Genomic DNA, 141,473 nt, shown 5'->3' on the forward strand with positions numbered 1-141,473 from the left:
ATGAAAGAGTCTAGACCGGAGCTCAGAGCAAACAGGCAAATGACTGGCACAAATGCGATTGAAACTTACAACTAATTTCGGCACCTAAAGGGATACATGTACGGGACGTCGGTTGACTATCTCATTTCTCCATTTCCCCCTTTCCAACAGCCCCTGATTTCCTTTTCAGGATCCAAGTATTTCCAGGAAGCTGACTCTATCAGGGAAAAGGAGGGCTGAGCTGGTCAATCCTACTGGCCAGAATGACTGGTTCAGGGTGGTTGTATGAACTCAGCCTGTCCAATCACAGTGAATCTCAGGATTTTCTTCTCAGGAGGAAAGAGTATCCCTCAAGGCTAGGAGACTAATGTTTAGGTACATGTGGAACCCACATGCTTAGGGAGCTCTGGCATACTTGGTCAAGCTCATGCACCTCAGGGTGCCAATTGCTGGTCACAAAAAAGACCAGTTTACAAGCATCATGGAAAACTCTGGAAGGCAAATGAAGTTCTAGGAATCAGCTATTCTTCTCCTGGTCTCATCCTGGAACAGTGGCTTTACAATATGTTTTACTGTACCCTCAATAAGAAATAAATTTTATAGTACACATGTATTACTAACTGGATATATAACTGAAACCGAAGTTTCACAATAGTTTCCACAGCATTTACCCTTGCTATGTGTAATTAATTCAAATTTTCAATTCTATGCTATTCTTTTTTTTTTTTTTTAATAAAGCTGGTTGCAAACTTCTAAGTGGGTTTATGATCTACTAATAAACTAGGACCTGCAATTTGAAAAACATTGTCCTAGACTATGCCATCATCAATTGCTGCAAAATTTGACTGTTAATTTTAAGCATCCTGCTACTGCTAAGTCACTTCAGTCGTGTCCGACTCCGTGCGACCCCATAGACAGTAGCCCACCAGGCTCCGCCGTCCCTGGGATTCTCCAGGCGAGAACACTGGAGTGGGTTGCCATTTCCTTCTCCAATGCATGAAAGTGAAAGGTGAAAGTGAAGTCGCTCAGTCATGTCCGACTCTTCGCGACCCCATGGACTGCAGCCTACCAGGCTCCTCCATCCATGGGATTTTCCAGGCAAGAGTACTGGAGTGGGGTGCCATAACCTTTACTAACTTTCCTGCCTCTGTACCCTTATTCTCTTTCTTTGCTCTGAAGAAAAGTACACAGTGCCCTAGCTCAGAGGCCAACCTCTCACCCATCTGTGCTGAGGACCCCAAAATCTTACCGCTGCAGATCTTTTCTCTCTCTTTCATTGTCAATTTCTGCCTGTCTACTAAAAAATGCATAGTTTACAAAATTGCTCTGGAGTTTGCCTTCTTAAAACTAAAACAAAGTGAAAGTGAAGTCGCTCAGTTGTGTCTGACTCGTTGCGACCCCATGGACTGCAGCTTACCAGGCTCCTCCGTCCATGGGATTTTTCCAGGCAAGAGTACTAGAGTGCGTTGCCACTTCCTTCTCCAGGAGATCTTCCCGACCCAGGGACTGAACCCGGATCTCCCTCATTGTAGGCAGACCCTTTACTGTCTAAGCCACCAGGGAAGATAAAACAAACCAACAAATAAAAACTCCCCTTGACCCCATTTAATTTCTACTTCCTTGAGTAAAAGCAGAGTAGATGTGGTTGAATAGGACATGAAACAAAAGGGTGGCCTAGAGGTGAACTCAGTAGAAGGGGTAAGGACCGCACCAGGATGGCAAGCGGCGGGTGTTCCAGGGAGAAAGGCATCATAAATTCTGTAAGCGTACAGAAATCAGAAGTGAATTCCGACCCCAGAACTGCCTTCCTTAATTTCTTCTTTGGACACTTCTGCTTCCTGCTTCCCAAATCTTTGCTGTTGGAGCTTGGACTCTGGAATCAGGGAAGCTCAGGTTCAACCCCAGCTGTGCTGTTTTGAACTGGGTAACCAGGAATAAGGCACATCTCCTCTTTAAGTTTCCTCATCTGTGAAATTAGTCTAAGATCTATCTTATTGAGTGGGATAAAGATTAAATGAAATCAATATAGGTTAGCTCCTATTAACTTCCCTGGTGGCTCAGATGGTAAAGTGTCTGCCTACAATGCAGGAGACCTGGGTTCGATCCCTGGGTCGGGAAGATCGCCTGGAGAAGGAAATGACAACCCACTCCAGTACTCTTGTCTGAAAAATCCCATGGACAGAGGAGCCTGGTAGGCTACAGTCCACGGGGTCGCAAAGAGTTGGACACAACTGAGAGACTTCACTCACGTATCTCCTCTTATCATCAAGGCTTTCCCTGATCATTATGCAAAACCTCACTCCCCCACTAATAATCATTACCCTTGTGACCACTTGTTGAGCAATCCCTCTGTGCCAGGTGATACACTAGGGACCATACAAACAGGGTTTCCCTGCCATGAAGGATTCCCTGGCACCTTCTCATTGTAGAGATTTCTCTTTTTGATCATTTAATTAACATTTTTAGAGTGAATACCATGCACCAAGGAGTGGACTGGCTTACTTGCATTCATTCATTCTAGCAAATGTTAATTAAACACCTATTATTGTGTCTGGAACTTACTAGGTGTTGGCAATACTAAGATGAACTTGGCTCTGAACCCTGAAGGGTTCACAGTCTAGTTGCACAGTAAGTGCTATGTCATGAGGATATTTTATGAGATGTTCTTTCCTTCTAGTTTCTTGGTCTATGCAACCCTATCTTTGGCTCCAGACCCTTGGCTGACTGTTTCTGATTGTGTTTTTCTGGCTTGATCTTGGAGCCCTACCTTCAGGACACACCTTTGGGTTCTCAGCTCCCCTCGTGGCCATCAGGATTAAGATTAAATTTTTTTGTTCCCTGTCTTTCCCTTCCTGGGATCCCCTTCCAGAGGAAAGATACTTAACAGATGTCCAGAAGACAGGAAAATTGCTGGTCTGGCTCTAACCCCATCACACTTTGAATACTTCTGTCTTATTTCACTCCATCTCCTAATTGCTAAACCCAGCTGACTTTTTGTCCCTTTGCTATTTTTTGCCCCTTTCTCTCTTTTTGGTATCATATATTATTCACTATCCTTTGCATCTTTCACTTCTACAGCTCAGAGGGGTTAAGGAATCTGTTCAAATTTTAAGAAGTAGAGTTCAGACTTGAACCTAGATCTGACTGACTCCAAAGCACATGCAATAGCCAATACTCCATGCTTTCTTCCCAAACAGACCGGCAGTGTTATCTGACCTGTCCAATATGTAGTCATTAACTACATAGTTTTTCAAATTTAAATTAAAATAAAATGAAGCAAAAAATTCAGTTGCTCGGTTGTATTCATTGTCTTCAAGGGCTGAACTGCCACATGCAGCTGATGGTTACACAGATATAAAACACCTCCATCCCTGCAGAAAGTTCCCCTGGATAGTGTTGGTTTAGATAAACAGCAGGACAGCATTGGATTAGATGGTGTTCTGTCCTCGGCCCCTTCTCTTTACCCCTTCCCCTCTTATTTATTCTCAAGGAGTGGGCAGCCCTTGTTCGGTCTGCCCAACTCTCTACTCCCGCTTTTCCTCCCTACTTGCTATCACACCATATTTGCAGCCTTACAGTGGCTACAACCATATTTACACGTGACCCTGTGCCCCACAATGATGTTGATTGGTTCAGGGGTAAACATCTGGCTAAAACTAGTCCAAGCAACAGCTCTTTCTCCCAGGAAGTTGAAACTGAGCCTAAAATCTAATCACCTGACTGATCTCTTAAATGGAGGTGCCCTGGGATCCAGGGGTGACATTTTCTTTGATTTGGATTGGTAAAACCGGTCTTCAAGGAGATAAATAACAAAACAATTATACATATTGGGGAGGGTTGGATCTTGGAGCTCAAAGGACGTCAGGCTTCTATGTCCTTCTCTTTCTCTGAGATCTGCCTTCCTCTGTGATGCCTTTGTGCTCAGGCAGGCTCTTCCTGTAAAGCAGAAGCGGTAGCCACCCACAGATCTTTATGACTCAAGACCTACAGGAGAAAAGTCTTGCCTTTCTATATTCTACATCTTTAGGAAGGCTTTGCTTAGCTTGGTTTGAGTCAAGTGCTCAGCTGTTCAGAAACTGCGATCTGTCTTAACAAGGGCTCCTAGAAAACAAAACCCGAAGAAGGGATTAAGTGCTAAAGCTTTATAAGGGATGCACAATGCTAGGGCAGTGAGGATGAGGGGGTAGGGAAGCAGGAAAAGATGGTAAGCAATGCAAGGAAATGTTTCTTGCTACTTCTTCACAATGAACTGTAAAGAGACACATCTAGTCTCTGGACAGGTCTACCCACTTGGACGTGCAGAAAGCCTTCAGACTGTTTGTATACAGAAACTATACCTTCAAACAGTCCATCAGAGGAAGGGAGGGAGAGTAAATTGTTCCTCCATTCATCATAGTTGGCCCTGAAATGAAAGTCGCTTAGCAGTGTCCGACTCTTTACAACCGCATGAACTATACAGTCCATGGAATTCTCCAGGCCAGAATACTGGAGTGGGTAGTTGTTCCCTTCTGCAGGGGATCTTCCCAACCCAGGGATCAAACCCAGCTCGCTCGTATTGCAGGTGGATTCTTTACCAGCTGAGCCACCAGGGAAGCCTATATATAGTTGGCCCCATGGGCAGTTAAATCTCTGGTACAGGTTATATCTCCTGTACATCACCGACCCCTTCAGCAGCTGCTTAGGAAGCCAGATCTCTTGCTCTGTGAGGTGGTGGGTCCTCAGGGTCTGGAAAGTTCGAGAGAAGCCAGACTATCCATGCTTGCAACTAGTTGGCTTCAGCCAGTGGAACTGTGAGCCTCACTCAGAGCTGGTCAGCCATGTCTGTGGTTGAGGTGGACCAAGCATCTAATGGTCTGGGAGGCAAATGATGCAGAGAGACTCTGAGGAGGCCCTGGGCCAAGGTGTGGGGCTCATGATGATTGGTCAGGATGGGTCACACACTTACCCCTACAGCTGATGGGATACAGAGGAGATGCTGTGAGCTCCTCCTCCCTCCCCTCCTGTCAGTTCAGATCCTCAGAACACAGACCTCAAGACAGGGTTAAATGCAAGAAATTCAATACGGAAAACACCTGTGAGAGACAATGGTGGGGGGCGGCTAGACCTGAGAGAGACTGGGAGAGGACCACCCAACAGTGAGCCAGGTCTGACCCTAAGTGAAGAAAAGAGAAGGCAGGAGTTCTAGGTGGAAGCACCTTAGACTGCAGTGCAGCTTCAAGGAAAGTTTGTGAGGTCACTGAGCAGTCCTTGAGCCAAAGTCATCCATCAGAAGAGCGTCACTTATCCTAGGCAGATGCCTGTCCAAAAATCCCTGCTGTGCTCAGTCAGTGGCCAGCTTGTGGGAAGTGAGGTCTGGGGGTGAAGGGCAATGGATCTCAGAGTGTAGCATGGATTTCAGAGCTCAGCAGCTGGGCTGCAAGTACAGTGTCATTACCATTGGAAAGGGCAAGGCTACTGAGCAGGCAAGACAAGTGTCCATCCCAGAGCTCACAATGATCCACTTGCCACGCTCTGGAGAAGTCCAGAAATCTTCATCTGGAGACTGCCCTACTCCCAGGGGTGAAGCTGGGGGTCATACCACACACCTTCACTCCTCTTGCTCCTCACCTCTGCAACAGCAGACCAACAATCAAGCGCTTCAGTCCTCCGTCGGCAGCGTGACGTCTGCATTTCTATCTTCCTCCCTCCATTCTCACTGCTACTGATGTGCTCAGGCTCCTGTTAGATCTCGTCCTATGTGGAAGTCTCCAACTGGTCATTCTGCAACCCCACTCCATCTTGTTATCTCTGCCAGATAGCCATTTTGTGTGTTTGTTTTGGTAGCACTGAGTTTTCATTGCTGAGCGCAGGCTTTCTCTAGTTGCGGTGAGCCAGGGTGACTCTTGGTTGCAGTGCATGGGCTTCTCATTGCGACGGCTTCTCTCTTTGCAGAGCACAGGCTCTAGGTGCCAGGAATTCGGAAGTTGCAGCATATGAGTTTAGTTGCTCCACAGCATGTGGAATCCCTGCAGCAGGGATCAAACCCGCATCCCCAGCATTGGCAGGCAGATTCCTATCCACAGGCATAACTAAGGAACCCCCATGTAGTGGTTAAACAGTTTTGACCATGTCATTCCCATTTGCAAAAACATCAATCACTGGGAATGTAAAATGGTATAGCTGCTGTGGAAAACAGTATCGTGGTCTCTCAAAAAATTAAACATAGAATTATCATCTGATCCAGCAACTTCACTTCTGGGTATGTACCCCAAAGAGTTGAAAGCTGGAACTCAAACAGATATTTGTACACCAATGTTCACAGCAGCATTATTCGCCATACTCAAAAGACAGAAACAGCCCAAATTCCATTGCCGGATGAATTTATAAGCAAAATATGCTATATACACACAATGGAGTACTATATTCAGCCATAACTAGAGATGAAAGTTTGCCTGAAAGGCTGTTCGACAAGAGGGCCCAGTCCTCCTGAGGTCTCTCAGGGGTTCAGGTCCACATCTTTAAGCGGTGTGGGCAGGAACAGCATTCAGGGGCAGAATGGCAGGGCCTGAGGCCAGGGGCGCTCTTGGCCTGATGGCTGCTGGTTCTGAAGGTGTCCTTGCCCTGATGCCTTCATGTTGGGCTGCTGAGGGGAGCAAAGGAAACTGAGAGGTGAGTCATAGCGCAAGGCCCTAGTGGAAAGGCCCTTGTCCCCTGTGTGCCTTTGCACCTTCCTCAAGCATGTGTGTTTTCTCTACCCTCTTCTTCCTCCCTCCAAAAAAGAAAGGAATGAAAGTTTGGGATGTGCTATATGACATGGATGAAACTTGAACACATTATGCTAAGTGAAACATGCCAGACACAAAAGGGTAAATTTTGTATCGGGTTGGCCAAAAAGTTCGTTTCGTTTTCTCTGTAACATCTTGTGGAAAAGCCTGAACGAATTTGTTGGCCAGCCCAATATAATTCCACTTATATGATATACTTGGAATAATCAAATTCAAAAGGAGAAAAGAGAACAGGGGTTCCTAGGAGCCGAGGGTGGGGAGGATGGGGAGTTACTGTTTAATGGGCACAGAGTTTCAGCATGGGATGACGAAAAAATTCTGGAGACAAACAGTGGTGACGGTTGCACAATGATGTGAATGTACTTATTGCCAATAAACTGTACTTTTGAAAGTGATTAAAATGGTAAAAGTAATAAAAACAATAAGACTTCCACCACTAAGTCTCCTTAGCAGAAAATAAAACCCAAGAGCCTTAATCTGACCAAAATGTATTTTTCCAGATGCTTTTTCCCTTTTCATCATCTTCTATATTTCCTCCATCAACCCCCTGCTTCCTATACGTGATCTAGTGGCCACCTATACATGGCATGCTCTTTCCATAATTCTACACATTTTTAAAATGTCACATCCTCACAAATCTTTCCTGAATTCTTCCCATTGTTTCATACTAAGTGGAAGTAATATCTTCCTTTTTGAACTCCCACAACATGTGAATTATATCTTTCTTTAGCACTTACTGGTCTTCTTTGATATCAAAGATGCCATACAATGAGATAGAGGCGTGTAGCTTAAGGTATTCTAGAGAGGTCCCTCTATAGTTTTAACACTTTAGGGAATCTACCATCATCTCAGAACTGGGCCTGTCTTACCATCTCAGAAGCCAGGTTTTAATAGCAAGCACAGAATGGAACCATCTCCCAGGAGGGCTCTTATATTCTCTCAGTTCACAAAAATGGATAGTTACATACACCAGGATCTAGTAGATTAATTTACAATGAAAAATGCAATTATCAAGAGAACTGGGATCCTCTAGGTGGTAGATCACTAAATTCTGTCCCAGAGGCAGGACACTTGCTGGGTGAGCACAGAATCACACCAGGAAGGCATATTGATCTTAAGAAGCATTTCTTAGCTGAGGCACCCAGAGATAATTCACCCACTGTAGGGATGACATGGACAAGAAAATCTTAATGCCCAGGTCAGTCTAACTGAGACAGGGCTTAGAGGGACAACATTAATGCTCGTTTCTGCCTTGTTTTCAGTTGTCATGTCTGATTAAGCCCTTTAGTTCACAGAATCTCTCTCCAAATAGGATACAGACTATCGTTTGACAGAATAGTCTCCAAATACAGTACAGAATGGTTGGCTGACAAGATTGATTAGGTTTCTATTAAATTACGATCATATCTGCCCTGAGATTCCTCTCATATGAACTGGATCAGCGTTTATTTTTGATCATGTTTGTAGATAAGCTCTTGGCTTACCCGAGTGTGTGCATGTGATATGTGCGTGTGCTCAGTCATGTCCCACTGTTTGCGCCCCGTGTACTGTAGCCCGCCAGGTTCCTCTACCATTTCCCAGGCAAGAATACTGGAGCGGTTGCCATTTACTCCTCCAGGGGATCTTTCAGACTCCAGGATCGAGCCTAAGTCTCTTGAATCTCCTGCAATGGCAGGTGGATTCTTACCGCTGAGTCACCTGGGTTTCAGAGCTGTCTGCCAGTTTAGGCTAGCTACATTATGCTGCAATAACGAACAACTAAAACAATCTCAGTAGCTTATTAACAAAGATTTATTTCTTTACTCACATTACATGTCGTGTGTGTCAACTGTGGCTCTGCACATCTTCATTCTGGGACCAAACCTGGAAAAGTAGCCCTATTTGGAACGTGATCCTCTCATGACTGAGAAAAAAATATGGTGGAATCATGAGATGGCTAATATATTTCTGCTCAGAAGTGGATCAAGCTATTTCTACTCACATTTCATTGACCAAAACAAAGTCAAGCTTGAGGACATTAGGGTGAGAAGTACAACCTTCTAGGGACAGGCCAGATAGGGAGGGTTTTGTTTATTTGTTTACTGGCTGTGCTGGGTCTTCGTGGTTGCACAAGGGCTTTCTTTAGTTGTGGCAAGCAGGGGCTACTCTCTAGTTGCGGTTTACCAGCTTCTCATTGTGGTGGCTTCTCTTCTTGTGAAGCGTGGGCTCTAGAGCACGGGCTCATGAGTTGCGGCTTAGTTGCTTTGGGGCATGTGGGATCTTCCCGGATCAGGGATGGAATCCATGTCCCCTGCATTAACAGGCAGATTCTCAACTGCTGGAGCACCAGTGAAGTCCCTGAGGGAGAATTTTAGCAAAGGAGGGGCAGAGAATATTGATAATCACAGTCTACAGCAAGGACTAATACTCAGGCTATATGTATTAGTGTGACTGTTACCAGTTATAAATATTAACTGTTAAAATACTGAAATACTTTCGTGCTAGTTGGTAAACAGCTGCAGTTCCAAGTCTCCTGACAACTCCTCCACTGGGACCTACTACCCACAAACTGGCAACTGAAAGCTTAACATCAAGCATAGACGGTATCTCCAGGACCCTTCCTGGACTTCACACCTGGTAGATCAGCGCTTGAACACTTGCTGTTGTTTAATGTTTACTATCGTCCTTGGATAATTTCTTCTACTATGTAAATTTTTATTAGTTTAATTCTGAGGGCAACCTGATTTCCATGCTCCCAGAGGGAAATTGACTACAGCCCCTATATACCCTCAGTGTTTGCTTAGTCACTAAGTTGTGTGCAACTCTTTGTGACCCCATGGACTGTGGTCCACCAGGCTCCTCTGTCCATGGGATTTCCCAGGCAACAATACTGGAGAGGGTGGCCATGCCCTCTCCCAGGGGATCTTCCCCACCCAGGGATCAAACCCATGACTCCTGCACAGGCAGGCAGATTCTTTACTGCTGAGCCACTAGGGAAGCCCATCTACTGTCAATACTTAAATATAATAATGATAACTAGTAATACTAATTTGTGTTGTCCCCTGCAAATTTTTACTTCTCTTTCATAAGCACAGTATATGTAAAAATTGCTCAATAAATATTTGTAAAAAGACTTACCTAGCTTTTCCCCATTAGCCAAGCTTATTTATCTCAACATACTATTTCTTGAGTCTGTTTTTAATTTTTATGCCATTTCTCATGTCTGAAAATATCATTATCACTACTTTGAAATACTTTTGCAAAGCACTCTCCCTTAAACTGTTTCATTCAATATCCCTGACACTCCGAGGTAGGAATTAACATCACTTTACAGATGAAGAAATCAACAAGACTTAGTGAACTCAAGTATCTTGTAACTAGTTAGGTTTTATTTATTCATCAAATATTTATTGAGTGCATTAAATGAGATTTATTAAGGCTGGATTTGAAAACAATTTCCCTGAATTCAAGTCAAGGGTTTAATTCCACTATTCTCAACAACGTTATCACTAGGGTCATAAACTCAAAGGAAGGAAATAATAATAGTGTATTGATTTTATTGTTGAGGAGCCCCACAAAACAAGTCTCAGAAAAGTCATTTGTAAACTTCAAGGTAACCACCAGCAAAAGCAGTCTTATTTGTGCTTGCAACCTAGTGCACACTGTTTCATTGTGGATGATTCTACTCAATATATATTTGATGTATTTATATACAGATTTGGGGACTATTCAAACTGAGTTTCGCCACTATCTGCGGAGTCTTCATTAAGTTACTTAACATTTTGGCGCTTCATCACCAGTAAAATAGAAATACTGCTAATGCCTTCGGACTAAGTAGCTGTGGAGATTAAAGCGGTAAAGTATGAATACGAATGGTGGTTGCAGTTCAGTTTCCAATTGTTTTTAAAGAAGTTTTAATTCTGCCTTCAAGTGACAAAAACAATGTGCATACAGACGTAAAGTTACAAGGTGACCATTCTAGGAAAAGTGCTGTTCTTTATTTTGAAGAATATCTTTACAGTTTTAAATCCCCTTTTACGGTACTGGCAGCTGTCTTCTTTAACGGCGCACTTAATCTGGCATTCCCCATGCCGCCCTCCATCCTCCAACTCTGTTACCTCCTAAATTAAAAAAAAAAAAAAACCCACGAAAACCCATCTATTCCCCTAAAACTCAAAAGCGTGCGTACCATAGCAGAGGTCCACAAAAGCTGAATACGCTGTCTAGGACCCCGCTAGATACCTCTGGACTCTAAAGGGGGCGGGGTCAGATGGCTCAAGTCTCACCAAGTCGTCGCCCCTTCTCAATTCTCGCGAGACTTCAAGCAACTAAGCTTCTGCGCATTAAAGACACTAGGAGCCAAGGCGCCAAAGGAGGGGGAGGGGAAGCGGGGGGAGACGGTGCAAACGGCGTGGCCGCCATCTTGTTTGTACCCCGGCTTAGGGCGCGCTCCGTTCTCCGTGACGCACGCTTCCCCCTCCCCTCCGTCGTGCCCAGGCCTCTGCATTGCCCGACTCCGCCGGAGCGTGGGGGCGGCTCCTGCTCTTCCCTGGCCTTCTGAGCCGAGGCGTGTGAGTGTGCGGGAGCTACCGCGGGTGGGAGGGGGAGAGGTGAGCGGCGGTCGCGAGGGGAGGGGCGGCGCTTCCCGCCCTCGGCGGAGACCTCACTTCCCTCGCGTGGCTGCTGCTGTAGTTCGGTCCGGCCTGCCCACCGCCATGTTGTGTTCTCCCTGGCCCGCCGCTGTCGCCGCCGTCGCGCTCGTGGGGTCCGTGCGCCTTGTCGGCCCGGCTCGCGGGCTTTTTCCCATTGGCGGAAGGCGACGGCGGGGGGGGCTCGCTCGTGATTGGTTGGTGGCGGGGAGGCCGAGGACCTGGCACGTTATTGGTCGCGCTGGCTTCGGCCTAGGGGTTGTCAGGGAATCAGAGGCTGTGGGGATGCGCGCGTCTTCGTCTCGGTCTGTCGAGCGATGACCACTTACAGCGCAGGCGTGGGGTGGAGGTTGGGGGCGAGCCTAGAGGCCTTAAGCCGGGAGAGAGGGTGATGGTCTGGCAAGTACTTCAGGAGTATCCTATGCGTGGCTGGGAGTGGGAGGCACTCCAAATTCCAGAGGTGCCCTCCGGAATGGCCTGGGATAGGGGCGTGTAAGCCACAAGGGTGCCAGGCTTGGAAACGCTGAAACCTGAGTTACAGGTTGAGACGATCTTTGAGATCCAGGGGTGCTAGACTTGGAGTATAACACAGGGAATGACCCTGATATCCACAAATGCCAAATCTGAGAGCATAGTATAGAAAGAGAGGGCATCAGGGCCCTAGAGACATATCCGATGAACAATAGGATCAGATCAGGAATTTTGCTAGAGAGTGCCAGTGCTGAAACACAGGTTTTGGTGAAACCCTGGAGTCCGTAGTTACCAGATTAGGGCTGTGGTTATGGTGGGAGGAGGAAGTAAACAAATCCAGGCCGTTCAGTTCAGTCGCTCAGTCGTGTCCGACTCTTTGCGACCCTATGAACCACAGCACGCCCGGCCTCCCTGTCCATCACCAACTCCCGGAGTTCACTCAGACTCACGTCCATCGAGTCAGTGATGCCATCCAGCCATCTCATCCTCTGTCGTCCCCTTCTCCTCTTGCCCCCAATCCCTCCCAGCACCAGAGTCTTTTCCAATGAGTCAACTCTTCGCATGAGGTGGCCAAAGTACTAGAGTTTCAGCTTTAGCATCATTCCTTCCAAAGAAATCCCCGGGCTGATCTCCTTCAGAATGGACTGGTTGGATCTCCTTGCAGTCCAATGGACTCTCAAGAGTCTTCTCCAACACCACAGTTCAAAAACATCAATTCTTCGGCGCTTAGCCTTCTTCACAGTCCAACTCTCACATCCATACATGACCACTGGAAAAACCATAGCCTTGACGGACCTTTGTTGGCAAAGTAATGTCTCTGCTTTTGAATATGCTATCTAGGTTGGTCATAACTTTTCTTCCAAGGAGTAAGCGTCTTTGAATTTCATGGCCGCAGTCACCATCTGCAGTGATTTTGGAGCCCAAAAAAATAAAGTCTGACACTGTTTCCACATCTATTTCCCATGAAGTGATAGGACCAGATGCCATGATCTTAGTTTTCTGAATGTTGAGTTTTAAGCCAACTTTTTCACTCTCCTCTTTCACCTTCATCAAGAGGCTTTTTAGTTCCAGGCTGAGAGGGAGGCAATCTATTGGATAGGTGTGCTTGTTCTTAATAACAGAATGCCCAGCCTAGGGGGCACAGCATTTAATAGTGACAGATCTGTAGGAGTGAAAAAGTAGAAGCATTTAGGGAAACATTTTCAGATTTGGGAATCATATTAAGAGAGTAGTTATAGATGATGGGGTCTCAGGACCATGCTGCTAGTTTTAGGTGTTCTATAGGAAGTTTTGTGGCTTAGACAGTAAAGAATCTGCCTGCAGTACGGAGACCCAGGTTCAGTCCCTGGGTTGGGAAGATCCCCTGTAGAAGGGAATGGCAACCCACTCCAGTATTCTTGCCTGGAGAATTCCATGGATAGAGGAGCTTGGTGGGCTACAGTCCATGGGATCACAAAGAGTCCAGCGCAACTGAATAACTAACACACACGTGTAGTTTTACTGCTCTAGCAAAGTTACAGATCAGGGCTCAGTTTCCAGGTTTCCAAAGCTACTCTTTCTAGCAAATATCAGATACTTGGCAATTGTTTGTTTGGAAGGATGTTGTTAGGTTCCTCTTTAGTGGAGGAGCACTTGACAGATCCTAGATCTTGACACATTTTTTTCCTTTTATATATGTCTGAAAAGCACACCCACCCTCATACACAGTAAAGGAAAATTTTTTTCATAAGCAGCTCAGAGCGAAAATAAGCTAGTGCATAGCATCTTGCATCTTGTCTTATGTAACAGGGTTTGTCAACTCTGTGGTTCATATTTTAAAAAGATTTTTTTAAAATTGAGAGTTGTTAAGAGTCAGCTTGTTGGGGGTACGTTCTTTTCTCTTTGAATTGTAGTAACTTGGATTGTATTACATTTGCTCCTCCTGAGGTTTGGAGATCATGGAAACACATTTGTTAAACCTCTGTTTTTCTAATTTGTTTTTCCTTGTCTATTTTAGGTGGTTCTTTCAACTTTAGATAGATATTACATTTATGTTTTCAAGAAACTCCTGTGATTTTCACATTTCTCAGTTTTATGCGAATGCAACTAAAATTTCAAGACAGAAGGGGAAAGTAGTAGAGGAAGGGGATTGACATTTTGGAGTACATTTAACACATTTTCTGTTAGGTAGACATCCTCATGTTGCAGATGAGAAAATTGAAGATCAGAGAGGTTAAGTAGCTTCTCCAGTGTTGCTCAGTGGTTGAGCTAGGATTAAAATTCAAGTAGCCTGATGTCAAAGCTTGTAGTTTTATCTGCTGTGTCTTGCTATCAGCATAAACCTGACTTGTCAAAACTCTCAGGTAGTTTTACATTTCACAGTGGATCATTTTTCCTTGACTTCTGGATGTTAGGGATGTATTGAGTGGGAGAATTTGAATAAGAAATTGTATTTATTTGAATAATTACAATAAGAATTTGTTGTACTGTTCAGACCACAGAATGATAACCGTATAGAATATTGTTTCTTCAACTAGGTGTTTAAATTGTATCCGTTGGTTTCTCTTGTGAAGGGAGAGATTAACATAGTAAACTGCTGGAGTTTTTCTGAACCCAGGTAGGTGAAAATATGTGCCGAAAATATGTACAGAAAGTTGAAGAATCTGCATTCTTTAAACCCAGGCTTCAAAATATTGTTGCCATAGACTTTCTATATATGGAAGTGATTAATGCTGAGCAGTGAGGAACTACCAAGTACATAGTGTAAAGAGCTCACTGGGGAACTTTTTCCAACATCACCATTCTTTAGCACATTTGTCTCCAAACACTGCTGCTGCTGCTGCTGCTGCGTCGCTTCAGTCGTGTCCGACTCTGTGCGACCCCATAGACGGCAGCCCACCAGGCCCTGCTGTCCCTGGGATTCTCCAGGCAAGAACACTGGAGTAGGTTGCCATTTCCTTCTCCAGTGCATGAAAGTGAAAAGTGAAAGTGAAGTCACTCAGTCGTGTCCAACTCTTAGTGACCCCATGGACTGCAGCCTACCAGGCTCCTCCGTCCATGGGATTTTCCAGGCAAGAGTACTGGAGTGGGGTGCCATCACCTTCTCCGCTCCAAACACTGGGACCTATCAAAAAACCTAGTGCCTTCTTCAGACTGGGGTGATTGTAGGATATGCTTATCCTCAATGACATGTAAATTGAAACTGGATACAACAGAATATTTGCAATTCCAATTTTTAAGGAAACATTTAAATTCAGGTTTCAAGTGAATTGGAAGTCTTATATAATTAGGTGAGGGTCCCCTCCCTCATGCTTGTAATGACACTGCAGTGTGGAAGATGAATGTCAAAAGTATGAGGGCAAATAGGACGCCATGCGTTTTGTACACTGGTCATCGCAGCTTCATTTGGCTTAGTCATTAGGTTAATCAAATATGAAGCCTGTTAAGACATCCATAAGCTAGTTTCTTTTTTAGCAAATCTGAACGAGGTTACAAAGACAGGCATATACGTATATCATTTTTATTCAGCAAGCATTTCTTAGTGGTGGCTCTTCAGCACCAGTATACCTTTCTGCATTAGCCTCCATACATTCTACATTGTGTGTGTGTGTGTGTGTGTGTGTGCGCGCGCGCGCGCATGCATGCGCACACATGCTGTGTCACTTTAGTCGTGTTTGACTCTTTGAGACCCTATGGACTGTAGCCCTCCAGGCTCCTGTCTATGGGATTCTCCAGGCAAGAATACTGGAGTGGGTTGCCATGCCCTCCAGGGGATCTTCCTGACCCAGGGATCGAACCTGCCTCTCAAGTCTCCTGTATTGGGAGGCTGGTTCTTTACTACTAGCACCACCTGGGAAGCCCTACATTCTCCATTAACCCCTGGCCAATCGCTGGGCCTTGTTATCATTTGGAATTAACCACCCTAGAAATCTTGAACTCCCAGGAGGTCTGAGTTTATACTAAAACCTTGTGAACGTCAGCTTTGTTTCTAAGCAGAAATCATACTAATACTTGGTGTGTGTGTGTGTTAGTCGCTCAGTCGTATCCGACTCTTTGTGACCCCATGGACTGTAGCCCGCCTGGCCCCTGTGTCCTTGGAATTCTCTAGGCAAGAGTACTGGAGTGGGTTGCCATTTACTTCTCCAGGAATACTTTGTAGACTATTTCTGTGTCATTTTATTTAATCCTTATGACAAATAATCATTACCTTATTTGTTTACACATTTCCCATCTGGTCAAAACTGATTCATCGTACTAGAAAAGCATCAAGATTTCTTACCCCATTTACAGAGAAGTGGAGTCAAAGTGAAATGTGGGGCTGAGGTAGGAGGTGGGCTCCAGGAAATGCAACTCTTTGTGATCCCCTGGACTGTAGCCCACCAGGGTCCTCTGTCCTTGGAATTCTCCAGGCAAGAGTACTGGAGTGGGTTGCCATTTCCTTCTCCAGGGTAAGAGGAGGCTGGATGATTGTAAATGTCCAACCTGGAGCCCGTCTGTCTCTTGCTTCAGGGCCATGGTGTGTGCTGTGTGCTTAGTTGCTCAGTCATGTCCAACTCTTTGCAACCCCATGGACTTTAGCCCACCAGACTTCGTTGTCCATGGGATTCTCCAGGCAAGAATATGGAAGTGGGTTGCTATTCTCTTTTCCAGGGGATCTTCCCAAGCCAGGGATCAAACTTGGGTCTCCTGCATGGCAGGCAGATTCTTTACCATCTGAGCCACCAGATAAGCCATGGTCAGTGTCTTTTTGAGGCAGTTTTGAAATTTCCTAGTTCAGAGGTACTGAGCCACTAAAGCCATATGAATAAAATTCAAGAATGTCATGGCTACTGCCTTTTATTGAGTGCTTACATTGAACCAACAAGGGTATAAACAATATGTTTTATCCTCACATAGTATGAAATAGGTACTATTACTACCCTAATTTTTATATAAGGAAACTGAAGAGTTGAATACTTTGCTCAAGATCACACAGCAAGTAAGTGGCAGAGACCAGATTAAGTCTGTAACTTTTTTAAAATTGAAACTGTTTTTTCAAAATTGTTTATTTTTGTTGTTTTGAGAGGGTTTCTCTCTAGTGGCAGTGTGCGGGCTCTAGGTACCAGGCTCAGTAGTTGTGGCTTGTGGGCCCCAGAGCACAGGCCCAGTGGTGTCAGTAGTCGTGGTGCAGGGGCGTAGGTGACCCGTGGCGTGTGGGGTCTTCTAGACCGGGGATCAAACCCATGTCCCCTGCATTGGCAGGCAGACTCTTTACCACTGGACCACCAGGGAAGTCCTAGTCTGTAACTCTTTAATTCTTACACAGTTTGTGGCACCCTGACTCTTAGAAAGTGTTCTCTTGACTCCTTAGAATATTAGGGGAAAAAGAAAAACTCTTGCATTTTAGCTCAGGAAGTGGCCTTTGGTTCTTTCAGGCACACCCCTTTGTACTAAAGTCCTGAAAACTGTAATGACTTTGATAAGGTCACTTCTATGCCAGGGTAGAGCCAAGTCTCCCAGTCCCTGGATCCCCAGGCCAGTGCTTATTCTGCTAGACGGCATTCCCTCTCCTGTGGAAGACCTGATTTGATGGCAGAGATGACTCTTAAGGAACCTATTGTATTTTCACAAGTGTGCCTCAGTCACAGGAGGGAGAGTAGCAGAGATCATTATTAAGGTCACAGATGACCTTCTTGAGGTTCATTCCAGCCTCAGGCATACAACCTAAGAACATTCCTTAGCCAGCAAGTTGTTCTTTTCCATTCTATTTCTTTTGCCCAAAGCAAACTGTTTGTGAGTTATCTGATGTCTTACAGTCTCTCTTTTCATTTTGTTTATTTGGTTTTGCATGCGCGCACTGTGACTAGTTAGGAAGGCTACAAGGTCATTTTAGTGTTTTCCCACAGAGACTCAAAACACCTAACATAACATTAATAGATTAATTGTAGGAGGAAGTGGATTTAAAATGCTTTGGCCAAAGAGTGCCTTTGGGAGGGGCCACTGTAGCTGCTGACCTTGGAGTCAGACCTAGGAAAGAATTCTTCTCTGTAAGGTATTTACCCTCTGTGGAACTAGGGGTCAGATTCTTAACCTGTCTGAGCCTTAGTTTCTTCCTATGTAAAGTAGTGGTTAATAGTAATACCTCTCTTACAGAGTACTTAATGAAAAATGAATACAGTAGCATATGGTAGGTGCCTGTCACTGAATGGGCCTTAATAAGTGAGAAGAACACAGCACTTTCTTTTGAGAATAGCGTAAAATCTGCCTGACAGCCAATTAGAGCTTCCTTGATGAGGAGGCTTTGTAATTATCTGCTCTGTTATGTACAGTAGGATTTCTACATGGGGGGGGGGGGTTGGGTGGGGCAACCATTTGACAGGAAAGAAATATTCTAATTTAGTTGTGCCGTTGTGATTTAGGAGCTGATTTCTAGTGGACCGCTGTGAGGTCAGTATTACTTACGAATGCACAAGTTGTAGGATCATTTATTTCAGTGTTAAAGTGAAATCACTCAGTCATGTCTGACTTTTTGCAACCCTGTGGGCTGTAGCCTACCAGGCTAACTCCGTCCACGGGATTCTCCAGGCAAGAGTACTAGAGTGGGTTGCCATTTCCTTCTTCAGGGGATCTTCCCGACCCAGGGATCCAACCGAGGTCTCCCGCCTTGCAGGCAGACGCTTTACTCTCTGAGCCACCAGGGAAGCCTGTTTCAGTGTTAGGTTGTCTCCTAATCCCCTCTGTTAATCTCCAGGTGCTGAGTGATCATGGTTCTCATGAGAAGAAAATGTCTTCACATTTGCCAAAGAGTAATGGTTGTTAAAATCAGAACAACCAGTTTTATCATTATGTCCAGAAAGAGACTTGTATTATATTCATTTAAAATTTTTTCTGATTGTAGAAATAGTTGAAGAAGGACTGTCAGCTTGATTTGTAGTCACCTGGATAACATTTTCTTTAAAGTAAGCAGAAAGACAACATTGTAGAATGGTCCAGGAAAAAAATCTCCCTGCCTGCAGAAATTTTTGCCAGGTTGCAAAATTTGCTGCACCCTTTCCACAGTTTAGTCACTCAGTCGTGTCTGACACTGTGACCCCATGGTCTGCAGCACACCAGGCTTCACTGTCCATCACCAACTCCCAGAACTTGCTCAAACTCATGTCCATCAAGTCGGTGATACCATCCAACCATCTTATTCTTTGTCGTCCCCTTCTCCTGCCTTCAGTCTTTCCCAGCGTCAGGGTCTTTTCCAGTGAGTCAGTTCTTCTCATCTGGTGGCCAAAGTAGTGGAGTTTCAGCTTCAGGATCAGTACTTCCAATGAATATTCAGGACTGATTTCCTTTAGGATGGACTGGTGGATCTCCTTGCAGTCCATGGGACTCTCAAGAGTCTTCTCCAACACCACAGTTCAAAAGCATCAGTTCTTCGGGCCTCAGCTTTCTTTACTTCCATGTTTACTTCTGCATTTACCCTTTGCACACTTCTCTGTGTTTTAGCTGTGAAGCACCTGATAGCAGTGAGGCTGCCTCTGTGCTCTTTTTCAGTGTGGGAGTTGTATTTTCCATTTTGGTTTAAGTTCTTACTTGTCTGCAGGTTTCATTTAAATCCATTGTACTTTCTTTTATACAGTGATCGCTTTCTCATGGATAAACTTAAGGTGCAATTTAGAGAGAGGGACTAGTCTAATCTTTCCATTTGAATGTTTCCAGTAGAAAAGGTTTAAATTAAGGTTCAAATCTCCGTGTTCAAGGCACATAAGATATCCTATTAAAATGAACACCCTCCATTTAAAATCGACAGTATATTGTTATAAATCAAATTCAAGAATTATTCTTAAACACATTCATGAATATAAGCTAAAATAGTGATCTTTTGAACAGTGCTTCAATAAGTGCTTCAGTGACTCACAGGAAATTATACTGGAGAGTAGAGTATTTTATATCTTATCATTGGCTTACATTTGTTAGAGTTACTGAGGGTTTTCAGAGTCCCTAATTACTGTTAACCCTGTCCTCAGGAGCTGCAAATTTTCCATTCCTGTGTCTGTATGAAGTGGGATTCTTTGCCCAGTATTAAGAAAACATATCCCCTCAACCAGTGGCATGATCTGTCCATTTAAAAGAGAAAAAAGAAAGTACACGCTATCTGCACAGTTGAACATTTTTGTGTTTCTTAACTCTCTCAAAAATTATTATTGTACCCTGAAGGTAAGTAGCTTAGAATTTGCTCATTATCAAATGACAAAGTTGGGGCCTATTTAAGAAGCAAAGCATACTTGGTTGGCAATTATTTGAGAGGCAGAGGATTGCTATTTATGGTGATATTTAGTGTCATTGTCATGAAAAAGGGAAATGCCATAATGTGTGTAAAACTCCCAACCGTTTTGGAAGGTGGTCAGAATAGACTTGCCTGTAGTCTTTTCATTCCACTAAAATGTGTAAATTGGCCTGGAGCAGCATTTCCCAAGCTGTTCATTGAACATTAGTTCTTACACAATGCGAGTAAGTATCCTCGGGGCGGGGGGTGGGGGGTGGGGGGTGGGTGAAGAAGGATCCTTGACAAAATAATGGCCAAAGGCATTTCTTTTCTATATAATTAGTATTGAGAACGTTTGTGCTCATGTACAACCCTTCAAGAGAAAGAATACAGTATGCAGCGTTTCTCGAACTTACTGGGCCATGGAACCCTGTTTGTGAGAATGCTTGATCAGCATTTCATGTTATGACTTGGTGTGGAATAGAGCCCAGTTGAGCAGTTCTGGTATAAAGAGTTTATGAATAAAAAATGAATCCTTTGTATAGGCTAGCTGGGCCAATAGTGGGAAAGGACTTCTCTGGGAACATATATGTTTCCAAACTAACATAGACTCTTAGGGATTATGTGATTTCAAAGATCATGTAGTCCCATTGCCAGTAGCAGTATTAACAGAAGCAGTCTCCATCTTTCGGAACTTGCTGTTCATCAGGCACTGCGTTGTTATTCTACATGCATCATTAACCACTGGTCTCTCTAGAATAGTTGACCATCCATTGGTTTTCATTTATGCTTTGGAGAATATAATTTATTTTTAAAAAACAAATAATTGAGAATTTATAATCCACTTATGCAGCCATTTACTGAGCGCCAGCACCATGTTCTTTATTCTGATGATGTTACCATTGCTCAGAATGTTTCTGGGACTTCTTTGGAGATTATCTTCAGAACATCTATCAGATTTTTTGAAAAATATGTTGACATACTTTTTTTTTTTTACTTGAAGGTGATTTTGATTTGGAAAATAGCTAATAGTGTTTCAGGACCAAGTCAGGTGAAAAATAAGGGTCAGAAGTTACAGTCTGGCAGCCCTCAATTTTCTTTGATCTGCTTATAATTTTTTTTAAAAAACTAACTTGAAAATGTAAAGATTTATCATTTAAAACAATCTGGTTTCCTTTTTCTTTTTTTCTAAACCAAACAAAATAATACTCCTTATGAAGCCATTCCAAGGGTTCTGGAAGAGATAATGAGGGTAGTGACACAGGGAATGGGCATAATGGATGTTCTCTGTGATGCTGTTTACAATGTTTTAAAATTGAAGATTTTCCTGGTGGTCCAGTGGTTAAGAATAAAATTGAAGACATTGAGATTATTCATTAATATGGGACTCTTTAAAAATTGCATCCATTCAGTGGAATGTCATTCAGTTATTATAAGGGATGTAGGTCTTTATTTGATAGGGGAAATTATTCACATTATTTAAGTGAAAAGATGACAGAACAGTTGGTATAGTATTTTTGTATGGTATTATCTAATTTGGGGGAACTAACTTAACCTCATATCTCATTTATATAAGAAAAGCTTTTAAAAGTATATAACCCAAAGTACTAATGCCGCTTGACTCTGGCTACTTGGATTAAAGGTATTCTTTCAAAACAAAACAAAACAAACTCAAACCCACAAACCTATAACAGCATCAGTGCAAAACTGCTATATGTATCCATTTCATCAGCTTAGTGTGTAATAAGGCACACAACAAATTTAATAGTCAAATGAAAATGGCTTTGTTTGCCCATCTCAACATATGAAAAGTTCATTTTTCTCTAGATGTTCTCATCTCTTGATATTTCCTGGGAACCCCGGGTTTACTTACTAGTCCAAAAGAGTCAATTAAGGACACCATCAATAAAATGTTCAGGCTGCTAAAGAGCCCAGTTTCTTTGCTGCTATTTTTGCTTCTGCTGGAATATGGTGTAACCTCCAAGATCAAGTGATCTGGGGTACTGAGCAAGACCCTGTCCTTAGCAGGATTGTCATGGTGGTTGAGACCAGCTTCAGCCCGTGACTCTGGTTCTTTAGTCATTCTTCAGGATGCTATGTCAGGAGTTGTGCTAGCTTCAACTTTTTGTGTGTCCAGGATCTGGCTTTTGCTTCTTATATTGAATCTGAAGCTGTCACTGCGATGGACCAGCATTCCTCCATGGCCCTCATCAGTTGGAGCTGAGTAGTAACTGCTCCCCTCCCTCTTTTTTTGGCTGTGTTGCATGGCTTGTGGGATCTTAGTTCCCCAACCAGAGATCGAACCCAGGGCCCCTAGTAGTGAAAGTGCCAAGTCCTAACCACTGAACCACCGGGCAGTCCCCCAGGAGCTGCCCCTTTGGATGAGGTGTGCACTCTCCAGTTCCCCTCAATCCCCATTACTCCTTATTATTTCACTGACACTGTGGCCAGGTTCAGTTCAGTTCAGTTGCTCAGTTGTGTCTCACTCCTTGTGACCCCATGAACCGCAGCACGCCAGGCCTCCCTGTCCATCACCAACTCTCGGAGTCTACCCAAACTCATGTCCATTGAGTCAGTGATGCCATCCAACCATCTCATCCTCAGTCGTCCCCTTCTCCTCCTGCCTTCAATCTTTCCCAACATCATGGTCTTTTCAAATGAGTCAGCTCTTTGCATCAGGTGGCCAAAATTTTGGACTTTCAGCTTCAACATCAGTCTTTCCAGTGAACTGCTACTGCTGCTACTGCTAAGTCGCTTCAGTCATGTCCAACTCTGTGCGACCCCATAGACGGCAGCCCACCAGGCTCCCCTGTCCCTGGGATCCTCAAGGCAAGAACACTGGAATGGTTTGCCATTTCCTTCTTCAGTGAACACCCAGGACTAATTTCCTTTAGGATGGACTGGTTGGATCTCCTTGCAGCCCAAGGAACTCTCAAGAGTCTTCTCCAGCACCACAGTTCAAAAGCATCACTTCTTCAGCACTCAGCTTGCTTTATAGTCCAACTCTCACATCCATACATGACTATTGGAAAAACCATAGCCTTGACTAGACTGAGCTTTGTGGACAAAGTAATGTCTCTGCTTTTTAATGTGCTGTCTAGGTTGGTCATAGCTTTCCTTCCAAGGAGTAAGCGTCTTTTAATTTCATGGCTGTAATCACCATCTGCAGTGATTTTGGAGCCCCCCCAAGTAAAGTCAGCCACTGTTTCTGTTGTTTTCCCATCTAATTGCCATGAAGTGATGGGACCGGATGCCATGATCTTCGTTTTCTAAATGTTGAGCTTTAAGCCAACTTTTTCCCTCTCCTCTTTCACTTTCATCAAGAGGCACTTAAGTTCTTCTTCACTTTCTGTCATAAGGGTGGTGTCATCTGTATATCTGAGGTTATTGATATTTCTCCCGGCAGCCTTGATTACAGCTTGTGCTTCCTCTAGCCCAGCATTTTTCATAATGTACTCTGCATATAAGTTAAATAAGCAGGGTGACAATATACAGCCTTGACGTACTCCTTTTCCTATTTGGAACCAGTCTTAGGCCAGGTTAGGGTTTGATTTATATCTCTGTTCTGAGCACTGAGGATATATGTAGATATAAATGAGACACAGTTGCTTTCTTCAAGAAGTCCTTGTCTGGTAATAGAGACGTGTTAAAAAGTAATTCAGTATGTGATAGGTTCTATAGTCAAGTGTATATTTAAATGTTAACTAAGCACCTACCACATGCCAGGTATTAATGTTGAGTGCTGTAACTTATCTCATTTAAGCAAGCATTTCTGTGAGTTGGTGTTACTTTTTTTATTTCCATTTTACACATAAGGAAGTGAGCTCCGAGATGGTTAAGTAACTTGGTCAAGGTTATAAAGCTAGTAAGTAGGTAATTGTGATTTAAAATCAGTTTTCTGACTATGAGCATCAATTCCCACTCTCCCTTCTTTGGAATCATTAGAGCTTGACCAATGTAACCAATGCACTGGTTCTTATCTTAGGGTGTTTTTTAGGGCAAGATGATACAATTGTCTGGTGAGAGGCTCCTGAGACCAGGACTGGGGAAGAATATGAGTTAGAATCGCAGAGGCTCTTGGTCCACAGCAATGTTAAGCTAGAGAAAGCTAACCTGAGTGGGACTTCCAGATGGAAATTCTAGGGTAATTTCTCTTCCCACTTGTTGTTGTTAAGTAGTTTCTGACTCTTTTGCGACCCTATGGACTGTAGCCTGCCAAGCTGCTGTGTCCATGGGATTTCCCAGGCAAGAATACTGGAGTGTGTTGCCATTTCCTTCTCCAGGGGATCTTCCCGACCCAAGGATGGAACCCATGTCTCCTGCATTGCCAAGTGGATTCTTTACCACTGAGCCACCTGGTAAACCCCCACTGGTGGCTTGAATTCTACTAAGGTGACTGTTGATGAGAAACAGGGATTGAAGTGTTTTTCTTGCAAACTGCCAAGAACTAATAAAAACTATGCCAAAGACCATCACAAAGTATCAAGGGGCATGTTTGGTTTAATCTGGTGCATCAAAAGTGGAGTCAGAGGTAGACTTTTGGAACAATAACTAGACCTCAGCTGGGATTGTTGGTGAAAGGCACGGATTTCCAGCATAAAGCTGGGGAAGATTTTTAGTAGCAGCTGGTAGTCCTCCTACACTGCTCTTTAAGGCTCAGGAATTGCTTTCTGCAGGGTTGCAGAGTATGCTGGAGATAAAAAAAAGAGACATTACTTCATAGTAGCTTTGGGGCCTTAAGGAGCTAGGCCTTTCTGAACTTTAACCCCTATGTAAAACAAGGAATTTGAATTGGGTGACCTTTAGTATTCCCCCCCCCCCCCCCCCGCTTTTTTAATGCTTTTTCAGACACAGTACGGTATACTTTACGTATGCTAGCTCATTTAATTCTTAGAGTGACTCTGATACAGATGGTGATATCCATGTATCACTGATAAGGAGACTGAGGCTCAGGGTTAGCCTCGTGTCATACAGTTAACAAGTAGAGGAATCTCAATTTGGAATTAGCTCCTTCTGTTTCCCAGTGTTTAGTTGTTTTGATGTGAATAAGCATATTCCTCTGCTTCCCACCCCTCAAAGCAGCTTTTTTGCTTCCTTGCAGCTGACCTGACCCCCAGTCTTATGAGGTTAGGCAAGGCTCTAGCGTGAATAAGGCACACAACTGGCCTATTGGCCTTCTGCCTTCCCTTCCAAAGTTGGTAGCTATTCAGAATCTAAACCTTTCAGAAAATAACTGCAATATCTGTAACTCTATGTAGCTTCAGGAATCGTCCCACAATGCACTCTGTTAGCATATCTGAGCTCTTATTTAGATGCTGTAGTGAAATTGCCATGCAGTCCTTTAATATTTTAATGTATAATCTTTTTAATGATATAGTTGTTTCTAGTCCTTATAAATTATACATGTGATTTGCTACTGGTTAAATGTTTCTAGTAGTTTAGCAATAAATTTTGTATCATATTATGGAGTGCTGTTTGTCAGATACTCAACTGGATCTCTAACCAACAGATGAAATTAAACATCATAATTTTTTAATGAAGTTGGGTGTGATGACTAATGCTATCTATGCATACAGTCAGCCTCTGTCTGTGTATACTGAACTCACAAATACAGAGGGTCAACAGTATTGCACCACCTAATATAAGGGGCTTGATCATCCTCGGATTTTAGTAAATGTGGGGGATCCTGGAACCAGTCTCCCATGGATACCAATGAAGGACTGTAAATGTGACACCTGAGAATTTCCTTGGACTTGGGCCTGGGGTGCTCTATGTCTTGGTAAGCATTGTAGTGCCATGGCAAGGTTACCACCCTGGGTGGGACCTGAGTTTAAATCCTAGATGAATGGCTAGGGGCCAGTTGCTTAACATCTCTGCACCTCAGTCTTTCTCTAAGAGAAGTTAGTATGGCAGTCATTGGACAGTCCACCTTGCTTCTTTTTCAGGAAACTGCTGGATCTCTGCATATGTCTATGATGACCTCTTATGTAAAATTGAGGAATTTCTAGAAAGGATCTCATTTGTCTGCAAAACAGTTGTGTTGTTTAGTCCTGGGATATTTTGTTTTGATGAGAGGAAGCAGATCTAAGGAGATCATTAAAGGCCTCAGGTAATAATGAGATGTTTCTATTTGAATACTTTTTAAAAAAATTTTTAACTGATTTTCACTGTATTAGGAGGCTTCTCTTAAAACGTAAACAGTTGGGCACGTAATCCATAACAAGTCTTTGACCACCACTGGTAAACTTTAGTACCCTAAATGTCTTCAGTAACCACGATACTTAAAATTCATCAGCCCTGCTGCTTATTCTTAAAAATGTGGTAGAAAAGTTAATCCTCTTGATATTAAAATTCTGTTATATTGAAAGCTAATCAGCAATATTTTGTAACCACCCTAAATAAATTAGTTAACCCATCAAACTATATTGTTTTAAATAGTATATTCACTAATGTTCACTCTTTGCCAGTTTTCCCCCCCTTTATCATTATATTTTCCTCTTGGGTTCCTGGTGGACTTTCTGAAAATACCACTGTACCTGCCACTAACTTCATACACTATCACAGAATTTTTCTACTTAGATTCGTTTATATTTCAAAATAATGAAATGTGTGTTTTTGAAATTACCAGGGACATAATGACAGATGCCTTTTTGGAAATCTTGCAGACTGTTGTATGACCATTGGTATCACTCTTTGTTACTTTAAAGAAGCTGTATTTTCTTTGGAGCCATTGGATTTAGCCCACCCAGTTTTTTTTTCTTCTTCTGTTAATGCTCAACAGAAAGCTGAAGATAGTTAAGCCACAACTTTCCAACCTTGTGCACATTGCTTTTCTGGTTTACTGCCATAGGATCCTGTAGCAGTATCTTACAGACATCTTTGATGGCCAATCAGAAGCAGTTAAATTACCTTAAATTTTTTTAAAATGGAACTCTGACAGCCAATAAGAAATCCTTTGGGTGGGAACTGTAACAGCCCTTTCGGGTGATTTTAAGAACACTTCTAAAATTTCAGAATCTTCTGTTTTGGAAGCACATGTGGCCCTAGTGCATCTGCTGTGTGCATTTGCCAGGCATTTTGAAGCCTTAAGTTCCTTGTAGTTTGAAGTCTGGATCTGACCCCTGTTCTGCTTCTCAAGGTAACTTTAAAACAGGAAGTGTGCAAAGGAGGTAACTGATGACGTGAGCAGCCAATCATGGCTTTGTGTTCTTAGCTGATAAAGCAGCTCAACCAATGGGACTACTCTGGAGGCAAGGTTTGGTGTCAAATAGCATGCTAGATTGAATGCCTTTGACTGTTAAAGTGGAAGGAGGCTGCAGGGCTTCATTGGAGCCTCGGAGTTTTTCACTGAGGCAGGGGTCAGCTGAAAGACAAAGAAAAATGGCGAATAGTTTGCTGGGGGGTGGGGGGACAGCTGTTCGGGCTTTCACTGGAGTGGACATTCCAGACTCAGGTTTCTGCATCTCCTGCTGCCTTTTGTTTCCTCCGTCCTTTTGTGGGGGGGAGGGATAGGAGTGACTTAAATTCTCCCTGTCCGAGGAGATATAAATAACTACATGTAAAATTAATGCAGTTCCCGGTAAGTTTAATTCTTTGTTTTGTGTTAAAATGGTAGAAACTGTTAAGCTTCAGAGAGTGTAGACAAGTTGCACTGTTTCAGAAAATGGCCACTTTACATTCCATGCATACCTTTTGGTGCACCTAGAATACCTTGCTCTGTTTAGATTTTGCATGCCCTTCAGCTAGGATTTCTTTTCCTAGTTGAGTATTGACTAGAGCAGGTACATGAAGGAAGGCTAATCATTTTTCCGGGGCACACAGAAGCAAAGCACTTTCTCTTTGCTTTCGGTAAACTTAACTGTTTTCCAAATAATTTTCCTTTGTTCAAGTGCACTGAACCTTTCCTATAGAATGAGCTGAGTTGTTGTGAGACTTTTTCTGTTTCCATGCACTTTGTTGACATTTGTGTTTTCAGAGGTGGAAGTAGCACCATTGCTGTTCTAAATTTGTGTGAAAATATGATTTGCACTGGGATGCAGGTTCTAATGGTAAAGGCCCACATGCCAATGTGAAATTCTCCCATAACTTTCTTGATTTACCTGTCTGCTTCTGCATTCTAGTAAGTACCAGTTAATGAACAGCCTTTGTTTTAAAATGCACATTTTAGCTTAGAATACCAGTTAGAAACATCTCCACTATATTGGCAGTGACAAGAACAAATCTTTTTCCACCAGTTTCACACATTTTGTTAGGTGTTGATTTGGTTCCTTAAAATGATGTGAGCAAAATGCTTTACATTTTCTATATGAAGTCTTTAAAATCCTAATTTTACCTACAGTTTGTGAATAGGAAAGTAAAGTGTATAGGCACCCTGTCTTTTGCCCTTGGTTCCCCCCCACCCCCCCTTTAGGGATATGAAACTAATGTAGGTTGCTGGCTAATCGGTAACCAGCCTGTTCTTGTGACTAGTGAAATCTTCCATCTCATGTACTAAGATCCATAAGACACTTGATTCCAAAAAGCAATTCTTTGTTTTCTTTCTGTTTGCAAACATGGAATGAAGGTCATTGGAACATTTCTGCAGCAGACTTAGCATGGAGCAGTGGACCGGCAGCGCTCAGCCTCTGGGGAGGGAAAAGGAGCAGGCCCTGTCCGAGAAGTTTGGAGGCTGTTAGTTTGCCTTCCCCTTGAGTAAAGGATTTACCTGAGAGAATCGATGGGGGTTTAGATTTTGGGTTCTTGGAATTGGAGTGATATAGCAGTCAAAGTTGCTAAATACAGGCCTCTGTCGTTGCTCGGAAAAGTGACCTTGAAAAACTGCCGAGGAGTTGAAAGATTGAAGGACAAAGTTTGTTTATGCAGATTTTGGACTGAAAAGCTTCTATTTAAGATGAAAAGAAGCTGTACTTCTGATGTTCAAGTCCAGTGGTTAGTAGGGTTATGTTATAGATTCAGATTAGGAGTTTCCAAGCAATACAGCAGTGAGGCTGCGTTCATTTTTCTCTCGCGCTCTTCTTCATTCCCTCCCCCCAGCAAAAAAATTTTAAATCCTTCTGGTATGATGGTTGAGTGAACTGCCTAACATTCAGAATTCCTTGCATGCTACCTTGTCTTCTATGTAATCTAGAGGATTCTTAGTGAAGAATGGTATTTCAGGAGTTCAAAGTAGTTATGTTTGTGAAACTTCTTTTGGGAAATTGGAATGCTTATGGTAAGAAAACAGTCCTTCTTTACGGAAAAGAAAAAGGCAAATGGTCATTCTGAGAAGTTAAGTCCTAAGAGAAAGGAGTACATGTTAAAGATTACTTTTTAATAGATTATTATTGTAGTTTAAATTTGTTTTTTTACAAGTTATTGATTTATATGTTACCAGTTACTCCGTTTTTTAATACGGGATTTAAAAAACAGTTGTAGATACTGAATGACCCTGCTGGTCCTGGGAGAAGGCCCGGAGCTGGGGAGGCAGAAGGTAAGTGGCTCACAGTATGAGGCCTAGGTAAAACTCTTTTTTAACTTAAGAACTTTGTGGATTTAGCTTCTTGGAAAGCTGCTACCTCTAGCCTGGGTCCTTAACCTTTTTAGGGTCATGGTCCCTGAGAATCTGACCTACTGCCTGAGAAGGCGCACATAGACATGCCTGTGCAGAGCCCCTGGTGACTAAGATATTTTCCGGTATATATTGAATGGTGTTAATATGATCTCATTTAACACTTGAGCCAGATAAATGTTTCCCAGAGAAATGAAGAAAACTCTACTTCCATAAGACGCAGAGACCCAGAGCTAACTATAACTTAGGCTGGTGGGTGGGTGCATGTGTGGAGGAGAGGCTTACATGGGCTCTGAGGTTTGGACATTTATTAGCTCTGATGATGGTATCTGAGGCTGCATGGCGCAGTAGCACAGCAGGAGATGGTGTGTTCTGCTATCACCAGCTTTGTGAGCTTGGGCAAGTCAGCCATTTAGTGTCAGCTTCCTCACATGTAAAAATGGAACCTAAAAATAGCGCCTTCCTATTTAGTGGTGAGTCTCAAATAAGATCATGTATGTCAGAGTGCTTTGTAAACTGTGAAGTGCTGTGTAAACGTTGGTTGTTACTAATCCAAATTATGGGTTAAATGCTTATGGAGATAGATGTGGCATCAAAGAAAATGCTATTATTTTAATATGTTTAAACAGAGTTTGTTTAAACCTGACACATCTCTTTTTAAACTGGCTTCACATGCCTTCACCTGCATATTCCTGTTTATGCTTATAGAACCCCATGTGATGCAGACTTTGAGACCATCAAACATTCCTTTACCAAGATTCCTATGGAAGAATCTTAACCCTTTAGTCAAAAATCAAGGATCTCTTAGAGCAAGGTGAAATGAGAACACTGATTTTTTAAAAACCCTTGTTAGATTTAGGGACCTCTCAGAATAAACACCGGGAACCTGTTCTGATTGTATACTAAGATTTGCAGTATAATGCAGGTAAGTTGTAATAGTTGCAGATGTTTAACAGGAAGGGGTTACATTTTTAGTTTGTGCACCAAATATTTATAAAGTAAACGGGAGCCACTTTTCATTTGCTTAGTGGTCATATGATCTCTTTTATGTCAGTTTTCAAACTTGTAAGCTAGTGAATATTCGGATGAAGACTTAAAAAATACTTGGTCTTATCAAAATATAAATGCGGGAATAAATTTCTCACAGTTAATACCTATTGTAAGATATATTCCCAAGGTAAATTGTGGGAACTCATGGGGTTTTCTTTCTTACCCATTTTACATGCCTGGTGTCATCTATTTTTAGGGTCCCCCCCCCGACCCGGGTGGTGGTGGTAGTGGATATTTTATAATCTATTTGATTTCCGGTTCTATTAAGTCATTTCCTCTCAGGCATGGTCAGTCAGCATTGATGTCTACCTCCTTTCTGTGCGCTGAAAGAGTCATTTTTATGAAATAAGGTTTGGCAAAATTGGCATTGGCCTCTACAAATAAAATTCTAGTTTCAGGGATGTGTATGTTTGAAGACAGCAGTCATGGTCACTGGGAACATTTTGTTTCTAAAAGAAGACAGGGATCTCCTTTTAAAGAAGCAGTTTACTTTTGTGGAGGCTCCAGTAACCCAAAAGGCACTTTTAAAGCTAATCATTTGTACATGGTCTTCTTCATGAAAGACGTTATTTTTGCCTGTCCCTAATGCCAATGAAGTATGCATACAGAGTGTGTATACTGTTAAGTTAGCCCAGTGAAAATTATTTAGGGATCTAGCCTGATTCCCTTCTTGTGAAGTGGGGAAGTTGAGGCCCAGAGAGGTTAGTTGTCTTGGTCTTCCAGCCTTTTCGTAAGTGGTCAGAGATTGAACTCCAGCTCAGTTCGTTCAATGTTTCTTTTATTCCTCTAGGTTGTTTTTGCTTACTGTGTTTCCTATTTGTCTTCCTTTTTGGTACATCTGTACAGGTTTGCTATATGAATACAGAAGGGACAGAGAGCAAGTGGGCCATGGAAGACGTTCAGAAGTCTTCATGTGGAGTCTGTCGGTTAAGAAAGTCTGCTGTGGCAGCAGACTTACTGTCGTTTTTGGGATCTGAAGATCTCTGGCCTCAGTTAGTTGCTTATTCAGAAAGCTGAGAATCAGCTAGGAAGCTAATGGTGCCCACCTGGTTGAACTGTCCCGGAGAGCAGGGTCTCTTTGATGCATCCCTTTCACTGCAAGGAGTAACGGCACACGAACAACGCCTGCACGCAGCCAGTTCTGTTGTTGCTGTTAACACAGCTCAGGAACATGCTAATTCCCAAACAAGTTTGGGCCTGGTTCTTCAAGTGGTTCCTTAAAGCCAACCAGTAGGTAATAAACAAAGATCCCAGGATCTTTTTAAGCATTTACCAAGACTGAATAGAAATCATTGTGTATATACTTTCAAAGGAACATTTTAACTATGCCAACTTTAATCATTACTGCCAGCGAAATTAGTATTGTATATCTGCATATGTGTGTTTGGGTAGTTGTAGGTTTGATTTTTGTTTTTATTTTATTTTGCATATTCTCTGGTAGACCATAATGTACTTGAAAATTTTTAATTTTTCCCTTTTGTGGCTGCATTTCTTTTAACTACCTTCATATATTTGAACAAAAGATATAGTTTATTGAAAGAAGAAGAGCTTGAATAATGTAACTCGTTCTATTTAAGTCTTGAGGTATACTGTGACTGAAAATTACAGTAGACACAGCTGGATGATATCTACTTCACGTCTGCTTAGTTTTCTTTGTAATTGGCTCTTTCTGCTACCTCTGTTGGGCTTGGCTCTTTAGAACTTAGATTCTATTTGCTTTATCACCCATATCTTCCTGTCTCTCTCCTTGGCATCGAAAAGCCAGACTCCACTGTTCAGTAGTTGGCCAAAGTTTTTCTGTAAGAGTATTTACTATAAACTAAGTTACAACTCTATCCTGCAGTGAAAAGGTGCAACTGAAGGATAAGAAATGAAGGTAAATTCTAGTGTAAAAGCAGAACTAAAGGGAAAAAAAATCTTGTAAATGTTTAACTTTAAAGTGGCATAACATAGCTTGTGACCTTGTGTTCCTTAGTTCAGAGGAAGAAAGGATATATAAAAATAACCACAGCAAACAACAGTGCTGATTCGCTTGGTTATCCTTTTTTCTTGGAAGTTCTGTCATTTTGGTCAGTCTCCATAGTTTCAGTTATACAGAAAACTAAAGAGAAGACCTGCTTAACTGGAAATATCCAGACACAATTAGTTTTTCCTTTATCTACCTACGCTATATAGTTCTTGTGTGTATTTGTGTTAGTAGTTCAGTCATGTCTGGCTCTTTGTGACCCTATAGACCATAGCCCACCAGGCCCCTCTGTCCAGGGAATTCGTCAGGCAAGGATACTGATGTGGGTTGCCATTCCCTTCCCCAGGGGATCTTCCCGATCCAGGGATCGAACCTGCATCTCCTGTGTCTCCCACACTGCAGGCGGATTCTTTACCACTTGAGCCACTGGGGAAGCCCCTGTGAGAAAATACTAAAATTGAATGTTTTATACTTCTTTCACTAATTCACCTGCATGCATGTCTCATTTATGTGGAGATTTCAAAAAAATGTATATAGATAAAATTGGTGTATACTGTAATTGTTGTAATGCTACAGGATCTAACAGTCTGGTAGGGGAGACAGATGATGTATATCAAATGTATTAAACTGATATGGAAAGTATAAGCAAAAGGCACAGAATTCAGAGAAGGGGAGACCCTCTGGCTTAGGAATGAGGGAAGGCATTTTAACTGGGTGTTGGACTTGGAGGTAGGGGCATGAGCACTTCGGGCATGGGGAGCAGGAGGAGCAGCATCATGATTCAAAAGGTGTAGTGTGGGCTGAGAGCAGTGAGTGGTCTAGTCTGCATAGTGCCTAAGGGTGTGAGTCAGGGATAGGTCCGTCCGTCCCAAGTCGCTTCCGTCGTGTCCGACTCTTTGCGACCCTATGGACTGTAGCCTGCCAAGCTCCTGGAGTGGGTTGCTGTGCCCTACTCCAGGGGATCTTCCCGACCCAGGGCTTGAACTCATGTCTCTTATGTCTCCTCCATTGGCAGGCAAATTTTTTACCACTCACGCCACCTGGGAAGTCCTGAGGGAGTAGCAAAAGAAAGAAATCTCAGAAGTGAGTTGGGGTCAGATATTGGAGGGCCTTGACTGCCAAGCTAAGAAATTTGAACTGTCTCTCCTTAATAATGGTAAACCATTGGAAATGTTGGGTGATAGGTTCATATAACATTATCAGAGCTGTGCTTTTATAATATTCATTGAATATAACTGTAGAAATGACCAGAGGATCCTAGAAATAGTAAACATTATGCAGTGACTTCACATACTAGGTTCACAACCCATAGGATTATTGTGAGGGTAAAAGAGCAGTGTAAAAGGCTTAGAAGCATACTTGGCACACAGTCCTACATGAGTAGCATTAGCTGTTATCCATCATTTTTGTTATTACATGAAAGAGATGAGAACCTGAGCAGACATAGTGGCAATATGAAGAAAGGTCAGGAGATGGACACTGTTATTACAGAGTTTACCAGTTGATTAGAATTGAACAGAATCTAGGATGACTCAGATTTCAAGCCTGGGAGACTGGAGGATGGAAATAGAAAAGTTAGAAGGAGCAGGTTTGGGGAAAGAAGAAGATAGATGTAACTTTAGACAAAAGGAGTTAGAGTTCTGGGTGGCTTTCCAGTTGGAGATGTTTAGCAAGCAGGACTGGAGCTTTGGAGAAATACCAGAATTGGTAAAATATGTTTGGAATTTAAGCTCATCAAGATCATAACTGAACCTGGGGAATGGATGGGAAATCAAGGGAGAAGATGGACAGAGGACCAGAAGAATAAAGCTTCGTGTCCATGACGGAAACACAGAAAAGGCTGGACCCTGAAGTTGAGACGTCTAGAAATGAGCATGGTGGAGTGCCATGCATGATACACGATCTTGTCATAGGTTAAAGTGAGCAAGGGCATCAGTATTATCCCATCAGTTCAGTTCAGTCGCTCAGTCATGTCCGACTCTTTGAGACCCCATGAGTCACAGCACTCCAGGCCTCCCTGTCCATCACCAACTCCCGGAGTTCACTCAAACTCATGTCCATCGAGTAGGTGATGCCATCCAGCCATCTCATCCTCTCTCGTCCCCTTCTCCTCCTGCCCCCAATCCCTCCCAGCATCAGGGTCTTTCCCAATGAGTCAGCTTTTCACATAGGTTAAATATTAAGAAAGGTAATACTAACATTTTCAGTGTGTGCCTCGATATGAAGATTAGAAATACTGCCCTATGATGTGGCCTTCACTTTTTCTGAAAAAGTACAAGTGTTTTCCTTGAAAAGTTATGCAGTAGCTCTTTGAAATTAGTTATGTATATGTTTATGTATATGTGTGTGGATGCATAACCTCAGGCTTTCTTGTTTAAGCTCTTAAATATACACACACATCTCCATCCAGTGCAAAGACTTTTCCCTAAGTTGCGTCCACCTAATCTTATCACTGTTAGCTTTGTAAAGCCTCCAATGGCAGCGTTCTGCATGAAGCCAACCATAAATACACAAGTAGGAATCTGGCAACATTTACTTAGCAAGTAATTTATATCCACATGGTCATGATAACACTGAAGAGCAGCACACATAATAAATTACCAGGAATAGGATAGCCTCATCTGTAGGATTAAGCAGATTTCTAGGCTAGGTATGTTGTAACTATCCTCAGTCTAACAGAGGCAATAAGAACTTTTTCATTAGAGGAATAGTGATAAGTTTCCAGCCATCTTCGTTGTTTATATCCTGAACTCCATGATTATTTCTCTTCTGGTAATTAACAGGCAAGATGTTCATAACGCTACCCTTGAAGGTAGTTAAGTAACGTAATATGTTTGCATGAAACATAGTCCTTTACAGTTAATGGAGTGATTTTTAAAGTTTTTGTCAAACAAGATAGATGAACACAACTCTTTCTTTTCAGAATGAAACGTAGTGCAAATAGGTAGCATACTAGTATGAATACTACCATTATGTTGGGGAATTATCTAAATTTACTAAGATCAGAGAAATAGATGAAGGATTTCCAAATGGATACAAGGTTAGAATTGTGTTAGTTGTTCTCTAGTGTTCCTTAGATGTGCAAACGTACACTTGTGGTATGTATTGGGCACCTCATTTGAGTTCTTACCTTGAACCACAGAGATGAGTGTTTTTAGATGAGTCATTGTGTTCTTAAATAATCAGCTGCTTGTATTTCCTAGCTGCGATTCATAATCTTCGTTTTATCCCTGTTAAGGTAGTTAGAACAGGGATTTTGGTTCTAAGCGGAAAGGCCACATAATTAAAATAACATTGCCACTGTGTTCACAGTGTGGCTGTGGCAGGTGATTCCTCCTCAGAATGTGCAGCAGTGGAAGTGGCTTCAGTAAGTGGGGGCTAGGCTAAGGCTGTCCCTCTCAACCACAGTGAAAAGGTAGTGACTTCTCATCATCAGGCCCCCAGAGAGTGAACTTGATCTACTGGACCTTTTAATGTCTACTCTTGGTTGGTGACCAGATAGTCCCAAGTCCTCGTCCTTATGGGCAACTGCAGCTTTAACAAGCTTGAAAACCTTAAACTTTCTACTCTGAAATATATAAGAATGTGACATGTTAGCTTTTGGGGGTATGTTCTCCAGGAGGATGATCAGGAAAACAAAGATAAAGGGCTTGATGGATTTATGTTCCAGGCTGAGAAGATCCCTAGGTTCTCAAGTGTTCGGTCCTTTGCTGAGTTACCAGTGCTAAAGCGGGAGGAGAGCGTGCTGTGAAAGAGCACAGAACTGAGAATAAGGGCATATGGGTCGTGGTTCTGGCTTTGCCATATACTTGCCCTGTAACCTAAGACATGCCCCTCAGTCTTCTGGATTAAGTATCTTTATCTGTCAGATGGGAACATTAGTATTTGTGTTTGTAGTGAAGAATAAATGAGATAACTAAAGGAGGAAAGCTACTTTACAAAGTGTAAAGCATGTACAAATGCAAAGGATTAGCATAACCATCTCCGTTGCTTTGCATTCTTTGAAGTGGTCTTTACATTCTCTGTTCCTGACAGCTGTATACACAGAGGTGGGAGATTTAGCGTTTGGTTGACTTGGAGGATTTGTTTATTCTCGTGCCCTTGCTTGCTTGCTTCTAACTTTCAAATCAGTGCTAAAAGACACTAAGCAGAGGGCAGAATTTAGTGTCTGTGAATCAGCGGAATCATGTAGCTAAATCAATAAAGCCAAGCTCTTATTGACACTCTTCTAATGCCCTCCGAGTTTTTTATCGAGAATTCTCCAGTTTTTAGATAGATTAATTCACCAGCACAATCTTCCATTTTTCAGTGGAGTCTATGATTAGATAATTATGAACATTTTGTGTTAACATTTTCTAAAGTAGAACAGGTTTCTTCCCATCCCCACTGTTTTTTTTACTTTTCCATTGTATTACTACACAACAGTTATTGCACAGCTGAGCTTAGGTACTTGAAAAGGGATTTCCCCATATGCACATTTCAAAGAAAAGAACCCAGAGTGAAGGTGTCTGGGGTCTTAAAATAGTTCTTGAGGAGCTTGTGTTTGTTCATTAGTAGATGTGTGTTGAGTCCCCACTATGTCCAAGCCATGTTTTCCTTGAGGATGTGCCAGAAACAAAGATAATTAAATAAGAACAGGGGAGAAAATAGGAGCACGAAAATTTTAGGCTTAAAAAATAATGTACCTAATAATAGTAATGTGCCTGAAGAAAGTGAATACGCTAATTATAGAAATAGATTTTATTGGGTGTCAGGAATGGTTTCTTGGGGAGAAAAAAATGTAGTGATCACTGATCGGTGACTGTGTATGTTTAATTTCTTACAGTTGTACGTAGTGTGAAAGCAAGCTCCTTAGCAGTGCTAGTCCCCCCAAAACTTTAAAAAGTTGGTTTCAATCCATTAGATAGTCTCATAAAGTACTACATTCACAACATGTTCCCTTTACTCCAAGATCTTAGATGGAGGTAGAAGCAGCCAGGGCTCTTTTCAGAGCTCAAAACAGAATCTTTCTCTTGGTTGGTGGGGCCAGATAGGATGGGATGCTGCCTAGATTCCAGCTCTCCTCCACTTTCTAACATAAAAAACAAGATTCCTTTTGCAAGACAGAACAGCCACATACTCCCTGCTTATGAAGTCTGAGGTGTCCAAGGAGACATGTTCTAAGAATTTTAGTTTTTTTGGATTTGTCTAGAGAGAGAGCCTGCATAGCTACTGATCATTGACATTCCCAAGGATTTAAGTTAAGAGCGTACCTAATCATATCTATCTTGAATTCTTTGTTTGGAACTAGTACATTCATTCTGAATTTAAAACTTTAAAGGGTTTCAAGTTATTTTATATTTATAAAAGAAGTGGAAGAAGATTTCTCAGTGCATTTGTTTCTATGCATCTGACTCTGCACTCCGGAAATTCTAAGTAGTCTAAATTAGAGAAAGAAGCAAATTGGGTTACTTGTTACTGTATGTAAGGGAGATTGGTCTTTTGGTGTGGTACTGTGTTTGAAACTGGTCAGACCAGGATAGATGACTTGTCTAGCTCTGAGCAGTGATTTTGATATGCCATATGACATTTACATGATGCTTGGTATTTTTCAAGGCCTTCTTACATGTGTTTCCCACTTGTATGCTGCAGCTGCCCTGTGAGGTGACCAGAGGCCTCAAGAAGTTAAGTGACCAGTTAGTAGCCAGAGAACAAGAACCTCCAGGTCCAATAGATTTTCTTTATGTACTTACCCTGTACTTTACTGCCCCCCACTGTTTGCAGCTGAGTATTCATAGGTGCTACTGACTGTCCTAGAGACAAGCCAGAGGGAATGATAGAAAAGAGAGTGAGGGAGCAAGGAAAGAGACACAGAGAAATAAGAGAAGGAGATAGCAGTGAGCTATCTTCTCTTCCATGAGCATCTTCTCTTCCATGTTTTCCACAGAGATTTTAGGAGCAAGTGGATTAAAATGATCTTTTAGGTAAAGGATTTGAGTCAGTGATCAAAGCTGAAATTGCTCATATCTCTGAATAGTTTGCATACACACACACACCTTAAAGCAACATAAAGTGAGAATGAACAAGCTGTGCTAAACCGAGAACAGAATTTTAGAGCTTTTGTATTTCCAGCTTCTCCATTTACTACATGTGACCTTGAGCACAAAGATACCCAACCCTTGGCTTTCTTATCTGTAAAATTGGAATGATACTGATATCTTTGGCACTGAGCTGAGTGAAGATCAACTGAAGATAATGTATGAAACAAGTATTATGTAAAACTCTAAAGCTCTTAAGTTGGTATCTTTGAAACATTCTTCAGAATCACGCTTTTCACTTCTGGGCATACATCAACTCAGGAGCCTGCTAGAGACTGGGTGAAAGGTTGTTCTTAGAGTTTCTGAGTTTCAGAAGGAATCCAGGAAGCAAAATGACTCTGTTTTAGAATATGATTTAGCTTAGACAGCAGGCACTATGGACTTCCCTGGTGGCTCAGAAGGTAAAGAACCCACCTGCAATGCTGGAGACCTGGGTTTGATCCCTGGGTTGGGAAGATCCCCTGGGGGAGGACATGGCAACCCACTACAGTATTCTTGCCTGGAGAATCCTTATGGACAGAGGAGCCTGGCGGCTACAGTCCATGGGGTCGCAAAGAGTCGGACACGACTGAGCACACGTAGCACTATTCTTTCTCCAGCTCGTGTTAGAATTTTCTTTGAGGCTCAGAGTCTGAAAAAGCCAGTTACTCGTCATTCTTCCTTCAGAAATGTATTTACTTTCATTAGGTTGGAGTGTCAGGAGAGATTAACAGATATTTTGTGGCGCAGAGCGGGTTGGAGATTGAATGGGTGAGGAAGCCATCTAATAGTTGTGTGATCTACTGCAAGCTTTCCAATCTCTGGCCCTCAGTTTCCCCATTGTTAGGATAGCAAATCCTCTTTTTTGGTAAAGAGCTAGATAATATTTTTAGCTTGTTGGTCATACACTTTCTTTTGTAACACTTTGAACTCTACTGTTACCGCATGAAAACAACCATAGACAACATATATGAATGGGGCTGCAGTCTTCCAGTAAAAGTGAATTTACAGAAAGAGGCTGCAGGCCAAATTTGGCTTGGGGGCTGTGGTTTGTGGGCCCTTGCCTTTAAAATACCTGTTGGTCTTTTTTCTCCATCGTACAAAATACTGATAGTGTTTTGTTGCTATCATATATACCTGTGTATATAATATATATCATGTAAGTTGGACATCAGTGAAGGAATGAGGAAACAAATGTGTGAAGTAATATGTTTACATACCGTTTCTATTCCACAGAAACAGGTTTTTTTCTAATGTTCTGGTCATGCCTTCCTGTTAAGTTTCATACCATAAGTTGCTCTACCTTCCTTTTTTCCCCAGACACACTGTATTATGATCTTTCCCTTGTTTGAAAGAGTATGTTGTTGGAGAAGGCAATGGCACCCCACTGCAGTACTCTTGCCTGGAAAGTCCCATGGATGGAGGAGCCTGGTAGGCTACGGGTCCATGGGGTCGCTAAGAGTCAGACACAACTGAGCGACTTCACTTTCACTTTTTCCTTTCATGCATTGGAGAAGGAAATGGCAACCCACTCCAGTGTTCTTGCCTGGAGAATCTCAGGGACAGGGGAGCCTGGTGGGCTGCCTTCTATGGGGTCGCACAGAGTCGGACATGACTGAAGCGACTTAGCAGCAGCAGCATCAGACGGCAAACAGAAACATGTTTTTGTTTTTGAAGGAAGTGTCTCTGCTGCCAGTTTGAAAATGTATCTTTGTGACCAGATCTTTAGGAAGAGTACTGTGCAGCCAGTTCCAACCTATAGTCTTTTGGAAAGCACAGTTTCTGCTGTATGCAGTTAGAAAAGGGGCTTCAGACTTACTTAGCCATTTGGAGTTCAAGACAGACACACCCTCAAACACTGAACTTGGCGTTCAGGATTAGGGAAAGGGGTCTCCAGTAAGACAGCATTATTCATTATTACAGTAGTGGGGTACTGTATAATAACCTGTCAGTAAGTATGACCATCTGGTATCCAGTTATGTTTAGAACTTGAGTAGTAAGGTTTCTGGCACCAGGCTTAGTGCTTTCGTGCCTTGGTAGAAACCTTAGATGAGCTTAAATAAAGACAGTTGAACCCTCTTTTCTCTCTAGTCCCCCTGCCTTGTATTCATTCATTTATTGCATCCTCAAGCAGTGAAGTGTAGGCCTTCCATGCCAGACCGCCCCTTTGCCCTTTGGTGTATGTGTTCAGTATACGTTGCAGCTGCAGTGGCTTAGTGCAGTGACTGGCCCAAGGCCACTGGCTAGTCGGCAGCAGGCCAGTTCACAAAGGTCTTTTGATTTCCAGAACAGTGTTATTTTTCTTCTGAAATTGTCAATTTAGGATTGGTTTTATTGTGGAAAGCATATGCCTCCTTAATGTTTGAAATCCTTTTTAGCCCTTGTGATTGATAATGGTTTTAGGTCCATCTGTGTAAACATGAGAGCCAACTTGATGTTGGTGGAATTGTTTTGTTGCAGAAATTTCAGTTCTCAAATTTAGTTTTCACTTTTCTTTGTAGTTTGGGAGAATATCTAAAATAGCAAGCACAAGTTAGCTTTCCTCTTATTCATTCATATTAATATTCTTTCTTTATCTCTCGTCGTCTCTTCATTCCCCATTTGAAATATAGTATCCCAACAGTTTTAGCCAGTTCAAGTAAAGAAGTTTGGAACTAACTTCAGTAAATACCTGAGTAGTACTGGAACATAAAATGTGTGTGATAGAGCTACTAATTGGGCAAAAGAAAAATCATGTTATCTAATGACAAACATGATCAAAATGCAAGTCAAGAAAAGAAGTGAAGAAGTTAATGTGCTTTGAACATAGGGAGATGCTTGATACATGTTAAGTTGGAGACATATAGGAACTGTTAGGGCATTCTCAGCCTGAAATGCCTAGAGGCTGCAAGTTGGATGGTGAGGGGCATTAAGGTGAAAGATGGTACCAGTGTTTAGATTTGTTCTTCAGTCACAACTGGGCTAAGGCGTATTTGCTCACATTTAATAGTGAGAACATTATTTTTAAGTAAAAATTGACTGCCTGAAACGGGGCAGCTCTAGTATTTTAATAGGGAGCAGCATTGATCAAAGATTGGTCTTCATTTTAGGGGAGTTTCCTCTGGTCTTTTTTCCTTTAATAGTTGTTGTGATGATAGGGATTTAGGTATTATCTCCCAACAACATTTGTTTTGTTTTAGTTACTTTAGAAAGCTATATGTGGGTTTAGACATATTACAAAGGATTTTTGTAGAGAGAATGAGGTATATGCTAAGAAATAGGCTTTAGCTCTAAAGATGCAGAGTTTTAGAGACTAGGGGATATTGTAGTAAAATCTTATGTTTCTTTGTATATGAGCTTGATTATTTTGATACATCCTGTTCCACGTCCAGCATATCACTCAGGGAGGATTTGGTAAGAATGGTACCTGGTCAAAACCAAGAGCTTGAAAGACTTCCAAGAGAATCTCAAAGGAGGAGCACTCTGCTTTTGAGATGTTTTGAAAACTGCTTAGGTCTTCTTTCTTTAAAACTGATAAAGTAACTGGCTATTTGAATGACAGTTAGATTGTGTGCCCTTGAGTGATCTGATTGAATCATCTCATTTTCTGCATGATGTTCTCCTTATCTTCCTTGCAGTGGATGGCCAAACAGAGGTATTCCCCACCCCTTTTCTCCTCCTGTCCTGGTCACCTTTCTGAGAAGTTTCTGACTTTCAAGAGTTTTATGCTGTGGATAGTACACACCGATGTTTCCAGCCTTCTGGTCTGCCTTGTAACTTCCAGGACACATGTGCGTGCGTGTGTGTGCGTGTGTGTGCGTGCGTGTGCGTGTGCATATCCTCTTCCTTCATTTTATCTTAAATTCACTTAAGCAAGTCACGTGGATTTCTGATTGTAGTCCTACTAACACTTTAAAGGCCCAGCGAGAACCTCATATATTCTGAACTTCCTAAAATAGTTTGCCGTCCCAATAAATCTTATTTCAGAGCCAGGCTTTCTAAGAGGCCTCTTTTTTCTCAGAAAGTACATATGCAAAAACTCTCTTTCATTCAGAAATAATTATTTATCAGACTTTGTGCTCGGTGCTGTGAGGGAATCCAGAGATGAATCATATTCACGTCCTACCCACAAGAAGCTTATAAACCAGAAGGGGATATGTGGTAAGAAATACATAAATATTGATCATACAAGGTAATGTGGTGAGGGCAGGAAGAAGTACAGATTAAGAGCTCTGAAGGTTCACGGAAGGAGTGATCACTTGTGGTGATTTAGAGACTTGTGGAGAGATGGCAGTTGATTTGAGCACTGGAGAAACGGCCTTTTCCTGGTGGACTTTGATTCTTCCCATTTTAGTTTTGGAAAGGAAACTGTGTTTAAAACCAGATAAATGAAAAGATAATGGGAGTTGAGATTTCTTATAGCAATAACCATTCAATACTTTATCTGATTCTTAAGTCTTTATTAAATAATTAAGCAGGCAGTCTTATTAGGTATTTATAAACTAATTAATGAACATGAATGATAAATCTAATATTAATTATTAATTAAATCTGGGAAATTCTGTTGTGCATTTTTCAAAAGAGGCATCTAAGCTAATGCGGCTTGGTCTTACTGTATGTAAGTAGCTTTAAGTAGCTTTATCTCATGATAGGAATAGCAATTTAACATGGAGTAAAAAGGATCCTGGAATATAAATCTCTTCTTACTTTTAAATCCATTCCTTTCTCATCATTCTAGAAGATGAACCTGGCATATTTTCCATGGGTTGTAGATGTTACAAATAGGCTACTTTGTAGCAAAATCAATTTAGTTGCAATTAATGTAATATTAAAATAAGTGAGAAGTTACTTTATGTTTTTTAACTTAGGTGTTTAGTGAGCAGAATTTTTTTATGATTAGGTTTTATTATTTTAATTTTAAGTTGTGCCACAGTCAGAAAATATTGAGAATTCTAGCTTATTTTCATGAAATCTGTTGCTTGAGATTTGATCTAATTTGTAAAGCCCCATGTGAAGACTGGATCTGCTTTAAGGAAAGCCTTTTGAATAAAAATATTCACCTTTTCTAGGAATTTATAGTAACAATTTATGGTCTTCCAAGAGATACTGAGAATTATCTACAAATTATTTCTGTGCAAAGATGCTAGAAAATATGCTCCAAACCATTTTTTCTTTTTCCTCATGAAAAGGTCTTCTGTCCCTGATGAGGAGAGTCCAGTACCTTTGTTTTTTGAAGTCAGGAATTTATGAAGAGGTTTCTGGATGGAAAAATCATAAAAGTTGTAACTACATCTAAAGCCGAAATGATCCTTTGTTTGTAAATTCAACTTAATGTAAAGAAGAGCAGTGAGAGCTGTCCAAAGATGGAAAAGAATGCCTAGCCAGTGCACCAGTTTCCTAGAACTGTAGAGGGAGGAGCTCATGTTTCAATGACCTCGTAGGGTGCATTGAGGGAGCTGGGCAGAGGTTGAAGTAGAGCTGTGAGCATCTTTTAGAGGAGCTGGACCTGGGTGGTTCTTAAAGCACCCCCACCCCATTTTACAGTTCTATGAGGCAGTAAAATGTAAAGAACATTATTATTGATTTGGATTTTTTTTGCCATTATCCATTTATGGTTTTCTAATTCAAAATGGGTCTCTCGAGTTAAAAACTTAATAACCTTTAATACGTTTGTCAGTTCCAGAAAGATTTTTTCAACGTTTGTTTTGTGCGCACCCCTACTCCAACAGTGTGTGGCTCTGAGCCAGCCAAAGATTCATTCATAATCTATTGACTGCACAGATGTTTGGGAACTGATTGCGCCAGCACATGCTTAGTTGGGGCCATTCAAGATTTAAAAGCAGACTATGCACAGATGGTTTTAAAAATGCTTCTTGAATTATGTACCTTGATAACATTTGTGGGAGGAGATCAGAGGACAGTCAAAACTGGTTACCAGCTTTGTAAATCTTAAAGACCTTTGCACTCAGAGGAATCCTGCTTCTCATGAGCAAGTTGTACAGAGTATCACACTGGCAACTGTGCCTCTTCCTTCTTTGACCATAGCAGCTTACATGGCAGATTCGGTAAGATCAGGCCTTTCCTTGGATCTGTACAGTAAAAGGTTAGATTCATTTTTAAAGTTTTTTGATAATTGATTTCATTTCTGGAAAGGTTTTATTTGCCCCTTTTAAAAAGGTTAGATTCTCGCTCTCATCATTGTCATGAGTACCTCATAAGAATCTATTAACAAAAATAAATAACTACACTTCTCTAGATTACCTTGACTTCTTTGTTCTCAGAACATCTGAAATAATAGTGTATAGGTCACGTGCATATGGTGATAAGTGAAGATGTCATGGTAGCTGAGCTGAAGTGTTCTTACTTAGTTTTTTAGGACTCAGGATTTTAATCTAGTCATTTCCAACTGTGATTCAACACTCTTCACTTTATTTCCCTCCAGAAACTCCCAAGATCATATTGCTTCCTAGGACTTAGAGTTCCTGCTGATGTATAGAGCTGCTTGTGGGCCTCCAGCACCAGAAATTGGCTCCAAACCTTTTCCCATTACATCATCACCCACTAATGTCATTATACCAGAGTGAAATCTGCTTTGAAGATTGTACTCTTGTTTTCCTTCTGTTCTTTCCTCTCATCATTTCCTTTAGAAGAAAAAGGGGAAAAAAAATCAGAGATTTCTAGGACAATCCCAGGCAAACATTTAGGAGTGAATCAGACATCCTCACAGTCTAAACTTCGATTTATCAGCCTTCATCCACTCTGCTGATAGAGAGTAATCAGCCCAGCATGCATCCACATGGACCCTGGAAAGTAGCAGTTTGGTCGTGTGACACCTGGCCTTGCTGCTTTTCTTTCAGCCCGTCAGAATTAGTTCTTAATGACTTACATAGCCCTCCGCTAGCATCCTATCACTGGCATATTAAATCTTTTTGAATAATTTCCCAGAATAGAAATTCTTGGGATATCACTAAAGTTTCTTGTTCTTTGTGTCTAATTAAAGTGTTTCTTAGATTCAAGTATTTGCCAGGTAAACATTTAAGCCATTTGGAGTTTTTTACTTTCCCCCTGTAAATCTTTTCAAACATTACAGTATTATCTATATTTATGGTATAGATGTAGGTGGTGCAGGGGTCCTTATTCATCTTCCCTCCCTCACAACAAAACAGTTGACCAAACTTTGGTCCTCTTCTCTCTGTACTGAATTTAATTCCCTATTGTTTTTCAACCATCTTAGAGCTTCCACTTGATGGTGTGCTTTGTTTGACTTTGTGCCCAACAACAGGGTTCAGGTAAGCAAAGAACTGGAAGTGATTTCAAGGACTTTGTGCCACCCACTCAGTTACTGGCCTAGGCTGTACGGATTTTGTGTCCTTTGAGGAAGATTAGTTTGAGATTAGAAAGAATAATAATCGTCAGCCCCAAAGAAATGGGACCACAGTGACTAAAACAGCAGAATAAACTTGGCTCTTAGTTTTTAAGACTCTGGGTTTACATTTATGTACAGTATTACTAACTGGGGACTCTTAATATATGTTCTGCAGGCTGTGGCATGGAGTGTGAGAAGCCACATAGAACTTGAAAAACACTGGAGAGGATGGCGTTGAAAATTACAGATAACACTAGGGCAGCCAAGTACATTTTTATTTTTTCCTTCTCTCCGAAATGAGACGTTAAAAGTCCTTGATTCACATTAGGATTTGAATTTGGGTTTCTAGCAGTTTTATGTATATATATATGTATATTTTTTTTTTCTTCTAGGAATTTTAGATTTTCTGATTTCAGCTTCTTGTTAGTCTCTGTGAGATAAGCTGGATGAAAGGGAAAACGTTCCTCATTTTTTGCCAAGACTTAAGTTGGTGTGAAAAACCTCTTCAGCACAATTGTATTATCTTCTCAGACTGAAAAACTGAAAGAATTAGTGAAAACATCCACAAGGAAAGATATAAATAGATGCAAAGCCTGACTTTCTTCTGTGTAACACGTGTCGCGTATGTGTGTGTTTTTAGCTGTCGGAATGTCCACAGAAGGAGGGTTTGGTGGTGCCGGCAGCAGCGACGCCCAGCAGAGCCTGCAGTCCTTCTGGCCTCGCGTCATGGAAGAAATCCGGAATTTAACAGTGGTAAGGAAGACTGAGAGACTTAACTAGCTTTGAGATGAATAATCAAAACTTAGGCTAAAGCGTGTTTAATCTCAAGCACATTTACAAAGGTATAGTTCATTTCTGACCTGTGGGTAAGAAGATGAAGATACAATTTACTTTAGGTGAGGTAACTACATGGATTTTTTTTTTTTTTTTTTAATTTTAGTGGCTTTCTTTAGGCCTGTGGATGCTTTGACTTGGAGATTGTTTAATGTGAGGCAGATCTTTGAGAGAATGCAGAAAAGCAGGTCTTCCTTCCCTCCAGAAGCTGTAGCTCATTTCTGTGGCCTGATTTAGTGGCCCTGCCAGGTTTCTAGGACCTGGTGAAAACTGTTGGGCAGTTTATTCAACAACAAATCTATTGTAAGCCAGCACTCTTTCCAGGTATTAAAAGATACACTTAGATCGGGGTTTTTTAAGAGCAGTATTATTGACACTTCGGGCCAGATAATTCCTTGTTGTGAGGGGCTCTTCTGTGCATTGTATGGTATTTAGCAGCATCTCTGGCCTTTAATCACTGTAGCCAGTGGCACTGCACTTCCGGTTCTGACAGCCAAAACTGTGGCTAGACACTGGCAAGTGTTCCCTGGGGGCTGAAATCATCCTTGTTGAGGCCCACTGACAGAAGAATCAAAACCCTGGCCCTTGAGGAGCTTACAATGTAATAATTACACCCAGGTCATTTGTTCAACAAGTATTTATTAAATAGTTACTGAGTCAGGCACAGTGATGAATCTGAAGCATTAAAAGGGAGAGTATGATGTTATATCCATAATGAGTAATGTTGTGTTTGGTCCCATTTCAGCGAATGGCTGAAGGAGCACTCTGTGAGATATGTCATTCCTGACCCAGAGGTTTTAGCATCCTGGCAGAGCAAATACTGGATTCTTTCCTGATGTAGAACTCATGTTGCAAGGTCCTTAACCTCTGACATACATGATCAGTTTTCATTTACTCGATGAATACTTACACACCTACTATGGCTAGGCTAGTTATTGTGAACCACACAGACAAAACTGGTGCACTCACAGAACATGTATTCTGGTGGGAGAGACAGAAACAGGTAATGAATGAGTAAAATAAACAATAACTTCTCACTGTGATAAATGTCCACTGACTTCAGGGGTCAAAAAAACCCCCTATATTCTGGGTATCCTTGTGGGTCATGTTTGTTTATAGGGGGGATTTTCAGCATTTGACCTTGGTTTGGGCTTTCTCTGAGTGGCCTGTGTTCACTGGTGGATTTCCACTGAAAAATCATTCTGCAGTCTAAAGGTGGTAGTTACCAATAGTATCTTAGATATAAAGCGGAAGGGAGGGAAAAAATGGAATTATAAAGTCAGAAGTGGGGTATTTTGTATGTTTTGAGGGGATAATGTCATGGTTAAGCTTTCAGGTTCAAGTGCTGGGATCAGCCTGGTACAAAACGAGTGCCTTCCTGAGTTCTAGTGGGACTAGGCAGTGCAGCAAGCATGTTCCAGCTTGAATGCAGAAACAAATTCAGGATCAGACAAGTGATCAGATGAACTTTAGAAGTTGAAATTCAGCACCTAGCTTTTCTGTATTTTGTTGGACTTTGAATTTTTTTTTTAAATTGTGGTAAAACAACACAACAAAATTTACCATCTTGACCATTTAAAATGTACAGTTCAGTGGTATATTTACATTGTTGTAAAACAGATCTCCAGGACTTTTTTATCCTGTGGAATTGGAGCTTTACACTCGTAAAACAACTACCCACTTTCCCCACTCTCCAGCCGTTGGTAATCACTGTTCTGCTTTGTTTCTATGAATTTGGCTGCTCTAAGTACCTCATATAAGTAAGTAGACTCAGACAGCATGTGTCTTTTTGTGTCTGGCTCATTTCACTTACTTAGCATAAGTAAGTGATTTAAGAGATAATTTAAGAGATTTCAAGGTTCATCCATGTTGTAGCATATGACAAGATTTCTTTGTTTAGGCTGAATAATATTTCCTTGTATATGTGTGTATACCACATTTTGTTTATCTAGTCATCTGTCAGTGGGCATTTGGGTTGCTTTTGTTTCTTGCCGATAGTGAATAATGCTGCAGTGAAGAGGAATATGGGCCTTGATGTTATCCTGCTTGATTTACTTTTCAGGTTTGATTGACATCAGAGAAGATAGTGGTGTTGACCAAATTTTTGTAGCTAGACAGCTAGTCCTGCAGAGGTTAAAAGTGGATTACTTTGAGGGATTTACTTTTAGTTCAAGTTTTATGAGTAAGGAGAAAGACCAAGGACAAAAGTCATTTTTAATCATTCTCCTGTTGATGGCTAAAATTTTCCTTCCACATACTCTCAAGAAAAGAATCTTAGAATGCTACCATAAGTGAAAGTGAAGTCGTTCAGTCATGTCCGACTCTTTGTGACCCCATGGACACCAGGCTCCTCCGTCCATGGGATTTTGTAGGCAAGAGTACTGGAGTGGGTTGCCATTTCCTTCTCCAGGGAACTTCCCAACCCAGGGATCAAACCCGGGTCTCCCACATTGTAGACAGACGCTTTACTGTCTGAGCCACCAGGGAAGTCAGAATACTACCATGGTATCTCTTAAATCAGATGCTTAGAATGATGTTTGGCTTGTAATAGTGAGTGAATGAATGAAAATTGCTCAGTCGTGTCCAACTCTTTGCAACCCCGTAGACTATACAGTCCATGGAATTCTCCAGGCCAGAATACTGGAGTGGGTAGCATTTCCCTTCTCTAGGGGATCTTCCCAACCCAGGGGTCAAACCCAGGTCTCTTGCATTACAGGCGGATTCTTTACCAGCTGAGCCACAAGGGAAGCCCTGGCATGTAATAGGTGCACAGTAAATGTTTAAATGAATCATAGACTCCTCCACTTCAGACTTAGTGTGAAGCAGCATAGTGCCAGGTTTGAGTGAGAATGCAATCCGGTAAAGTCCCTTTGCAAAACTTTTATTTTCCTCTGCCAATGGCAAATGAAGGCATCTGCTTCTCTGACTGAACCTCTGCCTGTGTGACGCGGCTGATATTTCAGTGCTTAGTGTGTGCCTTTGTAGAGCTCGAGCAGCACCTCAACCAGACTTGCTCAGATATGGCAGAGCCTCTTAGGCTGGTATCTCAAAATGTCTACTGGATTTTTAAAAAAATCTGTATGTTCAAATCATCCAAATGTAAATAAAGTTTATGAGAATACTCATAAGGTGTTGTGGTCTCTCTAAGCCTGTGACAGAGGTGTTCCAAAAATAAGTAATTCGGGTTTGCTAGTCCGTGGGGTTGCAAAGAGTTGGACACAACTGAGCGACTAAGCACAGGTGATACAGTTCATTATATATTGGCGACTTTGGCCCCAGTTATCTCGGTCTCTGTTCGGCAAAAGCAATTTGTCTTTCATCTCAGCTTGGCCATCTTGCTCTCCTCATTCTTGAAAGCTCTGCATTGTCCATAACCTCAGGTGGTGCTCACCTGAAACTGAGTTGATTAAAAATCATACCAAAATGATTATATACCAGGATGATTGTGTTAAATGCTGTATTCCTGCTTAGCAGACCTCTGGGAGCAATAATTAATAGACTTCTTGGCATTAAATTTTACTCTCTAGACCTCTTTGAAAGTGGGGAAAAAAGAGCTAACTTTTGTCCTTTGTGGGGCAGGTGGGGAGGTAGTAATGCTGAATCTTAAAGAAAAATCTAATCCTCCTTCAAACTCCCTCCCTACACCCCATTTAGCCTTCAGGTTAGCCCTAATTTAATGTTTGGTCACTTTCTTTTAATTGCCTGTTACATCTTTTCATTCTTCAGTGTCTCCAGATTGGAAGATGACATTTCCACCATTACAATCAAATCAGATAACCATTTAAACGAGAACTTGGAGGTGAAGATTGGTGGACTGCTAAACAATAGTTCCTGTGCTGTTTGAGCCCTTCCTGTAGAACAGTGCTTCACAGACTTTATTGTCTATATGTGAACCACATGAGGGTCATGTTGAAATACAGATTTTGATTTAGCAGGTTTGGAGAGGAACCTTAGATTCTGCACTTCATTCATGTTCCCAGATGATGCCATTGTGGGTCTAGGGACCTCACTTTGAGCGGCAAGGCTTTAAAGCAGTGGTCCTTAACCCTCACTGTGGATTATAGTCACCAGGGTAGTTTTCAAAAAATGTGATACCAGGACTCCACTCCCTAGAGTTCCTGATTCAGTTAGTCTGAGGTAGAGCCCAGACATCTTGTGTTTCAGAAGCTCCCCAAGGTGATCCTAACATGCTGTCCATGTTGAGAATCACTGCTTTTGAGAAGGTAGAATCTTGATTTTGCAGAGTGAGTGCCTGACTAGGTAGGCCTGCAAAAGATTCCTCATCATTATTTGAAACTCCAGATGTTGTTTAGTTCAGCCTGAGACCTGTTGACTGTAATTTGGCTTTAAACTCTCATTGAGTGAATTCAGACTTCTTGAAGTTCAGCAGTTTCAGATGGCAGCATTTTTAAACATACTTCTTTGGTTGTGGTCAGGAGCACAAAGATGTTCTGAGAGAGAATCCGCTCTCCAACCTTTCTGATGTCACTCCTAAGAGTAAAGTGTGTCAGTTGTTATTCCACTTGGATTCGCATCAGGATAAGAAGTTAAATGTTACTCATGTCAGTTGCATGGTTGCCAATGACAAGGGAGCATTGAATTGAAAGCCAGTTTACCGATTGTGAAGGGGCGCCTCTCTCCAATAAGCTGGTCATAAAGCCTTACATGTGACTGGAAAGCTGGGCTGAGATTATAGAAAGCTGGGCTATTGTCAGTGATTATGAGCCCCACATGCACATCTGAAGATCTTTTAAGATCTCAAGGTTTAAAGATCATGAGAAAATTTCTCACAAAAGAAAAGATGTATGGGACTTAGAACAGAGTTTTTTGTAAGTTTCTTCCTCTCTTCAAGGTGGAACTATATCTTGACTTTTCCTTGTTGTTGTTGTTGTTTTTTAATTGTAGTCTCATAAAAATTCTGAAAGTAATATTTTATTCTTTCAAGTTGGGGAAGGAGATCTTTTTATCAGCTCTGGGCTTTAGTTAAGTAATCTTAGAACAGTGTTGTGGGAATTATATTAAATGACGAAGCCAAATGAGAACTTGTAAGAGACCTAAATCTTGTGGTCATAATCTTGTGCTGTGTGTATCATCCTGGGAGGCCTTCCAAAGAAACTTATCATCCCTAGCGTTTTCTTTGGCATTTCTGTTTAGCATCATTTTGTGTGATACACCACACAAGAAGGAGGACCAGTGATTGATTTCTGTAGTTAAATGTTTTTTTGTTTTTAAATCCCTTTAGGGTCTGGCCCCAATCCAGTATTCCCTTTCCTGCTGCTCCCCTCTGTACTGAGGTCATACATCTAAAACTTAAATAGGCCAGTTTTTTGGTCTCTGTGCTTCTGTGTGTGCTGTGTCCTTTGAATAACATTCACTTACTTTTCCAGCAAGCAGATTTGAAGGATCCCAAGACACAATTCAGATGTCAGCCCCTCTGCGGAACATTTGCCAACTCCTCTTGCTCACTCCAACACCTCCCCGCTACCCACCACTTGCAGTTGGTCATTTCTTTCTTTTCCCTGTGGGATTTTACACCCCCATTCTAGTATAGCTTAGGGGATTATAATATTTCATAAGTGATAGTCTCTAAACTATTTGGCTGTTCGAAGAAAGTGAAGTCGCTCAGTTGTGTCTGACTCTTTGCGACCCCATGGACTGTAGCCTACCAGGATCCTCCGTCCATGGGATTTTCCAGACAAGAATACTGGAATGGGTTGCCATTTCCTTCTCCAGGGGATCTTCCCAACCCAGGGATTGAACCCAGGTCTCCTGCATTGGGTGCAGACGCTTTACCATCTGAGCCACCAGGGAAGCCCAGCTGTTCAAAGAAAAGTGTATTTGCGTCTTGCACATAGTAGTAGGCATCATACATTTGCTGTCAGTTGAGTTGCATGAAGGAACAAATGAAAGAGGAGGAGAAAAAATTAGAATGTGCCGTGCTATCTCCTTTTGGTGAAATTTTAGTAAACTGGACTTCTAAGCCTCTACCACTCCAGAGTTAGATTTTTAGAGGCTTCGTGGAAAATGCTGATACTTAATTTGGAAAAGACAAAAAATTGATGTTGGGGTTTTATAGAGGTCAGTGATAGCCAAGCAGCTTGTTGAATTTGGGTGGAGAAATTAGATGTCTTGGGATTTCCCTGGCGGTCCAGTGGTTAGAACGCCGTGCTTCACTGCAGGGGGTAGTGGGTTCCATCCTTGGTTGGGGAACTAAGATTCTGCATGCCACAAGGTGTGGCCAAAAAAAATCAGATGTCTTGGTGTATATTTTATCTTAATAGTTCCTGTTCTTCTGTATTCATAAAATAGATTCTGGGAAGGCTGATGATGTTTTTCCAAAATGCTTCACTGCCTTCTTTGACGTATAGTTGATTTTTTTATTGGTCTTGGAAAAGAAAGTTCACTAATGCATGTTAATTATACCAAATCTCAAATAAGAGCTGCTTCCTCCATAATGTGATGATGTAACTTCCCAGGTGAGGGTATTGGATTTGGTGAATCACATTTCAGACCACTTATAGTATCAATCATTTGACACCTAGTGCCAGTAGGGATTTTGCTGATTTTAGCTAATCTCTGCCTTTTCAGTTTTCTCTTCTTTGCAGCTTTGAAACCCAAAATTGATTTTTATTTCTAGAATTGCATCCATCATTGGCTGTGTATTTAAATACCAGTAGTATCAAAATAAAATGAAAAAGCACTTAAATCAGAAGTAATTGAGTAATGCTGATCAAAAATTCCTTTCCTAAATCCTTTCCACAGTAAAGTTAAGTGGTTTCTTCCCAACTTAGTCTTGTTTGTTAAAAAATTGACAGGACTACTCCTAAACAGCAGCTGATAAATTCACGCTTACCCTTTTTCCAAACTCTTCTACTCCTACCCCCACCCCCAGCAGATTTTGAAGACAGGGCCTTTGATGCTGTGATGGGTAAGGAGCTCCTCCTCGGCTTCTGGTGTCATGTTAGTGCAAAGGTCAGAAATAGCCAGTGTCACATTGGCTGAAGAGAGCGGTCACTGTGGTCAGGTATTGCTGGCGCTTGCTCTTGTAGTCCTTGATTAGAAGGAAATACTGGCAACTTGGAGAAAAACCCCTAAGGCCAGAAATCTCATTTTAATCTGCATATTGCAGACTGGTAAACTTTCTTAGGGGGAAAAATGCATTCATAATGCATCTCTCTATTGTTCTGGCAAAGAACCTGGTGGTGTTTGGGGTTACTTTTCATGAGGGCCCTGTTAGAAGGCATCGTAAGTTTATCCTGAAACCCTTTGTTGGAAGCTCTGCATTGGTTAAGAAGTATTTTGCTCTAGAGCTTGTGTTTTCTTAATTTCATTTGTAATTTCTCTCCTGCCATATTTTCTAAAAGGAGGGACTAAATCAACCAGGGGGTTTCATGCTGCCTGTCACATCCTATTAATTATTCCTACCATTTATGCACCTCTTGTTACTCATTTCAGAAAGATTTCCGAGTACAGGAACTCCCACTGGCTCGTATTAAGAAGATTATGAAACTGGATGAAGATGTGAAGGTGAATTCACATTCATTTTTATTATTCATGTTGAAAGTAAAACAATGGGAAGATTATTGCTTATTTCTCTAGAGCTCAAAGTTTAATTAAACAAAAATAAAAGTATTATTGTCTGTTGGTTTTGTATTTGGTTCCGAGCTGAAATTGAACAGTTTTAATTATTGTATGGTACTTTTCTAAAAATTGGGAATATCCTGTTTGCTAGCTGTTGAAATCCAAGCTACTGAGTATTTGTTTTTTGAATTGCCTGATTCTTTCCACTGTGTAGCGTAAACATGTATCATCATGTCAGCAGAACGGTGACGTCTTCCTGGCATCTTATTGCAGTCTCTAGTTAGTTGATCTGAGCTCTAAGAAATGTCTGATAATGATATTGCACTTGTTCTAACTTTTCAGTCTGTGAGTTGTTTTACAGTTTATGCTTGTGAGAGGATTTACTTTGGTTGACCATTTTTGCATTCCTAGGAGTCCGCCTCCTATTAACAGTTCTCTCAAGAAGAGAGCAACTCTCTCCACTCTGAATTAATAGTTTCCTGTATTTGTATAGAAAGCTAACAGTTTATAGCAGTTTTCCTTTTTATTAGCTTACTTCCTCATAGTAACCATGTGAGAGTTCACAGGATAAGAGTTACTAGTTTCTCCATCCTGTAGATATGCGAATAGACACAAAGAGGTTAAAAGTGACTCACCTAGAGTTGGAGAACCAAGATCCCAATTCTCACCTCCTGCTTCCTTAACTCTGACCACACAGACAGATCACCACAGACCACCTCACAAAGGCTGCACAGGGTCCAGAGCTTTGTTTGACCAAGAGTTTGAACTTTGAATTCAGATTCGGCAAGGCAGCTTCCAGTACTTGAGGACTTACTATGTGCCAGGCACTTTTACATACATTATCTCATTTGATTCCCACAGCAACCCTGGCAAGTTGTTACCTCTTTTTCACTATGTAAAAAGTGAAGCCGAGAAGGGTGAGAAGCTGGAGGTTTTCCCTAAATCCACTGGCACTCATTATCTTTCCCCCACGTTGTCTCCCTTTGGATTAGAGCCTACATCCTTCCACTTACTGGCTCTGTGTCTATAGGCAAGTCACTTCACTTCTCCTAAATCCTAGTTTCTCTGAAAGGCTTTTTTTATGAGAGCAAGAAAGTCCATGGAAGGTGCTAGATAAATAACCTTTCTCCCTCTTCCCTTCTTCTGTGTGCTACCTGCTTTGTCCCTGCTTTGTCATGGGTTTATTTTACCTTGGAATCTCTTGAGGCGACCCCCTTCTTGTTCTCTAGTCCTTGACCCATAGCCCATTGGCAGGACATGAGATAAGGGACAAACTGACTGGTTTGAATGACTTGCTGGTGATTGACAGGGAGGGCCTACGTCTGTTGCAGATGATCAGTGCAGAAGCCCCTGTGTTGTTTGCCAAGGCAGCCCAGATTTTTATCACAGAGTTGACTCTTCGAGCCTGGATCCACACAGAGGATAACAAGCGCCGGACTCTTCAGGTAATATTGTAGAGAATTAGGCAAGCAGCTGCCTTTGCCTTCTTCTCTTGCATGGCTTTGGACCAAAGATTGTTCTTTCCCACACCTCTGTCAAACTGATGTGTTTAACTGGCATCTTCCTTTTCTGGTGGGAGGCAGGCAGACCTTCTGGCCAAGACAGTATGCATTTCCCTACCAGGAATGTTAATTTCCAACTTCCCTGTTTGTCACGGCTCAGTGACTGAACTTTGTACTTGGTGAGTTCTCACTGTAAACAGAGGCTAAAGTGATTATTTATCTATTTCTAGATCTAAACAGCTTCCAGTTGGAAGGCTTGAGAGTCTTCAGGAAAGAACGGTCCCAGGAAGAATAGTCTCACTAACCTCTTTGGCATTTTTGTTCCTTCTCTCTTTTCCTGGGAATCCTTTCCTTCTTTCTTGTTTCTTTTTTTGTTTTAATTCAGCAAATCACTTTCTTATTGTATGAAGACCCCTTAGTCATTGGGTGTACAGCCCCTCCACTCATCACCCAGGCCCTTTCTTAGAGGAAAGATTTCCCAGACATAGGAGAAGTATGGCAGATACAGGAGTGCCAGTATTTTAACAGCAAAGCCAAGGAAGTGCATTATGTTTTCTTTGTTTCCCTTTATCTCCAAAACTGAAAATGCATGCTTTTGTTCATTTATTCCGCAGATATTAAATGAATACCCACAGTGTGCCAAGCACTGTTCTAAGCCCTGGGAATTAATACACAAAACAGACAGAGATTCGTACCCTTAGAAATTCTATAGTCTCGTGCAGCTAGATATTGAAAACTTACTTATGTTGTCTTGGAGGAAGTCTATGGATCTAGAGAGAACTAATTAAAGCTACCTTCAGAGTCAATTCAGATTAAAAAGTAAAATGGGCAAAGCACTTGAACAGGCCCTTCAGAAAGGAAGACACCTAAATGACCAACAGCGAAAAGGTATGCAACGTCATTTGTCATCTGGGAAATACAAATTAAAACCGCAATGAGATACTGGTTTGTACCCACTAGAAAGACTGACAGTACCGAATGTTGGCAAGAAAGTGAAATGACTGAAACTCATTTACTGCTGGTTAGAATGTAAAGTGGTGTGATCACCTTGGAAAACTATTGAGCACTTTCTAATAAAATGCTATTCCTTAATCTCAGATCCAGCCATTCCACTCTTATATGTACTCCCAAAAGTGTGGACATTCTTGTATAAGACTGTCTGTAACAACCTAGTTTATAATAGCCAAAACCTGGAAACAGCTCAAATATCCATCAAGATGTAAATCTATTAACAAATAGATTTATTCTTAAAATGGATGACTACTCAACAGTCAGAGAAGCAAACTATTTATTCATGCAACAATGTGGGTGAACCTCAGTCATATTTAAGCAAAAGAAACAGATTACACAGTACATGCTATCATATACTATCATCATTTATGGAGACAGGAGTCGGAGCTGTGGTTGCCTCAGGTTGGTAAGGGAAGGAAGTTGGCTGGAAAGGAATAGAAGGAAACTTTGTATGTTCTTATATGGGTGATAGCTACCCGGGTGCATATATTTATTCAGATTCATCAAGCTGGGTACTTAAAATTTCTCTGGCTTTTTTGTTTTGTTTTTTCACTAAATATGATAATTGGTAAAATATTAGCATTACAAAAGGCAAAATAAAAGTGTTTAAAAGACTCATTTAAGTATATCTGTTTCCAAAATTCTGTAGAATGCTTTAGTATATGTCTAAAGGTGATCATTTATTTTTTTCTTCCCCTCATTCTATCCATAGATGAGCCATCTGGGTAGCTTGAGTAGGTGACATCATCATGAATGTGATACTATATTGTACTAATCTTAAATGAGACCTGGCACCCTTAATATGTGCCCTGCCTCTGTTGGGAGGGTTTATTATCAGGCTGGTGGTTGGCAAGAAGGTCGGGCTGGAGTTTTGCATTTCAGTGGCTCGGGGCCATCACAAAGACAAGGAAAGGGGAAAAAAAAAAGAAAACAACAGAAAATTTCCATCCCCTCCTATTTTATCTGATGAGTCATCTTTTAACTGTGATATATAGAGCTTGCTGAGGATTTCTGTTAGCATGTTGACTTTCCCTCCAACATTTTATTATGAAAAAATTAAACATAAGCAAAGTTTACAGTGAACACCTGTGTAACTTACCACCTAGATCTACCATTAACACTTTACTCATTTTAGTCCCATATTTGTCTTTCCCTCTGTCCACCAAATCATCTGGTTTTAAATGCATTTAAAACTTTATATTCCCCTGAGCACTTCAATATGTGTGTCACTTACTAGTGTTCTCTGTTTTTTTTTTCTTTTGCTTTATAATTGTCCTACAATGAAGTACACAAACCTTAAGTATACATAGTGTGTTGGTTCTTAATTTAAAAATCTTTTAAAGAAAGGGAATGTCACTCTTAGAAAGAACCTCATCAGAGCAGGCCTTGGTTTCAGTAGCATTAGTCAGCTGACTCATGTTCTCTTCCCCCCAGCCCCTACCCTAGTGGCTTCAGATTTCCAGTATTCCTGTCACGTTAAACAATATTTAAACTGTGAATTTGACATTGTCATTTTGAATTTCAAAATAAAAATTGTAATTTTGTAGAAACTAACATTAATAGATCCAATGACTACAAAAATATTGTAAAAAGTTACTGAAATAGGATTTCAGCTAAGAGATTCAAAATAGATTATAAACTACATGTGAGCCAAAGAGTCAAAATATTATTTAGGGGCTTAAAGGGTTATCAGGTTGAGTAATAGCCTAACTTTGCTAACCACAGAATGACCAGAAACCTGTCAGTTGATATGGCTAGATTTGTACGAATGTATCTGGAGGGTGATAATCTAAACAGTTGTGGGGAAGACCTTGGAGCAGGATCTAGCAGAGGTGTTAATAGTTGCAGGCTCAAGTATCTAGTCTGTAGAGCATGAGCTATATGTATCTCTTCTTTGGTCAGTGTTTGTCCATCAGGTCTGATCATTTGAAGTTTGTAAGAGTTTGGGTGTGCTTTTTTTTTGGCTATAGGCTTGGCCGTGGGTCTTTAGTTTGACTTAGAAGTCATCGTCTTAACCTTACTTGTAACTTGGAGAGTAGAAAGCCAGGTAAACTAGTTTCTCCCCAAGTTAATTTTTCACCCTGCTTTTCTTTGTTACAGAGAAATGATATCGCCATGGCAATTACAAAATTTGATCAGTTTGACTTTCTCATCGATATCGTTCCAAGAGATGAGCTGAAACCACCGAAGCGTCAGGTGAGCTGGGAAGGCATTGCTGACGAGAGGGTGCCTTGCATCCTGGTATCAGACGATCTCCGTTTCCTCTGTCAGCACAAGTCATTTGTTCTTCTTTTGCTTCTCTTTCTCTAGACCAGATCCATCCTTAACATCTTCTGTTACTCATTTAGGGATACTTTTAACTCAGTGCCTCCGAGGTGGTGTCTCAGTGAAAACAGACAAAATGAAAAGTAAAGATGAGTTACAACAGTAAAGTGTAGCTCATTTAGAAATATCCTGGGAAGTCTATCAAGAGTTCTTAAGTCTGGGATGGGAGAGCAGGTTAAAGATTTTAGATTTCAGGAAGCAGCTTCTGTGTGTGCATAGCTGTGCTTGAAGGGAGTGGACTTGGTCTTCTCTTGCTCTGGATTGTGGTTCTCTACGCAGTGTGCTGGCTGCACATTAGAATCACCTGTTAGAGTTTTTAGAAATACCAGTGCCCAGGCTCTGTCCCCCACACCGGCTGAAACAGAATCTGTGAGGGGGAGGCTCAGGCATCAGTCCTTTTTAAAGCTCTCCAGATGCTTTTAATGTGCAACCAGATTTGGGAACCTTCACTTAAACTTTTTCCAAGCAGTGACGAGAAGGAATGTGTCTGCCTTTCCTGCTCTTCTGTCTGCTCCTCTCCAGAGGTCACACCATTGTTTTTCAGCACTTTGTGTACATAAAGCTCTTAATTGCAATTTTGATAGATCCCTCTCCTGTGTTGCTCATCATTTTAGGCATGCAGATTGCATGACTCACTGGATATAGTAGAGATACTTGGAATAGTGGCAGAGTCTGGCAGGAGCAAAGCTGAGCCTTGATCTACTTGCTTTGTTTTTGTTAATAAAAGTTTCAGTGTTTTTAATGAATTATTTCATAGTATATTATCCTTAGAAATAGGAGTCATTCAGTAATGACTATTCTCCTGTGCTATCTCATGTTAATAACCAGTAAGAGAGTGTAGGAGAAGTGGGCATCTTTAACGGCCTTTGTAATTGCGACCCTGCCTGGGGACCTTTGGGTTAGCAAGCCCTCAGTACCTCCTTCCTAGCACGGGGTGCCTCACTGCGTCTCCATTCTTCTGGGCAGTCTTTGCTACTGTAAACATCCTTGACTGGAAGCTGTAAGGCGTTGCAAGGAGCTTTCAGTCGGATGTTTACAGCGGCAGGCTGCCACGGTCATCCCGCTGCACATGGCCTTTGAAACATTGCAGGTTTGTGTCCACGGCTCAGTTCCTCCTCTGGGTGCTTCCCTCCTCTTTGAGAAGTCACTGCAAGAAGAACTCAGACCACTTCTCTTTCTTCAAAACAGTTGATACCACTCACCCACTCTCCCTGTTGGAATTTGTTTCAGAAGCCCCCTTTAAAAACAAGGTGGTGAGCTCTGTGACAATCAGGCCTTGCTCAGGCTCCTTGCAGCAACTCCTGCTTGTTCCCTGTGGGCTGCCTGCCAAGCCAACTGGCCAGAAAGAATGGTCGTGTCCTCTCCATTCCTCCCGTGTCCTCAGTGGTTGACTCTCCTAGGGTGGCAGAGAGCTCCTTGTTACATCCTAGCCTGACTCTGAATGCTATGATCCATCTCCTTTAAAGTGTGTCTAGCTGAGACAGCTCCTTGCTGCCTGGGTTCAGTTCTTTGCAGGCATTCAGGCCATTGATTGGCATCCTGTTCGGGACAGCTGCTGCCTGGCCTTTTTTGAAAGGTTGAGATTGCCGAAAGCTGGCCTAAAGTTCTAAGATAGCGCTTTTAATCCTCTGTAGACATGAAGTTTTCCCAAGCTCCAAATTGGCTGGCAGCTTCCTTAAGTCTTTTAAAAGCGCCTACTCTCCAAAACTCACCCTTTCTGAAGGAAGCAGCAGTTCATTCTTGCTACTGAAGCAAATGTGCTTTTGGGGGCTGGCTGCACAGCACTGTGGTGATGGCCCTAGGAGGTGATGCTGCCCATTCTCTGGTGTTGTTTATCAGACTCCACTGCTGGAGAGATTCCAAGAGCAGGCACTCTGGTTGGGGAGGCCACTGCTAAGCTGGGCAAGTGCCCCATCCTGAATTGATCCAGTCATTCAGAGATTGTTCTAGCACAGGGGGTGGCTTCCCGCTGCTGGGGAAAGAAACGAGCCAGAAATACTGAGTTGTTGTTCTAAGGTCCTTGACTTCTCAAAGATGCTTGGAGATGTCTCTTGTTCTTTGGTGAAGCAAGTAAAGACTACTCAAGCAGGAGAGAGTTGAGACCTGACTTTTACCCCATAAAGCTATGAGTTGAAAGTTCCTGCTCATTGAAACGTCATTTCCTCTTCACCCATTTCTTTAAACCAAGCATAATCACTCCCTTTCTAGCTTGACCTCCATTGGCAGAATGAGTCTTCTAATGCAGAAGCAGCTTAGATATGCTTCCTTCCATTCCAGTGATTTGAGAGCTGACATGCCTGTCCTCATAAGGCAAACCTTGGTGCCTCTATTTGATACTCACAGAGTGTCCCAGACATTGCCTAGTTCATAAACAGCTTAAGAGGGTACTGTAGGCAGCATAGGAGAAGCTCTTTACATGTTCTCACAGCTTTTGGAAAAGGATATTTTAGCTTCTGAAAGTGGTACAGTGTTTGCTATTTTTCTGGCAGAAACACAGTATTCACTTGCAGATTTGCTGTAGTCAAGGATAACTGGAGACAGAACAGTCACAGGCCAAGGGCTGGTGAAGGCCAGGGGCTCCCTACTCCCCAAGACTTCCTACTGGTTAGTTTTGGAGTTCTTAGTCCTCTATACTCGTTCATCACCCAAGAGCTTTTTCAAGTTAGGTTTGGACTTTAATGGTTAATGTTTTTTATAAAATGGGAAGGGAGTTCTGAGTGGGAAGATAAATTCATTGAACCTATTTCAGGAGCCTTGAAAAGAGTAGCTGGCCTTTGTTTCTTGGCTGGGGAGGGTATCAGTATTACCCCTGTCATAGCCAAGATCTAGTTGACTGGTGGACCTTTATTTATAATGGTGAGAAGTTAGAGTTGAAATGGAGATAATGTTGTCACAGTTAAGTTGTTCTGGAAACTGAGACCTAGATGCAAATAAAAGGGAGCTTCCTTTTTCTTCTGCCTCAGCATGATCATGTCCAGGGTTCATACTGTTTGGGCCTGAAGCACAGAATACATTAACTTAGAAAGTTGGTTCCTGTTGAAGGGCTAGCTTAGAAACCCAGAGTGTCCAAAGTATCTGCCTAGACTGGGTGAATGGCCGTCAGGGAACCTTGCATGCTGAGATCCAAGTTTCTCAGAAGCTAGATCTCCGCAGTCCTAGTTTTAGTATCCTGGGCCCCCAGTTCCCCGGAAGCAAAAGAGTACCCAACCCCATCCTACAGTGGACAAAAGTGTATCCCCACACGGGGGCTGCAGAATCCTAGAGGGAGCAAGAGTTAGGGGTTCTTGTCTGTTGCTGACAGTTGGTGGGTTTAAGAGTGTTTGTCATACTCCCAGCTTGGGTTAGGGCTTCCCTGGTGGCTCAGCCAGTAAAGAATCCACCTGCAGTGCAGGAGACCTGGGTTCAATCCCTTGGTCAGGAAGATCCTGTGGAGAAGAAAAGGGCAACCCACTCCACTATTCTTGCTTGGAAAATCCCATGGACAGAGGAACCTGGTGGACTGCAGATCATGAGGTCACAAAGAGTCAGACGTGACCGAACGACTTAAGCATGCATGCAGCTTGGGTTTAAAAAAAAATACTTTCCTACCTCCCATTGTCTGCCCGGCCCTATGAATTCATTTATCATTTAGCACCTGCTTTTATTGAGTGCTTGAAAGGAGAATGGTAATAGGGACAGTAGGGGGCAAGAGAGATCGAGGCTTTGCCTTCATAGGCCTGTCATTCTAGCAGGGAGGGTAGTGAATTTGACCAGCAAGTACAAAAAGGTTTCATGAGAAAAGGGCCGTGGAAGCACAGATTGGAGATAGGGTCAGTACCAACCGTGTATGTCCCTTTGGAGAGCTCTGAGGCAATCCACAGGGTCTCTGCCTTGGAGAAGCCTTTTCCTCTTTCCTTGAGCCTGAAAGACTTAGTCCAGAGCACAGAAGTGAGTAAATTTAGCTGTTATTTTTGCTCAGCCAGCCGAGTGGTTGTATGTTTGTATTGTTTCTGTTGTCCCAGGCGGGGTTCTGTGTGTCGCAGGGCCCTCCGGAGCAGACGCCGACCTCTGTGTCAGTGGTCAGGGGCCGACCAACCCTGGACCCTCAGACTGTAACCATGCCGTAGTGTGTGTAAACATCCTACACTCTCAGCTGTGAGCTCGAGGTGGCTGGGAGAGGGTTGTTTACTCCTTCTGCCATGGAAAACGTCTGCTGAAGAAGGAACAGTCTCTTCACTCAGCAGGTCGGCCAGAATGCGACCTCCCTAGTCAGCCAAGGCAGCACCCCAGTGGAGAGCTGTCCCTCAGGCCCCCTGGGTTGCACTTCTGTGGCTAAGTACCAGCAAACCACATGTGATGCTGGATAGACTCGGCCTTAGTGACCACTGAGCTCTCGACATGCTGTGAAAACCTGGGCTCTTGCCTACCAGCGTTCTTGGTCCTGACATTTGCTTCTGAAATTCCAACCCAGAAAAAGCCCTGTGTCCCTTTCCCCGACTCTTTTCCTCTGGAGGTGGTGGGGGAATGAAATAAGGAGAGTGCTGCTTATTTGGGAGGTTGGGAGCCAGCCTGAGTGTTTGGGGTACTTGCAATTAGCACTGTTCTCAGATCACAGGCCTTGACAGCATTTACTGACAAGCACTGCTAGTGCGTGGTTTTAGTTACGGTAATTATTTGCCCATTTGCAACTCATCACGCAGTGGGTGATTACTCTGTGCTTCAGAAAATTGGCTGTATGTTTGTTTTGTGAAGCCTATGGAATCTGTTATTTTTAGTTCGATTTAGCACAACTGGTCTCTTCAAATTCCACTTTCCCTTGGCTTCAAATGTAGAGAACTCAGCATTCAGCAGGCAACTGTGCAGAGCCCGTTTGGGGGAAGAATGGAAATTCACTGCGGCGGCTGCTGAGTCGGTTCTTTTCCTCTTACCTGCCTCTCCTTCTGCCCCACAGGAGGAGGTGCGCCAGTCCGTGACCCCTGCCGAGCCCGTCCAGTACTACTTCACGCTGGCTCAGCAGCCTACTGCCGTTCAAGTCCAGGGGCAGCAGCAAGGCCAGCAGACCACCAGCTCCACGACCACCATCCAGCCTGGGCAGATCATCATCGCACAGCCTCAGCAGGGCCAGGTCTGTGAGCAGCAGAGGCTGCCGTCCCAGCAAGACAGCACCCCTTAGATTTGGGATGGGCAGAGTGGGGCTGGGGCGGATGGGCAGTCAGACCATTGTAGGGCACTGGGTTTGGATTCTGGAGACCTGGACTTGCCCCCAGACCCGGCCGCTGAGGTGATGTGTCACCTAGTCTCTCTGGATCCTGGCATGCTCATGGGTCACATGAGGAAAGTGCAGTGAACAGGACATTCTCTGGGGTCCCTAAAACATTTTAGGAGGAAAAAAGTCTCTATGATGCCCCCTTGAAGAGAGTGACATCTTCATATGAGGTCTTTTAAGTGGATTCCATGCCTGCTGTCTGCGTCTCCCCACCAGAATTGGAATTTGTATCTTTAAGGGGGCAATCAGGCGTCATTGCCAGCTTGCATACATTTCTTCTTCTTTTCCTCATCATTTCTGTCTCCCACTGGATGTGTCCAGTGACCTTCTCTTTTTAGAACAGTAATCAGAAGATTCCTTCTCTCCCGATAGTGTTGTTGTGAAAGCAGTTAATATCCACATTGGTGGGGATCATGAAAGGCTGAAGAGAACTATGTTTCCTGAGCCCTGACTCCAAATTCCCTATCAGTCATTGTTTATCCATCAGACATTGAGTGTCCTCTTAGCTAAAGTCCAATGCTGTGTTGAGGATACAAGCATGAATAAACCAGCCCCTATTTTTAAGAATTTAAGAATCTAGTTGGGGCTACAAATACTTAGAGATTACAGCACTTGCCATGTGGGAAGTGTAAGATATTCTTAGGATTGTGTAGAGGGTGTTATGGGAGTGCTTCACAAGGGGTACCCGACAAAAGATGTGAGGGAGGTGGTAGCAGAGAATGTCAGAGGAAAGTTCTCTGAAAGGATTAATGTGAGTCTTAGAGGGAATAATGGAAATGAATCAAATAAAGCAGGGAAGGAGGGCTTTCCTGGGAGAGGGCACAGCATGAGCAAGGTGGGGAGAAACAGCACTGGAAGTGGTAGGCGGGGAGGGTAGAGTCAGCACAGGGGAGCATCTAGGCAGGTTGAAAAGACAGGCAGAGGACCCATCCTAAACAGCCGTGTGTATTCTAGTAAGGAGCTGCTGCTGCTGCTGCTGCTAAGTCGCTCAGTCGTGTCTGACTCTGCGATCCCATAGACAGCAGCCCACCAGGCTCCCCCGTCCCTGGGATTCTCTAGGCAAGAACACTGGAGCGGGTTGCCATTTCCTTCTCCAATGCATGAAAGTGAAAAGTGAAAGTGGCGTCGCTCAGTCGTGTCTGACTCTTAGCCACCCCATGGACTGCAGCCCACCAGGCTCCTCCGTCCATGGGATTTTCCAGGCAAGAGTACTGGAGTGGGGTGCCATTGAAGCTAGGTCTGCCTAAAGAAAAAACAATGGGACAGAGCTAGATTTAAATTACTATGGTTTTGGAATTTATTCCCTGCTCACTTTTTTATCCATAATTTGGAAGTTTATGGAGTGCTTGCTCTTTGCTAGACACAGTGCTAGGCAGGAGGGGTTTACAGATGACCACATCCCAGTCCCTGCCTCTAGGCATTCACTGCAGCATGATGCCTCAGGGACCTTCTTTGGCCGGTGCTTGTGCCTCCGCAGTGGTGAGCGCTTTGCCTGCCTAAGGCTTTATCCCAGCACCAGGAAACTTCAAGGGAGTCTGCCAAGAGCTGTCCCTGATTGGCTAATCATTCTGAAAAGCTCATGACTATTGCGCCCCAACTGCAGGGCACGCCATATGTGATTTGACATCTGCCAGGCTAACATGAGCCCTCATTTTCCTGAAATGACTTAGAAATACCTTGGAAGTCCTCTTGGGAAAATTGAGTTGGTAGTACAGTGATGAGTTGGCAGTATGCATTTTTTTTTTTTTTTTAAGTCAGCCAGAATTTTATCTACCTCTTCTCTGCCACACTGAACTTGGTCAGCTTGGAGCTGATAAGGCTTGTGAGGATGGTGAACTTGGTCCCTCCCAGCATCTCCCAACTCTTGTTCCCCTGTCTGACTAGCTCAGGAAGGCCTTGTGGCTATGCTTTGTCACACCTCCCTAGGCCTACAGGAGTGGCTCTTTCAAGTTGAGCTCAGATACCCTTATAGGACCGATACATATTAAAATTGGGAGGAAGTATATTTTGGTCAAGTGAATCCTGTGTTTCCTGTCCTAAAATTGGAAACATTTTATGGAGGTTTGGGGAGCAGGCTAAGTTGGAGATCATGGTGTCAGAATGGGAGATGTTTCCTGTTGACCTGGCCCCCTGCGTGCATGCATTACCCTCTGTCATCTTTCTCCCTACCCTCCTACAGTTTGTAGTCATTTCTCATCTACAGTTCCCAGAACACCTTCCCCTTCCCAGGTAACGTTACTGCAGAGTAGACCTGTGCGGCCAGAATGTAAGAGCAATCGGGATAACAACATCTATTGAAGACCAGCATTCATTAAGACTCTGAGTCATCTTAGGAGGTGATTCTTGGTTTCAAGTGGGGAGAAATCATACCCGAAGTGAGGGCTTGGGGTTCAGGTGTAATTAAAGGCTCTACTAGCACCACCACCAGTTTGAGCAACTTATTCTGGGATCTGTAAAGGTCACATCTTTACAGAGGTAAAGATGTGAGATTTAAAGAAGTAACTGACCCTCTTGACAGTTTGAATCCACTGTCTCTCGAAGGAACAAGTTTCGTTGGGTTGGATAATCCTCTAAGTGTGTGAGACACAGAATCTTTGTATACATTAGACAGAAATTCCTTAAATCTGAGATTCCTATTTCTAGAAAGTTAAAATTCTTGCTGAATTCTGTTAAAGTGTTAAATTCTATTACTTACATAGCCTCGATTAGGATCCAGGTCTTAACAGTGTCCAGGTCTTAAGGGTGTTTGCCTCTCCCGTGGGAAGCCATGCTGTGATCTGGAGCAGCCAGCTGGCCAGCGTGGGCTTGAGTCACTCTGACTAAGTGGGGGTGACAGCCGGTGTGCCCTTTATGTTTTTTCCAGGGCCTTGCATGCCGGGGAAGGAGCCCAGGGTCCTAAACTGACCCCACTTCCCATTTGGTTTGCCCTCCAAACTCACCTGCTCCAGGCTTGACTTCAGCCAAGTCGTGGGAGAATTATCATAGTTTTAATTATTTTTTACCATACCTGCCTTTCTGTCACTGAAAGGGCTGTGAAAAGTTGCAACATTTGAAGCATAGAGAGAGGTATTGGGGTTGAGGCAAATACTTTGCACTCTGAGCCAAAAAATCCATTCGGCTTTCCTGTCTTTTATTTTGGAAAATGATTTTATCAGTGCTCTGAGTGTGCATAGTCCTGGGGGACTCTGTAGGTTGAGTATTGTTGGTGTTGATGAGGTCAGGCATTCAGGAGGGTTTGCTCCTGGTTAACTGCTCAGCATTAACCCCTTGGGAGGCCTGATGGCTCTGGGCTAGAACTCAGTCAGCTTTTTCATGACTCTTCCTTCCAGACCACACCTGTAACCATGCAAGTTGGAGAAGGTCAGCAGGTGCAGATTGTCCAGGCCCAGCCACAAGGTCAAGCCCAGCAGGCCCAGAGTGGCACTGGACAGACCATGCAGGTGATGCAGCAGATCATCACGAACACAGGAGAGATCCAGCAGATCCCGGTAAGCCCTGCCCTGCCTTCGGGTCTGTGTGGCGCTGTGCTCAACAGTATAATCAGAAACAGTTAAAAATTTTAATACACACACACACACACACACTTTGTTGTAAACCTGTATTTCCATTACCCTAGACCACAACTGGCTTCACTGTGTACTCCCTGCTTTCCTTTAATCCAGGTTCAGACTCACCACTATGGGGCAGCGCCTCTAGAGTTCCACTCCCACCGCCTGTGCAAAGAGGTCATTGTAGCCACTATTCCATGCCAAGGCCCAAAGGCCCTGTCAGGCAGTCCTGTCTTGATTTGCAGATAATAAGAGGGAGGTGTATAGAGAAGGCCATAAATACACTTGTTGCATATTCATGAGTCAGTTCCCAGTGGAGCCTGCAACAAAGTGTATTTTTGGCTTTCATTTAACTTATCCATTGCTTCACTGTGGACTGCTACTTCCTGTGTGCCTTGAGGGATTTCATTTCCTGCATTTGTTGGCTTTTTCACTTATACTTGTTTTTTTTGTTTAAAAAAAAAAAAAAGAAGAAAGTCCTTGTCGTAACATGTGCCACCTATTCATTGGTCAACTTGCCACAAAAAATGTGGAAAACACATGACATAGAGCAGGTCTGTTCCTGCCTCTCACCTTTCCTATTGTTAATGAAATGTTGGCAGATATAGAACCTCACTTGGACTTGGCTAACCACTTCCTCTTTGAAGGAAGCTTGAAAAGTATCCTTAGCTCTATTTTGGGGAGCTGTTCTTAATTAACAGAGTAATAGGCCAAGAGAAAGCTGAGGAAAGGGGGCCGTGTGCATCACTCTCTCTCTTTCTTTGTCACCTCTCTCTCTCTCTTTCTCCCCACCCCCACCTTCCCCCACCCTTCCTTCTTAAATAGGGTGGGGTTGGGGTGGGGTGACCACAAACACACACAAGCACGCGTCGATTTCAGATTCCTTGCAGCCACCAACCCATGACTTCTCTCATAAATGGTTCTCGATTTTGCATGTGAGAGCACCAAAATAAGATCATCTAAGCCAGAGTAGAGTTCCCACTTCATAGTGACTTTAACTTGAGTCTTTTAAACACTTGGGGGCACAGAAGACGTGTTGCAGAATTTAGGACTTAGTCTCCACTGTATACTTCTGCAGGAGTCTGCATTTCTAGACTTAGGAGAGTGCGAGTTCCCGGGAAGGGAACTATGCTCCTCTTTGGAAAGCCCAGGGAGTGGGCTTTGCTCTGTTGCTGTTCAGTTGCTAAGTTATGTCCAACTCTTTGCGATCTCATGAACTGTAGCACACGAGACTTCTCTGTCCTTCACTATCTCCCAGAGTTTGCTCAAATTCACGTCCATTGAGTCAGTGATGCCATCCAACCATCTCATCTTCTCTTGCCCCCCTTCTCCAGCCCTCAGTCTTTCCCAGCGTCAGGGTCTTTTCCAGTGAGTCAGCTCTTCTCATCAGGTGGCCAGAGTGTTGGAGCTTCAGCTTCAGCATCAGGCCTTCCAGTGAATATTCAGGGTTGATTTCCATCCAGGGGGGTGGGCTTCTTTGCTCTGTAGTTAATGTTAAAAGGGTGTGAGGGTCCCCAGGATTATCCCTGTGGTAGAGGACTAAAGAGCAGAGCATCCCCAGATATCTAAGCCCAAGCCTAAAAGAAGAGCTTGCTTCTAAGAACTGCTTAGAACTGTTTGGCTCACGAGTTTTCAGTCACATTTGAGTTTCTGCAAAGTGCTCTTTCCAGCTGGGAAATGTAAAATCCCTATGGCCGGCAGTATACCTTCCCCCACTCCTGGGACCAGGCTTCTTGTAGTCTTTCATCCCATGTCCTTGGCTGGAGTTCTGGAGACTCCTGGGACCAATCACCATCAATCTCAGCACATGAGGTTTCCCAAGCCTCCATGCAGCTGTCTTCCTCCTCGTAAGCAATTTAACATTGGCCTGGAAGCAATGTGGAATGTAGTGGGGGGTTAGGCTTGGCATCACAACTTCCCAGCAACTCTTCTTGGCAAGTTCTCAGAAGAGAAATGACAGTAGGTCACAATATCTTGCCCTGTCTCCTTTAAAGCAGACTCGTAGTGGGTTTAGATTTTGTGTCCCTCCACCTTGCCTTAGACAATTCTGGAATGTTCTACCAGGAACTTCAACATACCTCTTTTCTTGGTTCAGTGTTCATCTTTTCTTGATGGTTCAAATCCTTTTTGAAGCTGAAGTTTCAGAGAAGCAGTTTGATTTAACACTTGTATGCAGGAGTTTCATCCCGTCAGCATTTTACTCATGGTAGCAAAAGCCCATATAATGAAGTTAGCTCTTGAAGGCAAGAGGAAAATTTTCTGCAGGACAAAGAGGCATGACTTGCATATTACCCTCAAGAAGCTCACCCTTAAAAGAAAAGCAGGCCAGACAGCTTTTCTTCTGGAGGGTGGTGTCTGGACACCTAGATGGAGGGAGACCATAGCTGCCGGTCTCCCTGGAGCCTCTTTCATCCCCCATATCCCGAGCATGACTGTCCATAGTCTTCCTTTGCCGACTGTTTTCTTTGCTGAGCCACAGTTCCCCTCGCGTTGTAGCTGCCTTGGTCCTCTCCTCATCCTCACGCTCAAAGCACTAATAATTTTCATGGTATGCTGGAGCATTAAGAGCCCGAGTTAAGGCTTTTAGCATGCAATTAAATGCAGCCTGCGGTATTATTGTATTATCTGAGACTTAATTGTAAGCCTGAGGGACTCTAAAGGCATTTTTGTAGCTTTAGTTTCCCATGATGGGGTATCCTGTGAAAGGTTTATTGATTCAGCATCCCCTTGGGAGGTGTTTGGCCAGAGGCTAGTGCTGAATACCAAGGATCCTGAAAGTCCCACAGACCCGCATTGGTCCTGGCTCTTGGGGACAGAGATAGTTAAGCGGGCCAGCTTTCTCTTCCAAGATGTGCAGCATGGGGCTGGGTAGTTCTCGGGCTGTGGTCCCGAGTGATGGCCATCTGCTCTGGGCTCCTGGTGGATGCTGGGGCTCTTCTCAGTGTTAGATTAGCCAGGAACTGGGGTAGTGAAGGGTGGAGATGGAGGAGAGAAAGGCCCACACTTAAGGTTCAAACATTCCAATAATGTCACTGTTGGGCATAAACTCCTAGCATAAACTGTGAGCAGACAGCTAAGAGCCAGTGAATACTGAGGGTCCAGCGGTGCGGTTCTCACGTGTATGACAAAGTCCTCTGGGAATTTCCCCCAAGTCCATTCAAGGAGCATGCTCTTTTGTGTGACTGATGGGGTTGGGATGTTACGGTTTTGCTTATTTTGGTCTCTGTTTAAAAGGAGCTTTTCCGAGTTGGCTTCTTTGGGTGGTGGGTAGGGGATAATCACCATTTATCGTCATGAAAAGTTTGCCTGTTCGAGGTTGCATTCAGTCTCCTGTGGTCTGCTTGTCTCTGCCCTTGCCATAGGTGCAGCTGAATGCCGGCCAACTGCAGTATATCCGCTTAGCCCAGCCTGTATCAGGCACCCAAGTCGTACAGGGACAGATCCAGACGCTTGCCACCAATGCTCAACAGGTATGTCCCCCAGAGATGCAGGGCTTGAGTTGGGGACCAGCGGGATCTGGCTTCTGACTGGAAAGGGGGGCTTGGCACATAACTCTCTGGCCACCTCATCTTCAGCAAGAGCCACCTCCACATTCTGCACATGTTCTGCACCCCAGAGGACAGATGGGCGTTAACCGAGGATTGGATTCAAAGTGTGTCTCTTCACTGTCTTGTTCTCGAGGGACAAGGAAACACAAGGCAGAGGGAGTCTCAGGATACCTGAGGAGAGCCTGATGTGTGTAAATGCAGTCTGACTGAAGGAAGTGTTTTCACAGGCTGCCTCATCGTCAGGCTCAGTTTCCATGTTTAAACCTGAATGACTGTTGTGTCCTGGCATCTTCTGTGTCCTTTGGAAAGCTACTTAGATCCCCCCCCCCTTCTTGTGCACCCCTAACCAGAGACTGCCCCCTCCTCTCACCTCACACCCCAAGATATTGAATGCTGTGAGCCACAGGTGCTGAGGGGGCCACCTCCCTGGGCGTGGGGATTGGGGGTGTGGGCATTATTTGCAGGGACATGGATGCTGGCAGGGAGGTATTGTTTATCGATTCTTTGCCTCAGACCCAAAAAAGCAGTGATCGTTTAAGAGCTGGACTCGTCTGGCGCAGTGCCTTTCTGGCGATGTGTCTATTGACGGTTGTGACAGAGCTGAGTTTGTGGAGCAGGTCTCCACAGATCTCGTTTGGGGAAATATGAGGAATGAGCCAAGAGCAGGGCTTCTGAGTTCCGTGTGGTCTCTGGGATGGTTAAAGGGCCCTCTCCAAATCCATGCTTCATTGGCTTGCTCACTGACAGGGAATCAGATCTCAAGACTACCCCACCCTTTAGTGTACCCGCTCCCTTTAAACTTGTAAGATTCTAGCCTAGGATCCAGAAACTTTCTGTAGCACAGGATGGGAAGAAATGAGAAGGAAGAATTCCCCAGAGGTAAATTTTGGGACCAGGAGCTAAAGCCAGAAAGTGGGGAGAGTTGGGTCTTAAAGAGAGGAGGAAAGAAGCAGGAAGAGGCACCTGAGGACAGTCAAGAGTCTTCCTAACAACCGATTGACGGATTGTGATTGTAATTTTAACAGTTTGGCCTTAGTAGGTGCTCAGTAAATGTTTGCTGAATGACTGTTGAATAAATTATATGTAAATGGAATTTAAAGGTAAATGAAACTCTGTTCAACTGATGTGAAGGGCAGTCCTGCTGGCCACAGAGCACAGTGAAAACCTCATCTATGAGGTATATTTTCCATTTGTTTCAGGATCACTCCTTTATCCTGCAGGCATTTCTTCAGTACTTACTTTGCACTGGGGGATGGAAAGACAAAACTTAACTCCTGCCCTCGTGGGAGGAGAAAGATCCGAAACAAAGAACAGTAGTTATGAAACCCCTTTCACACCTGTCCCCTTGTTCTTCTCTTAGCCCCATGGGTAGGCCCTGATGGCTTGTTCTTGGCCATTGTGAGGACACTTGAGAAGACAGCCCTTACCTTGCAGGGTGGCTGTGATGATTCCAGGAGAAGGTACACAGCAAACGTGAGCTAGTCAAATGTTCCACAGATAACACATACACACACAAACATTCTTCAGTCTTTTTTCAAGTCTTCCAAGCTATCTCTTGCAGCTGGCATTAGATGATGCAGTTCTCCATGTCAGTAAATTTCTTTTAAAATGTATTTAAAATGCCCACATAAGATTTTAAGTACATGTGACAAATGGTTTCCTTACTGCCCCCCGCCCCCGCCCTTGGCCCAGAGGGCTGTGTGTGGCCTGTCTCGGAAAAAGTACTTCCTAGGTTTGCCACAAGGGCTTCTAGGGCCAAGGCCTCCTGCTCGCCAGGGTGTTTCATATTCCACTGAGATAATCTAAGTGATAGGGTTTGGTTTGGAGCCCACCGACCACTCACCACTTTGCCAAGTGTATTGCAGTCTGCCATCACAGGTTGAAAGACAGACTCTTGGGGTTTCTGCCTAAACTGTAAGTGTTGTGCCCTGTCCTGTCAGCATCTAGGAGCTAGGTGTTTTTGTTTTGACTTGAGCCTCAGGCCTCAGAAAGACCTTGTAGTGAGGGGGTGGTTTTGGGTGGGGGTGGGGTTTGGGCGGACATTAAGAGAGATGGTTGCGGAAATTGTATATTGGCATCTCCACGGGCCTGTCTGTGGTGCCAACTCTGAGTAGCCATCAGTGCTCGGGGGTGGGGAGGGACCCTTGCTTTCCTGCTACTCGTCAAGCCCCTGTGCTGTGCCAGGCCTCGTTCTGGGTACCTCGTATGCACTGTCCACTTGATCTTCATGACCCTCTCGTGGCTGGTGGGCTGGTGGACTGATGGGCCAGACCCTGCAGCTCATCTGCCTACTTTGCCTTCTTGATTCCTACAGATCACACAGACAGAGGTCCAGCAAGGACAGCAGCAGTTCAGCCAGTTCACGGATGGACAGGTAAGATACCAGCCAAGCCAGGCAGAGGATGAGGAGTTGTTGGAGGGCAGCAGGTGCTGTCTGTGGGTTTGGTGCTTAGGGGAGCTGTCCCATCATCTTCTAACAATAAGTGGACAGAAGTTGTTAAAAACAAGTCTTGCCTGTCCTCTAGGTTTATAGACTTGTGGGAGTTTAAAATAACCCTAGACTTTATATAGCCCCCGTGCCCATTTTACAGATGAGTAAACTGAGCCCTAGAGGTGGGAAGTGCCTTGTCTGTGCTTGCCTGGCTGTTCATTGCAGAACCAGGACTAGAGTGCAGGTCTCCAGTCTCCTTTAAGAATAGCTTTTCTCTAAGCTGTGCTCTTTTTAATCTCATGGATTAGTTGAAATGCAGAGAACGCGTGACCTCTCCGCTCTCTCGGTGCCTGGAATTCAGTAATTCTAAACCCATGTAAGGAAGGAACCTTCCCTTTTCCCTCTGCCTTTCCCTCCATGCTCTGGCCCTGGAGACCCCTGAGGATATGGTAGGATGGCATGCGTAAGCCTATGCTCTCTGCTGCCCAGAGAGGGGAGGAGCTGGCATCAGGACCCAGCTCTGGCTTCTGCCAGCACCAGATGCTAGGCTCACACGCCAGGTCTCCTGTGTCAGGGGGTCTTAGCTTTGGGGTTTCTGTGAAAACACCTGAGGATTTGTGTCCAGTTGACCCTGACCTTTCTTGGTGGCTCCATGAGCATCTTCTCCGCCCCTCACGGGTCTTGGCTATAGGAAGCGACTAATCCCGGGTGACCTGCCTGCCCATCAGGGCCCGTGCAGGGGCCTCAGCCTGAACCAGACACTCTAAGGAAAAAGAGAGGGGATAATCCCTACTGCCCCTGCCAGTGAAGATTACCAAGAGTTGGGGAAATGCTGACTTCCAGGCTGCTGGTACAGTGGTTCAAATTGCCTGTGTTTGTCACAGAGGAACAGCATGCAGCAAGCTCGAGGCTCTGAGCTAACGGGAGAGGCAGAGCCGAGAGAAGTGAAAGCCACAGGAAATGCAACCCCCCGCACCTCCTCCCTGCCCACCACACACCCCTGCTCCCACCGGGCTGGTGCCTCCTGGGTCTGCTGCCCCCAGCCCCAGCAGACTGCCACTTCCCCTCCCCCCTCAGACGCCGTGCAGTGGGTGGTGGTTGAGGTATCCGGGGCCCCCAGCCAACTCGAGGCCCATAGGGAGCTGCATGCACCTCTCCCCGGGGTGACCTCACTCTCTCCTCTCCACTCCTCGCAGCAGCTCTACCAGATCCAGCAAGTCACCATGCCTGCTGGCCAGGACCTCGCTCAGCCCATGTTCATCCAGTCAGCCAACCAGCCCTCCGACGGGCAGGCCCCCCAGGTGACCGGCGACTGAGGGCCTGAGCTGGCAAGGCCAAGGACACCCAACACAATTTTTGCCATGCAGCCCCAGGCGATGGGCACCGCCTCCCTCCTCAGAGGACCCCGCCGACCTCCACGCCTCCTGCAGGCTAGGACACTGGTGCACAACGCCCCGAGCCTGGGGGCCGAGATTCTCCAACAGAAAGATGCAATATTTTTTATTTCCTTCTTTCTCATTTTTTTTTTCTCTAAGGAATCAATATTTCAATATGTTGAGCTGTGTGTCCAATGCTATGAAATGAAAATATTAAATAACATATTTATGGCATTTTCTCAAAGAGTGTGGTTAAGAAATATTTCTTTTGTTCTACTTTTTTGGGTTCTTACCGCCACTTCTTTTAGGAGCAGATCTCCCCAGGGGTGTGTGTAGTCTCCCGGCTCTCAGAACAGCCGCTGCCCCGGGATTCGCCACCTTGTTCTGCCCTCAGGTGAAATTAGGTGACGTGTGTAGCTTCCTTTCCACTAGTGCTCTTCTCCCTGGGCCCTGCTCCTGCCCCAGAGCTCTGTGGATTTTCCTCCAGAGGCAGTGGGAACATTCCCTGCATTTACAAGACTCATTTGCCATGGAGAGTAGATGGTTTCATTCCCAAACCCTTCTCTTCCAGGGGCCCAAGGAGACTAGAACTTTGTGCATACCCCCCCTACCCCCTGTTTTCAACTTTATTTTTAAAAGCATTAAAAATTGTGCTAGTCTCCTTTGCTGCATGGACTTCAAACTGCATGAAATGCAATAAATTTCATTTTAGATAATTTGGAGTCTGGGTTTCTGTGTCTGAGGACATTCATGGGACCCTTTGCTTGGGGTTGCCTGCCTGCCTTAGGTCCTGGGCTATGTGTGGTGCATGAGCCGGATTCAGCCTGTGTCCTTCTTGACTGAGGGTCAAGAGAGAGAGAGGAAGCTCTCTCTCTCTCCTTCAAGCAAGGCCCTGAGTAAGTTCCTCCACTCTGGCCTTGGCACATGCTGGCACTCTGAGCTACCTACTATGGCCATGCCCATTACCAAAGGCCTGACATCTGCCATGGAGGGCGGCCCAGGCCCCTTGTCAGCCAACAGGTCAGAAGCCGTCTACAGCCAGGGCTTGCTTCCTGTTAATTGAAGTAGGGAGGATAGAAAGAGCATGCCACTTCATTGGCCACAGAGGCCAGTGGTGAGCCGTCTTCCTTCCTTTTCACCATGCCATTTACAGCTAGAATGAGGCCTGATATCACGGGAAGAGCAGAGAACTGGGTGCCAGGAAAGGAACTCTTTGTTTTCTCAGATAGTAATATGTCATAAAATCTTGGGCAACTTCTTTCTGGGACTCTCTTAAGGGGTGGAGGCCAGGCTGGGGAAGAGGCTTTAATAGATGACTTCAAGTCTGATCCTAAGGCCCACATAATTAATTCCCTCACCAAATATCCCCCATTGTCAACTGTGTTAAGCTCTTGGACATCTATTTCATTTTCTGTTATTTACTTAAATGGACCTTACCTGACTCCACAAGAAAAGACAATATGTCTTGCATTGAAAACATACACGGTGAAATAATAAAACATGGCAGAATTATGAAGACTGTCACTGAGTAGGAAATCTGAATCACTGAAAATGAGAACAAATGTTCTGCTTGCAATGACGGAGACAGAGTTCTTAAAATGAGGTTTCACATTTGATCCTGAGCTTCCTGACCACCAAAGCAAAAAAAGAGATGCGACCAGGTGAGAGATTCACGCTATAAAAGAAAGAAAACATTCTTTGGCAAAAGCAGATGTTCCTCGCTGTAAGGTTTTGGATACGTGGTCCCCCTCCGGTGTCATCAAGGCAGACGAAGCAGGTGATGCTGTCACCATCGGTCTGGTCTGCCCCGAAGATTCTAGCCCTGAATTTGTCTGAAGGGGATTATCTGACTTTCCCACCATCCTGTACCCAGACATGTCTCAGTGAGTCGTGCAGGTAATTTACTGATAGCCTGTGCCCAGCCCCACATGGAGAGGCTGCAGGAGAGGGCTCGTGAGAACGAGGAGCACCCGGAAGGGATTCTGGGCTCATAGAGAGGGCGGAAGCTCAGCTCATTTCCTGGCTAACTCTTCTTTATTGAGGCCATTGCACTGTCACACCTTGCTGCTCTTCCATTCAGTCCCCAAAACCCAAGCATAACTGCAATCTCAGACAAGTGAGTGAGGCCCCATTTTCCCACAAACTTCATTCTTAATTTGGAGGTATTTTGACCAGTTCCCTTACTGAGCACGTTCCCTTTAAATTTCCCCGCCAGCAGGGCCCATGCGGGTGTAAACAAACACTTCGGTACAGCCCAAGAGAGCCCCTATCTAATACCCAGCACGATCCCCTTACATCCGGAGCACTCTTAGACATTTTTCCTAGCACTTGCAGCATCTGTCCTCCCAATGATCTTCACAGTGACCCTGCAGGGGAGACAGGGAGAGGGATGGTGATCCCTGTATTATAGATGAAGACATAGGAGGCCCAGTGAAGTGCAGTGACTTGCCCAAGGTCACTGAAGGAAGAGGGTGGAGCTGAAACCAAAACACTGGTCTCCTGACCCCCTGCATACATGGTTGCTTTCTGGCCAAGGGTGGTGGTGGTGGGGTGTGTGTATGTGTAAGAAAGAATAAGACTTTACTAAAAATGAATGGTCTCCTTTTGCTCTGTCTCCCCAAACCCATTGGTGCAGCCTTGAGTATGCATGGAATAAACAGAGCAATTAGATCTGATTTGTGGACAGCTGGTGGTTGGGATAACCCAGAGGTTGATGCTGGAGACCAGGGACCCCTGGGATTATGTAAAAAAAGACCACATGGCCAGCCTCCTTGCTGCTCAATTCTACTGAGGCCACAAGGGGGCAGCAGGTAGCACTCACCCAAGAGGCAGAGGTGTCTTGTCCAACCCTTATCCCAACTTGAGACAACTATAGGAACTATGAGGCACAACTGTCCCCTTTCTCAAGGGGTACTAGACCCTTAACTCCCTTTTGAATAAGATCCTTAATTTTTGCAGGGAGGGACCTTCCTAGGGCAACGGTGAGGGCTGGAAACACTATCCTCTCCAGAACATCACATCCAGGCAGGTGGTTAGATTCTGTTGTTCAGTTGCTTGTGTCCAACTCTTTGTGACCTCATGGACTGCAGCATGCCAGGCTTCCCTGTCCTTCACTATCTCCCACAGTTTGCTCAAACTCAAGTCCACTGAGTCAGTGATGCAGTCCAACCATCTCATCCTCTGTCACCCCCTTCTTCTGCCCTCAGTCTTTCCCAGGATCAGAGTCTTTTCCAATGAGTCAGCTCTTCACATCAGGTGGCCAAAGTATTGGAGCTTCAGCATCAGTCCTTCCAGTGAATATTCAGGGTTGATTTCCTTTAGGATTGACTGGTTTGATCTCCTTGCTGTCCCAGGGACTCTGAAGAGTTTTCCAGCACCGTAATTCGAAAGCATCAGTTCATCGCTCAACCTTATTTATGGTCAGATTTTAATAATGACTTTTTGACAGCCCTTTTTATCTCCATCCTTGTATCTTCACATTCCTTTCTCCCCTACACTCTATATTCCCGTCACACTCAAATTACTTGCTGTTTCCTGAACTCACCTCCATGTTTTCAGAAGTCCTGACCCCAGTGGCTGTCCTTTTTTAGAAATATATTTATCTATTTATTGGCTGCTCTGTGTCTTTTTTGCTGCACACGGACTGTCTCTGGTTCAGCGATCAGGGGCCACTCTCTAGTTGCCGTGCGTGGGCTTCTCACTGTGGTGGCTTCTCTCACTGCAGAGTGTGGGCTCTAGGGTGCATGGGCTCAGTAGTTGTGTTTCACGGGCTTACTTGCTCCTCGGCATGTGGCATCTTTCCAGACCAGGGGCCAAAGAAAAGTAAAAGTCCTTTTACTTCTTTTTCTAGTTATTGAACTCCTATACATCCATAAAGGCCCAGTTTAAATAACCCTTGCTGAGAAACTTCTAACTCATAGGGCAGAGCTTGCAAAGAGCTCTTTGATGCTGTCATAGCAACCTCTACAGCCTCTATTATCAATGCTCAGACACACAGTCATTTGACAAATATTTCTTTGGCACTTTCTGTGTTTCCGACATATTTTGGACATTGTGAAGATATCTGAAAACAAGCCAGATGAGCCTTGTGCTATCACGGAGCTTATACCAGGTTGGGGGCTGGGGAAGAGGAACGAGTGGGGAGGGGACAACAAACACAAGACCAGTTAGGCTCTGAACAGTCTGTTAGAGCTTTCTGGTTTGGGCTGTCTTCCTCACCAATGGTCCTTCTCCAGTTCAAGGCCGTCTCTGTGCCTCCAGAGCGCAACTTAGGGCCTGGCAGCAACAGAATGACAGCAACTGATGAGCGAGCACATGAACACAAACCCTTCCCTGAAAACAGGGCCTCCAGCACTGCACACATTCTTCCCTCTGCTCATTGGCTCTCACTATCACTTTCCACTTGCTGGCCGTTTTCTGTTGAGCACTGATGATATGCTAGGCAGGGGTATTTGATGGTGATTATTCTTTTAAGAAAATTTTGTGTAGGAAAATACATCTAAAGCTTGGTATTTAGATGAATTAAATCTCATTTCATCTTCACATCCTCATTAGGTAGATATTCTCATTAGTGAGAAACTGAGGCTCAAAGAGGTTGAGAAATTATCCAAGGGCACCAACTGGTTGAGTGGAGCCAGATGCTCCATGAAGCCTCTCATGTCAGTGGGCTCAGCCCCACGGGTCATCCCCTCTGATAGTGATTCTTTTCCTACAGAGAATGGAAGTCCCTGCCTTCCAATTCCTGCGTCGGGACCTAGCCTTTATCCCACTGATCCAGCCATCTATAGGCCTCTGTAAGGTGGCACTGACCTCGCAGGAGGAGAGGACCCCAGGGTGGAGGGCCAGGCAAGTACCTGGTCACATGAGCAACTTGGGCCTGGCCTCCGCAAGGCCCTCAGAGCCAGACTGGCCGTGGTACCCAGCTTGGGTACTGGGCCACTACCTTGAGGGGATAAGAAGACAGCAGGCTGGCATTCAGGAGGGGAGAGCCTGAGCTGGGCCCCAGCTGCACCAGGCTGGGCTGAGCTCCTCAGGTTGGCCGGTGCTGAGGAGAGGTCTGAAATGGAGCTCAGCCCCATCACCTCTTGGGCTCCCAAGCCCTGTGCCCTTCTCTTCCAGTGAAGGTCTACGGGACAGAAGCTTTCTAAGATACTGAATGTGTCGAACTGTCTTTATTTTGCCCTTTGTTTAAACGACCGTTTGGCAGCGTGTGGGATTCTAGGTTCACAATTACTTGCCTTCAGCACTCTGAAGACACTATTCCATTGTCTTTTGGCATCTGTTGTTGCTGATGAGATGCTTACTGTCAAGTCAATTATTGGACCTTTGTAGACAAGCTATCTTTTCTTTCTGGTGGCTTTTAGAATTTCATTATTATTCTTGTTATTCTACACTTTGGTGACAAGGTGTCCAGATACAGGTTTTTTTTTTTTTTTCTTTTTTCCATGTGTATTTTTTGTAACAGTTTTGTTTTTAAAGATATCTTATGAGGCAGTCTGGGACTTTTAAATCTAGAAATTCATGTCTTATTTCTGGAAAGAACTTAGTCACTCTTTCCAGTATCTTTTTCTGAAAGCAATAATATATATGCTAGAGTTTCTCATTCAATTTTCTTTGTCTCATTTCTTTCATATGTCTAATTGTTTTATCGTTCTGTGCTTCATTCTGGAGGATTTCTTCAGTTCTAGCTTCTAATTCACTTATTCTCTCTTCAGCTGTATTTACTCTACTAACCCATCTACTGAGTGTTGGTGAAATTAATTCATTTCTAAAATTTATAGATAACTATTCATAACTGCTACATGTTTCTGTCTGATATCTTCCTATTCTTATTTTATGGATGCTATTCCTTCCTTTATCTTCTTAACGATCTTAACTATATTAAACTTCCTTTCAGATTGTTCCATTATGTCTAGGTCTTTAAATATGAATCCTCCCATGAGAGAGGTGTCTCTCAAGACAGTGTATTTCTTATATGTTGTGGTTTATCCTTGAGATAGCTATTTTCAGCACATTTTCCTGACCGTACCCTGGGATTTGGAGGCCACTCTATGATATCCCTTGTGGCTCAGCTGGTAAAGAATCCGCCTGCAATGCAGGAGACCTGGGTTCAATCCCTGGGTTGGGAAGATCCCCTGGAGAAGAGAAAAGCTACCCACTTCAGTATTCTGGCCTGCAGAATTCCATGGGGTTGCAAAGAGTCAGATACGACTGAGCCTCTTTCACTTTCACTATGGTATGACCTCTCAGCTGTATCTGCCCAAGCCTTGTAGAAGTACACTAGCCCCAAACTAGTTCTTATATGTGTCTTTTTGGATTTTTGCATGGCATGAATATCAGATCCTGAGTCCATATCCATGTGGATGGGCTTAAGGTATCCTAATCCTATGGGCATTCTTTCTTCCCAAAGCCAGGTCAGGTGGTTAACAGGCAGAGATAATTTAGTCCTGTTTATGGCAGGCAGCACTTCCCCAGGCCAAGCACTAAGTGCGGAGCCTGACTCTAGTGGGGTCTACAGGTGTGCGTCCCACCCCATTGCAATGCAGAATCCCTCCTCGGAGGTACAGCTTCAACTCCTGCTCACCACTGGACTCTCCTCTCATTTACTGGCCTTAGAGATTTCGCATTCTTGCTTTTAAACATGGATATGTGTTTTTGTTTTTAGATATCCAGCATTAATCTTGTACATCTGCTTCTTTAAGGGGGAGGGACTTTAATAAAGTGTTCCATCAAGTTTGACCAATCAAGCCCTCTCTAGGCCTCCCATCCCCATCACTGAGCCCCCGTTCTCCTCTCTGAACCTCTACATCTCTCACCCAGTCTCATCCCTTTTTGGAGCCCCCTTCCCTGACACTCCATCTGCCATCCCTACTGTCCACGTCCTCTTCCTCCCTAAATCCTCCTTCAAGTTTCCTGACCATGGGAGAGGAGAGAAGGAAAGCTTTCCCCACTGCGTTCTCAGCAACTCATAAAAATCCTTCCCCCTCATTTTCCAATGAATTCCACTGTCCCAGTGGCTCTCACTAAGAACACGGAGCCTGCCCACAGGGCTACGGTGGTGTTGTCCTCTGCATGGTCTTCTAGGAGTTGGGGTCACGGAGGAAAAATCCTGAAGGCCGAGCAGAAGTGGCACAAGGAGAGATGGCTTTGACCTTCATTCCCACACCCCCTCACCCTCAGTGTCTCCTCCTGGCGGGCACCCCCCAGCCCTGAGGATCAATGGGGGTTCACTTTCGCTGAGCTCAGTGACACTGCTCCCTCCCCACTTCCTGTGGCTCTGAGCTGACTGGCCCAGGAGACCAGCGGGGTCTGGGCCAGGGACAGCTCAGTGGCACACCCAGAGCTGGGAGAGAAACTCCCCAGATCCCTCCAGCACCTCTACCTGCCAGGTGGCCTCAGTCTCTTGTCCTCTCTGTGAAAAGGAAGCAGGCTTGATCTTTCTCTCACTTCCTCCTCCCACTGTCAGTGGAGGTGGATCCCTGGAGGTCAATAGGGTCACCCCCTGAGAACCCTCCATTCCTACTGGAAAGACTTCCCACGAGGAGAAGGGCTGCTAGGAGGAGGGAATTCTCATAGCATCTCCTGGCCCCATCCGAACACATGCCTGAAAAACGGTAAGATCGGCGGTTCACATTTGTGCAGCTCCCTGCACAGCTGTGACTTTTTCATGTATTGTTGCATTTAGTCCTCCTGATAGCCAGAGAAACTGGGGCAGAGGTGAAGTGCCCCAGGGCACCAGCTAGTCCAGAGGCAGAATCAGGAAGCCCAGACTTGACCTGTTGCTCAGCGCTCTTTCTACCGCTCCCCACAGCCCCCCACTGCCAATCTCTCTCAGTACTGTGCCTCCAACTCCCCTTCCTGAGCTCTCTCCTGCAGAGCTCCAGCCTCTGCGGCATGCCTAGGCTCAGCCCCCGCAGGCTCCCTGTTTCCTATCAGGCCGAATCGGACCCTTCAGCCCCCATTCCAAGGTCCCTTGTGTCCCCCTCATCAAGCTTGCTCTTCCTCCCCATGTTCTGTAAATCCTCCCCTTTCCCACTCCACCCCTCACCTACACACACATTCACTACAGCACAGGGGTATTTACTAGGCAAGACTCTTCACCGAGTCTCAGTCTCCTTGTCTGTAAAATGGGGGTGTGAATAGTATTACCTCAGAGGCTGCTGGGGTGCTGAAACAGACGATACAGGTAAGGCATCCTACATGAAGTTCTGGGCCTCCTTCACGCGACCTGCAGGCATTACTTATTGCACTTCTCAGCACCTCTCCAGGTCCTCCCAACCCCATCCCCAAGAAGGTTCCAACTCTGCCATTGCCAGTGGACACCACTCCTTATCTGACTTCTGGCAACACTTAGATATATAAGAAAACCCAAATGGTTTCTGGGGTGTGGAGAGAGAAGAGGAGGAGGTCTGGTGGGTGCGACCTCGACCCTCTTCACCCCGACTCAACCCAAGCACCTCTGCTTCAATGCTCTTTACCCACTGGGGTGCTACTTTAAGATTCTGTCTGTAAAAAAGGATTCTATTGTTAATAAAGCCTGAGACCCACTGGCTTAAAACCCTCTTCCTACTCCAGAAAGGAATCGGCACCCTTGGGTTGACCTGAAGTTGTCAGTCAAGGACAGGCTTGAACCTGGCCCCGTAATGAAGGTCCCTACCACTTCTAGACTGCAACCTTTTCAGACCTGGGAGTCTCAACCCCTGGCAGAAATAAGTCCTAAAGAACAGAGATTGGGGCATCTATGGTTCCCCTCAGCACTGATCTCAGTACCCAGGGCACAGTGTGTGGTGCCGGCCAGGGGTGAGAACAGGTCACAGGCAGTTCTGGACACTGGCTGTGTATCCTTAGGTGAGTCCCTGCACCTCTCTGTGCCTCAGCTTTCTTACACGCAAAGGGCTGCTCTGGTCCCAGCAGAAGCAGCTGGGACAGTCGGTGCTCAGCAAATGGGAGCTCTCTCCCTGCCCACCCTTCCTCTCAATCAATACTTGCTCCATTGATGGATGAAAGTGACAATGATGAATTACAGAAGATCCTGGAGCCCTGCCCCTTCTTGTGGACAGTTGGGGAACCTGAAGCCCAGAGCCAGGCATGGACTTGCCCAGGTGGGACAGTGAGCGAGTCAGGGCAGAGCAGAATGTCTTCTGGGCAGTGTTACTGGGAAGAGATGTGGGGATTTCGGGGGGTGAGTGGGAAGGAAGCTGCTGAGGGTGGGGTGAAGGGAGCAGGTGGGAGAGAGGGCGGGAGGAGGGTGGGAAACCACAGCCTGCCCCCCTCCCTCACCTCCAGCAGGAGGCTGACTGAGCGCGCCTGAGACAGCTGTGGGCTCAGAAAAGTGTCTTAGTCACTAAAGGCTGCGCTGGGGAAAGGCCCTCCTTCCAGTCATACTCATGTTCTGGAATCCGGATGGGGCAGGAAGGCCACTGGGTGACCCTCAGAGTGACCACCTGTCCTCTCTGCAGTGGACTGTCTCCTCTGCCTCCTTCACTTTCCCATGTGTGGGTGATCATACACATGCATGCGTGCACACACACATACACACACACACTAAGCTTTCCTTACGTCCTCCTAGAACCATCATCCCCATCCCCCACTCCTTAGGAAAAGTTCCAGGACTCTCCACTTTATTTATTAATATTATTATTTGTCCTTGCCACACAGCATGTGGGATCTCACTTCCCCAACCAGGGACTGAACCGGGCCATGACAGTAAAAGTCCAAAATCCTAACCACTAGGCCACCAGGAAACTCTCACATGACTCTGCACTTTAAAAAGCGGTGGGCCTGTCCCCCTACATGTGCTTCTGCAGGAGACACAGGCCTCTGGGCCCCAAGAAACTTCTTCCTGAGATCTAACTTCCATCCGTCTAGCTACAGTCACAGTCTCTTTCTTCCTCTTGCTGCCTCTGAGAGGCTCATCTGGAGCTGGAGTTGGGAGAGGATGGGAGACCCTCTCCCGACAGGGCTCCTCACAAATTGGAAGAAAGCTGTGGCATCCAGAGGTGATGCCACACTTGATGCTCGGCTTTCCCAAAACAGACTCAATTTCAGCTCTTCTGGATGTTGAGGAAGAAGTGAAGTGAAAGTCGCTCAGTTGTGTCTGACTCTTTGCAACCCCATGGACTATACAGTCCATGGAATTCTCCAGGCTGGAATACTGGAGTGGGTAGTCTTTCCCTTCTCCAGGGGATCTTCCCAACCCAGGGATCGAACCCAGGTCTCCCGCATTGTGGGTGGATTCTTTACCACCTGAGCCACGGGGAAGCACAAAGGAAGGGGTTTGATGAGCGTGTGTTCAAGTGCCATTTCTGCCACAGAAGAAGAGCCTCAAAAAGACCCCAGGAAACCCCCTAGATCCCTTAAAACTGCCTTCCTTCCCACCATTCAAGTCCCCAGACCTTAGTCTTACCCCCAGGGCCCCTGATTGGGGAAGCACAGTCAGGTCCCCTAGTGACTGTAAAGGTAGTGCTGCATATCTAAGGGATGCTAGCTTCAGCTCATGGAGAGAGGAGGGGTTAACCTAGCTTTAGCAGTGCAGCCATAGCTGGGCCCTGGGGTCCAGAAACCTTTCCCAGCTACCAGGCAGGAGGAGGCATAACCTGCCCCGGGGGCACCAGGCTCTGGCCCCAGGGACAGCCAGAGAGATTCAGGTTAGACCCCCAAAGGCAGCCCCTGTCTTGCAGAGGGAAAACGGTCACTGTTGGGGAAGGGGTGCAAGCCGACTGCCAAGCCCAGTCGGGGACCCCCAGTTCTCTGCAGCCCCCTCCTTGCCCGCCAGCAGCTCTGTCTCTCTCCCTCTCTCTCCTTCCCCCACTGGTGCTCAGCAGATCAATGCTGCCTTTGCTGACAGCTGAGAATCGAGCTCTCCTTCCCGCCCCCTCTGCCGCCCCTCCCGCTCGGCTCCGTCCCCCGAGATCCTCCCGGAGGAACCGGGAAGAGTTTGCTGCGGAAGCGCTTCACCCTGGGGCAGGGCCTGCGGAGGGAGCGGCTGGTGGGGCCGAAGCTTTGGTCGGGGGAAGAGGGAAGGAGGATGCGGAAACACAAAGGACCACCGCGGGCGGGACCGAGGCGGGCTAACCGGAACGAAAGGGCCTCCCCCGAAGCTAGACAGAGTAGGTCAGGCACCAAGAACTTTCTAGCGGGGAAAAGTCTCGCCGTTTTGGGGTTGGATTCTGTAAACCTTTGCGAGGGGGTCGGGGGGAGACCGTCTGGCCTCCGTGCAGGTTCAGAGCCCACCTCCTAGCACCCGTGTGCCCTGAACCGTGCCCTGACCCGGAGGAGAGGCAAGGTTGCGCTTCAGACTGGCTTGGTGCGGAGCAGGCCCCTCTGATCCGAGGAGACTTTGGGAGCAGCGTGGCCTAAGCGGGGCTCTCCCCGCAGCCTAAAGAAGGGAAGGGCAGAGGTGCGGTGGGTGAGAGGGAAAGCAGACACACCTGAGCCCCACAGTGCTACGCGCGCAGGCCGTCCAGGCAGGAGCGCGCCCCGCCACACACTGCGCGGGCACGCTTAACACACCTCGCACCACGCGCACCGGGCACAGCCGACGGGGCACACCTCGGGACACTGCCACCCTCAGCGGGCGGGACCCTGCACACCGATCCACCTCGTGCCCCCGCCCCGCCCCTCCTGACTCAACCCCACCAGCTCGAGGAGCCACAGCCACCCACTCGGCACACACAGCGGGCACGTCTGCATCCACTCGCACCTAAACTCCGCGGGACGCGCGTCCCCTACCGCGGCAGCGACTCCTCGTTCCGGCGACAACACCGGAGGCGTCCCGCCCGCCCCCAGCCCGGCCTTCGGGTCCACGCAGCCCCGCGAAGCCCGGCGCGCGGCTCGCACCCGCAGGCCGGCCCCCGGGGGCCGCCGCCACGCGGTCCGGTCCCCGCCCCGACTCGGCTGCCTGCGCGGCAGGGGCGTCCTCCCGCCGCCTCCCCGCGCGTCCCCTCCCTCCTCCCGGCTTCGCCGGCTCGCTCGCTCCCTCCCGATTTGGGAAGGCGGCCTCGGGGCGGGCGGGGGCGGCGGGGGCGGGGCGGGGCGGGGGAGGCTGACATGTGAGCGGCGCGCCGGCGGCAGGTGGAAAGGCGAGCGGCATGGAGCGCGTAATAAGAGAGTTGGAGTCGGAAAGAGCCGCCCCAGTCGCCGGGGAAGCGGGCGGTCAGCGCGGGCTCAGTCGGCCCCCCGACTCCGAGCGCCCGCCCCCGGCCCCGGAGCGGCCCCGGCCCGACCCCTAACCCCCGCCGACCGCGCCCGCCCCGGGCCGCCCCGCCGGCCCCGGGTCCGAGCCATGCGCCGCTGAGCGCCCCGCGCGCGCCCCCGCTCCGGATCGGACCCGGGCCCCGGCCCCTTCCCGCCCGGCGCCGCCCATGGCCGAGGCCCCCCCGCGCCGGCTCGGCCTGGCCCCCCCGCCCGGGGACGCCCCCCGCGCCGAGCTGGTGGCGCTCACGGCGGTGCAGAGCGAGCGGGGCGAGGCGGGCGGGGGCGGCTCCCCGCGTCGCCTGGGCCTCCTGGGCAGCCCCCTGCCGCCAGGCGCACCCCTCCCAGGACCAGGCTCGGGCTCGGGCTCCGCCTGTGGCCAGCGCTCCTCCGCCGCGCACAAGCGCTACCGCCGCCTGCAGAACTGGGTCTACAACGTGCTGGAGCGACCCCGCGGCTGGGCCTTCGTCTACCACGTCTTCATGTGAGTTTGCGACCCCGAGTCCCCGGCCGCGCCCTCGCGCTGCCGCCCCGCGCGGCCCCTGCTGGAGCCTGGGCCCTGAGGGGGACGGCCGCCCCGCCCTGGCTCCGCCTCCTGTCCCCCAGCCCCGAGGCCGGCCGACCCTCATCGCTCTGCCCCCAGACCTGAGCCCGATTTCTGATCCCCTTCAGCCTGATCCTAATTCCCGCTCGCCAAGTCCTGACCCTTGCCTGACCTGGCTTCTGACCTCCCCCATCTCAACTCCTTATTTCCACCCTTTCTCCAACCCCTGCTCCTCTGTTCCAAGTACTCCCCACATCCTGCTTATTGTCCCCCATCTCTCTCCAATCTGGAGCCACTAAAGTGTGGCTCCCTCTTTTCTCTTCCTCACTTCTGTCTCCCCGTGTCCCAGACACAGAGGACCCTTTGGCCCTCCCACACTGTCACCTTCTCCACAGCTCTGTAGCTGCAGTAGGTTCCTACCTGGGCTCGCCCCAGAGATGTCCCTCTCCAGGGACGACCTCCACCCCACCCCAGCACTGGCCCCCAATTATAGGTGTTTGGGAGTCCCCTTGAGCCACCAGAGTTCTGACACTGGCATGTGCTGACTTCTGCGAGTCTTCACTCAGTCTTCCCTTCCACCCTCGTCTTCCCTTCCACCCTCAACTTCCCCGTGGCAGCAGTGGGCCATGCCGCCTGCCCTGTGGGCTCGGCCAGCTAGCCTGCCCAGCTCCCGGCCGCACCAGGGAGAGCCAGGCCTGGCTCTGAGCACCCCCAGGGGAAAAGAAAGAGGAGAGGGGTAGGTTTGGAAACACTCAGGCTGCGGGCCCCCTCCTCCCTTCACCAGGCTCCTACAACTTTCAAAAACACTGACCCTTCTTGGATGTAAAGAGTGAATTTTGGCAGCTTAGAGCTCTGTCTTGGGGGACGGCCTGGCCCAGCCGGGAACATGAGAGGCCCAGCAGATATCAGTTGAAAGACTGGGCCTGTCGCTCAGACGCTCAAAGGTGCCCGAGAGAGAGAGACAATCCCTTATTGCTGCCCCCAGAGAAGGCCTTCTGGTCTTAGGGTCTCCGGGGTGGTCCCCTTGCCTGTCCACTGGACTATCCTACAGTCCTCCTGCCTGTCTGACTGTCCTTCTGCCAGAGAGAGTCTGTCTGTGTGTGAGTTGTCCTGTGTCTCCGTCTCTCCTTCTGCTAGTCTGTCTTCACCCCTCTGTTGACCTGTCCAGTTATCTGTGTGCCTGTCTGTCCATCTGCCTATCCACCTGACTGTCACTCTTCTGCTCGTCTGTTTCCACCTGCCTTTGGTCTGTCTTTCTGCCTGACCCACTGCTGCCGGCTTGCCTGCCTCTGCCGAGTCCTAACTGGCCCACAGAATTTCCGACGGGAGGGGAGGAAATGCTGGCAAAGGAGCCCCCTGACCACATGGAGGGTAGAGGAAGGGCGCTCTTTCAAGCCTGCATGTTCCCTTTTTTGCACCTCGGCGCCAGCCTGTGGGGATGACAGCCATGGCTTGGTGCAGGGACCTCGGGTGGGCCAGGTGGGGGTGGGGCAGAGAGTTGAGATCGCTCTAGACATGAGGTCAGACTTAGGGTCAGGGTCAGTGGTTAGGAGTAGCCCAATCCCCAGTGCCCATTGGGAGGGCCTGGGTGAATTTTTCGCTGCAGAGAGCGCTGTTGGAGTGCTGCGGGTTCTGTGCTGGGGTAGCAGGGACAGTGGGATCAGGCATGAGGGTGCAGGGGACTGCAAATTAAGAGCCTCTGCATTGAGATCCCCTTGCCCACCCTACAGCCTGGGTGCTCGTGGAGCCTGAGACTCTCCGCGGGCCCCACTAGGGACATGACTTTTCCAAGGCAAGGCTGGGCCTAGGGAAAGGCTAGGGCTCTGAGGTGGGGGTCTTTAGTCCCCAGGCCTGGCCTCTCAGCCCCTGTAAAGGTCACTGGGGGTGAAGTTGGCCTCATGTCCTCTGGCCAACACTGTCTTCCCCTCCTCTGGAGGGGCCGCTCCTTCCTCTCCAGGAGCTAAATCTGCTGGTACCTTTGCCCCACATCCTGCCCTTTCTGGATGCCAGGAATGCCCTGGCCAGGGCCAGGCTGGTTCTGACCATTTGTCCCCAGGAGCCCAAGGCTGAGGCATCTCTCGGGAGCTCTGGGAGATGAAATGCGGCATGAAAATGTCCGGATGTTTGGGGATCTCGGGGAACTGGTCATTCATCTTAGAGGTCATGGGGTGCTGAGGGGTCAGGAACCCCACCTCTTGCATGCTGTGCAGTCTTGGGCTGATCGCCACAGGTCTCTGAGCTTTAGATCTCTGGGCCATCAGAGTGGGAAGAAACCCCAGCCTTGTGGGCTTTCGACTTGGATGAGCAATGAATGGGAAGGACTTTGGTGAGCTGCAGGGGCCTTCGGGAATGTGAGGGATGGATGGTATTATTGGGCTTGGGGGAGGGGGCTGCTTGGGAGGCCTCTCCTGTTCTTGAGGAGCTCCAGATGGGGGTCACTCCCTGCAGGGTCTTGCGCGAGCCAGGAAGTGCTTCCTACCATTGGACTTCGACTCCGATTGTTCCACTTTTGGTCAAAATCCTTCCCCCATCCCCAGTGACCCTCACAGGCAGCCCAAACGAGGGGAGTCCAGGGTGCACAGGTAGCTAGGACCCCCTTGTGGGAGACGTGGGCCCTGGTGGGAGAGGCCCCAGCAGGGAAGCCTCTGGGAGAAAGACTTAGAGAGGAGGGAATGGAGGTGAGCAGGCCCTTTCACCCCAGGGCACACCTTCCTCACACCTGCCAGCCAGGTCCCTCTGGGCCCCACCCAGAACCCGCACCTTCTCTGGCCCCCGAGGTGTGGGCGATTGCCCAGAGGACCAGCCCTAGTTCCACCTCTTCTGCCAGCGACTGCAGCCGCTGGGAAGTGGGAACCCCCTGACTCCTGTCTTCTCATTGAGATCCAGAAAGAGAGACTGCTAGCTCTGCGAGCCCTTCCGCCTCCCTCCAGGCCCTCGGTCCTGTCACCAAGCCCCCACTCTCCTCCCCTGGGCCCTAGTCCTTGATTTCAGCCCTCAACTCTTCACAGGCCCCGCTCTCTGGATTTTGAGAAACACAACATCACTGCCCATCCTGCTTCCGAGCCCTTGGAAGGGATCTTTGCTCCTTGCTGCCCGCTGCCAAGGGCCACGCCGGCCTCCCTTTTGAAGTCAGAGGCTGGAAGGGGCAAGTCCAAGCTGCGCTGCTGTGGGACTCTTGCAGCTCCCAGCCCCCAGCTGCCCCACGAACTTTCTCTAAGTGAAGGTTTACACTCTGTAAACATCCTCCGGCAGCCTTGTCCCTGGGGTCAGAAGCTGTGGGAATGGGGAGGGAAGGAGGCAGCGGCAGCTCCCGAAGCCCTCAGCCTCCCAACCCCGGCGTCCCCCCCCCACCCTGACTGTCTGAGAAAGAACATGGCCAGCAAAGGGTGCCCAGAGCCCACCGGCCTCCCTGGGAGATGGGGCCACACATTTTGACAGCCCCATTTTGTGGATGAAAAAACCGAGGCTCTGGAGACCCATCACACAGTAGATCAGTGGCAGGTGCAAGGGCTGGAGCCGAAGACTCCTGACTCCCTGTGCAGGGTCTCCCCACTGCTCCCTGAGGCTGCCTGGGTTGGCTCTTGAAGTTTGAACTGAAATTGCTGATCACGTGTGGATCATCAGTTATGTGCCGAGCACCGAGCTAAGCGTCCTCTATAAACCACTGTCGCTGTGTCCTTCAGCAACCCGGCAAGGTGGGTGCTGGTGTCCTCCTCGTGCTGGTGAGGAAACTGAGGCTCAGGAGAGGTCCTGCAATCAGCGTGGAGGAGCCTCAGCCCAGAGCCGGGGCTGCCCGCACTGTCTTCCTCCTGCACCTCGCCTCCAGCCTGCACCCCAATCCTGGGTTGCTCAGAAGCTGTGCTCCTGCACCCTTGTCCCTGTGTCCCTAGCACACAGGCAGTGGGCATAGGGAGGCGGGCAGTGGCAGGATTTTGTGAAACTGGATGGCAATTGCCCGGCCTCGCACATGCAGTCACACTTTGGTTGTGCATGGCAACAGTTCTGCACACACACATCCCCACTATATGCCCATCGATCTGTCTCACGCACGCACTCTTGGCAACTTGGACACACCTGCCCATGGATGTCATAAGAGCACACCCAGCACACATCCAGGGCAAAGAAGTCCAATCACAGCTGCTCCCACCTTTTCTCTGTCTTCACAGACACACACCTGGGTCTGCGCAGGGCAGAGCCGGTCCCATCTCCTGAGTTTTCTGCCCATGCCTGTCCACAGCTGCAAGGGTGCCCTTATGGGTCTGTGTGTGTTTCTTCATCTGCCTTGGGCAGCCCCAGACCCATGTGGAAGGGGTGGCTGACTTCCTAGCACTTTGCCAGGCTTTGCTTCTCCTGAAGGGCCCTGTGGTGCACTGCTGGGTTCACTAAGTCACAGAAAGGGGCAGGCACTTGCCCAAGGTCACAGCTGATGAGTTGGTGGTAGAACTGTGCCTGGAACTGAGGCCTTCTGCCTCTTAGATCAGGACTTGAATGCTTTTGTTTATTTGGCTGCACCTCACACAGGATCTTCAATGCAGCATGCGGGATCTTTAGTTTAGTTGCAGCATGTGGGATCTAGTTCCCTGCCTAAGGATTGAACCCAGACCCCCTGTACTGGGAGCACAGATTCTTAGCCACTGGACCACCAGGGAAGTCCCAGATCAGGATTTTAGATACTGTTTTTCATCGCTCAGCTGATCAGGAAGATTGCTCCAAGAACTTGGCCCTGCAATGGCGAAAGTCTTGGGGTGTGACCCACATTTTCTGTACTGCTGTTTTTCAGTCTCAGTCCTTTAGGTTGGTCTTTGTAAGAAGGGAAGTGGAGAGGCTATCCTGCTAGCCTTCCAGCCCTTCTTCTATCTCTCGCCCTTCCCCTTCCACTCCTTTGCTCCCTCCTTTCCACATTCTCCTTGAGGGGTCACTGGAGCATGTTGGATCTCTTATTGTCTACTACCCTATCCCAGCTCCATGGTACATTCATTCTTTCCATCGAGGAAGCCCTGCTGGATGTCTAACTTCAGTGTCTGTTGCTGCAGAAATCTATATTTTCAGAATGTTGGAGCCAGGAGAGTTTCAAGAGGTGGTTCTTCTTAGGCTGATGGCAGCACTTTGAGTGGGTGATAAATTTAAGGTTCTCAGAGCCAGTCAAGGGAGCTGAAATGGCCTGGGGAACAGGGAGAGAGGAGGGCTCTGCAGACCCAGAGGAGGCCGTGTGGGGAACTTCTCCAGACTTGGAGAAGCCAGCTGGAGGTTTTCTCAGCTCCTTTCCTCCGCCCCCATGCACACCTGTGGGTCTTTGGCCAGGACCGACCTTCTTATGGGCTATGGGGCCCCGGCAGGGAATTCTGAGTGTTTGACAGTTGTGGGGCTGAGATGGATGAATAGGGGGAACTTTTCATTTCCCCAGAGGTTGCCCCACCGAGGTTAAGAGTATGGGATCTGAGTCTGCCAGATTCGGGTTCATTTCTCCTTCTATTCTTGGCAGTTATGTGTCCTTGGGCAAGTTACTTAACCTCTCTGAGCTTCTGTTTTCTCATCAGAAAAAAATAGGACGCATAATACCTGCCTCTAGAACTGTCAGGGCCAAGTGAGGGGGAGCACCTGAGTATCACCATTATTATTATATTGTTGTTGTTGTCATCGCACTCCTCCCCAGGGAGATGTTTGATGGATGTCCTTGTCGGCACCGTGAGTGTATCTGGGTGTTCCCCAGGACAGAGCAGGAGCTGCGTTCCCCTGGGTTGCGGGGTGAGCAGCTCGGCACAGGGAGCCTGAGGACGCGTCTGTGGGCGTCTGAGGAATGCTCCGCGGCACTCTCTCTGTTAACCCTCTCAACCATTACATCAGCTGGGCACCAGTTATGCTCATGCCCACTCGAGGAAAGTGGGGCTGGTGAGGGGACGTCACACACCTGCTCAGGGTCCTGCAGCTAGTGAGATGGTGGCTCCAGGACGCCAAGCTGGGTGCCTAGCATCTCACTGACAGTTCCTTCCTTCACTTGACACATAGAGTTAAAGAGCGTCAACTCTGTACCAGGTCTGGGGAGGCAGAGGGAGACCGAGCATGTCTGCCCCAGCCTGGCGGTGGTGGTGGGGGCTGTCCAGTGAGGAGGCTGTAGAGTCTGTCTGGACCACTGGGCTTTCCTGCCTCCTCTCCCAGGGGCTCCCAGAGAGGGTGGAGGTGTGTGCCTGTCTGCGTGCATACAAAGAGGAGGGCATCCATGAGAGTGTTACTGCACAGCTGAGGTCAAACCCTGCAGCTAGCCTGGCCCCAGGCAGGCAGAAGTGGAGTTGTGGGACCCAGGGGCATGTGCAGGGAGGGGAGGGCCGCCCCCCCCCCCGGCCCCCGCCCCTGCCCCGCTCTCTCCTGAGCTTGCTGTTCTGTGGATAGGCACAGGGCATCCCCAAGGAGATTGAGAGGTCTCAGTCCCAACACTTGGCTGGGAGGATGCCTGCCCCCTACTCCATCCCAGCCCCTGAGCCTCACTGTCCCCCTCTGTAAAATGGGGCTAAACGGGAAAGTGGGCTGGTAAGGGCTGCCTGGCACAGTGGGACTCTGGATGAATGGGAGGAGCCTCTGTCTCAGACCTTCAGCCTTGTAGGGTGCAGGGTGGTGGGAGTTCTCCAGCAGATTCTCCCTGAGCCCCCCCGCCCAGGAGTGGGCTGCACTGAGAAGGGCACTCAGAAGACTGCCTGCCTCCATCGGGGACCCTGAGGGGCTGGGGAGAGGGTGCTGATCAGACTTCTGGGGCCCCTATAAAGCCCCCACTGCAGGACTCCAGGTTTTCTGGGCAACTTTTGTCCCTCAGGCAGGATCTGCCTTCCCTGGGGGTTGGCACCTGGGGGGTAGTGAGAATAGGAGGGGCAGCCCCAGGCAGCAGACTAATTGAGCTGGGAATCCGTGGGCAGTGCCTGAGGGAGGGAGGCGAGGGAGCAGGGATTCAGCGATTCTTTCCTTTCTGAGATTTAGGGAGCGGTGGGTGGAGTGGGGTCTCCAGCCCAGGGGGCCTCCCTAATCCCTGCAGGGAAATCTGGGGAAGGCTTTCTCCTGAGACTCCTCAGACATCCAGGCCAGGCAGCTGGGGAAGTTGGGGGGAGCTGGAGATAAATGGACCCACTGAAGCAGGTGAGATGGAGGTCAGACAGCAGGAAGGACTGACTGCTCCACACCAGGAGGCAGAGTGAGATTCCCTGGGGTACCCTTTCCAGTGCTGGGGAGCCCATCTCAGGCTGGGTTGGACAAGATTTACTCTGCTCATTGTCCCCATCAAGCAAGTGGCCCCTCACAATGTGATGGAAGGAGAGTGGATGGAGCTGCTTGAGCCCCTCTGTTGGGGGCGGGGGAGGAACAGATCAGGCGCCCTTGAGCGTTTAGGGAGGGTGGCCACAGGCTACCTCTCTTCCATCCTTGCTTCCCTGCTGCTCCTCCCTGGGAGCCTCAGGCCCGTCCAGGTCACTGTCTTTGGGTTTATTTTTTGCTGGGCTCCGCTGTCCCCTGGGAGGGGAGGGGTAGGGAGAGAAAAAGGGAGAAGGAACTGCTCTGTCAGCACAATCCCGGCACCTCTGCTCCTGCCCTGCTTGGCCCGGCTGCCACCCTCTTCTGGAAGGACCCGGCCCTGGGGACAATGGGGCCCCAGACCTGTGTGGGACCACCTTCCCTGGGGCAAGACCAGCAGGTCTGGAACAGGCCTTTCTCCCCTCACCCTTCCTCCTGCCGCAGAGCATCAAAACCAGAAGTGCCTCTGAGCTCAAGCAGGTCATGGCTTCACTTCACAGTTGGGGAAACTGAGGCCAGGAGGAAGAACCCAGCACACCTGGGGCCTTCTCCACCTCCCCTCCGCAATAGATGAGAGTCATGCCAAAGTCGCTGAGAACAGAGGGAAGCTGCCTGCCAGTTCCACCCTGTCCTCTGAGAGTTGGGGGCAGTCCCTGATTTCATTTACTCATCTAATCTTCCAGCCTCTGGGGGCTGGTAACCATCTGGTGGGAGAGACACAGGATGGAAGAGGAACACATGAACCATGCCTCTCCCCCCAACCCCATGCCCTTTGTCTTCCTTTTTGTTGAAAAATAAATTAGCCCCATTTTACAGATAGGGAAAGTAAGGCCCAAAGTCAATATAGCTAATAAGTTGTTGAAACAGGATTTGAACCCAGGATGTGGCCCCTGGGATTTTGCCCTGCTGCCTCCTTGCTCGCACAGGCCCTTCCCTTGGGCTCTTCCCAGGGTTCTGTCAGCTGCCTCCTCCTTCTGCTCCTTGAATATCAGGGCTCCTGGGGCTCTGTCTTGGGTCCTCCTCTCCATGTACAATTTCTGTGTGGGTGAGGGTGTGTCTCACATACTCCTCTGACTTGGGGCGGTGGTCACCTCTGTGATGACAGCCTCCCACTCTGCAGTTTCATTCCTAAGATTCCTGTGGACCCCTTGCCTCTTCATCCCCAAGGAACCTAAGGCTTGGCATTTGTCTCCAGATCTCCCCTCCCCTCCCCAGCAGTGACTTCTCTACCCCTAGGGCCCAAGTCAGGAAGCCCTTTCTCAAGCATCCTTGGCTCCTCGCCTAAGAAACAGCTTGGAGTGCGCCCAGGTGTGCCTTTAATACTCCAGATGCTTTTCCTTCTGCCTCAAACTCCCTCCCCTCTCCCGCCCATCCCATCATCTAGAGAACTCCTATCTTTCCTTCAAATCCCAGTTTGAACCACCACTTCTCCTTGGAATCACTGCACGCTCCACCTGAAGCTTGACTGGGGGCCCTTCAGAGACCCCTGAGCTCTACTCACCCACCCTTGTGTGTTCTGGGCTCCTCTCGGTGGTGGGGGTTGACCACAGTTCTGGGTTGGTAATCAGTGAATGTTTGCTGAGCCAGGGAATGAAGGTGACATTGAGGCAGGCTGTAAGGATGAGAAGGGTTTTGCTGATTAGAGAGGAGTGGAAAAAGGACCCCTAGGTCCTCTGGGTGCAGGCAGTGAGCTGGAAACGCTTGTGATTTTTGTCCTGAACGCGCTCCAGGTGGCGGCAACAGCTAGAGAAAAGGCTTTGAGGTGGTAGTCTGCCCCTCTACCCTCTTCGCCCCAGGATCTGCAGAGTCTCGTGTGTCCAAGGCCCTGAGGGTCAGGCTATAAAGGTGGGCTTTACCCTGTGGATGACGGAGAGCCATAGGCAGGTCAGGGAGGCACCACTGGCTGGGAGCCCGGGCTTGATTGATCTCTTCTCAGAACTAGGGCTCTGCAAACATGAGACCACTTAGCTCCCCAGGTACTGCTATGTGGCAGCAGTATTCATGTTCCCATTTTGCAGATAGGAAACCGAGGCTCAGAAGGCGGGAATCATGTGCCCCAAGTGACATGACTTGGAGTCAGGACTCAAGCCCGTGTTTGTGTGACTCCCAAGCCCAAGCTCCAAAGGAGTCTCACATGCGTCAGCAGACCCAGGCTTTTTTCAGTGACCTCAGGCAAAGCTGAGAGAACTAAGGACAACGTGGTGACTTTTTCATAAAGCTAAACTTATTCCATTTAAAGGACTGTCATTTAGTCTGAGATTATGTCCTTTCTCTTATGAAATGATGGGCCTGGGAATTTTTTAAAGAATGTCCTTACTTGGCGAAATAAAAAAGTTGACAACCTCATGCAGTCCCTAAATTGTTTTTGAAAATTCTACCCGTGCGTGAAATCCCTGAGTCTGGGCGCCATCCTGCCTCCTCCGGTCTGAGCATTGGGACCGGAAGTGGGAGGAGTCCAGGTAGGAAAGGAAGGATTAGAGGGCTGGGGGGCGGCTGTCAGTCTGACCTTTCTGCTTCTCCTGGGCCTCCGGGCCAGCCTGCCCTGGAGTACAGCGAGGACCAGCCAGGGCTCTTGCCAAGACTGGTCTGCACGGAGGATGGGGCAGGTCACCCAGGATCAGGGCTTGCCCCTCAGTTAAAAGAACACTGAACCCAGAGTCGGCAGGCTGGGGAACGGTGCCCACCTCTGCTTCTTAAAGGCTGTGTAACCTCAGGCAGGTGACTCAGCCTCGCTCAGGCTCTTGCTTCCCATCATCCATGGAGAAGGACAATTATCATCTCTGCCTGCCCCCAGCATCAAGTGCCTCATGGACTATGAAGTGCTGTGAGGAACAGAGGGCCTCCTGTGCTTCTACCCTCCCTTCTCCCCAGCGCATGCTCCCTCTTCTCACGCTGGCCTGAAGAGCATGTATTCCAGACTGGCAGTTCCTTTCCTCAGGAGCCCCTGCAGAGTAGCTGGAGGCCTGGGGGCAAGGTGGGGGGGTTCTCTATGACAACCTTACTGGGGCCAGGCTGAGAGACCCAGAGTTCTAACGTTTTTCATATACTAATGAGTTTCATAGTCTAACTTGTATGGGGTGTGGTGCCAGATGTGGGGTATTTTCCACATGCTACTGTACTTCATTTAATCCTTTTCAGAGCCCTTGGAGGTAGGCACTGTCATTACGCTATTATATAGAGGAGGATGCTGTTCTGTGCTTATCGCTCAGTCGTGTCTGACTCTTTGTGACCCTATGGACTGTAGCCCGCCAGGCTCCTCTGTCTATGGGGATTCTCCAGGCAAGAATACTGGAGTGGGTTGCCATGCCCTCCTCCAGGGGATCTTCCCAACCCAGGATTAGAACCAGGGTGTCCTGCATTGCAGGCAGATTCTTTACCAGCTGAGCTACCAGGGAAGTCCATAGGAGAGGATACTGAAGCTTAAATGGTCAGCATGTGCCCTGTCACACAGCCACTAAGTGGTGAGTATCCAGGAGGACCGACTTGAAGCCTGAGTGGGAGGGCCTCTGTGATGTGAGAAGGTGGAAGCAGGTTCACTGGGCCCCAGTGGGCGAGCCAGGGTGGAGGACACTTGCAGTATACACGGGGAGTGTGGTTTGGGCTGGGAAAGCAAGACACACCATCTCGCTGGGTGACTTCAGGCAGTTACTTCCCTCTCTGAGGTTCAGCCTCCCCTGTTGCTGGGCCTCCCAATAATAATAAAGGTAATAAGAGCCTGTGCTTATGGAGGACCTGCTGTGTGCTGACACTGCTCTGAGGACTTGCTGGTTTTTCTTTCACTTTTTCAGTGACCAGAGGAGGTAGGTCCTATGGTTATGCCCATTTTTCAGATGAGGAGGCTGAGGCACAGAGAGGTTGAGTAACTTGCGTGAGTATAGGTTCTGGGGCCAGGAGTCAGTCAAACCCCAGAATCTAGCTCTAGAGGCCGTCATCTTTCCCACCAGATTATTCCTAACTGGGAGCTTCCCTGATGGCTCAGGCAACCCACTCCAGTATTTTTGCCTGGAGAATCCCATGGCGGGCTACAGTCCCTGGGGTTGCAAAGAGTTGGACACGACTGAGTGACCGAGCACACACATGCATACCTAACTGGCCCCCATGGGCCTGCCTGCTGGGAGGCTGCTGCAAGGACCAGCTGAGCCTTAAAGTTCAGGTTCTGTCTCTACCCCAGTTCTACACTTTCTTGCTCTTTCATTTGGGAAGCCCTTGCCTGGCAGTCCTTGAGGGGCCAGGCCCTATCCCAAGAGCTGGGGACAGAGCAATGAATCTGACTCTCCCCTGCTCCCTGGCAGGAGATGTGCCAGGCGGCTGGCAGCTGTCTGGGTGGAATCCTGTGCGGGCCCAGCTCAGAGGAGCCGAACCCAGCCCCAAACTGGCGGTGACTGGGAAGGCTTCCCAGAGGAAGAGGTTTCAGTGGAGACCTGAAACGTGAGGACTCAGAGTCAACCAGGCAAAAAGGAGGAGGGAACAGCATCCTGGGCTGAGGGACTAGCATGGGCAAAGCCCTGAGGTGGGGCTGAACGTGACCTTTGCAAAGAACTGAGAGAGGGCAGGAGAGTCGGAGCCTGGACGGGGCAGGAGGTGTGCAGACGAGAGGCTGGAGCGTGAGTGAGGCCAGGCTGAGAACTGCAGGCTGAGGAGCGGAGACTTCCTGGAGGAGACTGGCCTCAGGAAAGAACTGGGGACAGGAGTGCCATGGGCAAATTGGTGTCTGAGAAACGCCCCTCTGGGTCTAGCAAGGGAGGCGGACTCCCGTGGGGCGCTCTGGGGCTGCCACCCGCCTGGCCTCTCTTTCCCTCTGCCTTCCCCTCACGGCCCAGCCATCTGAGCGGCTCCTCTGGAGCTGCCCACTAACCCTGCCAGGGCCGGGCTGGACCTGGCCTGAAGCCCTAGGGTTTTTGCCTGTATGGAAAGTTCAGCTGCTTATGCAAAGCCTGGCCTGGGGGAAGGTGTGTGTGAATGAGTGGAGGGAGGCCTTGGAAGCAGAGTGGGTAGGTGCAGGCTCTGATGGGGGTCTGGGGTCTGTGGAGGTCCCCAGAACAGTGATCTTAGAACAGCCCCACAAGAGCACCCGAGTTTAGCCGAGTGGATGGTGGGGTACCCGGGGGAAAGGGGCAGAGCCCACAAGGCCTAGCCTGTTGAACTCCTTGCTCCCTGTCTGCCAGTTAGGGTGTGGAAATCACTGACCCCACCCAGCCCCCTCAGTCTACTGATGCAGAAACTGAGGCCCAGAAGAGGGCGTGCAACAAACTTAGGCTAGTGGCAGAGCACAGGCTTAGCCCAGGAGTCCCGATTGTCCCCATCAATAATGAAGAGCCAGTGCAAACCTCTCAGCAGCGCTGGCCTGGGCTCATGTCCCCTCTGTGTGGTCTTGGGCAGGTCTCTTCACATCTCTGAGCTTCGGCCTTGGGGTCCAAAATGCTACCTCATACTGGGAAGAGCATCACCTCTCCCATTTGAGGCTTTAAGGCATGCCTGACCCATCATGCTGCTGCTGCTGCTAAGTCGCATCAGTCGTGTCCGACTCTGTGCGACCCCTTAGATGGCAGCCCACAAGGCTCCCCCATCCCTGGGATTCTCCTGACAAGAACACTGGAGTGGGTTGCCATTCTCCAATGCATTATGGGGCTTAATCAATGTTTACTCAATGAATCTCACTGAATTCTCACAATGCTGGAGGAAGATATTTATTACACTGTTTTTATACTGAGGCCCAGGAAGGAGAAGTGACTTGCCCAAGGGCATTCAGCTGAGAAGTGGCTGATATGGGGCTGGAGCCCAGGTGTCTGGGCACCTGTCTAGGACCTCTGATGGACACGGGTCCTATTTTGAGCTCTCAGTGAAAAGCAGCTGGTGTCCCAAGCAGGCTCCGTCCGTTGGTTGGCCAAAGTGTGTGTGTGTGTGTGTGTGTGTGTGTCTGTGTGTGTGAAGTTAGGCTGGCTGGCAGGCTGGAACTCAGCTCGCATCAACCCCTGTGCTTCTTTTTTTTTTTTCCCCCTGTGCTTCTGTGCTTGGGCTAGGCTGCAGCTGCTGCCCCATTGGGAAGGGACCTTTCCACTTGCCCTCCTGCATCAAGGTTTTTTTCTCGTGGCCTGCCTAGCTGGAGAGAAGAGCTGGTCATGGCATGACTAACAGGGCACCTGCCAGCCCCTCCCACGCTGGAGTCTGGCCATCTAATGCCTTGCACATGACAGGCATGGGGTGGGCACAGGGTGGGGAGAGGGATTTGTACTTTTCTAATCCAGGGGCTGCAGCCCTCTTCCGTCTTGGCCAGGGCCGTGGGAGAGGTTTGTCCCTGGCCGCCACCCCTCCATGCCCAGCAGCCCCAGCTCAAATCCCTGGCAAGTGCCCGGCTCCTCTGCTTGGGGCCTCCCCTTGCCCTGCCCATGCTCCCCGCCCCACCCCCACACCAACTGAGGCCTAGTCGGGACCTATGGGGGCAGATGCTGGGGTGTCTGTGACTGGTGGAGATGCAGCGCCATGCAGCATCTGGGGCTCAAGGATGGGGCAATGGCAGGGAGGTTTGGGGCCCAGGCTGGGGCAGAGTTAGGGAGAGGACCTGACAGGGTGCAGAGTTTTGAGTGTTTGGGGCTAATGCTGGGCCACCCCTTCCTGGAGAAATTTGGCTACAAGTCAGGGAGGCAAATGTGTGGGCCGTGCCCCCCCCTCGCTGGGCGGTAAACACAGCCGTCTCCCAGGAGACGGGCCCAAACATCTCGGCCCCCCACAGTTATTTATACCAGGACTCCCTCTCCTTCTCAGGCCTGTTCTGGCCTCTCAATCCACTCCTGAACTGAGCGTTCTGAGTGGAGGGTCCAGCCCCTGTCAAGGCAGGAGGGCCCAGCAGCAGGCCTGCTTAAACCCCACTAGGGACTGGGCACTCACCACCTCCCAGTGGCATGTCTGCTAGAGGCACTGGGTCTTACTGATCAGAAATGTGCTCATGAAGGCCAGGGCCTGCGGAGGAAGTGGGAGTCCTGGGATGGAGCTCTGCCTTTGCTCTAAACTGCTGTATGACTGTGGTCCCTGTAACCTCAGCTTCCCCACAGTTCAGCAGGGGGAAAGGGTCCTGATGGTACAAACTTTTAAGCAGTAGATCTGATTCTTTAAAGGAAATGTGACACAGGAGTACAATATACAAATACATTAAAGCTGAGCTGCTCTGGGTGAAATCAAGGGTGGGGGTCCAGACTTCTGCCCACTCAGCCTCTATGGCCCTGCATGCCACCAACCTGGAGCCTATGCATGACCCTCCTTATTCTAGAACACACTTCAGGGGACCCTGGAGTTCCCGTTTCAGGGCTAGCACAGGCCTCTTTACTGGTTCACCAGCCCAAGGTCCAGTGTTGTGTGAGTGCTCCTAGCATCAAGAGCAAATGTTTGCAGCCAGTGTAGATCAGAGCAGGCTTGAGCTGCCACAGGAATGTACCCGAGGCCCTTCCAGTGAGGAATGAGCCCAGTGTGGGAGGAGAAGAGGGCACACCAGGGGCTGGGCACTGGAGGGGAGCAGGGGCTGGCTGTCCCCTCTCTGCCAGATTCTAGCATGGGACACCAAGGAGTCAAAGATTTTAAACCTAGCCTTCCAGATCGGTACGAAGGTGAATATGTCAGGAAGGATAGAACGTATTTTATTTAACAGCTTGTTGGCTTATAGTGTGTGGGTCTCCATTTGTACTCTTTCCCAGTCCCACCAGTGTTCAAGATGGACTTGCATTGGCTCTCCCTCCATCCACCCACCTCTGTAGGAACGCCAAGGTGCCCTTACCCAGAAATCTCAGGCTGCAGAGGACAGTGGGAAATTCCTGTCTCACGGATGCTCAAGGCCCTGGAGACCTGGGTCTTCTTGTTTCCTCCCAGATACTGTCTGAGCTTCTACTTGGCCAGCCTGGGAGATGTGGAAGAGTCAGAACCGGCTTTACCCTTGATGGATAGATCCTAATGAGCTGTTGTTGGTGGGTTGGGAGTGGACAGAGGTAGAAACTGTCTCTGCACAAAGGGATCCTGGGGTCCTCAGAGGGGGCCAGGAATCCCAACCAGGGGCTGAGCAAGTATTCCTCAAAGCAGATCAGGGATTCTTGGGGGAAAAAGGGGACCATCCTGAGGAGAGGAGAGAACACAAAAGTCACCAAGGTAGAAACAGGGTATGGAAGGGTGGAGTGTGGGCAATGCCTAGTGTGTGTACAGCCTCAAACTCTGGGCTGAGAACCTCAGGTGGAGGTAAATCAGTGAGGGGTACTCAGACTGAAGGGGTAATTGAACTGGGGTGAGGATGGGGATGGAGTGGAGTCATGGTGGTCAGTGAAGAGGGAAGAAGGGAGGAGGAATGAGGTGAGTGCTTGGCAGGACAGGAGTGAGGGGCTGGGAAGAAAGAGTTGGTCTCAACTTTGCCTTCTGGAACCTCCTCTCCTGTGTCCTCCTTTGCTCTGTCTTGGTTTCTGCCTCTTTCTCTCACCATTCTGCTGGGGAGAGGAGCACCTCTTCCTACACCCATCTCCCCAGATAGGTGGCAAGTGGAAGCCCACAGCTGTGTAAGAGGGAACCTGTTCATTCATTCATTCACTCAACCAATATTTATTGATAATCTGCCCATGCACCAAGCCCTGTGTGAGGTGTGGGAAAGATAGTGGTGAACAAGATAGAGAAGTCGCTTCATTCATGGAGCTTACATCATGGGGGGCTGGGGCCTAGAAACTATACCTTTCCCTGATGTTCCCCCTCTGGCTCTTTGGCCCATGCCCTTGCATGCCCAGGAGTGGGGCCTCTCTCCATTACCCACTCATTCATTCCAGCTCACCTGGCATTAGCACCCATCTTCAGAACATTGAGGAGGGGGGTTCAATAACCATGGTCCCAACCCCAGGGACCACCCATCTCCATGATGACCCTGGGGCCTGGGGGCAGCACCCGGGCTCAGGCCCTAGTCTTTTTCACTTACCTGTGACTTTGAGCCCCTCACAAGAAATTTCCTGGCCTCAGTTCTTTATAATGTGGGGCTTTGGGAAGTCCCAAGGAAGCGAGGGGAGGGAAAGACTTGTCAGCTCCAATGTTCCCCATTGGTAGACAGCTCCTCTGGCTGTGGGTAGAGGTGGAGAAGTGCCAAGGGTTCAATATCATCATCATTATCAACCAAGATAATAATATCTACTGTCTACTGTGTTCACTGTGGCCAACCTCATGGTTCCTCTCATTTAATTTAGTCCTCACGACCAGCTCCCTATGGTCCATGTATCTTCCCTCCCCATTTGCCAGATGAGGAAACTGAGTCTCTGTAAGGTGACATGCGTGGTTTGATCAGTTCACCCGTGAACCTATCTGATTCTGGGAGCCCTTGAGGACGGCGCGATGAGGGTGCTGCTTGGCACCGGGCTGCCCCTCCTGCCTCGAGAATAGTAACCCAGCCCTAGTGCCTCACCCCACCCTCCTCGGGGGCTGGCACCACCCTGAGTCTGGGCACTGGGTCGACAACACTGGCCAGAGCAGTACCAGGGGCCCGATCAGTCCAGGACCCGATTTAGGGGCCTTGGCACCTCTGGGTCCCGGGGCTCTCAGTGCCCAGCAAGCGGCCTTAGTGGGTGGGCTAGCCGTGGGTAGTCAGGGTGTCGCGCCCCCTTTTCGGCCCCCGTCCATGGGGACGCGGCAGCACCTTCACACTTTCCGCTTGGCCCGCTGCTCGCCTTTCAGGCCGCAGCGTTTTCAATTGTTAATTTGGAAACGGAAAAAGAAGCCGGCGGGGCGGGGGAGGCCGCAGGGAGGTAACCTGAGCCTGAGCGCCGCCCGCGCCCCTCCCGCGAGTGGCGCTGAGTGTCGGCGACGCCCCGTCCCTTCCAGGGACCTCTGGAGCCCCGCCCACCACCGCGCCCCGCCCCTTCCAGTAGCTCTTCCCCGCACCGACGTCGGCCCCGCAGACCCCGGAGCGGGAAGGAAGGGAGGGAGGCCGTGCCGAGGGAGGAGTCCCTCCGGAACCCTCCTTGCCAGGAACCCCTCCTTCTCCCGAGGAGCCCCGCCTGCTGTCAGCCTCCTCCGTGTCCCGAAGTGAACCCAAGTCTTTCTGCAACCCCTCAGAGCGGGATTCAAGCGAGCCAGATCCCTGCCTCCAAGCTGCCGTAAGAGGGATCATTGGCCCCATTAGACAGACGGAGAAACTGAGTCCCAGAGAGAGACAGTTCACTTGCTCAGTCATGCAGCCAAGGCTGAGTTCTTGAGCCTGGTAGGGGTTCGTTTCTTTTGGTTCTCAAATGTGTAGAGTTCTGTCCTCCTCAGGAGAGGAGGGGGCGCCAGGACTAGAGGTGCAATCCGTCTTCCCCCGACCTCTTCCCTCTTTCTGTGGTTAATGAGCTTTTGGAAGTCCTGCTTTGATCTACCCTGACTCCTCCTTGCTATCATTATTCAATTATAGAGGAGTTTTGGAGGTTGAAGGGCTTCCCTGGTGGCTCAGATGGTAAAGAATCTGCCTGTAATGCGGGAGACCCAGGTTAGATCCCTGGGTTGGGAAGATGCTCTGGAGAGGGGAATGACTACCCACTCCAGTATTCTTGCCTGAAGAATCCCGTGGACAGAGGAACCTGGTGGGCTAAGTCCATGGAGTCGCAAAGATTTAGACACCACTGAGCAACTAACACACTTTGGAGGTTGAAGGAAGTCTCTCTAGACTTTCCACACACAGGAGTGCCCTGAAAATGAAATGTAAAAGACCCTTCACTTCCAGCGACTCTATAAGTCCCTTAGGATGGGCGGCTTCATTCATTTCCCATTGGGAAGCCAAGATCACCAGTCCCAGATAGGTCAGCAGAAAATGGGGGCTCTTGGAGACCTTTCCTCAACCTCCTCCTGTCCCTGAGGAGTAACTGAAACAGACACAGCTTCCCACCCCCTCAGCCGAGTGGGGCAGAGACATGATGGAGAGCCTGTTGATCCAGGTTCCTAGCTCTGCCCACAGCTCTTCCTGTGCCTCCCCTTCTGCTGCCCCCAACCCTGACCCCTTTCTTGGAACCACCGCGCAGGCCCTTGCCTTTTAGGGGACTCTGAATCAGTCGGAACCTCTCCCCTTAGAACCCGAGGAATCTGAGGGGTTGTCTGCAGACGTACTTCCAGCCTAAAGCCTAAGATCCTCCTCGCTGTCCCTCCATCTTGACTGTGGAACAGGCCAGTGTCACTCAGCAAGCCTTTCCCAGCTGTCCGAGCCCACTGGAGCCAGTCTTGCTGGATTCCGTCTGGCTGGTCCTGGATTTCGGGTTCCCACCCTGAGCATGGCTCTCAGAGCAGCAGTTGTAACCAACAGCCCCAGGTGTGGCCTGCAAGTTTGCATGCTGCTTTGCTTTTAGCAGCAAAGGCATCCGAATGCTCCTCTCCCATCATTCTCCCTCAGCCTCCCACTGGGTGAGATCCTCAATGGCTGAGTCTGCAGGACTCCCCAGGTCATCCTCCCCAGGGGGCCCAGCCCTCCCCGAAGCTCCTGTTCTACCCTGTCAGCTCTTGGTGCCCTCTGCTCTGGGAGTGCTGAGAACCAAGTGGCAGGGACTTAGCTCTCTCCCCACTTTTGACTCTTCCCTCCCTCCCCTCTTCCCCCTTTGCACAAGTTCTGCTGATTCAGAGGACAGAAGCTTCTTAGAGGTGACCCTGACCCCTGCCTGGCTCAAGCAGCTGGAGGCCTGTGTAATCCTTGAATCCAGTGCCACCCTGACACATACAGTAGGAAGCGCAGGGGCAGGTGCCAGCCTGCCACCCGGAGGAAGGAAATTTTAAGGTGGGGATGAGGGGCGGGTGCCTGGAAAGAGAAGAAAAAACATTACCTACGACCCAGTTTCCCATTTCTAAAGAGAGGATTGATTGACCCTAAGGGATCTTTTGGTGACAAAATATAGTCAGTATGTGCTTGCCTCTTGTCACCTCTACTCCCCCTTGTACAGGTCACCATCATCTCTTGCTTGGATTATATACCATTAGCTTGTCAACGCGAGGCAGGGGCAAAGGCCATAGCCCACTCCCCCATCGCCTTACCTTGCCATAGTCTGTTCTCCACTCAACAGCCTGTGTGGTCTTTTGCAAACCTAAGTCAGACCATGTTATTTTCTGCTCAGAATTTCCCATCTCATTTGGACTAAAAGCCCCAAACCTCGCAATAGCTAGTGGATGCTCTGCTTGCCGCCTCCACCGCCTACCACTCCCGCCTTCCTCACTCCTCTCTGGGAGCACTCCCTTCTTGATGGTTCTGGAACACACCAGGCACCCTCTGGACAGGTCTTTTACACTTGCCTTTCCTTCCACTCAGAAGCTTCTCTGAAACCTACCTGCATGGCTCACCACCTCATTTCCTTCAGGTCTCTGCCCTAACGTCACCTTCTCAATCCTGCTCTCCCTGACCACCCTCCGTAGAACAGCTCCCGACTCCCATACCAATGTTCTTTGTCTCCCTTTCCAGCTTCATTTTTCTTCAGCATCATCTGACATTTTTAACAGTGTCTTGTTTATCTATTATCTGTCTCTTTCCCATGAGAATGTAAGCTCCATGAAGGCAAGGACATCATTGGTCTTTGTGCCTGGCATATGGCGAGCACTCAGTAAACAGTGAGTGAGTAAATGCTCTGTGGCTCTGGACTTCGTGGTTCCTGGGTGTTGCTGCCTGCTCAGTTTCCCTCTGAATCCCATCTGCTGCAGGGAGGGTTGAGGTATGGAGATGGAAGCAGCCACACAGGGGAGGTGGGTGGTACCAGTCAGAGGTCCAGTGCGGGGTTTGTCCCCTCTTTCAGGAGACTTTTACCCAGCTCTCATTCTGAGTTGGGAGCATGGCATTCAAGGTGAGAAGGACAGGGTTTCCACCAGCTCTTGGTCTGTGGGAGCAGGCAGGGACTCAAAGAGTGCTTTTCACATGTTGAGGCAAATGCCATGATAGAGGTGAGTGTAGAGGTGGGAATGGGGGATTAAGGGAACAGAGGGTGGGGTTTCCACTCACCCAGCCAGGATGGAGGAGGGATAAATACAGCAGGAGCAAAGGTGAGGACGGGAGAAGGCTGTGCTTGCTGATGTGGAGGAACAATGAGCCGCAACAATGGAATACCACGTGCCAGGTGGGGCACTGAGTGTGGAGAGTCAGGTGGGGAAGGGCTTGACTTGCAGCCATGCTAAGGTGCTCGGGCCTGAGCCTGCAAGTCGATGGATTTCACACTTTAAAAAAGAGCAGGAAAGCCCTTTGTTCAAATGAAATCTTATGCCGAGCTCAGCATGTAAAACCGAGTCACCCAAATTCCACGAGTGGCTCAGGGGGAACCAGGGGGAAGTTCCCACTGACTGTCTTGTTTTCATTTCCAAAGTTCAGGGGCCTGTGTCCCACCCCTTAGTCTGCTTTCACGTCACTGGCCTCCTGCTCGGGAGCCCACGCTCCCCGTTCATTTGGGCTGTCTGCACTGCCTGGCCAGCCCTGAACAGGTGGAGAGCCCCTCTTCCCTCCTCGCTCCCACCCTTGCTTGATGGTTGCTCAGTGCACTTACCTGGTGTGCCAGGTAGCCTGGCTGGCGCGGCAGAGGGAAGCACTGAGAACAAGTAGGAGATTCCCAGTTGGCCCAGTGGTAAAGGACCCACCCTCCAATGCAGGAGGTGCAGGAGACACAGGTTTAGTCCATGGGTTGGGAAGATCCCCTGGAGTAGGAAATGACAACCCACTCCAGTGTTCTTACCTGGAAGATCCTATAGACAGAGGAGCCTGGCAGGCTACAGTCCATGGGGTCACGAATAGTCGGATACGATTGAGCACACACATACACACACAGGAGATTTGGAGCTGGTCCAGGTGGGAGAGGATGAAGCCGTGACTCATTAAAACACCCTGTCCAGAAGACACCACCTTCCATACCACAGTGGGACCAAGACCTTTCACACTGGCTCAAGAAAAATTGGCATGTGGAGGTGGAGAACACCTACCAGAAGGAGAGGGAAGAATCCGTAGAGGCTTCGTGGCAGGAAGCAGATGTGTGGTTGCAGAGTCGAGAGGGGGAGATGAGACTCTGGAGGGGCAGTCTCATCTCTACTTCTCTCTGCACCTCTGCCAGTGTGCTTCTGTGGTTCCTAATTCCATTCCTGAAACAATCTGATTGGCTCAGCCCAACCGAGATGGGGGCAGGGGGTGGGGAGAAGACTTTCTTGGGCCAGTGTCCATCTCCTGGTGGCCAGGAGAGGGGCACAGAGCCATGTGGTACCACATGGGGTTGGCCCTTCCAGGGCTGTCAGGGCCATCTCCAAGGCTGCCCCACATTCTGTGCATCCTGTACGATCCGAAGGGCTGGGCTGAGAAGGAGAGTGGTGCTGAATCCAGCCTGTGCTCAAAGGTGGATCAGCCCAGATCAAGGGATGCCTGGTTCTTATGAGGTCATTTTGGAAGGGTCAACTTTTCATCATTTTTTTAGGCCGAAAGGAATGCCTTTTCTAATTGATCCTCCAAGAGGTCGCATGTTTTTCATAGTTTGAACTGTGCACTGGCGGCTGTCGTCCCTCCAGGGACAGCCTCAGAGACTCTGGAACTAGCTGAAGACCGGCCTTTTCCCTTCCGCCCCACAGCTGGAGAGTTACGGGGCTGAAGGGACTTTAGCTGTCACTGAGATGTCCCCCACCTTCTCGGTGCAGACAGGGAAACTGAGGCCCCATGAAGGCTTCACCCCTAGCCCTGAACCCCAGCACAGGCCTCTGGCCCAGAGAAGTGGCGCCGCGGCAGCAGCCCTGGTGTGGGTCACGTGCTTTTGCTCCCTTTGCCATATTTAGAATCGCTGGATCAGGGAAACTTCTTCTCGTCCCAGCCCCTGAGGATTCTTGGAAAGAGCCTTGCTCTGGGGCTTGGCTGACTGCCCCTCCCCTCTATCCCCTTGCAAGAGAAAGATCGAGCCTGTTCTCCCCAGAGGAGCTGGGGCCACGGGACCACGCTGCACCCCCCGTCAGGAAGTGCCTCTCAGGCCTAGTTGAAGTTCCTTCTGCAGTATCAGCTCTGCTTTGGGGTTTAAGAAGCCCTTTTCTGCTGGAAGGTGGTGGGGGACATGACCTCTGCCTTCCAGGAACCTTGGATAAATGGGGACAGACTGGCCCCAGCGTCCCCCAGCCCAGGGAGGACAGAACCTTGCCTCTGAGATCCTGGTCTGGAGGACAAGGAAGGGGAGACACACCCCCCAAGCCAGATGCAGAAAGGAGAGAGCCAGTTGGTGGCCAGGCAGGCGGCAGACTCTGGCAGGGCTCAGTCTGGGAGGAGGGACACTGGAGAGAGGAAGGGAAGGCAGGAGGCCCTAGGGGAAGGGAGGACTGGGGCCTGGAACTGCATTTCTTTGGCCTTGTGAGGAGGGCGGAGGGCAGGGGGTGGGGGTCCATTATCCCACACAGGCTCCTCCTTCCCTCAGAATCTTCAAGCTCTGAAAACCAGAAAAGGCCCAACCCAACCCAAACCAAAAATGCATGTCTAGAACACCTGCGATGTTCAGGGTCTTTTCTCCCATCCTCACCTTTGGGGATGATGGTCCTGTGTTCCCATTGGAGCCCTCCCCAGGGCCTGGGCAGCTCCCTTTCCCATCCTCCACACCTGCGGTTTCAAGCCTCATCCACCTCTTCAGACCCCCACCGACCCTGCTCCCTACTGAGAAGTTGATCTGGCCTCCTCTTCCCAGAGAAAGTCAAATCCCCTGATGAGGGATCTCTGGGCTTCCCCCATCTGACCCCCAATCTCCTCTCCCACCTGGTCTCTCCTGCTTCTCGCCTGTCACCTTAGAAACTGGCCGGGTCCTTTCTGCTCAGCACCAGCACTTCTGCTCTGGATCCCAGCCTCCCAGTTGCCCTGCAGACGTCATTCCATTGATCACTCCGTCTCTCTCACATCTTTAACATCTCCCTCTCTCCTGGCTCCTTCCACTCTGCCTCTCTCATCTTAAAACAGCAACAGCGAAAAGAACACTGGCGTATTACCTGTGCTCTGTGTGTTTCTCCAGCTACCAATTTCAGCTTCTACACTTTGCAGTTAAACTTCTTTAAATAGCTAAACCTCCACTGTCTCTACTTTGTCACTATTCCTCTCCCTTTCTTAATTCATTGAGACCTGCTCTGGCCCTCCGTCTGTGGCTGCCCTTGCCAAGGTACCCAGTGACCAGCTTGTCACCAAATCCAGTGACATTTTTAAGATCTTATCTTGTTTGACCTCTTTGGCAGCATTGGACACTGTTGTCCACTCCCTCCTTGAAACACTTTCTTCTCTTGGCTTGACACCTCTGTCTTCTGGTTTCCCTCCCATTTCACTGGCTGCTTCTCTCCAGTCTGGTGGAGGGTCTCTCCTCCCTCCGAGTTGCTGGGGATCCATTGGGTCCTCCTGTTCCTTTTCCACATGCCCTCTGGACTGTCTCAATCTTGCCTCTTGTCTTCGGTCACCATCTCTCCCTTAATGTACTTCAAATCCACATTTCCGGCTCAGGTCTCTGTCTTCATAGAGTGTTTACCCAGCCTTCTGCATCTCAACATGTCCAAAACAGAATTCATCACCCCCATATCTACTCCTCCACGAGGCTCTCCTATCTCAGGTCAGTCATGGCACCTTCATCCATTCAGTCCCCAAACCAGAAATATGAGTCATTCTCTTTCATTGTCCCAGTTCCAGTTAATCACCAAGTCTTACTTTCTCCAGTCCATCTGCTTACATGCTGCCACCAGCATCTCTTACCTGAATGATTGTGGAGCTTCCTACTTGCTCTTCCTGATCAATCTCACCTCTTGTAATCCATGATCCCTACTGCCTCTGAGTGGTGGTCCTAAAACACAAATCAGACCATGTCATTCCCTCTTAAAATTCTTCAGGGACTTCCCTGGTGGTCCAGTGGCTAAGACTCCACACTTCCAATGCAGGGCACCCAGGTTTGATTCCTGGTCAGGGAACTAGGTCCCAGTGCCCAACTAAAGATCCTAAATGCCGCAACTAAGACCTGGAATAGCCAACCAAATAAATCTTTTTTTTAAAGAAAGTGTTTAAAAACCAAAAACCTTTTCAGTGGTTCCCCACTGCCTTCAGGTCATGTTCACAGGGCCTGAGGGTGCCCGGTTTGTCCTCTGCCCCTTCATTTTAGGCTCCCACCTGCCAGAACTACCGGCCACCCTGGACTGCCTACGGGTTCCCACATGTCTGTTGCTTGCACACACATCCTGCTTTCTCTGCTTGGTGCACTGCCAGCTGGCCTCGTCACCTCCTCCAGGTCTTCACTGATCCCTCCACTTTGGCTCTGCTCAAGCCATCTTGAGGTTCCCCCAAACCCCTGGGCACATTGCCGTCACCTTGTCTATCATGTCACCACTATGTTATACTTGTTAATTTCTTGGGTGGTGGGGAGTCCTTTATGATGCATTTCAGGCTTTACAATAAGCCTGACTGGGTGTAGATGGCAAAAAACATTTCTTAAGTGAACGTGGCTCTGAGAGGTTAGGCGCTAGCATATTTTCTGCTGCTTGACTCTACCCTCTCAGCCCTCCCACCTTCTACATCCCTGTCTTTCCAGCCTCCGAGGATCTGCCTCTCTGGGGACATCCCCAGGGAGTCTGGAACTGAGTTTATGGCTGACCCTTCCCTTCTGCCCCACCACTGGGGAGTCCTAAGATTGACCTCATACTGCAGACAGGGTGCCTGGGGCCCAGAGAGGTACTGTGGTGTGGTGGTCCAAGTGGACTTGGGTTCAGGTCCCAGCCTTATGGTTTTGGAGAACCTAGTACTCCTTTCTTCTTCTTTTTTTTAAAATCATTTTTCCTTTCATTTATTTTTTATTGAAGTCTTTATTGAACTTGTTACAATATTGCTTCTGTTTTCTTTTATGTTTTGGCTTTTCAGCTACAAGGCATGCGGAATCTTAGCTCCCCGACTAGGGATCAAACTTGCATCCCCTGCATTGGAAGGCAGTCTTAACCAGTGGACTGCCAGGAAAGTCCCTTTTTCCTTTTAAACAACAGTTTTATTGAGATGTAATTCACATACCACATCCACCTGTCCCCTTTAAAAGTGCACAATTCACTAGTTTTTAATGTAGTCACAGAGTTGTATAGCCATCACTGTACACCTCTCTGAGCCTGTTTCCCCCTCCCTAATGAGCTGTGATGACTGTGTGGCTGGGAGGAGGGGTTAGGAACATGCACATGGAGGGCTCCACTCAGTGTCTGGCCAACAGGAAGCCTGGGCTAGGAGGCACAGTTACGGGGTCATATAGCGAACTGGGGTTAAACGAGGTTAGTATGAAACCCACCTCCCCAGAAGGATTTTCCTACCCCTCCTCCTTGCTCTGTGGCTGTTTCCCTAGCAGTAATTTGAGGAAGGCCATGGAAACAGGGGTGTTGGGGTGAGGGGAAAAGGCAACGATTACAGTTGTTTAAAAGGCCTTGGGACTTCCCTGGTGGTTCACTGGCTAAGCACCATGTTCCCAGATTCCATCTCTGGTCAGGGACTTAGATCCTACATGCGGCAACTAAAGATTCCACATGTGCAATGAAGATTGAGGATTCCATATGCCGCCACTAAGACCCAGCGCAGCCAAATAAATAAATATTAAAATAATAATAAGATAGAAAGCCTTGAGTTGGCTAATAATTGAGTCAGCCATAGCCTCTCCCATTCACTAACCTAGTGACTCTCTAAGTGTGGTCCCTGGGGGAGCAGCATTAGAACACCCAAGAATTTTGTAGAAAGCATACTTTCAGGCCCCACTTCATACTGAATCAGATGCTCTAGAAATGGGGCCCAGAAATCAGTATTTGAATAAGCCCTCCAGGTAATTCTGCTGCCCTCTCTACTTTGAGAACCATATAGCTAAGTAAACCGTTCACTTATTCACCTCTGATCTCCTTGCTGCCCTCCTGAATGAATGGCATAGTCACAGAATGGGTGGGTGGGGGAGAAAGGCTTTCGATAGGTCTCACAATAAGCCCCAGTCAGGACTTCCCTGATAGCTCAGTTCGTAAAGAATCTGCCTGCAATGCCAGAGACCCTGGTTTGATTCCCGAGTCAGGAAGATCCCCTGGAGAAGGGAAAGGCTACTACCCACTCCAGGATTCTGGCCTGGAGAATTCCATGGACTGTATAGTCCATGGGGTTGCACGCAAAGAGCTGGACACAACTGAGTGACTTTCACTTCACCATTTCAGGGAGAACCAATCTGGCAGCACCCACAGAGACAATCCTTAGACAGTCCTTTACTGTATGAATGAAGTCAAAGACTGGTTCTGGCAGATACAATCAGACTTCAGCTCAGGGTGACTTCTCTCTGTCTCCTCTACCCCTAAGCTCCAGACATGATCTCCCTCTGCTGTCCCAAGGGTGGGTGTCTGTGTGAGGACCCCTCAGGAAGGCCATGGCAGCTAGGACCCTAGCTCTGCCATGAATTTACTGAGTAATCTTGAGTAAGTATGTCCTTCCCTGGGCCCCATTTCCTCATCTGGAAGATGGGGATAATTATTCATCTGCCCGGAATACAAGATGTTTGCTGTCAGACTAAATGTATCTGTTCAACTGTATTGAGAATCTAATCCCCTGCCAGTGTGTGAAGGCTGGAGAGGTAAAGTTCACGGGTTTTTAAAACAGCGTCTACTAAATGGAGCTGGTCAAGGATGGAGACTCACCTTCTCTTCCCTTTCAGGAAGGCTTTTGGGGAGCCCAGTGTGTTGGTGATGGATGTGCTTAGGGCTTTGGGAGCCTCTTCAGTGGCTGCAAATTGGGGGCTTTGGTGACATGATGTTTTCATGTTTGTTTAAGCTGACTTTCTGCTGTGCATTTATTCAGTCTATGAAAAAATAAATAAAGCAGAGTCAGGTGAGAGAGAGGGGGGATGGGGCCACTACTCTGGGGAGGGTGTAGTTGGAGAAGACCTCTCCAAGGAGGAGAGGTTTGAGTAGAGATCTACATGAGAATGGGAGCAATAAATAGGCAGAGGAAATAGCAGAGCAAGTGCAAAGCCTGGAGGTGGAAAAACATTTGATGTGTTCCAGGAATGGCAGGGAGGTAGAGCGCCTGATGGAGGAACTGGAGAGAGGCAGATCAAGTTCAAGGGCCGGGTGGGACCGGATCTCGCAGAGTCTTGCTGGACACGCTGAGGAATGTGACTGTAGCCCTCTAAGTGCCACGGGAAGTCAGGGGAGAGTTCTGAGGAGAGTTCTAGTTTCCGGCTTTGCTTTGTAGGAAAATCATACTGATTGCTCTGAAGAGGATTCCAGTTGGGCCAGAGTGGAGACAGGGAGACCTGTCAAGGGTGAGATGATGGGGGTTAGTGAGTCCAGGGCTACAACTCTGTAGTTAGAGCCAATAGAAATTGCTACAGGATGGGATATGGAGGGTGAGGGAAAGGAAGAGTCAAGGATTGCCCTTAGATCGGTGGCCTGAGCCCCTAGATGGGAGATGGTGCCATTCCTGAGATGGGGAGATTTTAGGGCAAATTGAGAGTTTGTTTTTGGACATTATGTTGGGTTTGAAAAGCCTCTAGACATCAGAGAAGAGACGCTGAGCAGGCTGTTGGCAGGCGAGCTGGACTCGGGGGAGAGGCTGCCACACCCCCACACCTGCTAAATGGCCAGGGCTGTTGTGGTAAAGGGGTGGGGACAGAATTTAAAGGGTTCTCTCCTTCCCCCGTTGGTATGTTTAAGGAAATGAATGAAATATTTAATATTTGTTTTTATTTTCTTATTTATTTGGCTGAGTCAGGTCTTAGTGGTGGCATGTGAACTCTCAGTTATAGCAGGTGGGATCTAGTGCCCCTACAGGGATTAAACCCAGGCCCCCTTGCATTGGGAGCGCAGAGTCTTAGCCACTGAATCACAAGGGAGGTTGCTGCATTTTAAAACTGATATTAATTTGTTACCTGAACAGTCATGTTTATTCTTTAAAAATATCAGGAAATGAAGATAAGCAGAAAGCAAAACAAAAACCAAATCACTCTTAATTTTGCCATCCGGAGACCAGCCCTGCTGACTCTTGGTTTGTATTAATATATAAAAAACATCTATACTTAAAAAGTTGGAATCACATTGCTTTAAGGTTTTATAATCTGCTTTTTTCACTTAACCTATTGTGAAGTGGACATTTTAGAGATGTGTAACTCTCGACATTGAAAACATAATGTTGAGAAAAAAAAAAAAACTACTGAAACACTCAGTGTGAAGCCCCACACATGACCTGTTTACTACCTGAGGTTCTGAGGTCAGCCGAGCGATGTAACTGAAGGATTTCTGTCCAGGGCTGGGGTGAAAGCCCATTAAGATTTGGCTGCACCCCTTCCCAGAGGAGGGGATGGGATAGGGTGACTTACGGAGGACCCTTCTGCCCCTGAGCCCATTCCCGGTGGATGCGCCACTGGGTTCACCTGCATTTTCTGTGGTTAATTATTGAACACGAGGAGCTGGTGCTCTCCCCAACCTCTCCCTGTGCCTTACGTCTTCGCTGACTCAGCTCCTGCCTGGAACTGGCCAAGGAGGCCTCTTCCTCACTCATTCATCCAAAACCCTTTACTGACATCTGCCACCTACCTCCTGCCCGGGTAGGTGCTGGGCAGGCTGGGAGCCCCGTCCAGGGAGGGGTAAGTGGGCCAGGTGGAGCCCTGCCCTTCCTATGTCTCTGCACCCCACCCCATCTGCCCTGACTTCACAGATGATGAGACTGCCTCAGAAAAGGTGACTTTCTCAGGGTCACACACTGTAGGACTGGAATTTGAACCTGAGTCTCTGACTCGGAGCCCACGCTCCTGCTGTGATGAAAAAGTAAAGTGAAGTCACTCAGGCATGTCTGACTCTTTGCGACCCCATGGACCATAGCCTACCAGGCTCCTCCACCCAGAGAATTTTTCAGGCAAGAGTACTGGAGTGGGTTGCCATTTCCTTCTCCAGGGGATCTTCCCGACCCAGATTTCAAACCCTGGTCTCCTTCATTGCAGGCAAATGCTGATGAAACAGGAACACAAATAAAATGCTGTTGACTGTGACCTGGGGCTTCCCAGCTGGCGCTAGTGGTGAAGAACCTGCCTGCCAGTGCAGGAGACATAAGAGACGTGGGTTCGATCCCTGGGTTGGGAAGATCCCCTGAAGGAGGGCACGGCAACCCACTCTGTATTCTTGCCTGGAGAATCCCATGGACAGAGGAGCCTGGCAGGCTACAGTCCATGGGGTTGCAAAGAGTCAGACACGACTGAAGTGACTTTACACGCACACACGCAGACAGTGATTGGGAGGCAAGCACAGGGAGGGGGTGTTCTGAGCTGACGGTGGGATGGGGGCTCCCCCAGCAGGAGCATTGGGGTGAGGGGAGGTCGAGGGGAGCTCGAGGGGAGCGTTTCCTCAGGCTCTGATGGTGAGGCGTTTCAGGCAGAGTGCAGTGGCAGCAGTCCCAGGTTGGGGCACTCTGGGAGCATTTCGGGCAGGCTGTGGGTCAATGCGTTCCAGAGAAACACATTCCCTCAGGAGTCTCTTCCAGGTGTGACACCCCCATCAAAAGGAGGAGTGCTTCCGGGAGACCAGCCTCGTTGCCCTTTGCTGCACCTGCAGCCTGTGCCCCCACGTCCTATCTTGCCTCACATATTCACTCCTCTGTCCTTTCCCCTCTTCCTATCCACTGGGAAGTTAGGAACTCTGACTATCATCTCATCTCTGTCCTGGATATCCTGGTGACCTTGGGTGACTCCCTTTCCCACTCTGAGCCTCAGTTTCCTCATGTGTGCAATTGAGGTTAATTCGTGAGCTCATCATGAATCAGATGAGCTGGATTCTAAAGTTCCTTCCATTTCTAAATGTCTGGTTCTGGGCCACTCAGTAGCTTCCCACTGCCCTGTGGGGAGTTCCAGGCCTCGATGGCATGGCCCCCTGGTGCCCGATTGCCCTCCCAACACCCTCTCCCCCTCTGCATCCTCCCTTCCCTATCTGTCTTCCCTGATGCCCTTTCCTTCCATAGCTGTCTCAGTATTTAATTTCATAAGAACCCGCAAAGGCAGAAGCAGTTGTCTTCATTCTGCAGATGAAGCTATGCTTAATAAGGAAGGGGGGTTCCTGGGTTCCTCTCTCGGCCAGCCCAGACAGACCTGCCCGCCACAGCTCAGTGTCCACCTCTGGGAGCTGTGGGTGGCATCAGGGGCAATTGAGAGGATTGTAAGTTTTCTGTGAGCCCAGCCACCTGGAGCTCGGAGGCTTTTCCCTTTGAGGTGCAGCACAGAGCCACAACTCCAGGGAACTCTGATTCTTAGTCCACTTTCCAGATTACTCCCCAGTAATTCTTCCCTCCTCTCCCCTTCCTCTTCCTCCCCCTCCTCTTCTTCCTTCTTCCCTTCCTCCTCCTTCTCCTCCTCTGCAACCCCTTGCCAGAGGCTCCTCAGCTGCCCTGTCCATCCAGCATCTAACCCTCTCCTTCATGCTGCTATTGTAGATTTTTGCTGGTCTTCAGCTGCCTGGTGCTGTCTGTGCTGTCCACTATCCAGGAGCACCAGGAATTTGCCAACGAGTTTCTCCTCATCTTAGTGAGTGCTGGAGTCTGGGTCTGAGGGAGGTTGTGTGTGGGTAGCACCTCTGGGCTGAGGGTGAAGGTCAAGTGAGGCTTCACATAGCATATCTCAGAGAGTGGCTGTCTGTGCTGTGTTCCCTGACATGGTGGCTGTACTTCTCTGGGCTTCATAAAAGCCCAGAGGGCTTTATGGGTTGCCATAAAAGCCCACAGGGCTCCCCTGCTTTAAAGCAGGTGTTGGGAGAGCTCCTGTCTCTATACTAGGGCTTATGATGGGCCCAGAGAAGGGGAGAGGAGGCCCACTCCTCAGGATCAAAGCTGCTAATACCACCCCTATGGGATCTGGTTTTAACCCCTAAACAGAAGCACTTCAGAGGGGCACTGTGACCGAAAAACACCCCTTGTGTCACCTGGTCAGGGTTACAGAGGCTGAGATGGCTGGGAGGGGGAGGGGAGGATGAGGAGCAGAAAAACTCAGACAGTTCATGGACGCAGCAACAGGGGACAGACTTGAATTTTCAGTCTCTCTGGAAGATATGGAAGAAGCCACTTGCCTTCCGGAAGCCTCCCCAGGTCCATCCAGGCGAATGAACCTCCAGGAGAGGCAGGCTGAGGAAATTCTAACATCCCTAACTCAGGGACTCCGGGCTGGGTGCTGTGTAATCTAGGCCCGGGGCCTGAATAGTGGGGACCAGAACTCAGGCCCCTGGTCCCACAGGAATTCGTGATGATCGTGGTGTTTGGTCTGGAGTACATCATCCGCGTCTGGTCTGCTGGATGCTGCTGCCGCTACCGAGGATGGCAGGGCCGCTTCCGCTTTGCCAGAAAACCCTTCTGTGTCATCGGTAATGGTCCTATCCCTCCCGCACCTGATCTTTGACCCCAAACCGTAGGGTTGACACCCTGACCCCAGGACCCTGGCTAGTGACACAGACTCAACGGACCTTCCCAGGCGCCCCCTCGGGCCCCAGGAACAACCCCCACCCCCCACCCCCAGCCTTGGGTCCAGGCACGGGGTAGGTGGGCTTTCTGGCGCTGGCCGTGACCTCGCCCCACTCCCCGCCTCTGCAGACTTCATCGTGTTCGTGGCCTCGGTGGCCGTCATCGCCGCGGGCACGCAGGGCAACATCTTTGCCACGTCCGCGCTGCGCAGCATGCGCTTCCTGCAGATCCTGCGCATGGTACGCATGGACCGCCGCGGCGGCACCTGGAAGCTGCTGGGCTCGGTCGTCTACGCGCACAGCAAGGTGAGGCCTGCCAGGGATGGAGGGGTGAGGGAGAGGGGCGTGTCCGGGGCGGAGCTGGAGCGGTAGGGGGCGGGGCCTGGCGGAGCCGGGGGCGGAGTTGGGGATTTAGGGGCGATGAACCGAGGAGCCTGGTGGGCCGCAATCCATGGGGTCGCTAAGAGTCGGACACGACTGAGCGACTTCACTTTCACTTTTCACTTTCATGAATTGGAGAAGGAAATGGCAACCCACTCCAGTATTCTTGCCTGGAGAATCCCAGGGACGGGGGAGCCTGGTAAGCTGCCGTCTATGGGGTCGCAAAGAGTCAGACACGACTGAAGCGACTTAGCGCAGCAGGGACCCAGCGCGACTGAACTGAACTGAATTGAAGGAATCCAGCGCCAGCGAGCCCACCGAGGCTGGGGGGGGGGGGGCCGGGAAGGGGCGGGGGCAGGGGGCGTTCGGGACCAGGCCAGGAGGCGGGGCCTGAGGGGCAGAAGCTTTTGGGTTTAGAGGTCTACGCTTAATAGCGAAGTGGTGACCTGGAGTGGGGTCTGGGGGTGGAGCTGCGGTGGGACCGGAAGTGGGGTCGGATGGAAGCCTGAAAGTGGGGGGCAGTGCAAGGTGGGCAAAGAGCTGAGCCTGGAAGCTGGAGGGTCAAGGGCAGGGCCGGGGCGGGGCGTGCTCTGAGGTTCTGTGAGGCCCTAGCTGTGCCCGAAAGGCGGGCAGGGTCTCCTGGAAGGGAGTTACTGAGAAACAAAGGCCGGCAGAGCGGCCACCAGGGACTTCCGAGAGGTGGGTACTCTTACCCGGTTCCGAACACCTCCCATAGGCCATTCTGGGAGCTGTCAACCTCCCCACCTGTGCCGGGTGGGTGGTCTCATCCTTTGCTGCCCCCACAGGAGCTGATCACCGCCTGGTACATTGGGTTCTTGGTGCTCATCTTCGCCTCCTTCCTGGTGTATCTGGCCGAGAAGGACGCCAACTCCGACTTCTCCTCCTACGCCGACTCGCTCTGGTGGGGGACGGTGCGTGAGGGTCTGTGCAGGGCCGCGCTTCTCCCTGGGACCCTCCCTGGCCTGATCATTGTGACCCCAAATCCCGTGACCAGCCCTTGTGTTGTCCCTCAGCTTCCCCCAGTGGACCAGCTTGTGCCCCCATCTAATTCTCTACATCAAGCCCTTGTGACCTCTACCCCTCTCCCCATCAGCAAGGGGGAGGGGGAGAATCTATTGACTAGGAACCAGGCCCTGTGACAAGTCCTAATGACCAGTTCCTGTGGGCAACCATGGTGGCCCCCCTCATGATCAGGCTCCCACCTCCCTGTGCCCCAGGAATCTCCTGTGGGTGGACCCCCTGACCAGCCCTGCAGGTAATTTGTTTGTGTCCCCAGATTACACTGACAACCATCGGTTATGGTGACAAGACACCACACACGTGGCTGGGCAGGGTCCTGGCTGCTGGCTTCGCCTTACTGGGCATCTCCTTCTTTGCCTTGCCTGCTGTGAGTCCCCCTTCACTTAGGATGGCCCAGCCTAGGGGAGGGGGTCCTGGGGAGAGAGCCTGCTAAGCCCCTGTCCAGCATTTGCATGGGTGGGGGAGACACCTCAGATGGGCAGCAGTAGGGGTACCTTTAAAGCCTTTGGCCGTCCCACCTCCAACCATGCCTATTGCCCTAGGGCATCCTCGGCTCTGGCTTTGCCCTGAAGGTGCAGGAGCAGCACCGACAGAAGCACTTTGAGAAGCGGAGGATGCCAGCAGCCAACCTCATCCAGGTACAGGGGCCCCAGGAAGCCCCTGAACTGAACTGGTGTGTCAGATCTGTATGCTGACCCTTGTGTACCACTTCACAACTATGACTCCACTCAGAGAGAATTTTCTGGAGCCACATGCCAGGTTAAGGACAGAGCTAGGAGGCTGGCCAAGATTGTCAGAAACTTCTCCCTCTTCTGCGTGCCCAGTTCATGGCTAGCCAGAGCTGGCCCACTGCCCAGCTGCAGCCCCAGCTCTGCACGGCCTGAAGTGGAGTAGAGACTGGACAAGAGATCCTAGGCCCCAGGGGGAGACCCAGTCCTGCCACCCATCAGCGGTGCAGTCATCAGGAAGCCTGTTCTACTCCCAACACCTTAATTCATCCCACCAGCATCTCCACAAATGAATGTTATAACTGAAACCAAGAAAACACCTTGAAGGAAAGAAATGGTTCTTTGAAGAGCATTTAGCTGGGGCTTGGCCTGATCTGACCTCGAAGGGAAACTGCCCTGGGAAACTGACACTTGAGCAGAGAGCTGGAGGATGGGTAGTTAGCTAGGTGAGGAGGTGAAGGAGGGAGCCTTTGAGGTAAGGGAATGGCATGTGCAAAGGTCCTGTGGTAAAAGGGAGAAAGGTGTGTTTGATGAACGGGAAAGAATCTAGTGAGGCTGGAACAGAAAGCTCAAGTAGGAGTGTACAGTGGAAGGGTTTGGCTCAGTGGATGAGGCCCAGATCTGAGGTCAGAGAGAGAAATTTAACATTTTCCTAAGAACAGTGAGGATCCATTGACAGGTATGAAGCAGGAGGAAGGGGTGTTAATGATCAAATCTGTGTTTTGAAAAGTATTGAGTGGATTGGAGGGTGAGCTGTGTGAGTGGAGAGACCAGAGAAGAGACTCCAGCAATGGTCTGGGTGAGATGGGGTGGCAGGTGACTTGGACTAGGGTAGCAACAGATGAGATGGAAAGAAATGGGCAGATTCTGCATATTTAGGAGGTGAAATTAGTGGCATCAGGAGTGAGGGAGAGGGAGATGTCAGGGTGACTTCTAGTTTCTGGCTTGCCTGACTGGAGGGTTGATGCCCCTCCTCACTAAAGGCTGACTAGACTTGGGGCATGAAGAGTGAGTTTGGCTGGAACGTGAAGAGTCTGCAGAGCCTCTGAGCCCTGGGTGGGTGGGTGGGGCTGTGGAGGAGGCAGCTGATGTAGTGGTGTGCAGCTCTGGTGAGTAATGTGCTAGGCCTTGTGTGCAGACGGTAATGAAGCCCTGGGCATGGAGGTGCTTGCCCAGCAGGCAGAGAAAAGAAGAAAAGATGGTTTCTTTCCTTAAAGCTGAGCTTTAAGGAACCTGAGCATTTAGTGACTGGGAGGGCAGAGCTGAGCCAGTCAAGGAGGCAGAGAAGGAACACCCAGAGGGGTAGGAAAAAAGCAGGAGTATGTGGGCTGTTTCCCCCACTGTCTGAGGCATTCCCGAGGGACATGGGCTGAGGCAAGTGCTCTGAATTTTGGGGACTCTGTAACAGTCTTGTGCAAGAGAAACTCCTGCGAGAAATATCGGGCTGGCCAAAAAGTTCATTTGGGGTTTCCAGCCAATGGTGCAGAAAAACCCAAACGAACTTTTTGGCCAAACCAATAGTTCCAGGAACACTGGCACAGCTCACCTCTCCTGCTCTGACCCCCTCAGCTCAGGTCTGGCTTAGCATCCCCTTATCTCTCTTCCCCAGGGTGCAACCCCCCCCCCCGCCGCCATCTCTGCTGTCTCCAGCCACCAGCCCAACTTTGCCTTCTCAGCATCCCTTGGGGCACAATGGCTGCTGTCCCCTGGGAACTGGCCTTCCAAGGGGCATTGTAGGGGCAGGTGGCTGGCACTGGCTGTGCCGAGAGACAGCTGGTATTGTGGTGCCCATAATTAATGAGACAGCTTTGGCAGCTGCTCCCCAGCCCAATCCAAGGGACTAGGCAAGCAGGAAGTAAAAATATTCCTGTCCTAGGAGGGTGCCTGGCCAGTGAGGTCAGCAGTGGGCTGGCCCTTAAAGACAAGAGGCATTTAAGAAGGATCCAGTTTTGCTTCCTCCTGCCCAGCACCTGTTGTTGTTGATCACCCCACTCACCCCAAGTCCCTACTGGCTCTTCTCTTTACCTGGGGGGAGAGGGGTAGTCCTTCCTCTTGTCTGACCCTCATCCCTGTTGCTGCAGAGGAGACCCAGCAACGTCATGGATGCTAAGGGGCTGGTAGTTGATGTACTTTCCTCCCCTCCTCAATCCCATGGGCAGTGGCAGGCAGCTGGGAAGAATGGGGTAGGGTTATTTTTAGTAGTAATAATTCATTTAGTCAGTATTCATTCCCCAGACATTGCAGAGCACCCACCATGTGCCAGAGGATACAGTGCTGACCAAGACACAGCTTACAAACTAAGGAGAGAGAAATACATTAATCAAATACACAATGAATAAATATATATCAGCTGTGGGAACTAGACATAACAAGAGTGGTTAATAGGGAAACTTGGTATTAAGTGCCTACTACGTGCCATGCACTGTGCTTGGCATTTAACGAACATTTCCCCATTTAGTCCTCACAGCCTTGTTGCATGCATGCTAAGTCTCTTCTGTCATGTCCAACTCTTTGAGACCCTGTGGACTGTAGCCTGCCAGGCTTCTCTGTCCATGGGGATTCTCCAGGCAAAAATACTGGAGTGGGTAGCCATGCCCTCCTCCAGGGGATCTTCCTGACCTCTTATGTCTCCTGCATTGGCAGGTGGGTTCTTTACCACGAGCGCCATGTGGGAGGCCCCCACCACCCTGTTAGGCAAGTCGTACTGTGTCCATTTCACAGATGAGAAACTTAAGGCTCTGCAGCTTTATTTAATCGTCCACCCAAGTAGGTGGCAAAGCTGGAATTGGAAACCCACTTCTGCCTGATGGCAAAACCCCAGCACAGTCCAAGGCCTCTGGCTCTGAGGCTGACTGCATGTCACCTTGGGAGTCTTTTCTCCTCAGGCCTCCTTCTGGCCTTGCTGGTGGCTGTGGAGTTGGAACAAGCCTCTGGTTCTGAGTACCCTTCAACTGGCCTGAGGCCTGGGTTCTTTGGGGGGCTGAGAGGCCTCTCCAATGCCGGGTCCCCCACCACCTCCTTCCGCTTCCTCCCACACTACCAGGCGGCATGGCGCCTCTACTCCACCGATGCGAGCCGGGCCTACCTGACGGCCACCTGGTACTACTACGATAGCCTCCTCCCGTCCTTCAGGTAGGCCCTCCCGTGGGGGGCAGGGAGGTGGGTGGCTGGCAGTAATGCCCCTGAGGACAGATGGCTGGGACACAGTCCTGGAGGCTGGGAAGGGGGTGATGGCTCCCATGGGGGCCTCTGGGGCTGGCTCTGCAGAACCTGTGTAATCCAGAGCCTGGAGGATCCTCTGTCCCACTCTGTTCTGCCAGGGAAGACGGGGACATTGGACTCAGGGCTGAGCCCTGGTCCTGGCAGTCTACAAGCTCCCCCAGAGCAGCTGCCCCTTGGGGCAGAGCCCAGCCAGCTCGCTCCCCTCAGTCTGAGTTGGGGTCAGCGTTAGCCCTTGGAGTAGATAGAGACACTGTGGTGTGGGCAAGAATGTATGTGCCAGAGTTAGGTACTAACACCCACCCCAACACCCCACACATGCCTGCTCTTACTGTACCAGGCAGCAGCAGCCTTAGGGCCCAGAAGTGGGTTCACCCCACTGGCCCAAGCTGGGGTAAGACTGCATGGGGTGGCTCCACACAGGAGGTCATTAATAGCATCACCAAGGTTCATGTGGCCAGGTGCCTGGCCACACCCTGGGGCGGGAATGAAGACCTTGGAGAGCGGCTCAGCACCGAGGGCTGCGAGGGAGGTGGGGCCAGGCTGCAGTGTTCAGCGTTTCTGCGGCTGCCTTTTTCACCTCATTAGTTCTCGCAGAGCAGCTGTTGCGTGATCCCACTCACCCGTACACCTGGCTGCCCCCTCCGTGCTTCCTCAGCCTTAGGGGGCTTCCCAGGGGAGGGGCAGGAGAGAAGGGGCTGGGAAGGGGGCCTCCCAGAATCACACTGGCTCCCCCACCTCTCCACCTGGCAGAGGCAAGCGCCCACCCCAAAGACAGGGATGGTGGTTAGATTATTAATAGAAAGAGCCCTTCTTTCTAGAAGCAGTCCTCAGGACTCAAGGCCAGGCCCTGGGAAGTAGGGCAGGGGCTAGTTTGTTAGAAATATGTGTGTGATGGGAAGGAATGATTTGGGGGTGATGGTCTTGGGTCCTCTGGGAAGAGAGTCAGAGCTTGGTTGGGCAATTCTGGGTCCACTGGTCCTTCTGCTCCCTGGACCTCAGTTTCCTCATCCGTGCAATGGGAAGGCAAAGAGAGGCAAGATCTATTTCTTGGGTTAGAGAAACAGGAGATGGCCTGGAGAGTTCAAAAGAAGCTGAGCCCTCAATCTAGTCTCGGAGAACCCAGCATGAGGGCTGCAGAAGGAAGTGGGCTGCCTATCAAATCTCCCTCCTCAGCCTCAGTTTCCCCTAAACTCCAGTCAGATCTGGAGGGCAGGATTTCAGGGCTGCTGCTGGCCTCCAGGTGGGCACGGCTCTGCGTGCAGGCACTCTGCTTGCTGAGCAGTGAGGTGGATTTGAGGTCTCTGCCTTCCCCCTTGGGAGGGTGCCCCCTAGTGGTGCCCATCCAGCACAATCATACCGGGCATCCTTGAGGGTTTCCCAGGAGCTAAGAAGAGAGAAGGAGAGAGGAAGGCTACTCTCCCGTTCCCACCCCTGCCTATGCGGGCCTGGTGTGTTCGCTGAGCATCTCCAGACAGGCTGGGCCCAGGGGGAATCCATCGGGAGCTCAGGGTCCTCAGGTGGGGGGCGGTGCCAGGGCCCTGCCTGCCGCTGACGGCGCCCTCTCCTGCAGAGAGCTGGCCCTCTTGTTTGAGCACGTGCAACGGGCCCGCAACGGGGGCCTACGGCCCCTGGAGGTACGGCGGGCGCCGGTACCCGACGGAGCGCCCTCCCGTTACCCGCCCGTTGCCACCTGCCACCGGCCGGGCAGCGCCTCCTTCTGCCCTGGGGAAAGGTAGGGGCCCCCCGGGGCTGCCACCTCCTCTTGCTTCTCCTCCTCCTCTTCCATTCTCTGTCTCATCCTCTCTTGGATCTGTCTCCAGCCACTGTGTGGGTGTCTGGGCCTGTGCTGGGGACTCCCAGGCCTTTTCAGGAGGCCTGGGCAGTTGTCATCAGATGGCCTGACAGGTATAGACCGACGGTCTCTCTGGAAAGGCCAGAGTTGACTCACCGTTTCGTCACCTGGGACTCCAGGGGCCTGAGTCGGGGAGATGTCCACACCATCCTTTCCCATCACCTCCTCCATTCATTCCATTGTCCTCTTTCTTTCTCTGTTTCCACGTCCCCCTCACTCTTCCATCCCTGCACCCCCATCCCTCCCGGAAAGCTGGAGAGAGGAGGAGGCCGCTGGCCACAGGTGCTTACGGCTCAGGTAATCGTGGGCACCGTCCCGGGGTGTGAGGGCTGGGGCCCCACCTCCCCAGCATGTTCCTCGAGAAGGGGCTTGACACTGAACTCGCCTCTTGGGAAGGAGATGCCAGCTGGAAAGAGAGCTCTGTGACTAAGAACTGCTGAAGGGCCTATGTAAACTCAACCAGTGACTAATGCTCTTGTCTTGTGCAAGCCTCATCCACAGCTTTGCTAATCCCAGAGCCTCCTCCTGGGATTCTCCCACAATGCCTTTCTTTCTCACGGAAGGACATTTTGCTGTCCTGCCAATCTCTCTCCCCTTGACCTGCCTCTCCTGGAGCTTTTGCATCTTAAAAGAACAAAGAAAGAACAATGCTTACCCCCACATAAATGTTCATAAATAGTGGAATTTCAGGCATACTTGGATAAGGGAAGCCCACTAACTCACTGTATATGGGAAAGTGACTATTCCTACAGAGGTATAGCTTTGAGGCCAAGGGTTCAATCCCCACTCGCTCTCGTCATCATCCCCTGTCCTCTGCCCATTGGTTTGTTTTATTTCATCTTTGCATTCACCCCTGAATCAGTCAGGTGGACATTTGGGCCTTGAGCCTCAGGTGTGATTCTGAGCCCCAGGCTCAGAACAAGGGAGGGGAACAGAGGTGAACTACTTGGGGATCAGAAGGAGACGCTATGAAAGCCTCTGCTGCTTGGTGCTGTGTGTCCTTGAGAAAGTCATCAAGCCACTCTGAGCCTCAGGGTTCTGGGCAGAAAATTAGCAGTGTGAAGGCTGCTCAGGGGCTGATCTGGATTTCTGGGCTGAAAAGGCTCAGGGAACAGGGAAGAGGGGGTTCTGGTGCAGAGATTGCAGGGAGCAGAATTCCTTTCCCGGTCTCAGTGAGGGCAGTTCTGGCCAGGGGCTGAATAAGAAGTGAGTGAAGAGGGAGACCCCCTAGGTCTCTGGGAGGAGGGGACGTGTGATTGGCCAGGCCAGGCTGGAGGTCCCTGGACCAGGGTCCACGGTGCAGCCCATGAATATTGTCTGTCACTATCTGAATGTCCCACAGTGTTATCCTTGCCCCGACCCAACCACAGCAGACAGGCAGAAGCTCAGAAGTTTTGGCATTTGAGCAACCCTGCCCACAGCCTGAGCCAGGGCTCTTTGCAGCTTCAGTTCACTCTGGTCTCACTTTGCCTGAGTAGGAAGGTACCGGAAATGGAAATTATCCTGGACCCCAGCATCTGTACCACCTCCCACAGCTGCTTTGGGTCTCTGAGCCCCACAAGGCCTAGGAACAGATGACCACTGAGGGCTCGGCCATCACTAACTCCCAGCCTGTGCGTGTCTGCCCTGCAGTGTCTGTGTGGCTAGGGCTCCTGGTGATGGTGGTGGAGTACTCCTTATTCCCCAGACCCCAGGGGGCCAAACAGTGACTTCTAGGAGATTAGTGTGTGTGTGCTAAGTCACTTCAGTCGTGCCCAACTCTTTGCAACCCCATGGAGTATAGCCCGCTAGGCTCCTCTGTCCATGGGATTCTCCAGGCAAGAATATTGGAGTGGGTTGCCATGCCTGCCCCCAGGAGAATCTTCCTGACCTAGGGATCGAACCCACGTCTCTTATGTCTCCTCTATTGGCAGGTGGGTTCTTTACCACTAGCACCACCTGGGAAGCCCCCTAGGAGATCAGGCAGCAGACCAAACGGCCAGATCCTTAATCTTGGCTGTCTGGGCCCTGTGGGCTGGGTGCCCAAGACTCCACCCCCTAAACACACACACACACACATACACACACACACCTGGTTGGCCACAGCCTTAGTGGTGCTTGTGGATGGATCCAGGCTGAGCATGTTCCCAGGATGACAAGGACTTCCTGAGGGGTGGCTGTGCCAGAGCCAGCACCTCTCTCTGTGGGTTTTGCGATGAGACGCTAAGACAGTGGTTTTCAGAGCATGGTCCCCAACTTTCTGTGTCGGCATCCCATGGGACATCTGTTCATCATGCAGAGATACCTGGACCTCTCCCCAAGCCACGGAATGAGCATCTCTAGAAAAGAGGCATGGAATTCTGCATATTTAACATGCTCCCCATGAGATCCTTATGCAAAGCTGGAGAACCTCTGCCTTCTAGGCATGTGGGCTAGAGGATGATTTGAGTCGGGGGGGTCCTTCTCTCCTACCAGCCACAGGAGGCTGGCCCCATCCTGGCAGCTCCCCATGCTCCGCCCACCTGCCTCCTTCCCACTAACCTCTGTTGTGTCTTGTTCTCCACTTTCCAGCCAGATGTTTAGTAATAAACGGAGTTTCTTTCGGATCCACGCCAGCTGGAGACCGAGGTACCCCCTCGCCTGCTCCTCCTGTCCCGCTTCTCCTTGCCCCACCCAGTTCTGGGGCTGGAGAGGGAGACAGGATGGGCCAAGGACAAGGTGCATGTGCCTGCCGCCTGCCGTCTGCCTTGGGGCCCTGATGAGCCCCTCGCCTTCCTGGGGATGCTTCTGCCAGGTCTGGGGACCTGGGCTTGGTCCCCAGTCTGTCAGGAGGGACACCTACAGGAGCCTTGGGATGAGTTCTGGCTCTGCTGCTGATGCTCCCCCACCCCAGCCTCATGTAATCTTGGCCAGATTGCTTTCCTTCTGTGGACCTCAGTTTCCTATCTGTGGAATGGGCAGATTGAACTAGAGGCTCTCAGAGGGTCCTTCCCACTCTGACTTTTTCCAGGCCTTTAGCTTCCTGGCTTCATACTGCCCACTGAGGTCCTAGCAGATGCCCGAAGGGGCTGGGGTTGGTGCCTCCTTCACCAACTCCAGAGCCCAGTTCTTTAGCCGCCTCACCACTACATTCCTTGGTACCTGCCCTGTGCCAGGCCCTGCACTAGGAACATAGTGATGAATAAAACATGGTGCCAAGAGAGTTGCAAGGAGTAACTGCCATGTGGTGTGAGCAACACAACTCAAGGAGGAAGCAGAGGGTGGCGAACACCAAGGGGAGGAGGTGAGAGAGCTTGGCTGTTGCAGCCCGTCGTGGAGGTCGGGAGCTAAAGCTGGGTCACAGAAGCCCTGTGAGAACCTCATTCTGTTGGCACTGCCTGGCAGCTGGGGCTTAAGAGTCCTGCGCATCCCAAAGTGCCTTGGCAGCCTTGTGGATTGAGGCGGGGGAGGGGGCTGGGGCAGGAGGAGGAGAGGGGGGACAGAGCTCCTCGCTGCTCGACCCAGAAGCAGAGTTTCTTAGAAATGTGGCTCCGTTCTGAATCTGGCTGGGGGCCTTGGGTGCAAGCCTTCTGTGCCTCCACTTCCTCAGATGTAAAATGAGGGTGATACCAGGATCTGTTTCCACTCAAACTGTGCCTGGCTCAGAGGAAGTGCCAGATAAATGTTGGCCTCACGCAATTTACTGTTATGGTATGCGCTTGGAAACCACTGCTGGAGGGAACACGTTGGGGGGTAAAGCCGAGGAAACTCTGGGTCAGCTGTCCCCCTTTGCAAGATTCCTTGGGCTCTGTGGGTGTGATGGGCAGGAAGGGCAAGGCCAGGGCTGTTTCCACAGTCTCGAAGAGAGAGGCTACATTCAGCATCAGAACAGGTAGGCTGCCTCAGACCCTCTGTGAGCCTGGTGTTTGGCAGGCAGATGGACTGCTTAAAGAAATCCCTGTGGAAGTGAGCACAGGGGTTGGGTCCAGCCAAGCAGTCAGAAGGCAGCATGTGCCCTGAGCTTGCCCTCTCTTACAGGGATGCCCCAGTTAAATTCACACACCTGTCCTCCAGCCACCAATGGTGCTGAAATCACTGGCACCACTGATGTTTTGGGCCAGAAAATTCCTTATTGTTCGAGGCTGTCCCATGCATTGTTCAGCATCCTTGGCCTCTACCTAGATGCTAGGAGCACCTCCCTCCCTGCCTCAGGGAGACAACCAAAAATGTCTCCAGCCAAATGTCCCCTCAGTTCAGTTCAGTCGCTCAGTTGTGTCCGACTCTTTGCGACCCCATGAATTGCAGCACACCAGGCCTCCCTGTCCATCACCAACTCGTGGAGTGCACTCAAACTCACGTCCATCGAGTCGGTGATGCCATCCAGCCATCTCAGCCTCTATCGTCCCCTTCTCCTCCTGCCCCCAATCCCTCCCAGCATCAGAGTCTTTTCCAATGAGTCAGCTCTTCGCATCAGGTGGCCAAAGTATTGGAGCTTCAGCTTCAGCATCAGTCTTTCCAAAGAACACCCAGGACTGATCTCCTTTAGAATGGACCAGTTGGATCTCCTTGCAGTCCAAGGGACTCTCAAGAGTCTTCTCCAACACCACAGTTCAAAAGCAAAATGTCCGCTAGTGAGCAAAATAACCCCCAGCTGAGAATTACTGCCAGAGACCCTCTCCTGTTGGCTCCTCCCAGAGAAAGAACACAGCTTCTGAAGTCACAGAAAACTGGGTTCCAGTCCTTGTTCCATGCAGAGAAGCTCTGTGACCTTGGAAGCTTAGGCACCCCCTTCCATATCTGTAAAATAGGGGTGGTAACTGGAACCCGCCACCCAACGTGGCTGAGAGCCGAAAAGGCTCAGGCAGTCGGCCTGGACCTTGTGTGCTCTTCTGATGTCCACTGTGTGCCAGGTTCCTTTCCATTTTCTTTGAGCTTTTAGGCTCCAGAGAGACTGACATGAGCCATTTTCTGGGCCCTGCCCAAGGAGCTGGAATCCAGGGCCACTGCTGGGAAAACAGCACCTTCTTATACTGAAAAGGAGCCCAGGGTCTCTGGCTGGCTGGAAAGTTACAGAATCCCACAAGTCAGGCTAGAAGCTCCTTCAACCATCACAGAATCAGAGCTGGAGAGAGACCTTTCAAGACCTCTAGGGCAAGTGCCCACACCCCTTCCTTCATGAGCCCTACTGAGCGCAAGCTCAGAATGGTTCACACACTTCTCATGACAGGGAGGTCAGCCCCTTTCCCCAGAACAGCACTGGAGTGATGTGCCAGGCACAGAGGTCCAGACTTCTGGGCCCTTGGCTGACTGTCAGGGCCTTCTCTGCCCCTCTCTCTTCCTCTGCCCCTTGAAGGAGCAGAGGACAGACGGGGTGGTCGCACGGACTGGGTGGGGTGGTGGGTGCTTGCCAGCATGAGAAGAGCCTGAAGGAACTGCTCTGCAGAGGAAAGTTTGGGAGAGCCAACCTCAAACTTCAGTTGGAATCTTTGGTATGTGCTGAGGAAATCCTGGGCCAGCCAACAGCATGATGGATTGCAGGGAGCCACCCCATCCTTCCCTTCTGATATCTTCAGGGCCCCCATCCTTGTCCTATTACCTCTCCCCTCCGGGCAGAGGTCCCTACTCCTAAGGATGGCCCTACATACATCCCAGCTGCCTTCCCAATAGCACCTTCCAGGGCCTCCCTCCCCTCAGCACCTTGTTCTGTATACTCCATCCCCTATGCCCGGGCATGGAGGACCCCGGTCCCCACTCAGCTCTGAAACTAGAATCTGTCTCCTGCTCAACCCTTGATCTGAAAGTCTCTGAGACCCAGTGACACAGTGTCCCACCCTGATCCCTGCTCCCTGTCTGCATCAGAATTCCCCCAAGACTGGCTGGTGTTCTCCTGAGCTGGGGCCCCGGACATTCGAGATACAAGGGCCCCAAAGCTGTCTGAAGGGGGCCTTTCAAGTGGCAAACACGCAGGGTGGTGGCGTTGACACCGCCAGGAGGCCTCTGGATGGGGACGTTTGCACAGGTCCCATTCGGACAGCGATAACACGGTCCTTGAACCTCTTGGACAGAGTTACTCTAGCAGGCACTGGGTACGCTGGGCCTGTCCTGGGGCACCTGAGGCCTCCCCTCACCTGTCTCCTTCCAAGATTTGGAGGATAGGTGAGGAGTTTGGGTGTGGGAAGGGGAGTCTAAGGGCATACACAGATGTATACACGTGTCTTCACGTGTACATAGACGTGTAGGTGCTGTTGAACTGCAGGCTCAGGAGGCAGTGGGAGGTCGTGTGGGCAGGATGTCAGTCTGGGTGGACAGAGAAGAACAGCTTACAGACCTTCACTGGTTTGGGGGTGGGGCCCACCGGCATGGCCTGGGCATACGTGTGGGCCCAGCAGCTAGACCCACAGGGCTAAGACCCCCAGCAGGCCAGGACACTGCACACCTCCAGGCTGTGATTTCATTCACACAGAAATCTGAATGATGGAGACCTTTGGAATTTTGCAGTGCACTGCCTATACAACTGTACCAGGTCCTAAGGCCCTGACCTGACCAGGTGAGGTCAGATAGCTCCAGCGGTGGGCAAAGGAGGAACATAGGTACACACACTGGCACCTGTGTGCATACAAGCACAGACACTACACACGTACACGCACACACCCTCAATTCCACACAGCCGGCCCACGTGCACAGAGAGGAGCTGGGGGCCTAACTCAGTGTGCTTGGCCAGGTGAGCTTCTCCATCCCTCAGCACCTTGTCTGTCCCCAGAGGGGTCTCTTGCCTCCACCCCCCGCCCCCCGGCTGGGCCAGGCCCAGCTCCCAGTCCACTGTCTGTCTCTGACTCCCTTCTTGGGTTTCTGCCACTCTTTCCACTCTGACATCTGTCTCCTGTGCACCCTTATCTGTCCGGGCAATGATGGGTGGGGGTTGGGGGTGGGGGTGGGGAGTGGAGTTGTTCAGACTGATCCTGGATTGGCTTCTCATAGGAGTCAGGGCCCCCCTTACCACACCCATGTTCCATCCTAGGAAGTCTCCGCTTGGAGGAGAGTCAGCCCCAGTAGCTGCCCCCAAGTCCCAAGTCAGCTGTGTCCCCACTCACACCTACCCCCAGCTGCAGCTAACTTGACTCTCTCCCCGACCTGACCTGCCCTGCCAGCAGCCGGATGGGCATCAAAGACCGCATCCGCATGGGCAGCTCCCAGCGGCGGACGGGCCCCTCCAAGCAGCACCTGGCACCTCCGCCGATGCCCACTTCCCCGAGTAGTGAGCAGGTGGGTGAGGCCAGCAGTCCCACCAAGGTGCAGAAGAGCTGGAGCTTCAACGACCGCACCCGCTTCCGGGCCTCCCTGAGACTCAAACCCCGCACCTCGGCTGAGGGTGAGCCCCTGCGGGTCTGGGGCCAGGACCCGCTGAGGATGGCAGGGCGGGCCTGGAGTCTGGGCTGGGGGTGGGAACACTTGGTTCTAGTCCCAGCTTTGCAGCAGATTGAGCATCTTTGGGCACCAGTCTTCTGGTCTGTAAAATGGGCATCATAATACTTGCTTTGCTGGGCTCCAGGCTGTTTGAGAATCAGAGGAGAATATAGAGGTAGCATTTGGTAGTGGTTAAGAGCATGGGGAGAAGGGATACAAGTATATATATGCCTGAGTTGTTCTACCATAACTACCATAACATTGTTAACTGGCTATGTTAAGTTGCTTCAGTCATGTCTGACTCTTTGTAACCCTATGGACTGTAGCCGGCCAGGCTCCTCTGTCCATAGGGTTCTCTAGGCAACAATACTGGAGTGAGTTGCCATGCCCTCCTCTAGGGGATCTTCCTGACCCAGGGATTGAACCAGAGTCTCTTATGTCTCCTGCTTTGGGAGGTGGTTCTTTACCACTAGCACCACCTAGGAAAACACCAATATTTAGAAAGAGAAAAAGAAAAAAGATTGGGGAACACATGTACACTCATGGCAGATTCAAGTCAATGTATGGCAAAACCAATACAATATCGTAAAGTAAAATAAATTAATTAATTAAAAAAAAAATACGTGACAAGAAAAAAATAAAAAAGAGCACAGGCTTTGGAGCCAGGCTGCCTGGGTTTGAATCCTGGCTTTGTCACTTACCTTGGGCAGGTAACCTAATCTCCCTGGGCTTCATTTTCCACGTCTATAAAATGGGGATAGTGAACATATCTACTTCATAGGACTGTTGTGAGGATTATATGAGATTATCCACAGTAGGTGAACAGAAGAGTTCTGGAATATAGTAAGTGCTCATCAAAAGCTAGCAGCCTTACAAACATGCTCTGGAAGGAGCAGGAGGCCATCCGTGCTGAAGAGAGCCCTGACTGTGCACAGCCCCACTCTGGATTATCTTGTCTACTTCTCTTAACAATAGCAGGGTTGTGTCTATCCCCATTTTACAGATGGGCAGACTGAGCTCTCTCAGCAAGGAAATGGCAGAGCTGATATCCTTAAGCAGGTCTGTCCAACTCCATAGCCCATGCTCCCCACCCTGCCCGTTTGCTGGCCCAGCCTGTGGATATGAGGCTGTGAGCCTGGTGGGGGCTGCATTTAGAGAGGTGGCTTTTTGGAGTTCTAGCTCTGTTCCTGACTTACACTGTGACCTGGGTAAGCTACTGCCCTTTTCTGTGCCTTGGTGTCCTCTTCTGAAAAACAGGATTGGACCAAATTCCCTGGAAGACTTCTCCCAGCTCTGACATGCTTCAGGCCCCTGGGTGGTGGTGGGGGCGGGGGTGTAGAGGGGGGTGGATAAGAATGGAGGTTAAGGACAGGAACTTTGGAGGGAGGGGACCCAGCCATACTGCCTCTGTCTGTGCTGTATCAATCCCCCAACGTGCTGCTGGCTGACCACTCTCTTGGTCCTTTCCTGGAAAGTTACAGAACTCCACAAACCAGTCTTTGGAGGGTGCTGGTACCTGGGACCTGGTTGGTACCCAGGGCCTCCTCTTTCCTGCCAAGAAACTGCCTGACCTCCCCACCCTTTGTCCCCAGTGGGGCCAGGACAGCATCACCTGTCTCTGCAGTGCTGGGCACCAGCCTTGGAGAAGCCATTTCTCTTATCCCAGGAGGAGAACGACTTGCTTTAGAGGCTTCCTCCATAGCAGAGCTGGGGCTGGGAGCCCCGCCCCTTGATTCCCTCTTGGCTGAAGGATAAGGCTGATGTGAGAGAATGCGCAGATGCCTCAAGCCCTGTGTCACTGTCCTGCATGGTGGAGCCGGTGGGGCTTCCTCCAGGGCTGTGTGCAACTTGCCCTAGGCCAGACAGATGTGCCCTAAAGTGGTTCCTGCTCACCGGCCACCAGGCAGATGTGTACACAGGGCAGATGGGCCTGCAGCAAACTGAGGTGTTTCCCCTGGGTAGGGCAGCTGGGAGGCAAGAACCTGGTCTGCTTGTGCCCCCAGGAAGGCTCTGGCCCCTTTCTGGGGCTCTGTCTTCCTCTCTGTACCCCTCAGGGTAGTGGTAGGGATTGCAAGCACTCCCTTCTGCCACCGCCACCTGGGCCCCCTGCTCCTGACTTTTCAGAGGGCCCCTCGGAGGAAGTAGCGGAGGAGAAGAGCTACCAGTGCGAACTCACTGTGGACGACGTCATGCCCGCTGTGAAGATGGTCATCCGTTCTGTCAGGTGAGACTGAAGCAGGAGGTGGGCCACCTACCACTGCTCCCCATCTGGGGTCTGCCCTTGTGGCCAGGCCTGGCCTAGCTCCTGGCATACCAGCTGCTGCCTGCCTGGCACCTTCAACGGTGCTGGCTGGCGGGGTCCCTGGAGAGTGGGTGGGGTGGGGAGGTGGCATATGGCTCCCGGCTGGGTTGGTGCAGACTTATCATGTTGGGAGGGCTGGCCAGGTGGGGCGGTGGGCATGGCTGCCCACCACAGTCCCTCTACTCACACTACAGTCTTCTCCCTGCTTCTCCCCCTTACCGCTCTCTCCCTGAATGTCCGGCTGCCTCCTCTCTCTCTCTCTCTCCCTAGCTGTGTATCAGCAATCTGCCTGGCTCTCCCTGGGTCTCTGTCTTACAGGCAGTTTCACCCCATCTCTGTGTCTAAGTCTCATCACCCTCTTGCCTCCGTGACTCAAACTTACTGTCTTCCCTCGGGAGTCTTGACCTCAGCCTGTCTGTTTCCCCCAGGATTTCCTCTAGAGCCATACTGTTCAAACCACAGGTCACAACAGTTTGGAGTCAACTTAGTGAAATCAATTTAGTGGTCAGCATTCAAAAAAGAAAAAAGAAAGTATCAGAGTGCATCCTTCATAGTAAGAATAAATGTTTATGAAACTTCTATTTCAGTTATGTGTGTATGTTTATACTAGTTTCTGTAAACTATTTCTTATCGTAGTTCTTGGTCAAAAAGTTTGAAGGACCCTGTCCTCCTGGCTTCACTGGCTGTCTCCCTTAACAGTTCAGTGGGGACCAGAGTCCCTGAGCTCTTTAGCCATGTAGCCATGGATCTGGCTCCCAAACTCCTTGGAATGGAGTTCCAGCCTAATCTCTGTGTCCATCCGGTAGCTCCAGTTTCACCCCTAGGCCTTCCAGACTCATCCCCCTCTCTTCCCTAGCTGATTCACCTGTCTGCAAGCCTCTTTCTTTTGTGTTCCTTTTAAATCAAAATCATCTGGACACCCCCTCTCCCAGAGAGTCTGAGGCCTCTCTCCACCCCTCTTTTATGCATCCTGTCTCTCCCCTCCAAGGGACCAGCTTCTGCAACACAACACCCAAGCTTCCCCCTGGCCCAAGTCAGCTCTCCTTGGCCCCTCACACTCAGCACGCCCCAGTCCTGCTCCCCCTCCCATGACCCCATGATAGGCAGTGACACCAGCATCCACCCTGTGCCCCAAGCCATGGGAGTCATCCTGGACTCAGACTCATAAGCCTTTCAGGCCCCTCTCCCACACTGCTCACAGCTGTTCTGTATCTCCACCCCACTGCCCACCCCCCTACCCCCACCCCCAGCTCAGGCTCATCCCCTGGAGTGGGTCTTCCTGCCTGGGACTCTGCCCCTCCAGGACATCCTCTACCCACACAGGTGGACAGAGGATGGTCATGCTAAAGCAGAGTAAACCACATGGCCCCTTCCCCACCACCCCAGCTTCCCATTGCCCAATCTCTGCCAGGGATGCTAGGATCTTCAGAATAACCCCTCACCCTACCTCTCATTGATTAACCCCTTTCCTTCACATCCTGTTCTGGCTACTGTGGACTGACTCTCACTCACACACCTCCATGCCTGTTTGTGTCCCCAAAGCCTCCCTTCATGCCCCTCCTCTTGCCCTGGGACTGGAAGGTATCACTTCTCAATATATCTCCTGACCTCCCCAGCCAAGCTCTCCCTTCTCATGGTCCCCAGTCCTCTTTCTCCACTCCTTGACATAGCCCTCATCGCCCCATAATTGTCTGTGTCCTCTTCGTCTCCCACCCCAGACCAGTGCTCCTGAGACCAGGGATTGTACCTGATGCCCTTTGGGGTGTCCAGGGTCCAGCACAGGAGTGCTAACAGGCATATGCAAAAATGTCTTCCCCTAAGCTGTCCTTAGCAGCAGTGTTCACGGGTGCCTTGCTTGTGTCCCACCCAATAGAGAGAAACGACAGTCCCGGCCCTCCCAGTGACTGCATATCAAAGAAGACCAAACAAACTCAGGAGGCTGGGGCCGGAGCGTGGTGGGGAGGGAGGGAGGCCCAAGACTCAGGTGTGGCTGTCTGCAGTGGCCCAGGCAGGAGGTGGCCTCCTGCCAGACAAGGTAGCAAAGGACAGCGAGGGGGCTGGAAAAGAATGCCTGTCCTCTGAGACTCCCTATCCCCACAGGATCCTGAAGTTCCTGGTAGCCAAAAGGAAATTCAAGGAGACGCTGCGACCATACGACGTGAAGGACGTCATTGAACAGTACTCAGCAGGGCACCTGGACATGCTGGGCCGGATCAAGAGTCTGCAGGCTCGGTGGGTGCACCGGGGCCGGGGCCAGGGGAGCGGGGCAGGACTGCCGCGGCACCAGTTCCCGCAGGAGGTCCGCTGGAGCCCCTCTGCGGGCGCCCGAACGCAGCCCTGAGCGCCCCCTAGGGGCCGCGGCGGGAGCTGGCGTTTCTTGCTTGCAGCGCATTGCAGCGGGAGCCTGCCACCCGCACCTGTTATCGAACTTGAAAGGGAAAGTGTTAGTCGCTCAGTCGTGGCCGACTCTTTGCGACCCCATGGACTGTAGCCCATCAGGCTCCTCTGTCCATGGCATTTCCCAGGCAAGAACGCTGGAGTGGGTTGCCATTTCTTTCCCCAGGGGATCTTCTCCACCTAGGGATTGAACCTGGGTCTCCTGCGTTGCAGGTCGAGTCTTCACCATCTGAGCCACCAGGGAAGCCTTACTGAACCTGAAGCAAACCCTACTGACCTGCTCGCTTCAAGGACGTCTTTAGATGACTGCTTTCTCGTCCTAAAATAATAGGCTTAAAATAATCAGTGACCCCCCCCCCCCCCCAGCATCTCCTAATAGAATAGGCAAATTATCCTCAGTGCTGCTCACCTCTTGCCTCTGGAGTCCTCTTCCAACACCTCTTCTCTCTGCCCAGCGTGTAGGAAGATTCTCACACCAAGAACTCAACCACCTATACCTCGCCCCTTTCCTCTTGTGGCCTGCATTGTCACTGCCCATTCATTTGTTCTCTCAAGAAATAGTCACTGGGCGTTTATTTGTTACTTGCCAGACAGTGGGGATATGGTGGAAAACAAATGGCCTCTGCTTCATGGAGCTCTCATTCCAGTAGAAGAACAGATGATAGTAAGTGAAACCAGAACATGTCAGATGATGATAAAGGCTAAGAAGAAAAATAAGGTTAGGATGTTTAGATTTGTGATTTTCAAATAGGCAAGAAGGTGACATTTGAGAAAAAAAAATTGAAGGTGAGGCAAACAGTCCCATGATTGTGGTTTGTTTAAAACAGTTTCCAGAGGGAACAGCAAGTGCAAAGGTTTTGAGATGGGCAGGTGTGTGGGGTGATGTTTTAGGAACAGCAAGCAGCCCAGTGTGCCTGTCCTGGCATGAGGGAAGCAGGAGACGAGGTTAGAAGGCTAATAGCACTTAGACTATATAAAGCTCTGGGGGCCACTGCAAAGATGTTGGCGTTCATCCAGAGTAAGACGCACGCATTGGAGGGCTTTGAACAAAGGACAGATGCAATCTGAGATATATTCTAAAAGGATCATCCTAGATGCTGCGTTGAGAATGGCCTATAGGGGGCTAGAATGGAAACAGGGAGCCCAGTGAGGGGGCTAATTCAGATGTGCAGGCAAGAGATGGTGGCGGTGTGCACCAGGTGGCAGCAATTAAGGGGAGGCGAAATGGTCAGATTGTAATTATGTTCTGAAAGTAGAGCTGACAGCATTTTCAGATAGGGTGTAAGAGGAAAAAGAGAGAGAATCAAGGATAAAGCCAAAGTTTTTGGCTTGAGCAAGAGGAAAAAGTTGCTGTTTATTGACATGGGGAAAGTCAATGAGTGGAGCAAGTTTCGATCAGGAAAGCCGCGACATGCTGGGTTTGTGATGCCCATCAGACAGCTAAATGGAATGTGGATCTGGCAGAGGAGTGTGGAGTTTGGAGGAGAGGTATGGGCTGGAGATAAAGATTTGGTATCAAGCGTATATAGAGGCATGGAAAATCTGGAACTGAAGACGTCATTTAGTGAGTGAGAGTAAATAGAAGAAAAAAAAGAAGTCCTAGGAGTGAGCTCTGGGTCCTGAAATGTTAAGCGGTTGTGGAGATAAAGGAGGAGCCAGAAAAGGAAACTGAGAAGGAGAAGTGAGTGAGGTAGGAGAACTGGGTGAAAGTGATGTTTGGGAATCCAAATGAAGAACCTGCAGAAAGAAGGGGTGAGCCGATGTGCCAGGTACGGCTAACAGGTCAAGCATAGTGAGGGCTGAGAATCGAATTTAGCAACATGGAGGTCTTTTGGTGTCTTGACAACTGTGGTTTCAGTGAAATGGTGGGAATGAAAGCCTGATTAGAGAGGTTTTAGAGAGGCAGAAAAGAGAAATTGAAGATAGAGGGTAGGGATAACACTTTGAAGCATGTTGCTGTAAAGAGGACCACCTTCAGCCTTGTCCCCCTTATAACTCACATCCCCACTTGTGTCTCTCCTCTTCCCAGTCCACCATTCCTACCTGTGCTCCCATCAGGCAGCTGTTTTACTTGTCATGTTTATGGGTGGTGGCTCTGCTCCCCTGGTCAAAGCAGTGACCTGGCACTTCCATTAAACTTGGTCTCCCCATTCAGTTCAGTCGCTCAGTCATGTCCGACTCTTTGCGACCCCATGAACAGCAGCACGCCAGGCCTCCCTATCCATCACCAACTCCCGGAGTTCACTCAAACTCACGTCCATCGAGTTGGTGACGCCATCCAACCATCTCATCCTCTGTCGTCCCCTTCTCCTCCTGCCCTCAATCTTTCCCAGCATCAGGGTCTTTTCAAATGAGTCAGCTC

The 141,473-nt window shown here is 48.5% G+C and overlaps 2 protein-coding genes and 1 long non-coding RNA gene across 35 annotated transcripts in view; 2 read left to right on the plus strand and 1 right to left on the minus strand.

The window, feature by feature from the left end:
- Positions 1-8,516: 8,516 nt before the first annotated feature.
- LOC147375092 (uncharacterized) lies at positions 8,517-11,049 on the minus strand. The gene is made up of 2 exons (XR_015156715.1): positions 10,912-11,049; positions 8,517-9,080 (listed from the first exon to the last, which is right to left on the minus strand). It is a non-coding gene; the product is annotated as an uncharacterized LOC147375092 (long non-coding RNA).
- Positions 11,050-11,111: 62 nt separating this feature from the next.
- On the plus strand, positions 11,112-76,135 carry NFYC (nuclear transcription factor Y subunit gamma). 25 transcript variants are annotated; one of them, XM_086381522.1, is made up of 12 exons: positions 11,112-11,293; positions 26,000-26,163; positions 29,463-29,523; positions 46,659-46,771; positions 54,308-54,379; positions 55,765-55,878; positions 59,047-59,142; positions 64,202-64,375; positions 67,846-68,004; positions 71,427-71,534; positions 73,927-73,986; positions 75,240-76,135. In XM_086381522.1, exons 4-12 carry the CDS (start codon positions 46,667-46,669, stop codon positions 75,357-75,359), a joined length of 1,008 nt encoding a protein of 335 aa, XP_086237648.1. In that variant the 5' UTR covers positions 11,112-11,293; positions 26,000-26,163; positions 29,463-29,523; positions 46,659-46,666; the 3' UTR covers positions 75,360-76,135. The 25 variants fall into 25 exon arrangements, with proteins under 25 accessions (XP_086237648.1, XP_086237747.1, XP_086237666.1 ...); XM_086381621.1 differs by having other exon boundaries at positions 75,243-76,135; XM_086381540.1 differs by lacking the exon at positions 29,463-29,523.
- An 11,502-nt stretch (positions 76,136-87,637) lies between these two features.
- KCNQ4 (potassium voltage-gated channel subfamily Q member 4) overlaps positions 87,638-141,473 on the plus strand; it is a 58,885-nt gene continuing 5,049 nt past the window's right edge. For 2 of the 9 annotated variants that reach the window (XM_086381401.1, XM_086381426.1), the window contains exons 1-12: positions 87,638-88,095; positions 118,811-118,901; positions 119,604-119,730; positions 119,957-120,132; positions 121,014-121,139; positions 121,505-121,615; positions 121,791-121,886; positions 125,020-125,108; positions 126,769-126,930; positions 134,157-134,377; positions 136,537-136,636; positions 138,815-138,946. In XM_086381401.1, the coding sequence (XP_086237527.1) occupies positions 87,782-88,095; positions 118,811-118,901; positions 119,604-119,730; positions 119,957-120,132; positions 121,014-121,139; positions 121,505-121,615; positions 121,791-121,886; positions 125,020-125,108; positions 126,769-126,930; positions 134,157-134,377; positions 136,537-136,636; positions 138,815-138,946 (1,745 nt within the window). In that variant the 5' untranslated portion in view covers positions 87,638-87,781. Of the gene's footprint in view, positions 88,096-118,810; positions 118,902-119,603; positions 119,731-119,956; positions 120,133-120,223; positions 120,407-121,013; positions 121,140-121,504; positions 121,616-121,790; positions 121,887-125,019; positions 125,109-126,768; positions 126,931-127,302; positions 127,348-129,600; positions 131,440-134,156; positions 134,378-136,536; positions 136,637-138,814; positions 138,947-139,324 lie in introns of those variants that run through there. The other 7 variants (XM_086381472.1, XM_086381437.1, XM_086381417.1 and 4 more) reach the window with 7 other exon arrangements.

The sequence above is a fragment of the Bos grunniens genome, chromosome 3 (assembly GCF_055505025.1).
Source record: "Bos grunniens cultivar Pamir isolate PY7600 chromosome 3, Bosgru_T2T1.0, whole genome shotgun sequence".
Classification (NCBI taxonomy): domain Eukaryota; kingdom Metazoa; phylum Chordata; class Mammalia; order Artiodactyla; family Bovidae; genus Bos; species Bos grunniens.

Bases quoted from the DNA above. Each gene is read 5' to 3' on its own strand.
- NFYC (XM_086381487.1), top strand. From the start codon at position 27,435: ATGGCGAATAGTTTGCTGGGGGGTGGGGGGACAGCTGTTCGGGCTTTC. The intron at 55,879-59,046 runs GTAATATTGTAG...TCTTTGTTACAG, and splicing joins ACAAGCGCCGGACTCTTCAG to AGAAATGATATCGCCATGGC. The intron at 68,005-71,426 runs GTAAGCCCTGCC...CCCTTGCCATAG, and splicing joins GAGAGATCCAGCAGATCCCG to GTGCAGCTGAATGCCGGCCA.